The sequence below is a fragment of the Chroicocephalus ridibundus genome, chromosome 25, assembly GCF_963924245.1.
Source record: "Chroicocephalus ridibundus chromosome 25, bChrRid1.1, whole genome shotgun sequence".
Lineage (NCBI taxonomy): Eukaryota > Metazoa > Chordata > Aves > Charadriiformes > Laridae > Chroicocephalus > Chroicocephalus ridibundus.
In genome coordinates this window covers 2,301,805-2,441,767 of record NC_086308.1, presented here as the reverse complement: position 1 = coordinate 2,441,767, position 139,963 = coordinate 2,301,805, and the positions used below count along the sequence as shown (strand labels likewise).

At 53.7% G+C, this 139,963-nt stretch overlaps 5 protein-coding genes and 2 pseudogenes across 5 annotated transcripts; 4 read left to right on the top strand and 3 right to left on the bottom strand.

The window, feature by feature from the left end:
- Window positions 1–27,080: 27,080 nt before the first annotated feature.
- LOC134527053 (olfactory receptor 10AG1-like) lies at window positions 27,081–36,512 on the bottom strand (annotated as a pseudogene).
- Window positions 36,513–42,536: 6,024 nt separating this feature from the next.
- On the top strand, window positions 42,537–43,454 carry LOC134507665 (olfactory receptor 14J1-like). The gene has a single exon (XM_063318453.1). The coding sequence runs from the start codon at window positions 42,537–42,539 to the stop codon at window positions 43,452–43,454; it is 918 nt and encodes a 305-aa protein (XP_063174523.1).
- Window positions 43,455–65,441: 21,987 nt separating this feature from the next.
- LOC134527052 (uncharacterized) lies at window positions 65,442–67,519 on the top strand. The gene is made up of 6 exons (XM_063359397.1): window positions 65,442–65,559; window positions 65,816–65,922; window positions 66,368–66,517; window positions 66,719–66,873; window positions 67,248–67,395; window positions 67,502–67,519. Exons 1-6 carry the CDS (start codon window positions 65,442–65,444, stop codon window positions 67,517–67,519), a joined length of 696 nt encoding a protein of 231 aa, XP_063215467.1.
- A 1,416-nt stretch (window positions 67,520–68,935) lies between these two features.
- On the top strand, window positions 68,936–70,967 carry LOC134527051 (maestro heat-like repeat-containing protein family member 2A). Its single transcript, XM_063359396.1, has 5 exons — window positions 68,936–69,069; window positions 69,586–69,687; window positions 70,104–70,215; window positions 70,504–70,563; window positions 70,837–70,967. The coding sequence occupies exons 1-5, from the start codon at window positions 68,962–68,964 to the stop codon at window positions 70,965–70,967; spliced, it is 513 nt and encodes a 170-aa protein (XP_063215466.1). The 5' UTR covers window positions 68,936–68,961.
- Window positions 70,968–87,063: 16,096 nt separating this feature from the next.
- Window positions 87,064–89,095, top strand: LOC134527050 (maestro heat-like repeat-containing protein family member 2A). Its single transcript, XM_063359395.1, has 5 exons — window positions 87,064–87,197; window positions 87,714–87,815; window positions 88,232–88,343; window positions 88,632–88,691; window positions 88,965–89,095. Exons 1-5 carry the CDS (start codon window positions 87,090–87,092, stop codon window positions 89,093–89,095), a joined length of 513 nt encoding a protein of 170 aa, XP_063215465.1. The 5' UTR covers window positions 87,064–87,089.
- A 19,821-nt stretch (window positions 89,096–108,916) lies between these two features.
- On the bottom strand, window positions 108,917–109,834 carry LOC134527070 (olfactory receptor 14C36-like; the record flags this gene model as incomplete). The annotated part of the gene is made up of 1 exon (XM_063318413.1): window positions 108,917–109,834. A coding segment is annotated over exon 1 (918 nt), but the record flags the coding sequence as incomplete, so codon positions are not given.
- Window positions 109,835–139,127: 29,293 nt separating this feature from the next.
- The window catches only part of LOC134507640 (olfactory receptor 14C36-like), a 921-nt pseudogene continuing 85 nt past the window's right edge, over window positions 139,128–139,963 (bottom strand).

Here is a 139,963-nt window from a genome sequence, read left to right as displayed (position 1 = left end):
GAGCTGTTGGTGCCTGCAGGCTGTCCCTTGAGGTGCTGGCATCCGGGGATGGAGGTGAGGAGCAGCGTGGGGGCTGCGGGCACCGCTGTGCCCTGGTGGCTGTAGTCTGGGAGCTGCGTCATGTGGGGCAGTGGGTGTATTCCCTGGGGGGTGCCAGGGAATGCCCAGGCCGGGAGGGTCCCGCAGCCCCTGGGGCCCCACAGGGCAGCGCCTGGTGGAGCAGCGGTGCCATGGCTGAGGGTGGCGGTGGCCAGTGCAGACACATTGTTGACCGTCCGCTCGATGTGGACGAAGCGTGGGTCGACGCTGTAGCCACCGCGTGGGGCCCTGTACAGCCCTGTGTGGGTAGAATGGAGCCGTGCTGGGCCGTGGGCACCCCCCGGGGCACCCGCCGAACCGCCCCCCATGGCCATCAGGGCGCTGATGGTGTCAGGGTGGCAGAGGGGACAGGGGTGCCATACCTGGTGGTGGGACCTGTGGGGCTGCCCCCACTAGGGGTGCCCAGGCTGCAGGGAATGGCTGCTGCTGCCCGGGCAGTGGGAACAGAGTGGCTGCGCCTGGAAGAGAGACAGGAGCCATGGTCACCTCCTGCACTCTTGGCCCCAAGAGCGTCCCCGGGCTGTGGGTCAGGGTCGTTCCCTGCCTTGGGGGTAGAAGGTTTGTGGGAGCACAAAATTGTGAAGGCTCTGGGGCGCCGGGGGGGCGCGGGGGCCGCACAGTGGGAGGCACCGAGGTGGCAGCGCCATGGTGGGTCCCCTCAGTCTCTCGGCTGCTAAGGACTCTTTGGCGTCTCCAGGATGGAATGTTGGGGCTCCCTGTGCTCCGCCTCCTCCCAACGGTCGCACCGTACCCAAGGGAGAGGTTTGATGGTCCAGCCACGATGGTGCAGTGGGGGTCTGCGACCCATCGCCCAGCCAGGATGCCGGCACTGAGGCCGTGAGTCTCTGAATCTCTAGGGGATGAGGAGACGCCTCTGTGTCAGGAGCCCTTCTCCTTATGGCAGATTTCGTCTTCCCAGACAGCATCTGGGAAGCCCCTGGTGCTGTGAGGAGCAGGGCTGGGCAGTTCCTGCAGTTTGTGGGAGATGGGAACTTCTTGTCGGCAGCGCTCGGGGGCCATCGAGGAAAGATGCCCTGCGAGACATGGTGGTTGTGAGCGGAGAAGGACTCGTGGGAGACGGGAAGGTCTTGGCTGCAGACATCATGAAATGGTTGAGTTTCAAATTGTCAGAAAAAGGGCGGGCAGAGTTGCTCCCCTGGATTTTGGGAGGTGAATGCCCCATTAGGAAGGTTGCTGGTGATCCGAAAGTGAGAGGTGCTGTTGAGTCTGTTGAGGGCCAAGAGGCCTTGCAGAAGGCTCTAGATGGCTTGGAGCGTTGGTCAATCCTGGCGGCGTGAAATTGAAGCAGTCCAAGTGCCGCGTTCTGCAGGTGGGAGGGAGGGAGTAACGGCGGCACCAGTGGGAATGGGGAGGGTGCGTCTGGGGAGCAGCCCTGCAGAAAGGGGTGTGGGGGTGGTGAGCAGCTCAGGAGGAGCCAGCAGTGTCCCCTGGCACCAAGAGGGGACCAAGAGGGCAAGCGCATCGTGGGGGGCATCAGACAGTAGAAGCAGGCGGCCAAGGGAGGGGATTGTCCCACTGTGTTCAGCGCTGGCGCGGCTTCACCTGTAGCACCGTGTGTGGTGCTGGGCCCCACCATTGGAGAAGGGTGGGAAGGTCCTCGGATGGTGCAGAGGAGGGCAAGCAAGGTGGTGACAGGGCTGGAAGGCATGCCCTCTGAGGAGCATCTGAGCACTGGGGGTTGGTCTCATCTGGAGAGCAGGAGGCTGAGGGGCGAGCTCCTGGCTCTGTGCAGCTTCCTGAGGAGGGGACGTGGAGAGGCATGTGCTGAGCTCTTCTCCCGGGCATCCAGGGACAGGATGCGTGGAAATGGCTCAAAGCCACACCAGGGGAGGTTCAGCCTGGGCATTAGGAAGCGTTTTTTCACCAAGAGGGCGGTCAAACCCTGGAAGAGGCGTCCTCGAGAGGTGGTTGATGCCCCAAGTCTCTCTGTGCCCAAGAGGCCCTTGGACAATGCCCTTAAGAACACGCTTTAACTCGAGGTCAGCCCTGCAGTTTGGGTTCTGGTCTTTCTCTTCCCTTTTCCTCCTTGTCTGGCGCAGAGCAGCTCCCCGCGGCCCCCGAGAGCTGCGGGCGGTGGCGGTGCAGCTGCTGCAGGGGACGGGAGTTTTGGGTGCAGGAGGGTGCTCAGGGCGGGGGGTTGGGAGGCCGGACACGGAGCAGCAGCGGTGCCGGGAGCTGCGCCGGGCCCTGCTGAGGCCAAGGGGACTGCGCCCGCCCGGGGCCGCAGCGGCTCCCCCCGCCCCGGGGGCGTCCCTGGGGCTGCCCTGGGGCAGGGGCTCAGCCCCCGATGCCGGGGGTGCCCCGACGGGGACCGGGGACCTCCCGCCGCACCTTCTGTGCGCCAGACCCGCAGAGGGGCGGCCGCTGCCCGAAGGCGCCCTTTGCTGCGTTGGCCCCAGGCTGTGGAGCTGAGAGGGGGAACGGGCAATAAAGAGCTGGGGTTTCCAGGCACTTTTGGCCCTTGCCATGATTTCTTTGTTTATTTCTTTCCTTATTTCCCCCCTCCCCAGCTGCTGTCAGGGCTGCCCAAGGCGCAGGCCGAGGAGGGGAGGAGGGTCCCTGCCTGGCCGGCAGCTCCCCCCTGGCCGTTGTGGGGGTGATTTGGGGTGATCGGGCAGCGCAGGGAGGCAAAGCCGGGCTGCGGAGCCACGGACGGGGGTGATTGTGCCGAGGCTTTGGGGGCTTTGCCCCGAGCCCTGTCCCCGCGGGAGGGGACGCTGGCCGGGGTCCAGCCGAAGGCCTGGCAGCCCTTGTGGTCGTGTGTGTCCGTCCCCTCCCGCTCCCCAAGTTCTGTCCTTGTCCCGGGGGCTCCGTGCTGCTTTCTGCGTGGGGCCGTGTCCGTGGGTCCTGCAGGGACCCGTCTGTCCTGGCTGCCCCTGGGGAAGGGGACAGGGGAGTCCCCCCCCACCACTGCCACCCCGCTGGTGGTGACTCGGCCCTGGGGGCAGCTCGGTGCCCTTTGGGGTCCCATGTGGGGCTGTGGCACCTGGTGGGGGCCGATTCCCGCTGTCCCCCGCACTCCCTCCCCTCCCAGACAGGCACGGAGCGTGGCTGGAGAAACAACTTTTAATGGAAAAACACGAGAGAAAAGGTCCTATCGAAGCTACTCTAACCCCCCCTCCCTCAAACGCGCCCCCCTCCTCTAAACTCACACCCCCATCTCTCAAAATACACTACCCCCCCTTTAAATATACCTGCCTCCCCTAAACACACCCACCTCCCCAAACACACTGCCTAGTACAGCTTTTAATGGAAAAACAGGAGAGAAAAGGCCCTATTGAAGCTACTATAACCCCCCCTCCCCTAAAAATGTCCCTCTCCCCACCCCCCCAAACACACCATCCCCCCAGATCCAGTCCCCTCCCTTAAATCTACCCTCCCACCCCCCTCCCCTAAATACAACCCTCCCCCCACCCCCTAAATGCACCCCCTCTCTGCCCCCCATCATCTCCGTCTCCTCGCTGGGGGGCGTCTCTTCTGTCTCTTCCCCCCTGCCGTCCCCGACCTGTCCGCCAGAGCCCTGCGCTTCCTGGGTGGCAGCGACGGGGAGTTCATCCCGAGCTTTGTCCCCTGCTTCGTCCCCCGCTTCTCCGCCATGGTGGGCTGGGCTGGCGGAAGCTCCATCCCCATGTCCCCGCACGACTCCTGGGACTTTGTCCTGGAGAAGATATCTTCCAGGACGACGACAGCCTTCCGGGTCACCTTCACGCCAAAGTATTTGACGGGCACCTCCTGGGGCACTGCAAGGTGGCTGGCCGTGCCCCCAAGGGCTTGGCTGTTGGGGACAGTAGAGTGGCTCCTGGGGACATCGCTTTCAAGGTGGCCAGCCGCGTCCCCGAGTGCTTGGCTGTTGGGGACAGCAGAGGAGCTGGTGGGGACATTGCTTTCTGGCCCATAGAGGAATCCTTCCAGGATGCGGGCACCCTCCAGGAGCTCCTCCATGCTGCAATCAAGCATGAGCAGATCCTCGGGCAGCGAGAGGGAGTCGACGTCGCAGAGCGGGGCGGCTTTGCCGGTGCCACCATGGTCACAGTCCAAGAGCCTCAGGGCCTCCTTGAGAGACACCTCGTGGGGCACGGCAAGGTGGCCGGCCGCGTCCCCGAGGGCTTGGCTTTGGTGGACATCGCTCTCCCAGGTGTTGTCACTGCTCGAGGAGGTGTCACTCTTTAGGGAGATGATGTCATACTCTGAGATGTCCTGCTCTGAGTAAGTGACGTTCTTTGGGGAGAAGGTGAGCTCTGGGATGTCGCTCTCGGAGGAGATGTCGCTCCTGGGAGAGATGTTGCTATTTGGGGAGCTGATGGCGCTCCAGGGGATGTTGCTGCCCAGGGGTGTCTGCGTGGGGGGGGCCCTGCTGGAGCTGTTGGTCTCTGAGGACCATTCCTTGGTGTTCTCGAAGGCAGAGATGGATGTTGGCAGCTGGGTGCGTGCTGGGGCCACCGCTCTCCCCTCTCTGACGGTGCCAACAGGGTCCCCAGGTGTGGTGATGCTGGTGTCAGGGTCCTGGGTGATCTCCACCTTGTCCAAGGAGGAAAAAAAGAGCCAGAGGGGCTCTTGGAGGAGCATGTCCTCGGTGACTTCAATGTTGGAATCCAGGTCACCAGGAGCTTCCTTGTGGGGGGCAGCAGTGGGTCTGGGGGGGACGCAGGCGCCCATGGGGACGTGGCTGGCAGGGGGTAGCCCCACGGGGGTGGCTGTGCCAGAGATTTTGGTGCCTGCAGGCTGTCCCTTCATGTGCTGGTGGCTGGGGATGGAGGTGAGCAGCAGTGGGGGAGCTGTGGGCACTGCTGTGCCCTGGTGGCCGTAGGCTGGGTGCTGCGTCATGTGGGGCAGTGGGTGTTGTCCCTGGGGTGTGCCAGGGAATGCCCAGGCCGGGAGGGTCCCGCAGCCCCTGGGGCCCCACAGGGCAGCGCCTGGTGGAGCAGCGGTGCCATGGCTGAGGGTGGTGGTGACCGGCGCAGACACGTTGGTGACGGTCCAGTCGAAGCACCAGCAGCCGCATGGGGCCCTGTGCAGCCCTGTGTGGGTAAAGGGGAGCCATGCTGGGCCGGCGGCACTCTCCGGGGCGCCCTCCGAGCCGGCCCCCATGGCCATCAGGGTGCTGATGGTGTCAGGGTGGCAGAGGGGACAGGGGTGCCATACCTGGTGGTGGGGCCTGTGGGACCTGTGGGGCTGCCCCCACTGGGGGTGCCCAGGCTGTGGGGAAGAGCAGCTGCTGCCCGGGCAGTGGGAACAGGGTGGCTGCGCCTGGAAGAGAGACAGGAGCCATGGTCACCTCCTGCACTCTTGGCCCCAAGAGCGTCCCCGGGCTGTGGGTTGGGGTCGTTCCCTGCCTTGGGGGTAGAAGGTTTCTGGGAGCACAAAAGCCTGATGGCTCTGGGGCGCCGGGGGGGTGCGGGGGCCGCGCAGTGGGAGCCACCGGGGCGGCAGCGCCATGGTGGGTCCCCTCAGTCTCTTGGCTGCTAAGGACTCTTTGGCGTCTCCAGGATGGAATGTTGGGGCTCCCTGTGCTCCGCCCCCTCCCAGCGGCCCCCCCAACAGCCCCCCCAGCTCCTGCTGGGGAGGGAAGGGGCTCGGGGGGGCTGGGTGTCCCCGGATCCCACCAGGGGCTCTGTGTGCAAGTGCTTTTTGCTTTCAACAGTATTTTTCAGGGGGCGAAAGGACCAAGTTGGTTCAGCCGAGCTTTGTGGGGACGAAGCTGCACCCGCAGCCTCCTTGTGCCACACGGCAAATGCCTCTGTGACTGTCGCCTGTGCTGCGCTGCCTGGAGTGACGCAGAGACAGGAACAAGGACCTGGAGGGTGCGAGGGAAGGTCACGCAGCACCCCTCGGTGGCACGCTCCCCTGCCCAGCCCTCCCTCAAATCCTGCTCTCGGGTCTTTTAGTCTCCTCATTGGGAAACAAGCAGCTCTGGGTCCCCCTCGGAGGGGGCTGCACTTCCCCTGGGTGCGTGACACCGGGAGGAGATGGTACCCACCGCTGCATGCTCCCAGAAAAGGCCGGGATTCTGCACAACATCCGATGACGAGATGCTGGGTCTCTCTGTGCTCTGCAGGACCCCAGGGACTGGGTTAGTTCATCCCCTCCTGGTACTGGGGAGGATTTGGCACTACAAAGGACACCCCGGTAGGAGCAGAGGCCTCTCGCTCCCGCTACGTGAACGGCGTGTGGCGTGGGGGAGCTGGGACAACTGCCGTGAGCTGGAGGCCAGAGATCCCTCCTGGCCTGTATCCTGTTCATTAAACAGATTGCTCTCTGTTAGCGAGGCACCTCTGGCTGCAAGATCGTGTGAGACCATCTGCTGTGTAACTTGTGGCAGGGACCGATGCTGGGGGCGTGAAGGCAACTTCTAAAAAACATAAAACTTTCATTTCATTTCAGAGCGCAGCTGAACAACCCCGTTCCTCGACACGCATTGTCCTAACGCCTCCTCTTGACCCAACGCCACGGGAAAGGGCCTCCTCAGCCCTATCTGTAGGAATTTGCCGTGTGTTTAGGCAGGAAGGTGAAGTTGGTAGCTACGGCTCCCAGAAGCAGCTCACTAGAAGAAAGAACAAAAACAAAGCAAAAAAAAGCCAAGGAGAGGTTTGTGTTCAGTACAATAGAGCCACCGGTACCCTGTTGCGTCGCCCTGTGGCTCTACAGCGAAGGTGATGGCAGTCAGATGTGTCAAACCAAGCCTCTACCCTCCTGAAAATTTAGGGCTGCTGCACAAAACCGCCTCCGCTGCTGAGCTTTGACCTGCTCCTGTCATGATATAATGACAGCCTGCGGAGGCATAATTTAGCCCTGACCTGAAGACGTCTGCTTTAAGGTTAAAAAGTCCTCCCAGCTAAACTTTATCCAACAGCAGCAATGAAAAAATCAACTTGTCTGGTATTAATTTGGGTTCCTCTCGTTAAGGAAGCCACGCAGGATCACAGCCCGGAGGGTCCGTCTTTGCTTTATCCCAACTTCCCATATCCACTGCAAGGTTTAATTGGTTTGATGGCACCGGATCCCAACAAGGATTTAAAATGATCCGGTTGCTAACAGACCTGGTTGCTTTAACCCTGAACCCCAGCACTGGAGGGACGCAGCCTCCCGATAAGGACAATGCCCCTATTGCTGGGCAGTCACCCAGAACCGATGCCAAAACGGGTTCTGAAGTTTGGTGACCTGAAGACCAGCCTCACCCCTGGCAATGCCATGCCGAGAGTCAGCAGGAGCCACTGAAAAGCTCCTCCCCACCTCTCGCCGTGCCTGTGCAGAGCCAAAACCCTGCCAGTGCCAGAAGGCATTAAGGGCAGATGTGGCGGTGTGCTCTTCCCTTTATCCCCCCCCGGCTCCTGCTCAAGCCATGGCCATCAGCGGGAGTTGTGATGAGTCGCACTTGAACTGTGGGAGATGGCTGGCAACATAACCAAAACCCTGTCTGGAGTGGGAACCTGGGTATCTTGTTCCCATGAGAATGTGACTGTAGGTCAATTCTCCTACTCCATAAACAGTGGACAGCCCAAGAGCCCTTTGAGCTCTCCTGCATGGCAGCGGCTGCACGACAGGGTCTCCTCTGGAGTGGGGACGCTCACTTAATGTTCTTCTCCTCGAGGTTGAGAGATTCCTTGCCGCAACAAATTCTCGGTAAGTGACTAATAGCATGCTAAACTTTGAAATCTTAGCTAAGGGATCTAAGGATTGATTGCGCATATAGAATCCTTTAGACATAAACCGTTGACCAAGTCTGGGACTAGGACTGGATCCAGCCGCAGCCAGACTCCTCTCTGAGAAGGAGCTTAGAAAGCCAGGGGGTCCTTTCTGAACCTCGGGACTTAACAGGAGGGTCTCCCTGAGAGCTTGTCTGACCCCGGCCTCTATGCAGTAAATAATCAAGTGTGCCCTGGCATCGAATCTCGTAAAACACTGTCGCATTCACTGCTAACTTTGTTAAATCACTGTTTTATGTTAATAAACATTTCACTACTCTCTTACAAGTGAAGTTATTCACTCCGCCCGCAACAGAAGGTCTTGTAGGGGATGTAAAGATTGGAGGTCGTCTCGGGCAGAGTGACCATGAAATGATAGAATTTTCGATTCATGGTGAAGCAAGGCGGGGAGCCAGCAGAACTGCCACCTTGGATTTCCAAAGGGCAAACTTTGGCCTGCTTAGGAGCATGGTCGAGTGTGTCCCTTGGGGGACAGTCCTGAAGGGCAAAGGTGCCCAGGAAGGCTGGTCTTAATTCAAGGAGGAACTCTTAAAAGCTCAGGAGAAGGCCATCCCCAAGTCCCAAAAAATGAGCAGACAGGGAAGAAGACCAGCCTAGCTAAATAGAGCGCTTTGGCTGAACCTCAGGAAAAAAAAGAAAGTTTATGATCTTTGGAAAAGGGGGTTGGCTGCTTATGGAAAATACCAAGTAGTGAAGCTCTGCAGGGCAAAAATTAGAAGGGCCAAAGCTCAAGCGGAACTCATCTTGGCCACCACAATTAAAGATAACAAGAAGAGGTTCTTTCAGTATACCAATAGAAAAAGGAAGAGTAGGGAAAATGTAGGCCCACTGATGAATGAGATGGGCGCCCTACTGGTGGAAGTCACAGAGAAAGCAGAGCTACTGAATGCCTTCTTTGCTTCAGTCTTCACTGCTAAAGCTGTCCCTCATGAATCCCAGGCCCTGGAGGCAAGGGGGAAGGTCTGGAGAGAGGAAGAGTTTTCCCCAGTAGAGGAAGATCAGGTTAGAGACCATTTGTCCAATCCAGATATCCGTAAGTCCATGGGCCCTGATGAGATGCAGCCGCGAGTGCTGAGAGAGCTGGCAGATGTTATTGCTTGGCCACTCTCCATCATCTTTGAAAGGTCATGGAGGACAGGAGAGGTGCCTGAGGACTGGAGGAAGGCCAGTATCACTCCAGCCTTCAAAAAGAGCAGGAAGGAGGACCCAGGGAACTACAGGCCGGTTAGTCTCACCTCTGTCCCTGGGAAGGTAATGGAGCGACTCATTCTGGTTGTCGTATGCAAGCATCTTCAAGAGCAGGAAGTTATTGAAAGTGGTCAACATGGATTTACCAAGGGCAAATCATGCTTGACCAATCTCACAGCCTTCTATGATGTCATAACTGGTTGGCTGGATGAGGGCAGAGCAGCAGATGTCATCTACCTTGACTTCAGCAGGGCTTTCGACACTGTCTCTCATAACATCCTCCTTAGGAAACTGAGGAATTGTGGACTAGGCGAGAGGACAGTGAGGTGGACCGAGAGCTGGCTGTGTGACAGGACTCAGAGGGTTGTGATTAATGGAGCAGGGTCGAGTTGGAGGCCATAACCAGTGGTGTCCCCCAGGGGTCAATACTTGGACTGGTATTGTTTATCGTATTCATCAACGACCTGGAATAGGGGACAGAGAGTATGCTCAGCAGGTTCACTGATGATACCAAACTGGGTGGGGTGGCTGACACCCCAGAGGGCTGAGCTGCCATCCAGCGTGACCTAGACAGGCTGGAGAACTGGGCAGAGAAGAACATCATGAGGTTCAACAAGGACAAGTGTAGGGTCCTCCACCTGGGGAGGAAGAATGTCAGGCACCAGTATAGGTTAGGGGTGGACCTGCTGGAAAGCAGCTCTGAAGAAAAGGATCTGGAGGTCTTGGTAGACACTAAATTATCCATGAGCCAGCAATGTGCCCTTGTCACCAAGAAGGCCAATGGAATTGTGGGCTGCACAGGGAAGAGTGTGGCCAGCAGGTCAAGGGAGGTCATTCTCCCCCTCTGCTCTGCACTGGTGAGACCACAACTGGAATACTGCATCCAGTTCTGGGCTCCCCAGTTCAAGAGAGAGAGGGAACTGCTGGAGAGAGTCCAGTGTAGGGCAACAAAGATGACTGAGGGACTGGAGCATCTCCCTTAGGAGAAAAGGCTGAGAGAGCTGGGACTCTTCAGCCTGGAGAAGAGAAGGCTGAGGGGAGACCTTATTAATGTTCACAAGTGTGTAGAGGGTGGGTTTAAGGAGGATGGAGCCAGACACTTTTCAGTGGTTCCCAGTAACAAGGACGAGGGGTAACAGGCACAAGCTGGAACATAGGAAGTTCCGATCAAATATGAGAAAAAAACTTCTTTACGGTGAGAGTGACAGTGCACTGGAACAGGCTGCCCAGGGAGGTTCTGGAGTCCCCTTCTCTGTAGATTTTCAAGACTAGCTTGGATGCAGTCCTGAGTAACATGCTCCAGGCAATCCTGCTTTGGCAGGATTAGTTGGTTGGACTAGGTGATCTCTAGAGGTCCATTCCAACCCTGAAAATTCCATGATTCTGTGATTCCAAGACATCAGGGAAAAAAGACAGCCTGGCTGAACAGAGAGATATGGTTACAACTCAGGGAAAAAAGGAGAGTTTATGGTCTTTGGTAGAAGGCCACTCAGGAAGGCTACAGGGATGTTGTAAGGCTATGTAGGGAGAAAATTAGCAGGGCCAAAGCCCAACTAGAACTTAAACTGGCTTTGGATGTTAAGAACAAGAAGAAAAGTTCCTATAAACACACTAGTAACAAAAGGAGGACTCGGGAGAATCTCCATCCTTTATCCGATGAAGGCAGTAACATAGTGACAAAGGATGAGGAAAAGGCTGAGGTACTTAGTGCCTTCTTTGACTCCTTCTTTAGTAGTAGAGTGGGTTGTTCCCTGAGTACCCAGACCCCTGAGCTTGTAGACAGGGGCAGGGAGCAGAACGAAGCCCCCATAATCCAAAGGGAGATGGTGAGGGACCTGCTCCAACAGCTAGACATACACAAGTCTATGGGGCTAGGTGGCCTCCACGCGAGAGTACTGAAGGAGCTGGCAGAAGTACTCACCGAGCGACTTTCCATCATTTACCAGCAGTCCTGGTGAACCGGGGAGGTCCCAGTTCACTGGAGGTTACCCTGCTTTGCTGGGTAAAAACCAGCGCGATGGCCAGGCCCAACGAGTGGTGGTGAATGGAATTCAATCCAGTTGGCAGCTGGTCACAAGTGGTGTTCCCCAGGGCTCGGTATTGGGGCCAGTTCTCTTTAATGTCTTTATCAATGATTTGGATGAGGGGATTGAGTGCACCCTCAGTAAGTTTGCAGACGACAGCAGGCTGGGTGGGATTGTCGACCTGCTTGAGGGTAGGATGGCTCCAGAGGCAGATCTGGGCAGGCTGTACCGATGGGCCGAGGCCAATGGTATGAGGTTCCTCAAGGCCAAGTGCCAGGTCCCGCACCTGGGTCACAACAACCCCATGCAGCGATACAGGCTGGGGGAAGAGTGTCTGGAGAGCTGCCTGGCAAAAAAGGACCTGGGGGTGTCAGTTGACAGCTGGCTGGATGTGAGCCAGCAGCATGCCCAGCGTGGCTGAGAAGGACAATAGCATCCTGGCCTGTATCAGGAATAACGTGGACGGCAGGACTCGAGAGGCTGAGGGCCCTGGGCTCAGTGGTGCAGAGACTGAGGACAGTACAGGAGTAGCCTGAGTGTGCTTGAGGGCTGCTGGTGGAGCCGGTGGAGCTTTCCTTTGTAGTGGAAAACAGCATGAGAAAGAAATAATGCCCCAACATGCAGCTGGGGAGGTGCAGACTGGACACCAGGAGAAAGAAATGTCATTCCAAGGGCAGTGCTGTGGTGCAACACGCCACCCAGAAAGAGTCTGGATCAGCCCAAGGCTTTGTGTTTCAGGGAAGAGCCAGGGAGGATGGAGAGATCTCAGCAAAGGAAGGTGGCAGCAAGGTGGGGCAGCCGGGTGGATGACTGCAGCCTGCAGGGAAAGAGGCAGAGGTGATGGGACACCGTAGGACAGCCTGTGGTGGAGATGACACAGGGATGTGGCAAAGCTGAAAGGCCCCTAACAGAGTCAACCTCTTCATGTCTTGGGCTATGGCTGTTGTCTCTGCTACTGATGCCTACGAGGAGTCAAGTTATCCTTGCAGCACTGGGGTCTCATTGCCTTCTTGTCCATACTTCAGAGGCTGGGAGGTGTCGTACCATAGCGCTGGCCATGGCATTGCACATCTCCACACCACACTGTGCCAGGAAGAGCCCTGAGGAAGGAGTGAGGGACAGGATCTCCCTTCCTGGGGGCTGGGGGTCAGGCCTTGGCCCTTTGCACTAATGAAACACATCCAGGGTTACTCAGCACCAGAGCCACCTTCACCTTGCTTTTCTCGACCTGTCATCACTGCCTCCAGTTTCTGCTCTAACTGGACCCTGGGGACAACATCTCAGTGGGACCCATTAACACTCCAAGAAACTTTGGAGTTTGAACCTGACTTTGACTTCTTGAGAGGTTTTTTCAGCTTCCTCTCAGTGTCTGGGGTTCATGGACTCGGCATCAAACCCACCAGAGGGGTCATTAAAACTCCTTGGGCTGGTGCTCTGCGTCTGAGCTGGGCTGGGCTCCTGGGATGGAGGGAGCTCATGGCAAGCGGGCAGCGCCTCAGAGAGACGGCTCTGCCCAGGAGCAGCTCCTCTGCCAAGCACAGCAGGTCTGAGGGCGGTGCCTGGGTGTCTCAGGGAGATGAGCGAGGCAGAGAGAGAGCTTAAAGGTGTCAGGATTGGGAGGATGACTGAGAGCTCACTGGAGGAGAAATCCTTGCAGCCCTTGGCACGGTAAGCCTCTGGGTGCAGGGCACTGCAGGTGGAGTTCCTGGAGGCATCTCCTAAAGCTGGCACAGCCACAGCTTATGGGATCTGTAAGGAGGCGGAGGGGGAGGAGGGGTCTTGTTATGAAATGTGAATAGCCGTGAAGCCAGGGTGTGCAGGCAGGGGTGCCCAGGGCTGTCCTTGAGCAGGGTCCCTGCACCCCGTGGGTCTGTGTGCCGGGGCAGGGACTCTGCCGGCTGCCAGGGTCAGCTCTCAGCCTGCCCAAGGAGTTCCCCCCCGAGCGTCTGTGGGGAGAAGCTTTGGAGAAAGAGCAACCGCTGGCAGGGGAGGGTCCTGCTGTTGAGAGGGTGCTGCGTGGGTGAGGGCTGCTCACAGCTGCAGATCGCTGCAGGACGTTCCCTGGAGATTTTTGAAGAAGCACAGCACGGCAGGGGCTACCTGCAAGGGAAGGGTCCTGTTCTTCCAATCTTCTACTCCGGGTTGTCTGGGTGGGCGATGGGACAGAGAAATTCATCTCTCAGTTGAGGAGGGGGCACTGAAATTCCAAATCTGTTTCTCTTAGAAGTGAATAATCCAGGGAGGATTGGAAATCAACAACTAAATCTCTGCCCCTGCAACGACACTGCCCTCGGCAGCAGAAAGCTGATCTCGCAAAAAGATATGAATGAAATTATTCTGAGGAAAGAGAAGTCATTTTGGGGAAAATTTTGGGAAATGGAATAGGATGGGCCCAAAGAAGTCTGCCTTAACTTGCCAAGGTCTTCTCCTCTTTCAACAGTCCCTCATGCCCAGAGTGAACAAATGTCCAACAGCAGCTCCATCACCCAGTTCCTCCTCCTGGCGTTCGCAGACACACGGGAGCTGCAGTTCTTGCACTTCGGGCTCTTCCTGGGCATCTACCTGGCTGCCCTCCTGGCCAACGGCCTCATCATCACCGCCATCGCCTGTGACCACCGCCTCCACACCCCCATGTACTTCTTCCTCCTCAGCCTCGCCCTCCTTGACCTGGGCTCCATCTCCACCACTGTCCCCAAAGCCATGGCCAATTCCTTCTGGGACACAAGGGCCATCTCCTATGCAGGATGTGTTGCACAGGTCTTTTTCTTTGTTTTCTGTGCTGCAACAGAGTTTTATCTTCTCACCGTCATGTCCTATGACCGCTACGTTGCCATCTGCGAAGCCCTGCACTACGGGACCCTCCTGGGCAGCAGAGCTTGTGTCCACATGGCAGCAGCTGCCTGGGGCAGTGGGTTTCTCAATGCTCTCCTGCACACGGCCAGTACATTTTCCCTACCCCTCTGCCAGGGCAATGCTGTGGGCCAGTTCTTCTGTGAAATCCCCCAGATCCTCAAGCTCTCCTGTTCAGACTACTACTTCAGGGAAGCCGGGCTTCTTGTGGTTGGTGTCTGTTTAGGCTTTGGTTGTTTTGTTTTCATTGTGCTGTCCTATGTGCAGATCTTCAGGACCGTGCTGAGGATCCCCTCTGAGCAGGGATGGCACAAAGCCTTTTCCACGTGCCTCCCTCTCCTGGCCGTGGTCTCCCTGTTTGTCAGCACTGCCATGTTTGCCTACCTCAAGCCCCCCTCCATCTCCTCCACAGTTCTAAATCTGGTGGTGGCAGTGCTGTACTCAGTGGTGCCTCCAGCAGTGAACCCCCTCATCTACAGCATGAGGAACCAGGAGCTCAAGGATGCCCTAAGGAAACTGGCTCAGTGGAAGTTCTTTCTCCAATAATAACCTGTCTCCCTTCTCCGCAAGTTTCCTAGACTTTATGTTAGGCAATAAGCTTGCTTTTTTCTCTTGCAATAATCCTGCTTATATATAATTTTCCAGGTTTGTACTACTTGTCTTGAGGTTTGATCCAGTTGTTTCTGACCCTTGCACAACACTGTGTCAAAGGTGACCTGTCTAATAGCAGCTCTTCAGTAAAAAGGCATCTCCCAGGTGCAGTGCCTGGAGGCTAGGTGCTTCCTCCAAAGGTGCTGCCAATAAAACGTCCAAGGAACTGGTCTTTCAAAGAGTCTCTTCTCCCTGTGTTCTCCCTGTGTTTGGGGTTAAGCTCACTGTACTATTGGGTTCCGTGGACCAAATGTTCTGGTTTTAAAGGCTCTCTTCTTGTGTCCACTGGTAGTGGAGATGGCGCATGAGCTCCTGATTAACTCCTCAGACTGCTTCATATGTGTCAGGACCTGCAGCATACAGCAGATTCTATGGAAATGAATTTGGATGTGTGAGGAGAGGATGGGGACTCGCCCCGTGCCCTGAGCTGTGGGTGAATGAAGACACAGAAGGTGAAACGCCCACAGAGGTGAAGTCGCCCACAAGCAAAACACTAAATTGAGGTATGCACAAACAAGAACTCTGCAGTCCCCTGAAAGTCAGTGGGGACCCAGTAGGCATGGGAAAGGGAGAGGTGTGGGAGCTGCCCGAGGACCCCCAGGGCCAGGAGTGTCGTGCTGTCCTGGGGAGTGGGGCTGGTGGGAGCAGAGGAGGGGGCAAATTCAGTCAGGGTTGTGGGTTCACCTAAATAGGATAGCAGGAGGGGCAGAGAGTGACTAGCCTGTTTAAATTGTTCCCTTGGGGCCAGCACTGGCCTGGGGCTGATGGGGAGGCTGAGCTCCTTGTCTGCCCCACAGGAGCTGCTGTGCCCTTCAGAGGAGCTGGGGCTGGGGATGAGCGCCAAGAGCTCTGCAGCAACTGTGGTGGGCACTGCCATGGGACCAGCCCAGACCGGGCAGCTATGCTTGGCTGGGCAGAGGAGGGGGCAAGGGGTCTGGGGAGAGCCGAGGAACAGCTAGGATGGGCTGGTAAAAGCCTGGGAGAGGAAAACATCAGTGTAGAGCTAAGTTGTGCAGGGCGTGGGCACTCCAGGTGTGGCCTCACCAGAGCCGAGTAGAGGGGAAGGGTCACCTCCCTCCATCTGCCAGCAATGCTTTTCCTAAACAGCCCAGGAGGCTGTTGGCCTTTGCCACGGGGGTGCATTGCTGGCTCATGCTCAGCTGCTTGTCCTCCAGGACCCCAGGGTCCTTCTCTGCAGAGCCACTATCTAGCCAGTCAGCGCCCAGGACGATGTCCGCTGTGTGGCTAGATCACAAGCTGTCCTCCCCCAGGGACTTTCTCAGCAGCACCTTGGCCTTCTTGGAGATGAGCTCCACCTCTGTCACAGGTCCCACAGAGCTTCAGAGAAACCTGGGACAGCAAACCCCTCTCCTGCCAGGGCTGCGCAGCCAAGGCCTGTTTCTCTCTGGCCTCAGGGACTGCAGCTTCTACTCTAGTTGTGGGAACCCCATTCATCACTTTGTGTCCACCTGACATCCACTCCAGCATGCCTCTCCAGGTTTTCTGGTAGGACCTGTGGCCTGTGGGGGACCCACACTGGAGCAGTCCGTGCCTGAAGGACTGTACCCCATGGAAAGGATCCACGCTGGAGCAGTTTGTGGAGAACTGCAGTCAGTGGGAAGGAGCCACATTTGGGGAAGCTCAGAAACAAAGTGTTATGAACTGACTGCAACTCCCATTCCACAAACCCCTGTGCCACTTGGGGCAAAGGTAGAAGAGTTAGGAATGAAGTTGAGCCTGGGAAGAAGGGAGGGAGGGGGGAAGGTGTTTTTAGTTGTGTTTTCTTTCTCACTGTCCTATTCTGTTACAATCAATTGGAAATAAATTTAATGAATTTTCCCAAGTTGGGCCTGTTTTGCCTGTGTTGAGAATTGGTAAATTAACTGGTAAACAAACGATCCTCCCAATTTATTGCTATTGACAAACGTGGCGAGAGTTGCCCTCATGCACAAAGGCAGTTACTTCATCGTGAAGTCAATCAGGTTGGCGAGGCATGATTTATCCTTGGTAAGTCCATGCTGATGGGTTTTGGACACGTTCTGTTGGTGGTGCCCAGAAATGTCACCCAAAAGGACTCGAACTGATGGCCCTCTCCTCACCGATGTGAGCCTGTGCAGCCTGGGGTTCCCTGGGGTGCACTTTTGGATTCTTCCAAAGACGGGTGCACCACTTGCTTGTCCTCTCTCACAAGAGACCTCTGCCAATCCCATGACCTCTCAGAAAGGATATTCCAAAGAAATATTGATCTTCCCTGTGACGCCATTACAACTATTCTCCCTGTTACACAGTGCAGTCAGTTTCTCTGATTGTTCATATACTTGTCCTGATACAGACCATTTCTAAAGTCACCTTTTCAGATCCAGACTGTCTAGGCAAAGGCCCTTTCCATAATTCTTCAGTTTTCTTCTCCATTTACTCTTTGTTCATTCAGGTACCTCTCACCTATGCTGCTGCTTTCACCTTCAGAGACTGAACAGCTTGACTATCTTTCAACAGTCTAAAGGTCTCCTTATCCAGATCTTTAATTATGTTTATATCTATCTTTTTTTTGTCTAACTACCTAAAATATTTCTCCTAAGATTATCCCTTGTAGAAAAGCAACCTCATTAGTGGTAGCTTGTACTTAGCGTGTGATTACAGAATACGATTTATTATTTATGAAAACTGATTGTGCTTTACTTCTCTGAAGAATGGGAAAAACTCTCCTGTGCCTGAGTGCAGCCATGTCTCTAAGGAGCTCAGGTGGGAGATGGTGCAATGGAGCTGTAACCTCCAGCTGCAGAGATCAGTGGAGAAGTCTGGTGCAAGGAGCAGTGATGTAAGTCCCAGGTGGGCAATGTCAGAAATGGGGAGGTTGGGGAGGTGAGGAGCAAGGCTGTCCATGCAGCGATGGACGTCAAGGGACTACTTTTCCTTTCTGCCCAGACTTCCTGAGCAAACACTCTGCATCAGTATCAATCAGAGAATGCTTCTATCACCTCTTCTTTAAAGTGAAAAGTAATAAAATATATCCTTCAACATAAAAGATGCATCTTTGGAATCTTCCTACTTAATTACGCTATGAAACCTCTCTAATTAGCTGTACAAGTCTTGAAGACTTGAAGAAAATTACAAAAGGAGAAATACCTTGTTAAGGCTTTCTGTCTTTTAATGAGCCCCATGGTGTATTTGCTGCTGAGTCCATAGACCTCAGGTAAGGAGAGAAGGTTGAACAAAGTGCTCAAGAAATCAGAAGCCAAACTCAAAGTACCTGGAAGCGTTAATGAGCCCCACTGAGGGCCATTCCTGACAAAGCCTCCCCAGGGACTCGTTAGAGCAGATAGCTGGAGGCTGTGATTGCAGGTGGGCAAAGGCAGAGTGCAGGTGGCTGGAAAGCTGAAGAAACCCTTGCTTTGTTTGATGCAGCAGAAAGGCCAAGCCCTCAGCCCCAGGCCCTGGCAAGGCAGATCCTGTCCCTCACTTGTGGCCTAGGGCTCTTCCTGGGACAGAGGGATGTGAGGGGGAGCAATGACAAGTGTAGGAAAATTCTGTGACACCTCCTGGCCTCCCAGAGAAGGGGCGAGGATGAAACAGAGTCCTGAGGCTCAAAAGAATCACAGACGCATAGAATCAATTATGTTGGAAAGGATCTTTAACATCATTGAGTCCAACTGTAAACCTAACACTGCCAGGTCCACCACTAAACCACACCCCTGCATGCCACATCTTGTGGTGCTGTGCTCTCCCCCTTCCCTGCCCCTCTGGCTCCTGCTCAAGCCATAACCATCAGTGGGAGTTGTGATGAGTTGCACCTGGACTTTGGGGGATGGCTGGTAACAGTCAAAACACTGTCTGGAGTGGGGGCCTAGATATTTTGTTCCCATGCGAATATGACGATAGGTCAATTCTCCTACTCCATAAACAGTGGACAGCCCAAGAGCCCTTGGAGCTCTCCTGCACGGCAGCGGCTGCACGACAGGCTCTCCCCTTGAGCAGGGACGCTCACTTAAGGTTCATCTCCTCGAGGTTGAGAGATTCCTTGCCGCAACAGATTCTCAGTAAGTGACTAATAGCATGCTAAACTTTGAAATCTTAGCTAAGTGATGTAAAGGATTGATTGCGCATATATAACCCTTCAGACATAAACCATTAACCAAGTTTGGGACTAGGATTGGATCCAGCCGCAGCCAGACTCCTCTCTGAGAAGGAGCTTAGAAAGCCAGGGGGTCCTTTCTGAACCTTGGGACTCAACGGGAGGGTCTCCCTGAGAGCTTGTCTGACCCCGGCCTCTATGCAGTAAATAATCAGGTGTACCTTGTCATCGAACCTCATAAAACACTGTCGCATTCACTGCTAACTTTGTTAAATCACTGTTTTCTATTAATAAATATTTCACTATTCATGACCAGGCACCTTGGCTCTGTCGGATGCCTTACCAGTGAGCCCAGAAACCTCAACCCAGGGAAGAGAAATGCTGAGACATTTCACTGCTGAGAAAGTAAAAGCTGGCAGAAGCCTTGGGACCATTAGTGTGGACGTCCCACCACCTACAGAAGAGTCCAGAAAGTTTCCAGGAAGAAGAGACCTCCGAGGCACCTAACACAGCCACAAGCCTCATACTGCCCTAAAAAGGTATGCAGAAGGAAATGACTTCACACACACAGACCCCAGTTGTGAGCCTGCTGATGGACAATCATGTGCCCAGGCCGCAGTGATCCCACAAGCAACCTCTAGCTGCTGGCATGTTCCATACGTGCTGGCGTGTTCCATACTGTGTGTTGCATTCATACTCACGCTGCTGGCATGTCCCGTACTTGGGACCTCACAAGAACCAAGGCCGGTCATCACCCCTCTGCTGGCCTAAGGGGTGCTCTGGAACACAGGGCTTCAAACACCTCTGACCTTGCTCATGGTCTCTCAGGTCCTCAGGCAGCAGAACCCTCACAACTGGCATTCAGGCCATACGCCTGCTGCGGGGCTATCAAGGACTCAGGCAGAAGTGACCTCCCAAGCACCGAGCTCATCCATGAGGCTGGTGCTGGCCTATCGGGCACTCAGACAGCAGTGACCTCCAAAGCAGTATCAGAGAGATCTGCCTGTTTCTGGTCTATCAGAGATTCTGGCAGCACTGACCTTATAACCAACATCCACACCATGTGCCTGCTGCTGGCCTGTCAGGTACTCATGGAGAAAGGACCTCGTAGGCACCGAACCCAGCCTTGAGCCTGGGGTTGGCCTGCCACCTGCAGAGACAGGGGTGACCCCAAAATGAGCATCCAAAGCAGATGCCCGCTGTTATAGCAGCAGTGACCTCACAATCAACATGCCAGACCTTGGCCTGCTGCTGGACTGGGGTTCTCAGGCAGAAGGGACCTCACAAGCAACTACTCTAATCATAAAGCCTTTTGCTGGACTGCCGTGTCCTCACAGAATCATGTAGATTGAAAGGGATCTTTGGAGATCATCTAGATCAATCCCATCACGTAAGAAGATGTCCAGGCTGGTTTTAAGTATCTCCACGAATGGACACTCCACAGCCTCTCAGGGCAGCCTGTGCCAGGGTCATGCGCCCTTGATGCCGAAACATGTTTTCTTGAGTTCAGTTGGAATTTCTTGGTTTTGAGGATTGGGGCCTAGCACATAAGCCCTGTGTGGGGACGGTGAGGGACATGGGCTTCTTCAACCTGGTGAACCTCCTCCAGTGAGGGTCGTCATCCAAAAGGGATAACCTCACTCGAAGTATGGGGGAGAGGTGGGTGGGACAGGATAGATATAAACACATGGAAGGATTTGGCTGAAGAGATTATTAGCCTGCTGAAAGACCAGGGCATTCTTCCAACTGCCTGAAGCTCAAAGCAGCACCTGGGGAGTTTAGAGGGATGTGACTGAGCGAGGAGTAAGTGACGGGGAAACTGGAGAGCAATGGGGAGGCTGGCCCTGCTGCCCCCTTAATGGTTCGATGGGCCCACCATGCTGGAACCCCATGGGACAGGTGTGCTCAAGGGTGGGGAGACATCCCCCCGGCAAAGTACCCTGGCAGCCCTCAGGGCTCTGTCCCCCTCAGCCTGCCTGTTTTTGTGGCCTCCCCCAGTGCCTGGGCCACAGATGGTCTGTGTCCCCTCAGTGCCAGCCCCTCTCCCCAGGCCAGCACAGGAGTCCTGGTCCAGGCACAGAGCAGCCTGCCCAGAGTGGGGGCCTGCAGGAAGAGGTTTCTCCTTCTCAAGGATTCCTCCCTGCAAGCACAGAAATGCTCCCTTGCTCTTCTCCAGGGACACCCCTTCTCCCCAGAGAGCCTTTCCCCAGGTGAGCGTGTCCAGGCTGGCCTGGCTGGACATTCCTGGTTCCCACTGCGTGCTCCCTGCAGGGCCCTGAGATGGTGTTTCTGCTCTGCAGAGGGAGGGGGCTGTGGTGCCCTGAGGCCATGGGGTGACCCTGCACTGGCCATGCTGGTCGGGGTGAAGAGCAGAACTTGCCAGAAAGGGATCACTGCTGCTAAGCCCCCTTCCATCTTCCCTCATTGCTCAGTAGCCAAGGACAGGGCTTGGCAGGACCAAGGGGTGTCTTCAGTTTCACAAAGGGCAGGGAAGGGCTGCACTAGATCAATCCCGCAGGGTTTCCAGGACAGTGGACTGAACCATTGTTTCCCATTCTTCAGAAAAGTAAAGCACAATCAGTTAATCTCTTCAGCCAAATCCTTCCATGTGTTTATATCTATCCTGTCCCACCCACCTCTCCCCCATACTTCGAGTGAGGTTATCCCTTTTGGATGACGACCCTCACTGGAGGAGGTTCACCAGGTTGAAGAAGCCCATGTCCCTCACCGTCCCCACACAGGGCTTATGTGCTAGGCCCCAATCCTCAAAACCAAGAAATTCCAACTGAACTCAAGAAAACATGTTTCGGCATCAAGGGCGCATGACCCTGGCACAGGCTGCCCTGAGAGGCTGTGGAGTGTCCATTCGTGGAGATACTTAAAACCAGCCTGGACATCTTCTTACGTGATGGGATTGATCTAGATGATCTCCAAAGATCCCTTTCAATCTACATGATTCTGTGAGGACACGGCAGTCCAGCAAAAGGCTTTATGATTAGAGTAGTTGCTTGTGAGGTCCCTTCTGCCTGAGAACCCCAGTCCAGCAGCAGGCCAAGGTCTGGCATGTTGATTGTGAGGTCACTGCTGCTATAACAGCGGGCATCTGCTTTGGATGCTCATTTTGGGGTCACCCCTGTCTCTGCAGGTGGCAGGCCAACCCCAGGCTCAAGGCTGGGTTCGGTGCCTACGAGGTCCTTTCTCCATGAGTACCTGACAGGCCAGCAGCAGGCACATGGTGTGGATGTTGGTTATAAGGTCAGTGCTGCCAGAATCTCTGATAGACCAGAAACAGGCAGATCTCTCTGATACTGCTTTGGAGGTCACTGCTGTCTGAGTGCCCGATAGGCCAGCACCAGCCTCATGGATGAGCTCGGTGCTTGGGAGGTCACTTCTGCCTGAGTCCTTGATAGCCCCGCAGCAGGCGTATGGCCTGAATGCCAGTTGTGAGGGTTCTGCTGCCTGAGGACCTGAGAGACCATGAGCAAGGTCAGAGGTGTTTGAAGCCCTGTGTTCCAGAGCACCCCTTAGGCCAGCAGAGGGGTGATGACCGGCCTTGGTTCTTGTGAGGTCCCAAGTACGGGACATGCCAGCAGCGTGAGTATGAATGCAACACACAGTATGGAACACGCCAGCACGTATGGAACATGCCAGCAGCTAGAGGTTGCTTGTGGGATCACTGCGGCCTGGGCACATGATTGTCCATCAGCAGGCTCACAACTGGGGTCTGTGTGTGTGAAGTCATTTCCTTCTGCATACCTTTTTAGGGCAGTATGAGGCTTGTGGCTGTGTTAGGTGCCTCGGAGGTCTCTTCTTCCTGGAAACTTTCTGGACTCTTCTGTAGGTGGTGGGACGTCCACACTAATGGTCCCAAGGCTTCTGCCAGCTTTTACTTTCTCAGCAGTGAAATGTCTCAGCATTTCTCTTCCCTGGGTTGAGGTTTCTGGGCTCACTGGTAAGGCATCCGACAGAGCCAAGGTGCCTGGTCATGAATAGTGAAATATTTATTAATAGAAAACAGTGATTTAACAAAGTTAGCAGTGAATGCGACAGTGTTTTATGAGGTTCGATGACAAGGTACACCTGATTATTTACTGCATAGAGGCCGGGGTCAGACAAGCTCTCAGGGAGACCCTCCCGTTGAGTCCCAAGGTTCAGAAAGGACCCCCTGGCTTTCTAAGCTCCTTCTCAGAGAGGAGTCTGGCTGCGGCTGGATCCAATCCTAGTCCCAAACTTGGTTAATGGTTTATGTCTGAAGGGTTATATATGCGCAATCAATCCTTTACATCACTTAGCTAAGATTTCAAAGTTTAGCATGCTATTAGTCACTTACTGAGGATCTGTTGCGGCAAGGAATCTCTCAACCTCGAGGAGATGAACCTTAAGTGAGCGTCCCTGCTCAAGGGGAGAGCCTGTCGTGCAGCCGCTGCCGTGCAGGAGAGCTCCAAGGGCTCTTGGGCTGTCCACTGTTTATGGAGTAGGAGAATTGACCTATCGTCATATTCGCATGGGAACAAAATATCTAGGCCCCCACTCCAGACAGTGTTTTGACTGTTACCAGCCATCCCCCAAAGTCCAGGTGCAACTCATCACAACTCCCACTGATGGTTATGGCTTGAGCAGGAGCCAGAGGGGCAGGGAAGGGGGAGAGCACAGCACCACAAGATGTGGCATGCAGGGGTGTGGTTTAGTGGTGGACCTGGCAGTGTTAGGTTTACAGTTGGACTCAATGATGTTAAAGATCCTTTCCAACATAATTGATTCTATGCGTCTGTGATTCTTTTGAGCCTCAGGACTCTGTTTCATCCTCGCCCCTTCTCTGGGAGGCCAGGAGGTGTCACAGAATTTTCCTACACTTGTCATTGCTCCCCCTCACATCCCTCTGTCCCAGGAAGAGCCCTAGGCCACAAGTGAGGGACAGGATCTGCCTTGCCAGGGCCTGGGGCTGAGGGCTTGGCCTTTCTGCTGCATCAAACAAAGCAAGGGTTTCTTCAGCTTTCCAGCCACCTGCACTCTGCCTTTGCCCACCTGCAATCACAGCCTCCAGCTATCTGCTCTAACGAGTCCCTGGGGAGGCTTTGTCAGGAATGGCCCTCAGTGGGGCTCATTAACGCTTCCAGGTACTTTGAGTTTGGCTTCTGATTTCTTGAGCACTTTGTTCAACCTTCTCTCCTTACCTGAGGTCTATGGACTCAGCAGCAAATACACCATGGGGCTCATTAAAAGACAGAAAGCCTTAACAAGGTATTTCTCCTTTTGTAATTTTCTTCAAGTCTTCAAGACTTGTACAGCTAATTAGAGAGGTTTCATAGCGTAATTAAGTAGGAAGATTCCAAAGATGCATCTTTTATGTTGAAGGATATATTTTATTACTTTTCACTTTAAAGAAGAGGTGATAGAAGCATTCTCTGATTGATACTGATGCAGAGTGTTTGCTCAGGAAGTCTGGGCAGAAAGGAAAAGTAGTCCCTTGACGTCCATCGCTGCATGGACAGCCTTGCTCCTCACCTCCCCAACCTCCCCATTTCTGACATTGCCCACCTGGGACTTACATCACTGCTCCTTGCACCAGACTTCTCCACTGATCTCTGCAGCTGGAGGTTACAGCTCCATTGCACCATCTCCCACCTGAGCTCCTTAGAGACATGGCTGCACTCAGGCACAGGAGAGTTTTTCCCATTCTTCAGAGAAGTAAAGCACAATCAGTTTTCATAAATAATAAATCGTATTCTGTAATCACACGCTAAGTACAAGCTACCACTAATGAGGTTGCTTTTCTACAAGGGATAATCTTAGGAGAAATATTTTAGGTAGTTAGACAAAAAAAAGATAGATATAAACATAATTAAAGATCTGGATAAGGAGACCTTTAGACTGTTGAAAGATAGTCAAGCTGTTCAGTCTCTGAAGGTGAAAGCAGCAGCATAGGTGAGAGGTACCTGAATGAACAAAGAGTAAATGGAGAAGAAAACTGAAGAATTATGGAAAGGGCCTTTGCCTAGACAGTCTGGATCTGAAAAGGTGACTTTAGAAATGGTCTGTATCAGGACAAGTATATGAACAATCAGAGAAACTGACTGCACTGTGTAACAGGGAGAATAGTTGTAATGGCGTCACAGGGAAGATCAATATTTCTTTGGAATATCCTTTCTGAGAGGTCATGGGATTGGCAGAGGTCTCTTGTGAGAGAGGACAAGCAAGTGGTGCACCCGTCTTTGGAAGAATCCAAAAGTGCACCCCAGGGAACCCCAGGCTGCACAGGCTCACATCGGTGAGGAGAGGGCCATCAGTTCGAGTCCTTTTGGGTGACATTTCTGGGCACCACCAACAGAACGTGTCCAAAACCCATCAGCATGGACTTACCAAGGATAAATCATGCCTCGCCAACCTGATTGACTTCACGATGAAGTAACTGCCTTTGTGCATGAGGGCAACTCTCGCCACGTTTGTCAATAGCAATAAATTGGGAGGATCGTTTGTTTACCAGTTAATTTACCAATTCTCAACACAGGCAAAACAGGCCCAACTTGGGAAAATTCATTAAATTTATTTCCAATTGATTGTAACAGAATAGGACAGTGAGAAAGAAAACACAACTAAAAACACCTTCCCCCCTCCCTCCCTTCTTCCCAGGCTCAACTTCATTCCTAACTCTTCTACCTTTGCCCCAAGTGGCACAGGGGTTTGTGGAATGGGAGTTGCAGTCAGTTCATAACACTTTGTTTCTGAGCTTCCCCAAATGTGGCTCCTTCCCACTGACTGCAGTTCTCCACAAACTGCTCCAGCGTGGATCCTTTCCATGGGGTACAGTCCTTCAGGCACGGACTGCTCCAGTGTGGGTCCCCCACAGGCCACAGGTCCTACCAGAAAACCTGGAGAGGCATGCTGGAGTGGATGTCAGGTGGACACAAAGTGATGAATGGGGTTCCCACAACTAGAGTAGAAGCTGCAGTCCCTGAGGCCAGAGAGAAACAGGCCTTGGCTGCGCAGCCCTGGCAGGAGAGGGGTTTGCTGTCCCAGGTTTCTCTGAAGCTCTGTGGGACCTGTGACAGAGGTGGAGCTCATCTCCAAGAAGGCCAAGGTGCTGCTGAGAAAGTCCCTGGGGGAGGACAGCTTGTGATCTAGCCACACAGCGGACATCGTCCTGGGCGCTGACTGGCTAGATAGTGGCTCTGCAGAGAAGGACCCTGGGGTCCTGGAGGACAAGCAGCTGAGCATGAGCCAGCAATGCACCCCCGTGGCAAAGGCCAACAGCCTCCTGGGCTGTTTAGGAAAAGCATTGCTGGCAGATGGAGGGAGGTGACCCTTCCCCTCTACTCGGCTCTGGTGAGGCCACACCTGGAGTGCCCACGCCCTGCACAACTTAGCTCTACACTGATGTTTTCCTCTCCCAGGCTTTTACCAGCCCATCCTAGCTGTTCCTCGGCTCTCCCCAGACCCCTTGCCCCCTCCTCTGCCCAGCCAAGCATAGCTGCCCGGTCTGGGCTGGTCCCATGGCAGTGCCCACCACAGTTGCTGCAGAGCTCTTGGCGCTCATCCCCAGCCCCAGCTCCTCTGAAGGGCACAGCAGCTCCTGTGGGGCAGACAAGGAGCTCAGCCTCCCCATCAGCCCCAGGCCAGTGCTGGCCCCAAGGGAACAATTTAAACAGGCTAGTCACTCTCTGCCCCTCCTGCTATCCTATTTAGGTGAACCCACAACCCTGACTGAATTTGCCCCCTCCTCTGCTCCCACCAGCCCCACTCCCCAGGACAGCACGACACTCCTGGCCCTGGGGGTCCTCGGGCAGCTCCCACACCTCTCCCTTTCCCATGCCTACTGGGTCCCCACTGACTTTCAGGGGACTGCAGAGTTCTTGTTTGTGCATACCTCAATTTAGTGTTTTGCTTGTGGGCGACTTCACCTCTGTGGGCGTTTCACCTTCTGTGTCTTCATTCACCCACAGCTCAGGGCACGGGGCGAGTCCCCATCCTCTCCTCACACATCCAAATTCATTTCCATAGAATCTGCTGTATGCTGCAGGTCCTGACACATATGAAGCAGTCTGAGGAGTTAATCAGGAGCTCATGCGCCATCTCCACTACCAGTGGACACAAGAAGAGAGCCTTTAAAACCAGAACATTTGGTCCACGGAACCCAATAGTACAGTGAGCTTAACCCCAAACACAGGGAGAACACAGGGAGAAGAGACTCTTTGAAAGACCAGTTCCTTGGACGTTTTATTGGCAGCACCTTTGGAGGAAGCACCTAGCCTCCAGGCACTGCACCTGGGAGATGCCTTTTTACTGAAGAGCTGCTATTAGACAGGTCACCTTTGACACAGTGTTGTGCAAGGGTCAGAAACAACTGGATCAAACCTCAAGACAAGTAGTACAAACCTGGAAAATTATATATAAGCAGGATTATTGCAAGAGAAAAAAGCAAGCTTATTGCCTAACATAAAGTCTAGGAAACTTGCGGAGAAGGGAGACAGGTTATTATTGGAGAAAGAACTTCCACTGAGCCAGTTTCCTTAGGGCATCCTTGAGCTCCTGGTTCCTCATGCTGTAGATGAGGGGGTTCACTGCTGGAGGCACCACTGAGTACAGCACTGCCACCACCAGATTTAGAACTGTGGAGGAGATGGAGGGGGGCTTGAGGTAGGCAAACATGGCAGTGCTGACAAACAGGGAGACCACGGCCAGGAGAGGGAGGCACGTGGAAAAGGCTTTGTGCCATCCCTGCTCAGAGGGGATCCTCAGCACGGTCCTGAAGATCTGCACATAGGACAGCACAATGAAAACAAAACAACCAAAGCCTAAACAGACACCAACCACAAGAAGCCCGGCTTCCCTGAAGTAGTAGTCTGAACAGGAGAGCTTGAGGATCTGGGGGATTTCACAGAAGAACTGGCCCACAGCATTGCCCTGGCAGAGGGGTAGGGAAAATGTACTGGCCGTGTGCAGGAGAGCATTGAGAAACCCACTGCCCCAGGCAGCTGCTGCCATGTGGACACAAGCTCTGCTGCCCAGGAGGGTCCCGTAGTGCAGGGCTTCGCAGATGGCAACGTAGCGGTCATAGGACATGACGGTGAGAAGATAAAACTCTGTTGCAGCACAGAAAACAAAGAAAAAGACCTGTGCAACACATCCTGCATAGGAGATGGCCCTTGTGTCCCAGAAGGAATTGGCCATGGCTTTGGGGACAGTGGTGGAGATGGAGCCCAGGTCAAGGAGGGCGAGGCTGAGGAGGAAGAAGTACATGGGGGTGTGGAGGCGGTGGTCACAGGCGATGGCGGTGATGATGAGGCCGTTGGCCAGGAGGGCAGCCAGGTAGGTGCCCAGGAAGAGCCCGAAGTGCAAGAGCTGCAGCTCCCGTGTGTCTGCCAATGGCAGGAGGAGGAACTGGGTGATGGAGCTGCCATTGGACATTTGTTCACTCTGGGCATGAGGGACTGTTGAAAGAGGAGAAGACCTTGGCAAGTTAAGGCAGACTTCTTTGGGCCCATCCTATTCCATTTCCCAAAATTTTCCCCAAAATGACTTCTCTTTCCTCAGAATAATTTCATTCATATCTTTTTGCGAGATCAGCTTTCTGCTGCCGAGGGCAGTGTCGTTGCAGGGGCAGAGATTTAGTTGTTGATTTCCAATCCTCCCTGGATTATTCACTTCTAAGAGAAACAGATTTGGAATTTCAGTGCCCCCTCCTCAACTGAGAGATGAATTTCTCTGTCCCATCGCCCACCCAGACAACCCGGAGTAGAAGATTGGAAGAACAGGACCCTTCCCTTGCAGGTAGCCCCTGCCGTGCTGTGCTTCTTCAAAAATCTCCAGGGAACGTCCTGCAGCGATCTGCAGCTGTGAGCAGCCCTCACCCACGCAGCACCCTCTCAACAGCAGGACCCTCCCCTGCCAGCGGTTGCTCTTTCTCCAAAGCTTCTCCCCACAGACGCTCGGGGGGGAACTCCTTGGGCAGGCTGAGAGCTGACCCTGGCAGCCGGCAGAGTCCCTGCCCCGGCACACAGACCCACGGGGTGCAGGGACCCTGCTCAAGGACAGCCCTGGGCACCCCTGCCTGCACACCCTGGCTTCACGGCTATTCACATTTCATAACAAGACCCCTCCTCCCCCTCCGCCTCCTTACAGATCCCATAAGCTGTGGCTGTGCCAGCTTTAGGAGATGCCTCCAGGAACTCCACCTGCAGTGCCCTGCACCCAGAGGCTTACCGTGCCAAGGGCTGCAAGGATTTCTCCTCCAGTGAGCTCTCAGTCATCCTCCCAATCCTGACACCTTTAAGCTCTCTCTCTGCCTCGCTCATCTCCCTGAGACACCCAGGCACCGCCCTCAGACCTGCTGTGCTTGGCAGAGGAGCTGCTCCTGGGCAGAGCCGTCTCTCTGAGGCGCTGCCCGCTTGCCATGAGCTCCCTCCATCCCAGGAGCCCAGCCCAGCTCAGACGCAGAGCACCAGCCCAAGGAGTTTTAATGACCCCTCTGGTGGGTTTGATGCCGAGTCCATGAACCCCAGACACTGAGAGGAAGCTGAAAAAACCTCTCAAGAAGTCAAAGTCAGGTTCAAACTCCAAAGTTTCTTGGAGTGTTAATGGGTCCCACTGAGATGTTGTCCCCAGGGTCCAGTTAGAGCAGAAACTGGAGGCAGTGATGACAGGTCGAGAAAAGCAAGGTGAAGGTGGCTCTGGTGCTGAGTAACCCTGGATGTGTTTCATTAGTGCAAAGGGCCAAGGCCTGACCCCCAGCCCCCAGGAAGGGAGATCCTGTCCCTCACTCCTTCCTCAGGGCTCTTCCTGGCACAGTGTGGTGTGGAGATGTGCAATGCCATGGCCAGCGCTATGGTACGACACCTCCCAGCCTCTGAAGTATGGACAAGAAGGCAATGAGACCCCAGTGCTGCAAGGATAACTTGACTCCTCGTAGGCATCAGTAGCAGAGACAACAGCCATAGCCCAAGACATGAAGAGGTTGACTCTGTTAGGGGCCTTTCAGCTTTGCCACATCCCTGTGTCATCTCCACCACAGGCTGTCCTACGGTGTCCCATCACCTCTGCCTCTTTCCCTGCAGGCTGCAGTCATCCACCCGGCTGCCCCACCTTGCTGCCACCTTCCTTTGCTGAGATCTCTCCATCCTCCCTGGCTCTTCCCTGAAACACAAAGCCTTGGGCTGATCCAGACTCTTTCTGGGTGGCGTGTTGCACCACAGCACTGCCCTTGGAATGACATTTCTTTCTCCTGGTGTCCAGTCTGCACCTCCCCAGCTGCATGTTGGGGCATTATTTCTTTCTCATGCTGTTTTCCACTACAAAGGAAAGCTCCACCGGCTCCACCAGCAGCCCTCAAGCACACTCAGGCTACTCCTGTACTGTCCTCAGTCTCTGCACCACTGAGCCCAGGGCCCTCAGCCTCTCGAGTCCTGCCGTCCACGTTATTCCTGATACAGGCCAGGATGCTATTGTCCTTCTCAGCCACGCTGGGCATGCTGCTGGCTCACATCCAGCCAGCTGTCAACTGACACCCCCAGGTCCTTTTTTGCCAGGCAGCTCTCCAGACACTCTTCCCCCAGCCTGTATCGCTGCATGGGGTTGTTGTGACCCAGGTGCGGGACCTGGCACTTGGCCTTGAGGAACCTCATACCATTGGCCTCGGCCCATCGGTACAGCCTGCCCAGATCTGCCTCTGGAGCCATCCTACCCTCAAGCAGGTCGACAATCCCACCCAGCCTGCTGTCGTCTGCAAACTTACTGAGGGTGCACTCAATCCCCTCATCCAAATCATTGATAAAGACATTAAAGAGAACTGGCCCCAATACCGAGCCCTGGGGAACACCACTTGTGACCAGCTGCCAACTGGATTGAATTCCATTCACCACCACTCGTTGGGCCTGGCCATCGCCCTGTTTTTTACCCAGCAAAGCGTACACCTGTCCAAGCCATGGGCAGCCAGTTTCTCCAGGAGAATGCTGTGGGAAACATTGTCAAAGGCTTTACTAGCGTCCAGGTAAACAACATCCACAGCCTTTCCTTCATCCACCAAGCGGGTCACCCTGTCATAGAAGGAGATCAGGTTTGTCAGGCAGGACCTGCCTTTCATGAACCCATGCTGACTGGGCCTGATCACCTGGTTGTCCTTCATGTGCCACATAATGGCACTCAGCATGATCTGTTCCATGACCTTCCCAGGCACTGAGGTCAGACTGACAGGCCTGTGCTTCCCCAAATCTTCCTTCCGTCCTTTCTTGTGGATGGGCATCACATTTTCTAACCTCCAGTGAACTGGGACCTCCCCGGTTCACCAGGACTGCTGGTAAATGATGGAAAGTGGCTCGGTGAGTACTTCTGCCAGCTCCTTCAGTACCCTCGCGTGGAGGCCACCTAGCCCCATAGACTTGTGTATGTCTAGCTGTTGGAGCAGGTCCCTCACCATCTCCCTTTGGATTATGGGGGCTTCGTTCTGCTCCCTGCCCCTGTCTACAAGCTCAGGGGTCTGGGTACTCAGGGAACAACCCACTCTACTACTAAAGAAGGAGTCAAAGAAGGCACTAAGTACCTCAGCCTTTTCCTCATCCTTTGTCACTATGTTACTGCCTTCATCGGATAAAGGATGGAGATTCTCCCGAGTCCTCCTTTTGTTACTAGTGTGTTTATAGGAACTTTTCTTCTTGTTCTTAACATCCAAAGCCAGTTTAAGTTCTAGTTGGGCTTTGGCCCTGCTAATTTTCTCCCTACATAGCCTTACAACATCCTTGTAGCCTTTCTGAGTGGCCTTCTTCCAAAGACCATAAACTCTCCTTTTTTCCCTGAGTTGTAACCGTAGCTCTCTTTTCAGCCAGGCTGTCTTTTTTCCCTGATGTCTCATTTTACATCACATGGGGACAGCCTGCTCCTGCACCTTTAAGACTTTCGTCTTTAAAAATGTCCAGCCTTCCTGAACTCCTTTGCCCTTCAGGACTGCCTGCCAAGTGGCTCTGTCAAGCAGCCTCCTGGAAAGACCAAAGTCTGCCCTCTGGAAGTCCATGGTGGCAGTTCTGCTGACCACCCTCCTTGCTCCTCTGAGAATTGAAAATAATTTCATGGTCACTATGCCCAAGATGGTCTCCAGCTGTCACATCCCCCACAAGTCTTTCTCCATTTACAAACAACAGGTCCGGCAGGGCTCTTTCCCTTGTCAGCTCCCTCACCAGCTGTGTCAGGAAGTTCTCCGCAACACACTCCAGGAACTTCCTAGGCTGTTCCCTCTCAGCCGTATTGTGCTCCCAGCTGGTATCAGGTAGGTTGAAGTCTCCCACCAGGGCAAGGGCCAGCGATCATGAGATTTCTCCCAGCTGCTTGTACGTCCGACTTGTACAATGGATGCATCCACCTCTGCATCCTGGTTGGGCAGTGTATAACAGACTCCCACCATGATATCTGTCTTATTGGCCCTCCCCCTGATTCTCACCCATAAACACTCAACCCTATTGTCACCATCATTAAGCTCTTGACATTCCTAACACTCCCTCACATACAAAGTCACCCCACCTCCTCTCCTTCCTTGCCCGTCCCTTCTGAAGAGTCTGTAGCCATCTAATGCAGCACTGGTTGTGCGACTCATCCCACCACATTTCTGTGATGGCGACTACATCATAGTTTTCCTGCTGCACAATGGCTTCCAGCTCCTCCTGTTTGTTGCCCATGCTGCGTGCATTAGTGTAGACGTGTTATGTTTTCAGAAAACCCATAACAATTTCTTGTCATTTAGACAACTATTCTATCACCCAGTGACCCCTCCCCACGCAGAAAGGGGAATCACGGAAAGCAAGGAAACATGAGGGTTGAAATATAAGTAGATTTAATAGGACAAGACTAAATAATTAACAACAATATTAAAGCACCAGTATTAATCCCATTACTAATATAAGATGTACAAGAATTATACTCAGCCAATTCTATCAGTAGGAAGCTGTGCACTCCCAGCAGGGGACAGTAAATGTCGGACACTGCAAGAGCAACGGCTTCAGGAGGGAGGGAAGGGCTCAGGGGTCCAGCACCGGGGCAAGGACTTTCTCTGCACCACAGCCATCAAGGGAGAGAGAAACGACGCAGCAAACTTTCTCATTTGTATCGAATGTGATGTTCATGGTATGAAATAATCCTGTTGGCCAGCCTGGGTCAAATGCCCAGGCCTCGCTCCTCCTCGTACCTGCACCTGCCAAGGCTTGAAAACACCGAGGCCTTGAATCCCACATAGCCTAGCTGGCTATAAAGCAAATATTTTCACGAATTCAGACACTAGAATCTTCTAAGAATGACGTTTTCCCAGACATTAGAAGATAAATTAGTCCTGTGTTGCTCAACCCAGGACAAGAAGCACTTCAGCTGGGCTACTGGTCCTGCCACCTTTTTGCTGGAAGAAGGCTTAACTTCTACCTGACCATTCCCAGGCGCAGCCATAGTTTCTAAGCCATCAAAGACCCTTGCCTCTCTGCTGCTGGATTCATCCCCTTTCCCCTTCAAATCTAGTTTAAAGCCCATTTGATGAGCCCTGCCAACTCCTGTGCAAGGATCCTTTTCCCCTTTTGAGACAGGCGTACCCCATCTGTCTCGAGCAGGCCTGGTGTCGTGTAAACCATCCCGTGATCAAAAAAAACAAAGTCCTGCCACTGGCACCAGGCTCAGAGCCAAGTATTGATCTTCCAGCTCTTCCTGTTGCTTTCCTCATCTTTCCCTGTGACTGGGAGGACCGAGGAGAACATGACTTGCAGTCCTGACCCTTTAACCAGTCATCCCAAGGCCCAGAAGTCTCTCTTGATCGCACTTGCGTTTCTTGTTAACAGATCATCTCCGCCTGTCTGAAAAATTAGTAGTGGGTAATAATCTGAGGGTCTTACCAGGGAGGGAAGTTTTCTTTTTATATCTTTAACCTGGGCCCCAGGGAGGCAGCAGACTTCCCTGAGAAGTGGGTCTGTTCTGCATATTGGGCCTTCCGTTCCCTTCCTTGTAGGGAGTCACCTACAACAATGACCGGTCTTTTTTCCTTAACTGAAGATGTTTTGATGGGAGGTGTAGTCTGATTTAACTGTGGTGACACCTCTGTGGACACTGAATTATCCTCCTCGTCATGATTGAGTTCCCCTTGCAGAGCCTCATACTTATCTTTAAGGGTACCTGGGAAGGTGGGGGAGTTAGTGGGGAGACACACCTGCTTCGCTGGGCAGAAACACGTTCCTACAGCCCCCTCTCCTCTAAGTTACCTTGTTCAGCTAGGCGGAGAGAGGACAGGGAATTGTCTGTCCACCATGTGGACTTGTGTATGTTCAGGTTCCTCAGGTGGCGGAATGCTCAGTGTTAATCTGCCTTTGACCCCGATCTGTGCATTCTTGGCTCCAGACCTGGAATCCAGTTCCTGTCCGTCATTGAGTCCAGTCTGGGACTTCCCCAGTGCCTGACAGTGACATCATCCTTGGAGCTTGATACAGTTTTCTAGATATTGTATCTATTTCATTATTTCCTTTTTATTTTATTACGAGTATTTCATTAAAGTAGATTAGTTCCTTCTAAACTCATAAATCTCTTTCTTTCCTTCCTCTCCTCGGAGTGAGAGCTGGGGGAGAGCATCTGTCGTCCGTCATTGGCCAACTCGGCCTAAACCAGGACAATACGGAAACACACTTCAGTGCTGCATATGAATTTGGGCTAAAAACGCCCACTGGGCTAGTTTTTCAGAGACAGTTGCAGAGTGGCAAAGCAGATTCGGCACATAAATGCTTGTTTTTGCTGGGATAGAGTTGATTTTCTTCACAGTAGCTTGTATGGGGCTGTGTTTTGGATTTGTGCTGGAAACAGTGTTGATAAGACAGAGATGTTTCCATTATTGCTGAGCAGCGCTTACACAGCACCATGGCCTTTTCTGCTCCTCACACCACCCCACCAGCAAGTAGGCTGGGAGTGCACGAGAAGTTGGGAGGGGACACAGCTGGGACAGTGGACCCCGACCAAAGGGATATCCTGTACCATGTAGCATCATGCTCAACCATATAAATCTGGGGGAAGAAGAAGGAAGGGAGGGATGTTTGGAGTTACGGCGTTTTGTCTTCCCAAGTAACCATTACGTGGTATGGAGCCCTGCCTTCCTGGAGGTGGCCGAACACCTGCCTGCCGATGGGAAGTAGTGAATTAATTCCTTGTTTTGCTTCGCTTAAGTGTGCGGCTTTTGCTTTACCAATTAAATTGCTTGATCTCAGCCCCGGAGTTTGCTCACTTTTACCCTTCTGATTCTCTCTCCCATCCCACTGGCGGGAAGTGAGTGAGCGACTGTGTAGTGCTTAGTTGCCGGCTGGTGTTAAACCACAACAAACAGAAACTCCACCATTCTCTGGGACCCCATTCCAGTGCTGGACTGTCCTCCTGGTGACCTTTTTATCTTTTATTTTTATGTCAGGTTAGTCAAGAATTACACAACTCAGAGCAAGACATCATAGCAGGGGGAGATGCTTTGAAGCCCTTCATATCTTTGAACACTTTTAAGGCGATTCCATGCAGGGATGCTATAGAAGATAGCCCGTGGGGTCTAGCAAGCGATTTCTCAAATGTGAGGCTGGTCGTCTCTTCACCACTTGTCTCACTTTCTGGGCATCAATGGCTACTGACCATGCTTTGACTATTTCCCTTTAACATTATTTGGTCAGACACAGCTTGAAGTAGCTGTTTGCATTAAACTACTCAGAGGTGCTGAAGATGCTCTAGAGTACAAAGATATCAGGGTGGGACACAACATAGGAGGAATGCCTCAGGACACCTTTCCCCTTCTTGAGGAGGATGAAAGCCAGGCCGGACACATGGTTTTGTTTCAGCAGGTATGAGATGCCTTTCTTCAGGCAACCATGTAGCCCAGTGGGACTTTTTGGGGACTATTTGAGAGGATTTTACGTACTCTGTAGTACCACTTTGTCCGTAGGAGTGTCTTCAAGGCAATTCTCACTTCCTTATTCCTCAGGCTATAGATGACAGGGTTAAACACTGGGGTAAAAATTGTGTAAAACAGGGCAAGGTATTTGTCGGTGTCTACGGAATCCCTTGACCGTTGCTTTAAGTAGACGACTGTGGCCGAGCCATAGAAGAGTGTCACCACCACGAGCTGTGAGGAACAGGTGGAAAAGGCTTTGTGTCTGTGCAGAACTGAAGGTATTTTCAGAATTGCCCTGATAATTTTAATGTAAGAAATAACTATTAAGGAGAAGGGAAAGATTGCAAATACCAGGATGATGGTGTACAGTGTCACTTGGTTCCAGAACGTGTCTGCACAGGCCAGCTCCAGCAGAGGGGGGACATCACAAAAAAAGTGATGAAGGTCATGGGATGCACAGAGGGCAAAGTGAACACCTGGTAGGTCTGTCCTACTTGCACTGGTACGACAGCCACCCACGACCCCACCACCAGTCTGATGCAGAGACCCCTCCTCATGATGAGGGGGTAGTGCAGGGGGTCACAGATGGCTATGTAGCGGTCATAGGCCATGACAGCCAGAAGAAGGCACTTGATGCTGCCCAGCAACACCAGGAAATACAGCTGGGCAGCACAGCCAATGAAGGAGGTCCTGCCATCCTCCAGCAGGAAAACCACGAGCATTTTTGGCAGAGTGACTGATGTGTAGCAGATCTCCAGGAAGGACAAGTTCCTCAGGAAGAAATACATGGGGCTGTGGAGGCTTGAGTCCACTACTGTGATGAGTGCAATCAGGCTGTTCCCTGTGAGGACCATGAGGTAGATGACCAGGAATACTGTGAAGCACAAGCCCTGCAGGCTGGAGTGGTCAGAAAATCCCAGAAGAACGAATCCAGATCCACCGGTGTGATTCTCCAGGCCTTTTCTTTGGGGCATTTTTCCTGCACAGAGCGATTCAAACAACAGGCTCTCAGAGGATGCTGGTGGCCTGTCCACCATCACAGACACTTCAAGCCTAGAGAAAGACTACAAACATCAGCATACACGCGATTGCAGGATTAGGAGAGCTCAACCAAGATAGGCATGAATGTTTGGAAATCTAACGTGGGTCGCTTGCGGAGGGGAGGTTTGTAAAGAGAGAGAACAGAGTCCTTGAGCCTGAATAACTGGGGGTTTTATTGTCATATGGGTAAAAGAAACTTGACTTTCTCTTTTAGAGGTGATTTTATTAAATAGAATACCTATTGAAAGATGAGAGAAAAGGAAGAAAAGAGACAAATACTAGTGCCTTTAAGGACAGCCTTACTTACGTTCCTTGTCCAGATCTCATCAGAGGTGCATTTAATGTAAGAACATTAAGAAGGAATAGGGTTAAAAGGGGGGAAGGATGAAAAAGGGGAAGACAAAGAAAGGCAAGGCTAGGCAAGGAGAGGCAAACAAGCCAAAGCAAGGCAAGGTATGACTTGATGCTTAGACCTTAGTGAGAGAGATTAATCCCAGCTCTCCTCACATGGGAGAGCTCATCCCCTGATGCTGCATCCACACACAAAGATCTGGGAGACTATCTTAGATCTGAATCATCAGTTTTTGCCTAGTGAAGGGTGAATCCCGTCAGAAGTAACACAGGCTTCTCTCTGCCAAAGAATCCAGTGACACTGATGCATCCATGGCACATTTAAACAAGACAGAGAAGCAGCAGGTTATGCTTAAATTACCAGTTTTCAGGGTGCTAAAAGACATTTTTGTGCAAGCAAGAAAACTGCTTTATGCAGGTTTCAATCATACGGAGAAGAAAGTGATTAAAAGCGTGTGATATCCCCATGACACCCATTTTTCCCGCACAGGTCAGGCATCTAGAACTTTTGAATAAGTCCCGAATCATTCAGGGTTCCCAAACCTGCTGCTCTGTCGCTTGGATTTCTGACAGCTTACAAATGCAGCCGAGGGCCCATTCGCTCTGATCCCAACCCTGCAAGCCCTCACAGAAGCAGAGCAGTGCTCTTGCTGCCTGGGGAGCTCAGCCCTCCCTTCACATTGCCCCCCTTCCCAGAGCAGAAGGGCTTCTTGCTGGGCACACCTGAAGGGTGTCAGCTACAATCTAGCAGCACCACAACAGCAGGTGGCTTCTTATGGAGAAGGGACTCAGCTGAGAGATGTTTAAGAATCTCAGTTTGAGGTGGGGTCAAGTGGTCATTGCATGAGGAATATGCCATCTGCAGCCTGGATATCTAGGTAACTCAGCTCTTGTCAGAGTCAATGGAGAAACAAGGAACACAGTATATGAGAACTGAAAAACAGCTCATCTGACCCAAGGGTCTGACTTGGGTGACACACAGTGGTGCGTCCAGATCATGAGGAAGCGAAAGGCGACTGCTCAGGCCTTGAGACAGCACTGACAAGGTGATACCAGCTTGTCTGTCCATCCCAGTTGTGCTCCCACTATGCTCAAGTTTGTTTCTTTTGTGACAAACTTACCATGGTAATCATTGCCTGATAGGATGATACAGATTTCATTACACACGTGCTGTTGGGTTAAGATAAGTGTTAGGTCAGGGTTAGTTAAGGTTCATGTTCACGCTTAAATTAGAGCTAGAGTTCACGTGGTTTAGGGTTAGATTTCAAATAGGTTGGGGTTTGGTTAGGGTAAGGGTAAGGTTGGGGTGCGGGTTACAGTTAGAGTCGAGGGTTATGACCTGGGGTTGGGGTAGAGCTAGGGTCAGACAGTGATTAGGGTTAGGATTAAGATAAGGTCAGGGTTATGTTCAGAGCAGGGTTAGGTTATGGTTCAGGCAGGGTGGGGTTAGGGTTAGACACCTGCTGGACAGTGTGCGTCTTGCTGTGCTCCTCTTCCAGTGCGTGCCACGGTCATTAAAATCCCCAATAAGACCTGGCAATTCTTTGCGTTTCTTGAATAAGCCTTTCTCCGCTTCCTTATCCTGATTGCAGGTGCTTTGTCTCCCACACTAAGAGGCCTCTCCTCTGATCCTCACCCACAAAGGACTCACCCAACCTCTTGCACATCCCATAGAGGAGCTCCATAAGAAAAGACAGCAGGAAAAGATGAAGAGTTCACCAATCCCAGTTTCAGCATTGAGACAGCCAAAACTCAGGGGAGGTCTTGTAGGAGCAACCTCCTGTAAATCCACCCCCATCATACTCGTCTTCCTCCCCTTTTATGTTTGCCGAATTAGCACAGCCCGCCCCACTCATTATGGGGTAGTTCCATCTCAGATGTCTCCTCCTCCTGGCTGATGTGTAGCATCATTTGGGTGGGGAGAGAACCATAGTCATACATGTTTAGCATGATCTCTATAAACTTCATTATCATATGCAGGGGTGTGCGTGCTTTCATATGTATTTCATGGATAATGAAGCAAAGGTCACTTCTCAGACACAATGGCCTTGAGAACTGAGAACTAGCAAGCTCACCACACGAGTGGCAGAGCTATCTTGTCTTCACAAGACGGTTCTCCCACACTTTCCGGTGCTAGAACTGTGAGCCTTATCAGTTCTTTGAAGGCCAGGCCTGCATTATTTATTTCCTTGCGAGTGTTGGAGGCTTTCCATTGAAGGCTTAGAGGGCCTTCTGCCCCTTGTCAGGGAATTTACAGTCTGTCTCTTACAACTAGCAGCCGGAGCTTTCCCAGCACTCCTCGCCATTTCTTCCACCAGTATCAAAACTCTGTGGTAGTACATGGGACTCCAGCTCCTCCGCTCTGTGCCCCAGGCTGAGGGTGTTGGTGCACTTTTGGTGCACTGCATCACTTCGGCTGGAGCACTGGGGCCACGCTCAGCCTTGTCACTAAGTACCAAGTCCCCAAGACCCAGTATGTGCAATGCTTTGCTTGAGATCAGAGACATGCTGGAGTGGACGGAGGGCAGCAATGTGAAAGCACCAAAAGTGAAAATCCTGTTCACCCAGAGGCCAGAAAAGCAGGGCTGGGCTCTGTAGCCCTGCCAGGAAAAGGCTTTGATGCTCCCAAAGAGCTGTGCTGGAGGGAAAGTTGATCTCCAGGAGGACAAGGTGCTGCTGAAAATGTCCTTGGGTGTGGAGATGCTGTGATCGAGGAGCACTGTGACAATCAGTCGCCTCTTCCTTGGTTATATCACCGAGGGGCTTAGCAAAGGATTGTTGGAAGAAGACTCAGCAGAGTCTGGGAACAGCCAAATGAGTTGAGCCCTCCGTGTGATGGGCTTCTTGTTCATGACCTGGTCTGCGTCAACTGGGTGGAGATGGGTCAGACTGGGCCTCACTGCAGTGGTGGGTTTCGGTTGCTGATGGACAGAAACCTGTGGAATAATTACTAAATTGGCCAAGAATACAAAAATACAGCATTGTTCACACATTAAGGAAAGTCATAAAATCAAGAGGCTTCTGAGGTAGAATACAGCCGCAGCTAGTACACGAAGAATGCAACATCTGTGATTCCCTGTACAAGGTTGTTTGCGAAACTACACGAGGGATGGAACGGAACGCGCTTGTTCCGTGGCCTTCCCTTGTGACGAATAGCAGATATGGGGACAAGATGGTACTACGGAACTGATAAGCGGCCTACACGCTACCCGAGCCAACATTTCGTCAAATGTTGATGAAATGCTGTCCTTTTGTGCGAACTTTGCTCACCACAATGTACCAAAACACACCTCCATCCTGGAGGCTATCCGCCCCCCGAGGTGTGAACACTCCTCCTTGAATACATTAATCATAATAAAAGTACGAATGACTAAAGTCACTCAAACTCCACTTTGAAGATAAAAAAATAATATAAAAATAGTCCAAGAGAGAGGGAATGTCAGGGAAGACACCATCGCGAAGAATTCCACCGCTGATTTCAGGGATCAGTCGACGGGCTGAGCCTTTCTTCCCCCCCATAGGGACGCCTTTGGGTAAGACTTCGATTACACCGAGCGCTTTCTCGAGGTCTTATAAATTTCTCTAGAGAATCTCTACCCTACATTTATAGCCAGGCTGTATCGTTTATAATTTTGTCGCGCATTTGTATACTTAGCAATATCCTTATTTGCACGTGCTTTGCAGACAGTGTATTTATCACCGGCAATCCTAAAGAACCTGTATATCTGTTGTTTAAATAAACTGCACTGTTTAAGTAGCTAGCCGTTTCGCTTTCTCACTGAACGCGACCAAAACTTGAGAGAGGCCGTGCTAGTTCAGGAGCACGACTAGACTGAAGGTGCAGTCCACTATTAGTGTATCCAAATCGTAACAGTTTAATACATATTAAACGCGATTGGACTGATAGTGCTGAATTGGGCATCACTCAGAATTTAAACCTAGCCGCACCTGGCCTCCCACCTCAGTGAGGAGTGTTAGAACGCAAGGGGGTTTATCTTCTGCCAAAACCACTTGGCCCCGTTTCACACAACAACCTGCCTGGGCTGCCACATAGGCTTGCCCAAAGGAACCAAATCTGGCCGCAGTGCTCTCTGGGGTGTCTGTCATGCATCTGCTCTGATCAGGAATGGCTTTCCCGTAGGTGCTGTGCTGTCCCTGCCAGCAACCTGCAGTTGTTCTGGGGGGCGCTGGCATCTCAGGTGGCACAACAAGCCGAATATGGCCACTGAGGAGCTGTCCTGAATTAGGTTGAGCAATGGGGGAATGTCCACGAGACACCTGCCACTACAGTCAGCAGAGATCTAGGAAATACACCTGGTGGAGAAGAGAAAGAGAGGGACTTAGCTGCATTTGGTCAGATGACCACCTCTGTAGGTGCTGTGGATGTAGGGAATATTGAAGGTTTTATCTGTCCAAAATGTAACATCTACTTTCATTTCCATCTACCAAAGAAATTCCTCACCAGGCTCCATGATGTTGCCCCCAGATGCTGCCTTGTGTCTCAGCATTGCTGCATTAGGGCTTGCAGTCACCTGCACATATCCTGGGCAAACTCTGGTGTCACCTCAAATGTCACCAGGTGTTCCCACCTGAACAACTCCCTCACTCTCCATTAATTAGCAAGGGAGTGGACACAAACAGCTCACTTGCAGGTGCTCATCTTGTGCACGCCTGAACGGAGGCAAGAAGAATCCCACATCCTGCGGGTTTGTGTCAGGCACGGGAGGGAGCTGAGTCCCCTTCCAGCCCCAGGGCTACAGAGCCGGGATGAGATGCCTTGATTGACTCGGCTGAATTCCTTCCCTCAGCAGGAGGGATAAAGGCGATTACTCCCTATCCCTGTCTGGGTGTCCTGACAAATGATGGGATGAGAAAATAGGATTCTTGAGACTCACTGTTTTCCTGATACACGAAATGACAGTGCAGGAAGGAAGAGCCTCTCCCCAGCTTAGTGATTGCTTCATCCTGTTTCCTAGCAGGTTCCCTGGAGCCCCAGGGACACCTGGAGGGATCCCCGAGGGGGCAGAGAAAGGGCTGCCTTGGGCTGGTCCTCTGCTGCTGAGCTGGGCTGGGCTCCTGGCATGGAGCGTAGGATGGGCTCTGGGAGCAGGGACAGGGAGGAGACGTGGGCACAGAGAAGCAGCTCCTGGCAGGGGCAGCTCCAGGCAGCAGAGAGCCACGCCAGCCGGCTGCATCCCTCTCTGCTCCGCTGCACAGGGAAAGAGAAACCAGATGGGAGAAACTGACTTTGAAACTGGATCCTTCCCCAAACAGTAACAATAGTCCATTTTCTTCTTCAAGGACATTGTCAGGGGGACCATTGTCCAATGGAGGTGTAAGCACAGGACACTTGGGTGGTGCCCGGCAGGTCACTGGTGAGCAGAGCAGCTCTCCTGACTCTGCACTAGGGCACAGAGAGCCCTTTTGTCCCTCAGGGCTCAGCAGTGTTCAGGCGAAAGGCAATGGGAAAAAGAAGGATTTCTGCCCCTGCAAGGAAAGTGCCCTCAGTAGCACAAACCTGATCTCCAAAAAGGAGCTGAACGAAATTATTACAAAGGAGAAGTCATCGCGGGGAGATTTTTGGGGAAAAAAAGAATGGGATTGGCTCAGTCTGCCTGAATTTGTCAATGTCTTCTCTTTCAACAGTCCCCCACACTGAAGGTGAACAAATGTCCAATGGCAGCTCCATCACCCAGTTCCTCCTCCTGCCATTGGCAGACACACGGGAGCTGCAGCTCTTGCACTTCTGGCTCTTCCTGGGCACCTACCTGGCTGCCCTCCTGGCCAACGGCCTCATCATCACCACCATCGCCTGTGACCACCGCCTCCACACCCCCATGTACTTCTTCCTCCTCAACCTCTCTGTTCTTGACCTGGGCTCCATCTCCACCACCGTTCCCAAATCCATGGCCAATTCCCTTTGGGACACTGGAGCCATCTCCTACACAGGATGTGCTTCACAGGTATTTTTTTTCTTTTTCTGTGCTGTAGCAGAGGTTTATCTTCTCACTGTCATGTCTTATGACCGCTACGTTGCCATCTGCAAAGCCCTGCACTACGGGACCCTCCTGGGCAGCAGAGCTTGTGTCCACATGGCAGCAGCTGCCTGGGGCAGTGGGTTTCTCACTGCTCTCCTGCACACGGCCAGTACATTTTCCCTACCCCTCTGCCAGGGCAATGCTGTGGGCCAGTTCTTCTGTGAAGTCCCCCAAATCCTCAAGCTCTCCTGCTCAGATACCTACCTCAGGGAATTTGGGCTTATTGTGGTCAGTGCCTTATTCTCTTTTGGTTGTTTTGTTTTCATCGTGCTGTCCTACGTGCAGATCTTCAGGGTCGTGCTGAGGATCCCCTCTGAGCAGGGACGGCACAAAGCCTTTTCCATGTGCCTCCCTCACCTGGCCGTGGTCTCCCTCTTTCTCAGCGCTGCCATGTTTGCCTCCCTGAAGCCTTCCTCCATCTCCTCCCCATCTCTGGAACTGGTGGTGGCAGTGCTGTACTCAGTGGTGCCTCCAGCAGTGAACACCCTCATCTACAGCATGAGGAAGCAGGAGCTCAAGGATGCATTGCGGAAATTGATGACCAGATGATTTTCAAAAGCAATAAAATTTGTCTTCTGCAAATCACTCATAACGTAACTCATTAGAAGACAAGTCCATCTCCTGTAGGTTTGTTGGGTATGGTTGTGGTTTTGGGGTTTTTTTGCTTTGCTTTACTTCTTATACTGATGGCCACAAAGAAATTTTGTCATTTGTGCTGTTCCTAATGATGCATCTTTCCAAATTTGTGAGGCCCGCAGACTATGTAAATGAGGCCCTGTGCTCTCTGTCTATTTGAAAGAAATAAAGAACTTTCCAGTGACTTGTTTGCTCAAAATCCTTCCTATGAAGCCCTCTCTGGAGCCGTAGGGCAATGCCTGTGTGCGGAGGCGAAGGGGAAAGAAGAGGAGAGAGGAGAGGGAGGAAGAGGAGGGAGAACCAGCCTTGGTCTTCTCAGAGCTGCTTTCTTTCCGTTTCCACATTTTCCATTCTGATCCTTTGCCTTCTTGGAAGGCCCGATTGCTCTGGCAGCTCTCTCACACTGCTGATGGTGTGGCGGCCCTGTGAGCACAGGCAGGGGCAGGGACTGGTCAATTCTCTGACAGAGCTGGCCTCCCTAACAGCAGGGAATGTCCTCAGGGCAGTGCCTGAAGGTCCTCAGGCAAAAAGACGTTTGGAAGGGCTTCTCCAAGAGTTGCTGTCAAGAATACGCCCAGGGAAGTTCCCCACAAATGACACCACCAGTGTAGAACTTAATTGCGTAAAGTGTGCAGGGTGGGGACAAGCAGCAGCTGCCTTGCTCAGCCAGGGCTCCTGGGCAGGACATGAAGGACCAGCAGAGCAGGTTCTGGTCAGGTCCTGTGTGTGCAGGACACCCCAGGGAAGCTGCCACAGGGCAATGGCCACACACCTGGCTAATAACAACCACAGGCATGAGCATGATGTGCGTGTGGTGAGATTAACCTGAGTGAGCACAAACACCATCAGCTGTTGCTGGGGCCTCCATGAAGGCCTGTGGGACAGACAGTGGCTGGAGGTCACTTCACTTGGAGAGTAACGTCCCCTGGGAAACCCCCTGAATGCAGCCCTGGGGTGGGCTTCCTTGACCCCAGGTCCCTGTGTCCATTCCTCACGCCGTGGGGCACCTCAGAGAGGTGCCGAGCAGGGAGACACAGCGCGGGGCTGAGGTGCTGCCGGCCTCTGGGAGTGGCAACAGGAGGCCATGGAGTCTGCTGCAGGGCCTCTGCCCGTGCCAGGGAAGGACTCGTATCTCTGAACAGCCCTGCCAGCGCCCTGACAGTGCTGGGTGTGTCTCCAGGAACACCTGTGTGCTACCTCACCCTCCCCTCTCTTCATGGCCTGTCCCTTTGATGACACGGTGTGACAGAAGCGCCTCTGTGGGGCATCTCACCTGTGCAGTCAGAAAGGGTTCTGCAGGCGTGAGTGGCATCGCCCTCTAGAAGATGGCATTTCTCACCTTTCACAAAGCACAGACCATGTCTAGGGAGTAGGAATGTAGCCGGAAGCACACACCCTCCATGTTTCACCTCTCTGAACGTCGATCACAGTTTTTTTTTAAGCACCTAACAGGGAAGCAAATGCCCTAAGTAATAGATGTCCTCAACCTTCAGAAAAAGTCTCTTCCTCCTCTCTTTCTCATGACCTACCCCATCGCTGGGGTTGGGAACACCCTCCTCGTCATGTTGATGCTGCTGGAAAACTTGGAAACCTGCTCCAGCTCCAGCATCCTGACTGTCCCCCGACTGGGGACAGCACAATCTCTGCTCACAGCAATGGTTAGTGCTCTTTCCTGCACCTTTGGCGTGTACGCAGTGTTTCCTGCTGGTGGCCACATCCTACGAGGAGTACTGGGCTGTATGCCGCCCCCTGCTCTCTGCAAGGCTCGTGAACTGGAAGGGTTGTCTCCAGAAGAAGGCTGCACCTTGGCTAGGGGGATTCTGTCATCTACAGCAATCATTTCCTTCTTGTCCCGGGTACATGTTGTGTTCCCCACGTACTGGACCACTTCTTCTTGTGCGGGTGAAACACTGAAACAGGTCTCCTGGAGAGGTTGTATGTACACAGTCTCTGGAGACATTCAAGGTCAGCTTGGACAGGGCTCTGAGCAACCTGTCTCATTGGAGATGTCCCTGTTCACTGCAAGGGGGGTTGGACAAGATGACCCTTAAAGGTCCCTTAAAACCCAAGCCTGTTTATGACTCTATGATTCGGTGGGTTTGCACCAATGCTGAAACTCTCCTGACGTGAAACCATGACACTCATGGACTTTGTTTTCATAACCTGCTTTTTAGACCCATTCTTGCCATTCCTGTTCATGCTGGTATCCTGTGAGTGCATCAGAGCTGCACTTGGGGGCAGCTCTCCTGCCCAGCAGGGGCAGGCAGAAGGCCTTCTCCACCGGTTCCTCTCATCTCCCTGGAGCCACTCCTTTCTGCGGCACCCTCCTCACTGTCAGTGGGATGCCCAGAACAGCCCTCTGGAGAGAGTTTAACAAAGCCCTCTTTCAACACGCACCTCACCCCTGCTCAATCCTCTCATCTCCAGCCTGAGGAGAAGAAAGGATTGGGGGTTGGGAGGAACTGACAAAAACAGCTTAGGAAAGCTGTCAGCTGCAGAGAGATGCCGTTGGAGTTGTGGGCTTGTTGGAAGAAATCCCTTATGGTTCTCTTTTGAAGTGGCCCCAAGGGCCTGGACAGGTTAGAATTGTGTCCTGGGCACTCCTCTGGCAGCGTGTCATAGTGAGAAGGCTGTTGGTGTCAGGGAGATGGAGAAGGCTGGCCAGTGTCATTGTGACACCTCTTTCCAACACCTTGGAAAGGCCAGAGCTGTCAGAGAGGTTCCTGGGGCCTTGGAGAAGGCAGACAGTTTTCAAAAAGGCAGGAAGGAGGATGGGGATGATCACAGACTGGTCAGCCTCACCAGGGAAGGTGATATGACAAGTCCTCCTGCAGCCATCTGCAGGCATTTGAAGGACAAGAAAGGGATCGCAGAAGACATGTGGGAGGGAAAAGAAGGGGATGTTGTGTACCCGGACTTTATCAAGGCCTTTGACGTGGTCTTCTGTAGTCTCCTTAGAGTCAGCTTGTTGCCAGCCGGGCTGAAGAAGTGGATGATGTGGTGGGTGGGAAGCTGGCTGATTGCTGAGGAGAGATGTCATCTGTGCTACAAAGTCCTCCTGGCGGCCAATTCCTGTGGCATCCTTCAAAGACCAGCCCTTGACAAGAAGTAGGGAACATTTTTATTATCCCTCTGGATGGTGGGAGAAAATGCACTTTCCCCTCCTTTGTGGATGATGCCAAGTTGTGGGGAGCCCTTGCAGAATCTCACCTAGTTAGCACTCTTGGTAGCAGGAGAGTTGGGCAAGATGACTGTGGTGGGTTACACATGGCTGGCCATCAGGTGCACACCAAGCCATGGGAGGTTCTCACCGCTCCTCCTCAGCATGACAAAGGGAGAAAAGAAGGTGAAAACACTCATGGGTAAAGATAAAAGTAGCTTGACAGAGGGGGACAGTCTGTGTGTGTGAGGACAAAAAAAAAAAAGAAGCAAGCGAAAAGCAAAGGCCACACACAGAAGGAGAGGAAAACCAGATGCGATTGTTTCCTCTACTTCCTGTCAGGAGACAATATCAGCTACCTCCTGGGAGGCAACGATTCTATACATATAGCAGTCTCTTTGGAAGACAAATGTGTTAATTACGAATATCATCCCCTTCCCCGTCCTTTCTCTCAGCTTTTCTTGCTGAGCATGATGTCATATGGCACGGAATATCCCTTTGGTCAATTCAGGGCCCAGCCCAACCACTTGCCCACCCCGAGTGTACTACCTTCAGAGGGGGTGGGAGAGACAGCCTTCACGTGGCGCGAGCACTGCTCAGCAATAGCCAAAACATTGGTGCAGGACCAACACCCTTCTAGGCACGAGTAGGAAGCGCAGCAGTGTAGGGGCTGCTATGGAGAAAGTTAACTCCCTCCCAGCCAGACCCAGGACAACGCTGTTCAGGGGTCTCTTCCAACCTGCGCCGTCCTAGGATTCGAGGAATCTTTTCCTTGGAGAGCTCTTTGAAGACAGAACAGACGGAGGAAGAAGAAGAAACAGGCAGAAGGTGAGATACAAAATGCACCAGTATAAATACAGCAGCTCCTCTGAGGAACGTTTCTCCCCTCAAACCGTTGGCAGGAAATCTGTGAGATAAATTTGATGAGAGAAGCTCCCTTTTATCTGCTCAGGGACTGGGCCACAAGGAGGGTGATGGGTGGGTACGGGGTCATGGGGTCAATTGTGTCTCAGGAACTCATCCAGGAGGAAGGCAATGGCGGTGAAGGGGCTGTGAGGTCACTTCTGCCTCTGGAGGGGACAGGCTACAGCAGGAATGTGGCTGGGAAAGGGACTGTGAGGTCCCTTCTTTCTGAGAGAGCTGACAAGTCAGCCCTTGGCTCATGGCTGGGCTCTGTGCTTTTAAGCTCACATCTGCCAGTGTCTCTGACAGGCCGGCAGAAGGCCCCTGGGTGGCACATTGACTGGGAGATGCCCTCTGCCGAAGGACCCAGGCTCACTCCAGCAAGGGGACTTATATTTTGGGTCTCATGTCTCTTCTACATTAGTACGTGAAGGGACAGCAGCAGGCACGCAGCTTGGTCATGTCTATACAAGAAGCTGAAAGGCTGGCAGCCTTGGGACATCATGGTGAGCCTGCTTCTGTCTGGTCTGGTGAAAGGCCACCAGAAGGCTGATGGGCTGGGATGGCTGCTTGAAGGTTGTTTCCCAGCTGGTGGAGCTTTCCTTGGAGGTTGGGAACTGCAGGAGAGGGAAACACTGCCACACAGTGCAGCTTGGAAGGTGGAGAGTGGCCATGAGGAAGCAGAAATATCACTCCAAGGGTAGGGCTGTGGTACGAGAAGTCATGCAGAAGGAGTCTGAGATGAGTCCATGTCTTTGTGTGTCATGGAACAAAGTGTGAGGGTGGACAGACGTCGGTGAGTGTCTGGAACTGCCAGGGTGAGAGCAAGGTGGGGAAGCGACATGGGTGTCTCCAGCCGGCAGGGAAAAAGAAGCAGCTGTGGGAGAGCGTAGGACACACTGTGGTGGAGATGGCAAAGGGCGCTGGCAAGGCTGGAAGTCACCAAGAGAACCCAAGTCTTTGTCCCCTTGGGCACAGCAATGACACCTCTGCCACCAAGGCCTGTGAGGAGACATGTTGTCCTGAGGCACTGGGGGGGCCTCCTGGCCTCCTTGCACACCCCCAGCGCTGCTGGAATGGTGACTTCAGACATGGTCGGTTTAGTTAGGAGATGTGGAAATTCATGAAAGATGAGGGAGATTAAATGCACAGCCTGAGAGGGAGCACTGAAAAAATGCAAATCGAGTTCTGCTGGTTTGGAAGGTCAATAGCTCTCCGCTTGCTATTCATGCACGTCCAGAAATCTCTTTATTTTCATCACATGGGAAAACACTGATGACGTCCCCCAGGGATGTCGTTGGCTGACTGCAGCTGAGGCTGCAGTTGAAGGATCAGGAAAAAGTAAAGCGGCTGGAGAAGGACAGAAAGGGCATCCATCTGGAAGCTGCCCCCAGCCGGAGACAAGAGGCCGCCGGCCCCTGCGGGTGAGGAAGGGTCCCTGCGAGCAGTCCTCAGCAGGCCAGCTGGCCACCACGCACCGCAGGGTCTGTATGTGGAACCAAAGGTGCGGCACGGCCGTGCAGTGTGTGTGCGGGCGTGTGAGGCTGTGTGTCTGGGAAGCTTGACCATCGTAAGAGCTGAGAGAGGCAGAGACAGAAGCGTCTGAACTGTAACATTCTCCTGGCGGCACCAAGAGTGGGAACTGCGTTGAGTCCTGGGGCCTGGGGGCCGTGTCACCCCTCTGCTGCGTGCGGGTCCCTCCCCGTGCCTGTGCCCCCACAGCCTTTGCCTCACTGGTCTCGCTTTTTTGCTTGCCTGTGCCTCTCTTCGGGCTGTTCTTGTATCCTGCTCCCTGCCCCTGCTCTAGTTTCCAAGCCCCTCTCTTTCTCTGCCGTTCTTCCTGTCCCTTTTGTGTTTCCCCTTGCTCTCCCTCTGTCCTGCTCCCTGCTCCTCTTTTTCTCTTCCTCTGTCTCTGTCCTGAAGCACATTGCTGGTTTTCCCTCTGGAATCTTGGGGGGGTTCCTCATATCCTGGGGTGAAGAGGTGGAGGGGCAGCTCTACGTGTGGGGCAGGGGCTGCATTAACCCCCCCACCTCCCGCTGCACGAATGGCTGCAGGTAGAAGCAATGTGAAACAAACATCAAACCTTTAATGACTTAAGAAGGAAAGCGAGACGTGGTAGAGGGCTGGGGCTGGAGTGGCTGGGTGCGGGTCGCATGCCACAGGGATTTGTGCTCCCCACCTTCCCTATCAACCCATCAACAGTGGTCGGGGGGGTGTGGGGCACTTTGCTCATCCCCCAGGGTTCGGGATTGCCTGGTGGGCACGTTGTTGCCATGGCATGCCCTCCTCTTGCTGCTGCCCACGTGCTGCCTGCTGCTACCAGCTGCAGCACCGTCCCCCATCAGCTTTCCCTCACCCAGGGTTTTTGAGTGTTTGAGCACCTGGCACACCACCATCTTCTTTCTCTTCTTGGGTGGGATATTGTCCCGTGAAGAGGTCTCTTCCATTCTTGGGGTGCCCTCTGGCACGGGGCGCTTCACCTGCTTTCTGCCCGCCTTCCCCGATCTGGGCACTACCCAGTGGGGGACGATGCCCGGCGGCAGCGGCAAGCGGCTCAAAAGCACCCGGGGCTGCCTGTGCAGTGCCTCCTCCACCAGCTGGGCCTTGCGGGGCGGATGGTGCTGGGGGGCTGCTACGGAGTTCAGCAGAGGACTCTCTGGAGGACCCTCTGGACGATCCTTCACGGGACTCTCCATGGGACTGTCCCCACAAGTCTCTACAGGACAAAGCGGCAGCCAGGTGGGGAGGACCGTTCCCACCCCACCCTGTGTCCCCTTGTGGTCCAGCAAGGGGGACGTTGCCACCCCTAAGAAGGGGTAGGCCTCTCCCAGCATCGCCACCACTTGCTCCTCAGGGCAGTCACCCTCTGCCCCGTACTTGGAGAATTGGCAGAGCTGGTTGGGGAAGGCAGTGCTGGTGAGACTGGTGGAGATGTCGAGGGCATCGGGGACGGTGTCCTCGCCCTCCAGGGTGTCGAGCCAGGCGAGCATGTCGGTGATGTCCACGTTGAACTCCTGAAAGTGGTCGTGCTCATCCTGAAAGTGCAGGTTGTCCCCTGCCAGCTCGGGAAAGGCCTCGGCAAAGCTGTGTGGCCCCAGCTCAGGCAGGACCGGGGGCTTCTCCAGGGTGTCCAGGATGGTCACCCCTGCTGACAGAGCAATCAAAACCAGCCAGACCCCGTGGCAATGCAAGATTTCCTGGGCATGGGATGGCCACCCACGGGCTCTGCCATCCCCCCCAAAACTCACCTTTGGACTTTTTTCTGGTGTCGGGACCGCTGCCCTTGACGACCACCACGTCATTCTCAGAGGCCTCCAGCGCCTTCTTGATGCTGGTGCTCAGGGTGTGGGCCATAGGAAGGCCCTGCCCCCAATGCTGAGCCATGGTGGACAGGGGTTCCTGGTGGGCCACGGCCCATGGCCCCAACCCCATGGGCTGGTGGGGCACCAGGAGCCCTGTCACCACCTGCTGTCCCCAGCTGCAGGCACGAGGACAGGGAGCAGCCACAGGGGGAAGTGGCACCCCGTGGGGGATGTGCCCCAGCTGCCCTAGGACACCCAGGGGCCCGCGCACCCCCTGCCAGATGCTGGCCTGCGCCAGCTGGTGGGTGCTGGGCTGGGCCTGGGCAGGCTCGGAGTGCCCCGGCTGCACGCTGGCAGTGACCGGTGACAGCGTGGCGGGGGCGGTGAGGCTCACGGTGGGCACTTGCGATGCCATCAGCAGCCGCAGAGGCAACCTCTCTGTTGGGGGAAGCCAAGAGGGGTGATGGGGGGATACTGGCGGGCAGAGCCGGCTGGGGGGTTACCCGCAGGGTAGGAGCACCAGGAGGAGCGGGAGCTGCTGCCGTACCTCGATGGCAGGCAGAAACCTGGCAAGACAGGGTGTAGTGCCAGCTGCCAGCTGGCCTTGGGGAGACCACAGGGTCGTCGTGGAAATGCACAATGACATCCTAGAGGCCGTGGGAGCCTGGGGGATGGAATCTCTGCTGTTGCGTCACCGGGCTGCTCTGGAGCTGGGCATGTCCCGCAGGGCTGTCAGGATATTGGCACCTGGAAAGAAGAGGATGTAGAGTGGATAGTGGAGATTGCACCTCTAACTGAAAGAATTTTCTTGAAGGTTTTCCACAGCTGTGTACAAGTGACTTTTATGAGAGCCTTGCATCTTCCTGTTTCTTCACACAATCATGAAACTGAGGCTTTTTCTTTATTCTTACCTTTTTGTTTGTTTGTTTCTTTTTTTCTTTCCTTGCCATACCCTTGAATCACCCAGCATTTGGAAAATTGTCCATTTGTTTCTAAGCAAGTAATTTTTTCTTTTCGATGAAATATTTGGAAGGCTTCGAGAAGTGCAGACGTTAGCTCACAGGAGAATTCTGTTCCTGCTGTTGTCTACCCTGGAGGTGGTGAACCTTCCTAGCTATGAAGTTGTCAACTGAAATAACTCCTATGACCAGCAGTCAAAAGCCACGTCCCATATGCAGTGGTGAGCTGCAGTGCGGAGGAGCTCTGGACAGTCATTTCGGGTGGGGTGAGAGGCAACCCCAGCTTCCTCAAGTCCCTGGTGTTCCTGCTGGAACAACGCTAATTCTTCATTCTCTCCACTTCCTAGCTACCAACAGGAATTGTCCTGAGGATGTAAAGTGCCGCATGGCAGCATTGATCTGTATTTCTCTCTGAGAGCAGCTGTTTCCCTGGTTTCCCTCTATGTCCTGCCTTTCAGGGGACCATGTATCAAACCTGTAATGAAGAGTTTTGTTTCCAAGGCTTTCAGATGGTTGTGTCTGTCCAGGACACCTCAGCCTGTGAAGACAAAGTGCTGTCAAGTGTCTTTGTGCTGGAGACAAACTCTTGGCTTCTTTGGGATTTTGATCCCATGCAGCTTCTAGTGCTGAGGACTGAGCACCTTTTTCCAGTGTTTCCAGCCTTTTCTATTGCAGCCAAAAGCTGAGGGAGGGTTTCCAGGGCTTAGTTTGGAGTGACAAGACAAATTGTCCTATGCAAGTAAACATCGCTCACGGAGTGTAGGCATGTGCGAGCCATGAAAACTTGTGTGAAGAGCACAGTGTGCTCGGAGAGCATCCCTCTGTCCTCACTGACAGGAGACACCAGAGCAGATCTGTCGGGGGCGGCTAGCAGAAAAGTACAAGTATGCAAGAAATTCGAGGGCATGCCGACCTTGCAGACCTGAGAAAAATAACTCTGAGGAGCCAGGGAACAACTGGCCTTGCAGGTCTGAGATAAATAACCTTGAAGAAGTAGGGAGTAGGCAACAAGTTATCACTGTAGCTTTTAGCACATTCCAAAACTGTAGCTTCTAGCATGTAGCGAAACCGCAAGTAGGAGGAATTATTGTAATGAAACATTTAGAGTTAAGCCAATCAGAAATGATAGAATTTGCGTAATTTATGTAACTGTTAAGTAGCTGTATAAAAAGCTTTCCGACGCGTCTAATAAACCGACATCTTGCTTCCATCAAGCAGCGTCCCGTCTCTCAATCGCGGCAAATTGGTGACCCCGACGTGATGGGGTGGTGAACCGCCTAGCTGAGCGGCTTGCTGCGAGTCCCACGGAACTTTGAATGAGCTGCTGAAAGGAAGCAGGAACTGGCCAGGAATCCCTCTGGAGTTAAGAGGTGAGCTGTGGGAAACATGGGGAATCAGATGTCCCCCGCAGAGAGAGACATATATGAAGTTACGAAAACGCTCCTCCGGAAACATAAAAAAGATATTTCCGGGCAGGACTTAAAGATTACGCTTAAGTGGGTACAAATGAAGATCCCCACTGTTAAGGCCTCCAGTATTTTTACCCGGGAACTTTGGGACGATGTGGGGGTAAAGTTGTGGGACTCAGCGACGTCAGGGAATGCCGAGGCTCAGCGTTTGCTTTCCTTTGCATCGCTTGTCTGTCTCGGGGTTTAGTTCTCTCTCTGTGTTATTTCCTTGGTCATCACAATTTATTGTTACTGTTACTACCCTGTTCTCCAATCATTAAAGGGTTTTTCCCTCAACCCACCAGCTGTCTCACTTTTCACCCCTCCGATTCTCTCCCCCGTCCCGCTGGGGGCAGTGAGGGAGCGCCTGTCTGCTGCTCAGTTACCGGCCGGCGTCAAACCACGGCAGTCCTTTCCCCACCCCTCACTCCACACCACGAACGTCAGGCCCAGGTCCCGCACCACCCAGTGCATCCTCAGGAGCCACCGCTCCCCTTCCCACCCTTTTGACAGAATGCACAGGCAGCACTCCCTCAGTCGACGGAGCACCCCTGTTAGACGCCCATAAAAAGTCCACAAAACGCCCACGGAGCCCATTCGGCCCATGCCTTCGGGCTCCACCCCTCACGCTGCTCCCTCCGGACAGGAGAGGTGGTGTCTTGCGGCACCAAAGTTCCTGACCACCAAAGCCCGCTCAGGCCGGAACCAAGAGGTCGGTCCCCCTCGTTTTCAGGGTCCAAAGCGCCACTGGGTGCATCTAGCCCACCCTTTGCGTGCCCAAAGCCTCCTGTCCTCGGCCGAAATCCTCACGCTGAGGGACCCCACCCGCCTTCCATGCCCCACGGCCTGTCCTCAGGGCCCACAGGTCCAACCCCTGAAGGCGGAGCCGGTCGCCTGGCAGCACCCGCCCAGGAGGGGAGGCAGCGGCCCGGGACAGCCAATGGCCTCAGGGGAGGCAGGGCAAGGCATGTGATTGACTGGAAGCAGGCAGCCAATCAGAGGAAACATCCCCACAGGGCAGGGCGGGCCCTGGTGTGTGGGAGGGGAACGACGCCTCAGGCAGCCAATAAGAGAGAGCATCCCCGCAGGGGAGGGTAGGCCTGAAACCAGGGCAGAGTGACAGCCCAGATGGCCAATCAGACATGAAGGGCGGGCACTGCAGCCCAGCAGCCTGCCCCCCTGTGGCCAATCAGCGGCGGTAGCGCCTCAGGGGAGGAGACTGACAGCACTCCCGACCTACGAGGGCGGAGACCGAGGGGGGAAGAAGGCGGGCTCCGCTGGTGGCCAGGCCCAGCTTCGCCGTGGCGCCCGTGGGGCCTGCCCCGAGGCCCAGCAGCCCCCGGCCCAGGCCCGAGGCCCCTCTTCCCCCCCTCCCAGCCCTCCCTCCCCTCAGCGGCCCCTGTCTTCCGGAAACCCCCATCTCCAAGGGAGCCACCGTGTCCCAGAGAGTCAGGATGCCCTGGCCATGCCACTGGACAGCAGCCATGGGCCCTGGGGCTTCTGGCTGCCATCGCCACCGGCGTCCGCCCGACGGTGATGAGGAGGTGAGGCTGAGGCCGCAGGGATGGTGGTGGGGTGGGGGAGGATGGGGGAGGGTGATGCTTGCTGTGGGTCCGCCCGCCATCACATCCCCTCCCCGCAGCCCAAGTGACCCTGCAGTGGCCTGAAGGGTGTTGGGGAGGGGGAAGACGCAGCACCTCCTCCTCCTGGATTATGGTGTGGTGTTGGGAGAAACTGAGGGGATGGGAGGGACACTTTGCGGTGGGGAGCAAACTGGGACACACGCACACGCGCGCGCACACACACACAAACTGCAAATACAGCCCCCAGGCTCCCCCTCGGTGAACACAGAGTGGGGTAGGTGTACGACCTGCGGCTGGACATAGCCCACTTGGCCCCACAACATATTGGCCAAAGTCCCCTAAATGCACTCAAACCCCACTCCCTCAGGTGACCTGTCGGGGCGGCCAGCGGAAAAGTACAAGTATGCAAGAAACTCGAGGGCATGCCAGCCTTGCAGATCTGGGAGAAATAACTCTGAGGAGTCAGGGAACAGCTGGCCTTGCAGGTCCGAGATAAATAACCTTGAAGAAGTAGGGAGTAGGCAACAAGTTATCACTGTAGCTTCTAGCATACAGCAAAACAGTAGCTTCTAGCATGTAGCGAAACCACAAGTAGGAGGGATTATTGTAATGAAATATTTAGAGCTAAGCCAATCAGAAATGATAGAATTTGTGTAATTTGTGTAACTGTTAAGTAGCTGTATAAAAGGCTTTCCGACGCGTCTAATAAACTGACATTTTGCTTGCATCAAGCAGCATCCCGTCTCTCAATCGCGGCAAATTGGTGACCCCGACGTGATGGGGTGGTGAACCGCCTAGCTGAGCGGCTTGCTGCGAGTCCCACGCAACATTGAATGAGCTGCTGAAAGGAAGCAGGAACTGGCCAGGAATCCCTCTGGATTTAAGAGGTGAGCTGTGGGAAACATGGGGAATCAGATGTCCCCCGCAGAGAGAGACGTATATGAGGTTATGAAAACGCTCCTCCGGAAACATAAAAAAGATATTTCCGGGCAGGACTTAAAGATTACGCTTAAGTGGGTACAAATGAAGATCCCCACTGTTACGGCCTCTAGTATTTTTACCCGGGAACTTTGGGACGATGTGGGGGTAAAGTTGTGGGACGCGGCGACGTCAGGGAATGCCGAGGCTCAGCGTTTGCTTCCGTGGTGGAGAAATATCTTTGAGGCTATTAAGGCGCAGGAAAGGGGCCATAAAGACTCTCCAGATACTAAGGGGGAACCTTCATCAGCTCAGCCTTTGCTTCCCCCTCCGCTATCTCCGCGACACGCTAAGTCGCCCGGACCCTTAAAGGTCTGTGCTGCAGGCTACCCTCCTGAGGAAGATCCGCTTGACCCGGGACCCGTTGATCCTGATAAAGAGCCTGACTTGTACCCCCCTAACCCTCATGATACGTGGGCGAATATTAAACGTCAAGCTTTAAAAGAAGGTGACTTGGAAATAGCGCGAACGATAGTCGCCCCTGTTATTTATCAAGGCCGGGGATTGCAGTGGGAGGCTTTGTCCTTCCCGGTGATTAAAGAGCTGCGCCGTACCGTCACAGAACACGGGCTCTCTTCCCCATATTTTGCGAGCCTGCTGTCTTCTGTCTTTGATACGTATGTTATGACTCCCCATGATTTAAAATCGCTAGCGCAATTGTTATTAACCCCTTCCCAGTATTCCCTCTGGGAGTCGCGTTGGAGGGGGGGCCTTCAAACTCTCCTCACCAGCGACGTGGGTCATAATGCTGCTCTTGCCGCACTGACCATGGAGCACCTTACGGGTACGGGTCAGCACTCTGATCCAGCGGCACAGGCTCGAGATTGTCCACGAGAGGCCCTGGAAGCGATCTGCGAAGAAGCAAAAAAGGCTTTACTCAAAATACCCGATTCCCGTAAACCTCAAAAGGCATTCACCTCTATTACGCAGGAACCTCGGGAGCCGTACATGCAATTCATTGGTAGACTTAAGCAAGCTTTAGAGCGCCAAATACATAATACCGAAGCTCGAGAGATTTTGCTATTAAAATTAGCAGTTGAAAATGCTAACGCCGACTGTAAAAAATTACTTAAATCTCTCCCTAACCCAGCTCCGACTTTGGTTGAAATGGTAGAGGCTTGTAATCGTATTGGTACTGTGGACCATAAATTTGAAGCGATGGCAGCTGCTTTCGTAGCTATGAGAGGCATGTCTGGGGCAGGAAATTGCTACGGTTGTGGTAAACCAGGCCGTATCAAACGAAATTGTCCCGCTTCTAATGGGGGGGCTAAAGCCCAAGTCCCTGGGATCTGTCCCCGATGCAGGAAGGGGCGTCATTATGCTAATCAATGTCGTTCTAAGTATAATTTGCAAGGGCAGCCGATACAGGGAAACCGCTTGCGGAGCGCGGGGCAGTGACGCGCACAGACACAAGTATCGTCACCGGTGAATCGAGCCATGCAGATGGGTGTGACCTCGCCACAAGTCTTCGCCCAGCAACAGCTGGTAGCGCCGGATTGGACCTGGCAACCTCACACGCAGTAACGTTGCTTGATTCCTCTGTTCATTTATTAGCAACTAATGTTTCAGGTCCTTTACCCCCGAAAACACAAGGGCTACTATTAGGGAGATCATCGGTTACCTTAGCCGGACTTTTTGTATTGCCTGGAGTAATTGATGCGGATACCATTGGGGAAATTAAAATCATGGCCTGGGCCCCATTTCCCCCTTGCACAGTACCCAAAGGAAGCCGCATTGCACAATTACTATTGATCCCGCAGAACGCAAGCTCTCTTTCGCTTCACCCACCTCCGCAGCAAAGACAAGGAGGTTTTGGATCTACTGGGGATCCACAGATTCTCTGGGTACAGTCCATTTCCCAGAAGCAACCACTTTGTCAGTGTACTCTTATTCACGGCACTCAGCAAGGAATCCTGAATGGGATTATTGACACAGGGGCCGATGTTACCGTAATTTCACAGGCGAAGTGGCCTCCACAGTGGCCTTTGGCAGCTGTGCCTCAGGCGCTAGCCGGAATCGGAGGAGTTGGTAGAAGCCACCAATCCTCGGAATTGATCCAAATCAAAGGCCCAGAAGGACGAGTAGCTTCCGTCAAGCCTTTTGTGCTGCCTGTTCCTATGGTCTTATGGGGACGTGATGTGCTGTCACAAGGGGGAACTTCCATTCAGTCGCATTTTTAGGGGGGGCCATTGAGGTGCGCGACACCCTGAAACTGACTTGGAAAACGCAGACGCCCATTTGGGTAGATCAATGGCCCCTACCACTCGAAAAGCTTCGCGCTCTCCAAGAACTGGTTACGGAACAATTAGCAAAAGGACATATAGTACCTACTACTAGTCCTTGGAATTCACCTGTCTTTGTTATTAAGAAGCAATCTGGCAAGTGGCGCCTGCTCCATGATCTCAGAAAAATCAATGATGCTATGGTAGATATGGGAGCTCTGCAGCCAGGGCTCCCTTCTCCAACTATGATCCCCCGCAATTGGCATCTCACCGTTATTGACCTTAAGGATTGCTTTTTTAATATTCCACTACACCCTGACGACGGTGCCAAATTTGCTTTTTCAGTCCCAAGTGTCAATATGCAAGCTCCTGTGCAACGATATCAGTGGGTTGTACTGCCACAGGGAATGAAAAATAGCCCGACAATTTGTCAATGGTATGTCGCTAAGGTACTTAGCCCTGTCAGGGTTGCGTTGCCTCAAGTTCTGTTATATCATTATATGGATGATATCTTGATGGCTGCGCCTCACCTTGAGCTCATGGAAAAGGCCGTAGCCCTTGTCACGGCCACTGTCAATTCGGCAGGCCTCTGTATTGCGCCCGAAAAAGTCCAGAAAATGCCCCCTTGGACCTACTTGGGTTGGCGCATCAGGACCCAGACGATAGTTCCCCAACCTGTGCATATACAGGCGGACATTAAAAATTTGCACGATGTTCAAAAATTATTAGGGACCATTACTTGGGTCCGACCCTTGCTAGGAATCTCCAATTCAGACTTAAGCCCTTTGTTTGAACTCCTCAAGGGAGATTCCGATTTACGCTCCCCTCGTCGACTGGGTCCTGAAGCTGCTGCCTCGTTACAAAAAGTAGCGGAAGCCATTGCCTCACGGCAAGCACACCGCTGTGCGCCTGAATTGCCCTTCAATTTAATTATTTTGAACCCTGCACGTCAGCCATATGCTTTGATTTTTCAATGGGACCCTAACAATCCTGATCCCTTATTAATCATTGAGTGGGTCTTTTTACCCAACCAGCCCACTAAAACAATTTGGACGCAACATGAAATGTTTGCTTCCTTGATAATTAAAGCACGGCAGCGCTTGCTTGCCCTGTCAGGGATGGACTTTGCTTCTATCTGTTTACCTGTAACTAATATGTACCTACAATGGTTATTCCAACAGTCTGATGCTTTCGTGTTTGCCTTAACAGATTATTCGGGTCAACTAACCTCACATCCTCCGTCCCACAAGCTTCTACATGCTCATTTTAACTTAATATCCATACCAAAGAGATGTCACCAGCCCCTCCAAGGCCTTACTGTGTTCACCGATGGGTCTGGAAAAACACACAAGTCGGTGATTGTCTGGTGGGATGACCGCTCTCAACAATGGGAGTCGGACGTTGAGACAGTCTCCGGGTCCCCTCAAATCGTAGAGCTTGCCGCTGTTGTTCGAGCTTTTCGTAAGTGGTCTACACCACTGAATCTTATTACTGATTCTGCTTATGTTGCAGGCGTCGTCGAACGGGCAGAGGCCTCGGTGCTGCGTCATACTTCGCATGCTGATTTGTTTGCTTTGTTGCAGGAACTTGTTTTCCTTTTAACCTCTCGAACACATCCCTATTTTGTTTTACATGTTAGATCGCACACCTCTTTACCTGGGTTTATTGCAGAGGGCAATCGACGGGCCGATATGCTCACTCTGACGGTACAAGTTTTACCTGACCGTATTGCGCAAGCTAAGCTTAGTCATTCCTTTTTCCATCAGAATGCAGGGGGCCTCAAACAACAGTTTGGCGTCACTTCTCAGCAAGCGGCGAACATTATCGCTGTCTGCCCTGATTGTCAAAAACATTCTTTTTCTACGGCACCAGGTGGGGTTAATCCCAGAGGCTTACAAAGCCTGCAATTATGGCAGACGGATGTCACACACCATCCAGAATTTGGGAGATTAAAATACGTCCATTCCTCTATTGACACCCTTTCAGGCGCTCTATTTGCCTCCTGCCATGTGGGGGAGGCGACGAAAGATGTTTGCAGGCATCTGCTGCGTGCTTTTGCTACCTTAGGCATCCCTGCACAAATCAAAACAGACAATGGCCCTGCTTATATCTCGGCTGCACTTAAAACCTTTTTTATCTCTTGGGGGATCACTCACATCACTGGGATCCCGCGTTGCCCTACGGGCCAGTCCCTGATTGAACGCTCTCAGTCTTCAAAGCGCTTGTTGCAGCAACAGAAAGGGGGAGTAGGGACAGCCACCCCTGAAGAACGTCTACAGAAAGCCCTGTATGTTTTTAACTTTTTAAATTGTTCTTTAATAGATAACAACCCTCCGATCGTTCGCCACTTTAACACAAACACTTCTTTCGAAGGCAGCGTAAAAGCTCCAGTCCTGATCCGCGACCCTGAGACAGGTAAGGTCTTGGGGCCATACCCCCTTGTCACATGGGGCAGAGGCTATGCTTGAGTTTCCACAGAACGAGGCCCCAGGTGGATCCCAGCAAAGAGCGTGAGACCTTTCCGTGAACCCCTACCACAATCGGATGGCCACAACACCAATCCACAGCTAGATCATTCCCCTGAACAGCATACCGGAGAACATTCGGAGGACTGATGCAGTGCTCTTATGGACAATAGAGCAGAGACGCCAGTAGAACATATTCATTGCGTCGCCTGTGGTAATTGTGACCCTTGGGTTTTATGTGACTGCTATCGCTGTGGTAAGAGATGGTAGCGACGGTTAACATTGGCCAATAGATGGTGTGACAGTTGCCTAATATATGAAATTAGCATTGTAAGAATTTAGCATTGCAAAAAAAAAAAAAAAAAAAAAAGGGGGTGGGGGGAAGAGTCCGTCAAACATTATGATCCTGTTAACACTTTTTTGTATATGTGCAGCCTGGACACATGCCAATCCTTTGCCAGGGTATCACCCTCACCTTTTTGACCCCCGGCAAAATGTCTGGGTTACTCTGGCCAGGTCGCTCAATACAACTAGCTTTTGTGCCAGTCTTGCTACGCCCAGCTCGCCCTTCATCACCTGCTTAGTAGGGGTACCACTGAATAACTCGACCTTTTTACTGTTTAATAACTCTATGACAACCTTACGGAAGCAGTACAGTATTTCTGGAAGGTTTCCTTTTTCATGGAAAAATCTTAAGGACCTTTTTGAAAAACACGATAATTGGGATGATAAATTGCCAATAGGGCCCGAGCCGCAGGAAATTGACTTAGTAGATTCTCTTAATGCTTCTCACTGTTTGTTTATTGGCCTTAGGTCATGGTCGGGGCCCAAAAAGAGGGGCGCTTAGTAAAGGATTCTGCACCGACCGTCATCTCACCTATTGGTAATGCTACCCTCTGGCAACAACAATGGTGTTTGAGCATTGCTCGAGACGCCACTCACTCAGCCCCCGGTACCATGCTCCCTAGGCGGCTCCCCTTGGGGTTCTTTTTTATTTGCGGAAATAGAGCTTGGTCTGGGATCCCTTCCAACCCTAGAGGAGGCCCGTGTACTATTGGACAGCTTAGTCTTGGCACTCCTCACTATCATCCAAGCCCAAAACAGCGGTTACGTTTTACTCGTGACACAACACAAGCATTAGATAATACTTGCGACGATAATGTTAAGCTATGGAATTGCTGGGAGGTTTTTTCGCCTCGCTATTTACCCCTGGGGTGGCAGCAGTGAGAGCCCAAAGAGACTTAGATGCAATTGCCTGTTGGGTTGTTAAGCAAGCAAATGCTACCAGCCGCATACTATCTGAGATGGCTGAAGACTTGTCCACGGTACAACACGCAGTCCTGCAAAACAGAGCCGCTATTGACTTCTTGCTACTAGCCCACGGACATGGCTGTGAGGACTTTGACGGAATGTGCTGCATGGACTTAGAGGACCACTCTTCTTCGCTACATAAGCAAATTACACAACTCCTCGCGCATTCACAAAAGGTGCAATCTGATATGGACTTCTTCGGATTGGGTGCTTTGGGTGATTGGTTTGGGCTAAAGGGCTGGCTTAGGAGCCTGGTACAATCTGCTGTACTCATATTAGTTATTATATTGGTAGGCCTTTCGATTCTAAGCTGCGCTCTTTCCTGTGTCAGGTCTTTGGCGACTAAAGTTGTTCGACATACATGGTTTATTCAAAACGGCGATATTCCGAAGATTTACGGTAGTGTTAGTTCTGTCCAGCTCACTGAGTATGATGACCTTTAAACCCGTGCCTCAGTTCTGCCTTTAAAGAAACAAAAAAGGGGGAGATGTCGGGGCGGCTAGCGGAAAAGTACAAGTATGAAGAAACTTGAGGGCATGCCAGCCTTGCAGATCTGGGAGAAATAACTCTGAGGAGTCAGGGAACAGCTGGCCTTGCAGGTCCGAGATAAATAACCTTGAAGAAGTAGGGAGTAGGCAACAAGTTATCACTGTAGCTTCTAGCACATAGCAAAACCATAGCTTCTAGCATGTAGCGAAACCGCAAGTAGGAGGGATTATTGTAATGAAATATTTAGAGCTAAGCCAATCAGAAATGATAGAATTTGTGTAATTTGTGTAGCTGTTAAGTAGCTGTATAAAAGGCTTTCCGACGCGTCTAATAAACTGACATTTTGCTTGCATCAAGCAGCGTCCCGTCTCTCAATCGCGGCAGTGACCTGTGTTCTCCCACAGACATGGGGGATGTCTCCTCCTCCTCCTCCTCTTTGTCCTGTTCCTCCTGTTCATCCACTTCCTTTTTCTGTTCTTTCTTCTTCTGTTTCTTCTGATCTTTTTCCTGTTCCTCCTTTTCCATGTCCTCCTCTTCCTGTTTTTCCTCTAATGCCTGCTGTTCCTATTCCTTATGTGCCTCTTCTCGTTCTCCCTCTTCCTCCTACAACTCCTCCTCCTGTTCATTTCTTGTTCCTCCTGTTCCTCCCTCTGCTCCTCCTTTTCCTTCTCACCTCCTCTTCCTCCCACAAGAGGGAGTCCTTGCTAGAGAGTGGTTTTAACGAGAGAGTCCTTGCTAATGAGAGAGAGAAAGAGAGAGAGTCCACACCTGCTGTTCTCCCCTGTTTTTCAGGGATTGAAGCAGGCGAAGTTTTCCACGGTGCTTTCATTTTTTCTGACAGCAAGGCAGGAATCTCAAGTGTGGTCGATAAGGGGCCTCCGAGTCCATCACAGGCCTATGTTATCTAAGTGCAGATGTTCTGCTTGTCAAGCACGCAAGACTAAATGACGATTAGTGTGATACATGTGTTTTCCGACACCCCAGGTGCGAGTCACTTGAGCGTATTTGCAGTCCTCCTCACCAATCTTCCGTTACTGTCCCACATACGATTTGCGTGAGTACTATGTTGAGGTACGGCAGTCATAGTGCCATCAGAAGAAAGGCAAGGGAAAGAAGACGAGGATGGCGAAGAAGTTAAAAACTGTTACAACCTTTGACAGTGGAAACATGTCATTTAGAGCTTATACAAACAGTTTTCCTTCAATGTAACATTCTTTCTAAAGATGAGGAGGGGACGGTTTGCTATGCCCACATCAGAGCTCACTGAGGTTTTAAAACAAAACCCCCAAACAAATGGGTGCTGGAAAAAAGAGTAATGAGACTCAAGAGCCTTGTTGTTTTCAGTTCTACTGAAAGCGCAGGTCTTTGTTTTTTCACTTGTGCCTGGCAGCGATTGCAAAGAAAAAAGAAAAAAATCCTTGAAAGTTCCTTTGAAATGCCAGGTCAGCGAGACACAGCACCGTTTCTGCCTCTTCCGCTCTCCTGCTTTCTCTGAAACTTGTTTGTATCATTTTTCCAAATCCTTTGCTTTTGCTAGAGCTGAGACAACCAAAGATCCTGTTTTCGGGCCGGCGGAAAACAGACGAGGAAAAGAGATGCAGATGACGTGTGTCATGGTTTGGCCTCAGACAGCGACAGAACTGTTGGCTGGCGAGGTTTGATCCCTCCTCTGTCCTCTCCAGGGTGCCGCTTTGCTGATGTTGGGGAGCGCTCCAGGTCTGCCTGACTCCAGGAGCCGGTCAAAGCCAGGCAGTGCAGGCAGGGCAACAGGTCTCTCGTCCTGCTGCGCTGGCAGGTACAGGGCTGCTGGACTGGCACCCCCAGGCATCCCCAGCTATTTTCAGCTGAACCTTCTAGTCCCTCTGTCGTGGCTTGGCCTCAGACGGCAACAAAGAACCACCTGCCGCTCTCTCGAACTCCCCCCACCACGGGGAGGAGTCGGAAGACAAAGGCAAAGCTCATGGGTTGAGACAAAGGCAGTTTAACAGAACAGCAAAGGGAACAAGAAAACAACAACAGCAACGCGGACACAGGAATGTACAAACACGATTATGGAACCAGCGCTCACCGACCGGACCCAGGGCGCCCCAGCCCGCTCCCAAGAGGCGACTTCCTGCCCCCTCCCCCGGCAGCTCCTGGCTACAGACCGGGCATGGCTCACGTGGGATGGAATACCTGTGTCCCTGCCGGAGCCTGGGGAGAATTAACCCTGTCCCCACCGGAACCAGGACGCCCTCTTTTCCCCTTTTATCCTGACGGTCTATTTTCCAGTCTTTTGCCCGGTAGGTTTTACCGGTATGGTCTCCCCAGTTTCACCCCAGGCCAACTAGTTTTCTGCATGACTCCTCAAGCTCTCTCTCTCTTAGGCTGTAGGTGAAGGCATTGATTAAAGATTTTAAGCCAGCGTAGAAAAGAGAGAGGATATTCCTTTCTCATCTCCTGTTCTGACAGCATCTGGTGAGCGACACACACTGTAAGAGTCCCATCACCAACTGTATCCCCAACCAGCGATGGGAGGAGAGGAGCAGGCGTAAACATCTTTTGCTTCCTGGTACAGAACGAGGTTATCGGAGTCGGGGAAAGGATGTCATTGTGAGAGGCCAGAAACTGTAGAGATGTGAAGAGAGCACTACACGGATGGGGAGAAGCAGGGATCTCCCAGGGAGGTCCTGGGGCCACGCCGGGCTGTGTGAGCACACGGCTCTGGGACGAGCCGGAGAATACAGAAAGGTCCTGAGGGGACATGAGGGCAGATGAGAGGAGCCATGGGCCAGCTGGCTCCCTGCCCCCCCGCAAAAGTAGGCGCCCTGCCCCTCCTGACCCGGGCAGCGGGTCTCATTGGGGCCCTTTGTGACATCACTGCGTGACACCCCACAGCACCATAGAAACCCAGCGTGGCCGCGGCCCTGCAGTGTCCGGCAGGACAGCGACGGGACAGGGCGGGAGTGCAGAGCTGGCGAGGAGACTCCAAGCGCAAGCCCACGTCTTTCCCCGCCACCCCCAGTAGCCCCGCGGCACTGAGGTGTTCCCCTTAAGCTGCCCTCCCCTCTCCCCCACGCTTTCCTCCATTTGGCAGGATGGCGGAGAGACCCCCCAGCAGCCCCAGGGTGGCCTGGGAGGAGGTGGCGGCTCCCCGGGAGACCAGGTCTCCAGCGGAGCCCTACGCGGTGACCATGGTCCAGCCGCTGCAGATGGGTGAGTGAGGAGCCCCTCCGGGACTGGCAGGGCCAGCAGGCGCGACCGCCTCAATGCCGGAAACCCGTTTCCGCGGCACACCTGCAACAGGGGTCCCACGGGCAGGGGGCAAAGCGGTGCTTGCATGCCAGGGACGCTCAGGGCTGGGAGCCCTCCCCACCACAGCCTCCTCCTGCTCGCTCTTTTCACCCTTTGGGAAGCTTGTTGGCAAAGGTGCTGTGTCCTGCTGACTCTTCTCTGTTTCCCCTCCTTGTAGGCGAGACGCTGCCAGAGGAGAATCCAGAGCATCCAGAGCTCGAACCAGGATGGGATTCCGAGGGCAGCTGCTCGCTTTCTTCGCTTGACAGCAGCGAGTCGACCACGGTAACAAGCTGCCCCCTTCCTGGGACTCTTGTCCGTGTCACCAGCAGGAGGCTTGTGTGAGCAAAGGGACCCACAATCAGCGTGTCTCGCGTGGCCTCCCTGTCCCCGGTGAGAGGGTTCCTGCTGTCCCCGCGCAGGGACTATGTGAGGGCGGCACTCCAGTGTCCCAGCAGCAGCTCCAGCCCTCCTCAGCAGCAGCGAGCCCCGGTTCTCTCTCGGGCCAGCACACTATGCCCATGAGCCCAAGCCTCCTCCCTCACCCTGGGGACCCTCTGCTCTCACGCTCTGCCCTGCAGAGACTGCAGCCCCTGCTGCCACCTTTCCTGCGGGCACTGCCGACAGCACTGCAGGGCATCTGTCGCCAGAGCTCCTCGGGTGCTCAGTCTAGCAGCACCAGCAGGGTGCTTGGCATGACATGGCTTCCCTCCCTTCCTTCCTCCCGTAGGTGTTCGGACTACACCTTGAGCCTTCTCAGGTGACAGACATTGTCCTCATTGCGATCGAGGCCTTGACAGCAGATGACATCTCTGACAGGCAGATGGGCAGCAACATCCTGGACATGGTCGTGCTAGACCCTGGCTACTGGCTGACGGACGTAAGTGCCCTGTGGCTGGACTGCCCTGCCCGTGAGCCCTGACAGGCCTTGCTCTTCCCTCCTTCCCTAAGCCAGCTCTCTCGGGCACCTGAAGCCGTTTCAAGGCAACAGAGAGGGATGGGAAGGGCAGCACTTTCAGTCGCAGCTGGAGAAATGGCTGCACTCCACTGGCCGCACCATCCTCACCCGTGTCCTCTCCAGGTGCCAAAGTTCATGAGGTACATCCACAAAAACGTGGAGTGCATCTGCACGGAGCCAGCCCGGCACAGCCTGGACTCCCTTCTCCTCCGAATGACCGAGTGGTGCCCCAGAGAAGTGGTCAGGAGCCTGTTGAAGATCTCGCCAACCTGTGACAGGTACTAGCCCAGACAGCCTTGAGGGCTTGCGCCCTGCGGGGAGAGGGACGCGGGGACTCTCTGGCTGCCAGACCCAAGGAATGTTGCAAGACATCGCTGAGGAGCAGGGCCCTCCATCCCACCACGCCTCCCAGAACCAGTGGGTCACCAGGCCTGCAGCAGCCAGAGCTGGCCAAGCCAGAGCCCCACCACCACGCTCCTCCCAGCCCCAGGGGGAACACCACCGCAGCCCCCTCCCGCCTGCCCGGTCAGGGCCCCTGCACACCCCAAGCGAAAGGGCCAGGGCTGCAGCACAGCCAGGGCCCGGAGAGGCTGGCCCAGGCATGGTGCAGTGGCCGAGGCAGCCCTGCTGACCCAGCGCTCTGGGTCTGCAGCGCTGCCCTGGCCATGTGGGAGGTGATGATCTCCGTGCCTTGGATTTTGTGGAGCGTCTTGACGGAGCTGCTCAGCGTGCTCCAGGACCAGCGGGTGCGCAAGGTGTTCAGCTGTGCCACAGAGGACGCCTGCATCTATCCCTTGGCTGTGAGTGACCACGCTCATCCTCAGGGCTGCGCCTGCCTCCCCAGGGAAACGGGCACGGAGCCCTCCCCTCCTGTCTGCCTCCAAATGGCCACCTCCCCCCGTACAGAGGGACACAGCCCCTTAGGGCCAGCAGGGCCTTGCCCAGCACCAGCCAGACCCCCTGCCAGACTCTTGGGGCTGCCCTGGGCCCTTTTGGCCCCGGTGCACAAACACAAAGCCTGCTCCTGCCTGGGCAGCTCTCTGCTTCCCCCCGCCCTGCTCTGCAGCCCACAAACCTGGGGCAGAGAAAGGGGCAGAAGCCAGAGCCAGGCCAGGCGCTGGGCCTGGGGCGGAGGCATGGCCTCTGCACAGCCTGAGGGGGCTTCAGGTCTGGGGAGAGGAGATGGTTGCCACCGCTGGCGGGTCACGCCGCCTTCGTGCCAGCGTGGCGGAGGGAGCCCCGCAGGCTCTGCTGCTCTCTAACCGCTGTCTTCGTTTTAGCTGCTGCTCTACACTGACATTGATGCCGAGGAGTTTGCTGCCCTGTACAGAGCCCAGAGGTACCTGAGGCGTCCAAGCTCAGTGATGCTCTCGCTGGTGCTCAGTGTCCTCATCACGCTTTCGAAAAAACCTAAGATGGTGAGCAAGGTGTAGCCAAGCGGAGCCACGTTGGCAGCTGGGGCCTGGGGCAGTGGGTGATGCGGTGGCTTGGCCTTGGCTGGGAGTCAGGAGGTGGGGTGTCAGGTCCAGTCACCCTCCCTGCTACGGAGGGGGCTGGTGGGTGCCGGCGGAGCCCTCCAGGCACAGAGGGTTACCAGTCCATCTGCCCCTTCCGCCTGGTCGGTAAAGGGCATGGCTGAGTAAGGGGATGCTGCTCTCCCGCAATCCCTTCCCTTCCTCCTGCTCTCCCTGCATGCCATCAGTGGCCACTGCCGGCCAGGAGGCTGCCGCAGTGACTCCTGTGACACCTGCTTGGAAGCAGCACGGGAGGCTGGTGCTTAGCAACCAGTGCATTTTTGCCAGGGTGGCCTTTCACCACTTCATCCTAAGGAAACTGTGTGTTTCATACAGGCAACAAAAATGCAGGTCCTGCTGCCAGACATCATGGAGAACCTGCAGGATGCCAACGCTGATGCCAAGATGAAGGCCCTGGTGTTCCTCAGGAGCATGATGGGTGACGCGAAGACTGAGGAGGCCAGCCTCATTGCTGTGCAGCTGGCGGAGAAGCTCCCACCCCTCTTTGATGATGTAAGGCTGCCGCGGGCACCTCAGCCCTACAGATGGGCGCTCTGCACAGACAGCTGTCCCTCAGCCCAGCCCGGTGGGCAGCGCTCGGGCAGGGCTGCCCTCCTCGCCCCTCTTGCCTGGCCTTTCAGGGCTCTGGGGCCACTCAGCCTCAGCTGCACAGCAGGCCCACAGCTCCTGTGTTCGGGATCTGAGCCCAGAGCATCTCCCCTCACATCAGCCACGCTAACGCCCTTGCTCACCGTGGGCAGGGAGCGGCTGTTGATGAAGTCCCCCTGTGCTCCTCCCTGCCAGGAGTCCAGCCAGGTGCGGGAGCTCTCCATCAGCCTCTTCAAAGATGTGATGAAGGCCGTGGTGGGGATAAACAAGAAAAAGATGAAGAAGAGAGTGCAGAGGGTCCTGCTCCCGCTCTTCCTCCACATGAGCGACGAGATCGAGAGCGTGGCACAGGTACAGTGACCAGCGACCAGTGTCACGGGGAAGGGTGTGCTGACAGCGCAGTCCAGCAGCGGACTGGCCCTGCATCCCCGCATCAAAGCTCTGCCCACCCTGGGCCTGGCCGTGAAGGAGCTGGGACAGCCCCAGCTGGGCAGCCAAGCGTCCTGCCGGGGGATGCCCGTGGGAGGTGCTGCTGGCCCGGTCCTGCCCCGCTGTCTCTGGCACTGCTGCCCTCCCTGCCTACAGCCCAGGGCCCGCAGCTCCTTTGCCCTTCACTTTGCCCCCAGCCCTGGCGGCAGCTCAGCAGCTCGTGAGGATCTCTCTTCTGCTGGCCGGCAGCATGAGACACCTGAGGTGGTGGCTGCCCCGTGTCCCTGCCCTGGGCACTGAACCCAGTTCAACCTCGGTCCCCCGCTGCCTCTTCCCATAAGGGGCTGGGAAAGGCTCGCAGCCTGGACAAGAGGAGGAGGATGCCAGCTCTCCTTCCCTGGGCTCTGGTGCCATCTCCCAGTCTCTGCTTCTCTGCAGGCCTCTAGGGACACCCTCCTCGCCTGTGCCGAGTTCCTGGGGTGGAGGAAGCTCAGCCACCTGGCCAAGACAAACCAGACGCACCTGATCGGAGAGTCCTTGGTGAGGACAAGGCCCAAGCCCCAGGGCCGGGTGGACAAGGGCTGCTCCAGGTGCCCGTGGGCTGCGCTGTGCAACCCTGCCTCTGCTCCCGCCTGGAGCACGCGGCCTGCAGCTGCATTCTCCTTCCCTGCCCTCAAGCACGGAGCCCCCAAGGGCTCTTCTCCAGGCCCCTCTCCCCTCCCTGCCCCCGGGGTGCTGAAGGAGACCCCGGCCCATCTGGGTCCTGGCAGTGGGACAGAGGAGTCTCGCCGTCCTCCGGCCCCCTCCGCCTGCAGCTCCCTCTGGACCTCAGCCCCACAGGGCTCCTGTCTGGGAGACGGGAAGCGCCGGGAGGAAAGGGGGGTGCTGGTAGGAGGGGCTGGTCCAGATGGCTGCTGAGGGTCTGTGCCAGCCCCGTTCCCTTGTTCTCTCTCCAGTTAGTGCATGACAGGAGCAGGGCGGAAGACTATCTGTTTCAGAGCCTGCAGTACCTGCGCAACGCTCAGGCCACCTTGCGAGAGGTGGCTGTCAGGTTCATTGGTGAGCCACGTCCCCCGGGGTCACTCTTTTGGCAGCCAGGCCCCTGTCCCCACCGCTGCACTGGCAGTGAGGGGCAGCCCTGCGGTGCCAGAGCCCTGGCTGCCCTCTGCAGGGCCCACCACACAGGTGGGCTCGCTGGGAGCCTTGCTCAGTCCCACTGCCCTTGGGTGCTGCCATTCCCTGGGCTCAGCCCTGCTGAGGGGCAGGAGGGCGTGCAGCCCCGAGCTGGCAGGGCCAGGGGCCGTGCTGCCGGGCGTGTGCTGGGGAGCAGAGCTCTGACACGAATTCTGTGCCTAGGGCTTGCCGTGCAGCACCTGAGGAACCTAAGTCAGACCAAGGTGTGGAATGTCTGCAACGGTGAGTAGGGGCAGTGCTGGGCTGGTGGGGCAGGGGACAGAGCCTGGGCAGGGTGCTGCCATGCCTAAGCCTGCTCCAGGGAACTGCTTCAGGGGCAAGAGGAACACGTCCGGGCCACATGGGGCATTCCTGAGCAACAGCTTCCAGCTGGTCTCTTTGTCTCACCTGCTCCTCCTGGCCAGGGAAAGAGATGAGTGGGGTGGCACGGTCGGGATGGAGGAGGTCTCTGCAGGCAGTGGGGGTTCATGTCTGCTCGCCTTCCTTCTCTTGCAGCCCTCTTGCCCTTGAGGAGAGACACGGAGCGCTTGGTCAGCTCCCTGGCAGCTCAGACCGTCTTCAAACTGACAAAACGCGTGAGAACACGAGGATGGAGCCTGCGGTGGCTGTGCTGCTGTCTCGGCTGAGCCATGGAGAACTGAAAGAATCCTCTGGAAAAGGGCCATAGATTTGAATAATTCTTTGTTTTTAATAAAGCTGGAATAACAAGCCCCGTCCCATGGTGTCCTTCCCATGGGGACTACCCTGAGCGGGCCGAGCAGACAGCGTCCCTCCTGGCCTCTGCTGCTGCCTGCAGGACAGCACCCGCGGACCCAGGCTGTCCTGGCAACAAAGCCCCAGCTGCGCCCCTAGACCACAAAGCCCGGAGGGGAGGAGGAGGAGAGAAGCTTTAGCCCAACCTGCCCCTCCTGAGACATCTCAGGGCACGCAAAGGCATCCAAGCTCCGCAAAGCTGGCGAGTCGTCATTTCTCCCAGCATCAAAATCCTCTCTTGTTCCGCGGAGCTATGCGGGCGTTGGCTGGGATGGAGTTAATTTTCTTCCTACTAGCTCCTATGGGGCGATGTTTTGGATTCGTGATGGAAACAGTGTTGATCACACAGGGATGTTTTCATTATGGCCGAGCAGTGCAGCCCTATGATATATGATATAGTGATGACCCCAGCTGACCAAAGGGACGTTCCGTGCCGTATGACGTCGTGCTCAGTGACAAACGTGGGGGGAGGCTGGTGGGGGGCTGCTGCTCGGACATCGGTTGGTCAGTGGTGAGCAAGTGCTTTCCTTTGCATCGCTTGTCTGTCTCGGGGTTTAGTTCTCTCTCTGTGTTATTTCCTTGGTCATCACAATTTATTGTTACTGTTACTACCCTGTTCTCCAATCATTAAAGGGTTTTTCCCTCAACCCACCAGCTGTCTCACTTTTCACCCCTCCGATTCTCTCCCCCGTCCCGCTGGGGGCAGTGAGGGAGCGCCTGTCTGCTGCTCAGTTACCGGCCGGCGTCAAACCACGGCAGTCCTTTCCCCACCCCTCACTCCACACCACGAACGTCAGGCCCAGGTCCCGCACCACCCAGTGCATCCTCAGGAGCCACCGCTCCCCTTCCCACCCTTTTGACAGAATGCACAGGCAGCACTCCCTCAGTCGACGGAGCACCCCTGTTAGACGCCCATAAAAAGTCCACAAAACGCCCACGGAGCCCATTCGGCCCATGCCTTCGGGCTCCACCCCTCACGCTGCTCCCTCCGGACAGGAGAGGTGGTGTCTTGCGGCACCAAAGTTCCTGACCACCAAAGCCCGCTCAGGCCGGAACCAAGAGGTCGGTCCCCCTCGTTTTCAGGGTCCAAAGCGCCACTGGGTGCATCTAGCCCACCCTTTGCGTGCCCAAAGCCTCCTGTCCTCGGCCGAAATCCTCACGCTGAGGGACCCCACCCGCCTTCCATGCCCCACGGCCTGTCCTCAGGGCCCACAGGTCCAACCCCTGAAGGCGGAGCCGGTCGCCTGGCAGCACCCGCCCAGGAGGGGAGGCAGCGGCCCGGGACAGCCAATGGCCTCAGGGGAGGCAGGGCAAGGCATGTGATTGACTGGAAGCAGGCAGCCAATCAGAGGAAACATCCCCACAGGGCAGGGCGGGCCCTGGTGTGTGGGAGGGGAGCGACGCCTCAGGCAGCCAATAAGAGAGAGCATCCCCGCAGGGGAGGGTAGGCCTGAAACCAGGGCAGAGTGACAGCCCAGATGGCCAATCAGACATGAAGGGCGGGCACTGCAGCCCAGCAGCCTGCCCCCCTGTGGCCAATCAGCGGCGGTAGCGCCTCAGGGGAGGAGACTGACAGCACTCCCGACCTACGAGGGCGGAGACCGAGGGGGGAAGAAGGCGGGCTCCGCTGGTGGCCAGGCCCAGCTTCGCCGTGGCGCCCGTGGGGCCTGCCCCGAGGCCCAGCAGCCCCCGGCCCAGGCCCGAGGCCCCTCTTCCCCCCCTCCCAGCCCTCCCTCCCCTCAGCGGCCCCTGTCTTCCGGAAACCCCCATCTCCAAGGGAGCCACCGTGTCCCAGAGAGTCAGGATGCCCTGGCCATGCCACTGGACAGCAGCCATGGGCCCTGGGGCTTCTGGCTGCCATCGCCACCGGCGTCCGCCCGACGGTGATGAGGAGGTGAGGCTGAGGCCGCAGGGATGGTGGTGGGGTGGGGGAGGATGGGGGAGGGTGATGCTTGCTGTGGGTCCGCCCGCCATCACATCCCCTCCCCGCAGCCCAAGTGACCCTGCAGTGGCCTGAAGGGTGTTGGGGAGGGGGAAGACGCAGCACCTCCTCCTCCTGGATTATGGTGTGGTGTTGGGAGAAACTGAGGGGATGGGAGGGACACTTTGCGGTGGGGAGCAAACTGGGACACACGCACACGCGCGCGCACACACACACAAACTGCAAATACAGCCCCCAGGCTCCCCCTCGGTGAACACAGAGTGGGGTAGGTGTACGACCTGCGGCTGGACATAGCCCACTTGGCCCCACAACATATTGGCCAAAGTCCCCTAAATGCACTCAAACCCCACTCCCTCAGGTGACCTGTCGGGGCGGCCAGCGGAAAAGTACAAGTATGCAAGAAACTCGAGGGCATGCCAGCCTTGCAGATCTGGGAGAAATAACTCTGAGGAGTCAGGGAACAGCTGGCCTTGCAGGTCCGAGATAAATAACCTTGAAGAAGTAGGGAGTAGGCAACAAGTTATCACTGTAGCTTCTAGCATACAGCAAAACAGTAGCTTCTAGCATGTAGCGAAACCACAAGTAGGAGGGATTATTGTAATGAAATATTTAGAGCTAAGCCAATCAGAAATGATAGAATTTGTGTAATTTGTGTAACTGTTAAGTAGCTGTATAAAAGGCTTTCCGACGCGTCTAATAAACTGACATTTTGCTTGCATCAAGCAGCATCCCGTCTCTCAATCGCGGCAAATTGGTGACCCCGACGTGATGGGGTGGTGAACCGCCTAGCTGAGCGGCTTGCTGCGAGTCCCACGCAACATTGAATGAGCTGCTGAAAGGAAGCAGGAACTGGCCAGGAATCCCTCTGGATTTAAGAGGTGAGCTGTGGGAAACATGGGGAATCAGATGTCCCCCGCAGAGAGAGACGTATATGAGGTTATGAAAACGCTCCTCCGGAAACATAAAAAAGATATTTCCGGGCAGGACTTAAAGATTACGCTTAAGTGGGTACAAATGAAGATCCCCACTGTTACGGCCTCTAGTATTTTTACCCGGGAACTTTGGGACGATGTGGGGGTAAAGTTGTGGGACGCGGCGACGTCAGGGAATGCCGAGGCTCAGCGTTTGCTTCCGTGGTGGAGAAATATCTTTGAGGCTATTAAGGCGCAGGAAAGGGGCCATAAAGACTCTCCAGATACTAAGGGGGAACCTTCATCAGCTCAGCCTTTGCTTCCCCCTCCGCTATCTCCGCGACACGCTAAGTCGCCCGGACCCTTAAAGGTCTGTGCTGCAGGCTACCCTCCTGAGGAAGATCCGCTTGACCCGGGACCCGTTGATCCTGATAAAGAGCCTGACTTGTACCCCCCTAACCCTCATGATACGTGGGCGAATATTAAACGTCAAGCTTTAAAAGAAGGTGACTTGGAAATAGCGCGAACGATAGTCGCCCCTGTTATTTATCAAGGCCGGGGATTGCAGTGGGAGGCTTTGTCCTTCCCGGTGATTAAAGAGCTGCGCCGTACCGTCACAGAACACGGGCTCTCTTCCCCATATTTTGCGAGCCTGCTGTCTTCTGTCTTTGATACGTATGTTATGACTCCCCATGATTTAAAATCGCTAGCGCAATTGTTATTAACCCCTTCCCAGTATTCCCTCTGGGAGTCGCGTTGGAGGGGGGGCCTTCAAACTCTCCTCACCAGCGACGTGGGTCATAATGCTGCTCTTGCCGCACTGACCATGGAGCACCTTACGGGTACGGGTCAGCACTCTGATCCAGCGGCACAGGCTCGAGATTGTCCACGAGAGGCCCTGGAAGCGATCTGCGAAGAAGCAAAAAAGGCTTTACTCAAAATACCCGATTCCCGTAAACCTCAAAAGGCATTCACCTCTATTACGCAGGAACCTCGGGAGCCGTACATGCAATTCATTGGTAGACTTAAGCAAGCTTTAGAGCGCCAAATACATAATACCGAAGCTCGAGAGATTTTGCTATTAAAATTAGCAGTTGAAAATGCTAACGCCGACTGTAAAAAATTACTTAAATCTCTCCCTAACCCAGCTCCGACTTTGGTTGAAATGGTAGAGGCTTGTAATCGTATTGGTACTGTGGACCATAAATTTGAAGCGATGGCAGCTGCTTTCGTAGCTATGAGAGGCATGTCTGGGGCAGGAAATTGCTACGGTTGTGGTAAACCAGGCCGTATCAAACGAAATTGTCCCGCTTCTAATGGGGGGGCTAAAGCCCAAGTCCCTGGGATCTGTCCCCGATGCAGGAAGGGGCGTCATTATGCTAATCAATGTCGTTCTAAGTATAATTTGCAAGGGCAGCCGATACAGGGAAACCGCTTGCGGAGCGCGGGGCAGTGACGCGCACAGACACAAGTATCGTCACCGGTGAATCGAGCCATGCAGATGGGTGTGACCTCGCCACAAGTCTTCGCCCAGCAACAGCTGGTAGCGCCGGATTGGACCTGGCAACCTCACACGCAGTAACGTTGCTTGATTCCTCTGTTCATTTATTAGCAACTAATGTTTCAGGTCCTTTACCCCCGAAAACACAAGGGCTACTATTAGGGAGATCATCGGTTACCTTAGCCGGACTTTTTGTATTGCCTGGAGTAATTGATGCGGATACCATTGGGGAAATTAAAATCATGGCCTGGGCCCCATTTCCCCCTTGCACAGTACCCAAAGGAAGCCGCATTGCACAATTACTATTGATCCCGCAGAACGCAAGCTCTCTTTCGCTTCACCCACCTCCGCAGCAAAGACAAGGAGGTTTTGGATCTACTGGGGATCCACAGATTCTCTGGGTACAGTCCATTTCCCAGAAGCAACCACTTTGTCAGTGTACTCTTATTCACGGCACTCAGCAAGGAATCCTGAATGGGATTATTGACACAGGGGCCGATGTTACCGTAATTTCACAGGCGAAGTGGCCTCCACAGTGGCCTTTGGCAGCTGTGCCTCAGGCGCTAGCCGGAATCGGAGGAGTTGGTAGAAGCCACCAATCCTCGGAATTGATCCAAATCAAAGGCCCAGAAGGACGAGTAGCTTCCGTCAAGCCTTTTGTGCTGCCTGTTCCTATGGTCTTATGGGGACGTGATGTGCTGTCACAAGGGGGAACTTCCATTCAGTCGCATTTTTAGGGGGGGCCATTGAGGTGCGCGACACCCTGAAACTGACTTGGAAAACGCAGACGCCCATTTGGGTAGATCAATGGCCCCTACCACTCGAAAAGCTTCGCGCTCTCCAAGAACTGGTTACGGAACAATTAGCAAAAGGACATATAGTACCTACTACTAGTCCTTGGAATTCACCTGTCTTTGTTATTAAGAAGCAATCTGGCAAGTGGCGCCTGCTCCATGATCTCAGAAAAATCAATGATGCTATGGTAGATATGGGAGCTCTGCAGCCAGGGCTCCCTTCTCCAACTATGATCCCCCGCAATTGGCATCTCACCGTTATTGACCTTAAGGATTGCTTTTTTAATATTCCACTACACCCTGACGACGGTGCCAAATTTGCTTTTTCAGTCCCAAGTGTCAATATGCAAGCTCCTGTGCAACGATATCAGTGGGTTGTACTGCCACAGGGAATGAAAAATAGCCCGACAATTTGTCAATGGTATGTCGCTAAGGTACTTAGCCCTGTCAGGGTTGCGTTGCCTCAAGTTCTGTTATATCATTATATGGATGATATCTTGATGGCTGCGCCTCACCTTGAGCTCATGGAAAAGGCCGTAGCCCTTGTCACGGCCACTGTCAATTCGGCAGGCCTCTGTATTGCGCCCGAAAAAGTCCAGAAAATGCCCCCTTGGACCTACTTGGGTTGGCGCATCAGGACCCAGACGATAGTTCCCCAACCTGTGCATATACAGGCGGACATTAAAAATTTGCACGATGTTCAAAAATTATTAGGGACCATTACTTGGGTCCGACCCTTGCTAGGAATCTCCAATTCAGACTTAAGCCCTTTGTTTGAACTCCTCAAGGGAGATTCCGATTTACGCTCCCCTCGTCGACTGGGTCCTGAAGCTGCTGCCTCGTTACAAAAAGTAGCGGAAGCCATTGCCTCACGGCAAGCACACCGCTGTGCGCCTGAATTGCCCTTCAATTTAATTATTTTGAACCCTGCACGTCAGCCATATGCTTTGATTTTTCAATGGGACCCTAACAATCCTGATCCCTTATTAATCATTGAGTGGGTCTTTTTACCCAACCAGCCCACTAAAACAATTTGGACGCAACATGAAATGTTTGCTTCCTTGATAATTAAAGCACGGCAGCGCTTGCTTGCCCTGTCAGGGATGGACTTTGCTTCTATCTGTTTACCTGTAACTAATATGTACCTACAATGGTTATTCCAACAGTCTGATGCTTTCGTGTTTGCCTTAACAGATTATTCGGGTCAACTAACCTCACATCCTCCGTCCCACAAGCTTCTACATGCTCATTTTAACTTAATATCCATACCAAAGAGATGTCACCAGCCCCTCCAAGGCCTTACTGTGTTCACCGATGGGTCTGGAAAAACACACAAGTCGGTGATTGTCTGGTGGGATGACCGCTCTCAACAATGGGAGTCGGACGTTGAGACAGTCTCCGGGTCCCCTCAAATCGTAGAGCTTGCCGCTGTTGTTCGAGCTTTTCGTAAGTGGTCTACACCACTGAATCTTATTACTGATTCTGCTTATGTTGCAGGCGTTGTCGAACGGGCAGAGGCCTCGGTGCTGCGTCATACTTCGCATGCTGATTTGTTTGCTTTGTTGCAGGAACTTGTTTTCCTTTTAACCTCTCGAACACATCCCTATTTTGTTTTACATGTTAGATCGCACACCTCTTTACCTGGGTTTATTGCAGAGGGCAATCGACGGGCCGATATGCTCACTCTGACGGTACAAGTTTTACCTGACCGTATTGCGCAAGCTAAGCTTAGTCATTCCTTTTTCCATCAGAATGCAGGGGGCCTCAAACAACAGTTTGGCGTCACTTCTCAGCAAGCGGCGAACATTATCGCTGTCTGCCCTGATTGTCAAAAACATTCTTTTTCTACGGCACCAGGTGGGGTTAATCCCAGAGGCTTACAAAGCCTGCAATTATGGCAGACGGATGTCACACACCATCCAGAATTTGGGAGATTAAAATACGTCCATTCCTCTATTGACACCCTTTCAGGCGCTCTATTTGCCTCCTGCCATGTGGGGGAGGCGACGAAAGATGTTTGCAGGCATCTGCTGCGTGCTTTTGCTACCTTAGGCATCCCTGCACAAATCAAAACAGACAATGGCCCTGCTTATATCTCGGCTGCACTTAAAACCTTTTTTATCTCTTGGGGGATCACTCACATCACTGGGATCCCGCGTTGCCCTACGGGCCAGTCCCTGATTGAACGCTCTCAGTCTTCAAAGCGCTTGTTGCAGCAACAGAAAGGGGGAGTAGGGACAGCCACCCCTGAAGAACGTCTACAGAAAGCCCTGTATGTTTTTAACTTTTTAAATTGTTCTTTAATAGATAACAACCCTCCGATCGTTCGCCACTTTAACACAAACACTTCTTTCGAAGGCAGCGTAAAAGCTCCAGTCCTGATCCGCGACCCTGAGACAGGTAAGGTCTTGGGGCCATACCCCCTTGTCACATGGGGCAGAGGCTATGCTTGAGTTTCCACAGAACGAGGCCCCAGGTGGATCCCAGCAAAGAGCGTGAGACCTTTCCGTGAACCCCTACCACAATCGGATGGCCACAACACCAATCCACAGCTAGATCATTCCCCTGAACAGCATACCGGAGAACATTCGGAGGACTGATGCAGTGCTCTTATGGACAATAGAGCAGAGACGCCAGTAGAACATATTCATTGCGTCGCCTGTGGTAATTGTGACCCTTGGGTTTTATGTGACTGCTATCGCTGTGGTAAGAGATGGTAGCGACGGTTAACATTGGCCAATAGATGGTGTGACAGTTGCCTAATATATGAAATTAGCATTGTAAGAATTTAGCATTGCAAAAAAAAAAAAAAAAAAAAAAGGGGGTGGGGGGAAGAGTCCGTCAAACATTATGATCCTGTTAACACTTTTTTGTATATGTGCAGCCTGGACACATGCCAATCCTTTGCCAGGGTATCACCCTCACCTTTTTGACCCCCGGCAAAATGTCTGGGTTACTCTGGCCAGGTCGCTCAATACAACTAGCTTTTGTGCCAGTCTTGCTACGCCCAGCTCGCCCTTCATCACCTGCTTAGTAGGGGTACCACTGAATAACTCGACCTTTTTACTGTTTAATAACTCTATGACAACCTTACGGAAGCAGTACAGTATTTCTGGAAGGTTTCCTTTTTCATGGAAAAATCTTAAGGACCTTTTTGAAAAACACGATAATTGGGATGATAAATTGCCAATAGGGCCCGAGCCGCAGGAAATTGACTTAGTAGATTCTCTTAATGCTTCTCACTGTTTGTTTATTGGCCTTAGGTCATGGTCAGGGCCCAAAAAGAGGGGCGCTTAGTAAAGGATTCTGCACCGACCGTCATCTCACCTATTGGTAATGCTACCCTCTGGCAACAACAATGGTGTTTGAGCATTGCTCGAGACGCCACTCACTCAGCCCCCGGTACCATGCTCCCTAGGCGGCTCCCCTTGGGGTTCTTTTTTATTTGCGGAAATAGAGCTTGGTCTGGGATCCCTTCCAACCCTAGAGGAGGCCCGTGTACTATTGGACAGCTTAGTCTTGGCACTCCTCACTATCATCCAAGCCCAAAACAGCGGTTACGTTTTACTCGTGACACAACACAAGCATTAGATAATACTTGCGACGATAATGTTAAGCTATGGAATTGCTGGGAGGTTTTTTCGCCTCGCTATTTACCCCTGGGGTGGCAGCAGTGAGAGCCCAAAGAGACTTAGATGCAATTGCCTGTTGGGTTGTTAAGCAAGCAAATGCTACCAGCCGCATACTATCTGAGATGGCTGAAGACTTGTCCACGGTACAACACGCAGTCCTGCAAAACAGAGCCGCTATTGACTTCTTGCTACTAGCCCACGGACATGGCTGTGAGGACTTTGACGGAATGTGCTGCATGGACTTAGAGGACCACTCTTCTTCGCTACATAAGCAAATTACACAACTCCTCGCGCATTCACAAAAGGTGCAATCTGATATGGACTTCTTCGGATTGGGTGCTTTGGGTGATTGGTTTGGGCTAAAGGGCTGGCTTAGGAGCCTGGTACAATCTGCTGTACTCATATTAGTTATTATATTGGTAGGCCTTTCGATTCTAAGCTGCGCTCTTTCCTGTGTCAGGTCTTTGGCGACTAAAGTTGTTCGACATACATGGTTTATTCAAAACGGCGATATTCCGAAGATTTACGGTAGTGTTAGTTCTGTCCAGCTCACTGAGTATGATGACCTTTAAACCCGTGCCTCAGTTCTGCCTTTAAAGAAACAAAAAAGGGGGAGATGTCGGGGCGGCTAGCGGAAAAGTACAAGTATGAAGAAACTTGAGGGCATGCCAGCCTTGCAGATCTGGGAGAAATAACTCTGAGGAGTCAGGGAACAGCTGGCCTTGCAGGTCCGAGATAAATAACCTTGAAGAAGTAGGGAGTAGGCAACAAGTTATCACTGTAGCTTCTAGCACATAGCAAAACCATAGCTTCTAGCATGTAGCGAAACCGCAAGTAGGAGGGATTATTGTAATGAAATATTTAGAGCTAAGCCAATCAGAAATGATAGAATTTGTGTAATTTGTGTAGCTGTTAAGTAGCTGTATAAAAGGCTTTCCGACGCGTCTAATAAACTGACATTTTGCTTGCATCAAGCAGCGTCCCGTCTCTCAATCGCGGCAGTGACCTGTGTTCTCCCACAGACATGGGGGATGTCTCCTCCTCCTCCTCCTCTTTGTCCTGTTCCTCCTGTTCATCCACTTCCTTTTTCTGTTCTTTCTTCTTCTGTTTCTTCTGATCTTTTTCCTGTTCCTCCTTTTCCATGTCCTCCTCTTCCTGTTTTTCCTCTAATGCCTGCTGTTCCTATTCCTTATGTGCCTCTTCTCGTTCTCCCTCTTCCTCCTACAACTCCTCCTCCTGTTCATTTCTTGTTCCTCCTGTTCCTCCCTCTGCTCCTCCTTTTCCTTCTCACCTCCTCTTCCTCCCACAAGAGGGAGTCCTTGCTAGAGAGTGGTTTTAACGAGAGAGTCCTTGCTAATGAGAGAGAGAAAGAGAGAGAGTCCACACCTGCTGTTCTCCCCTGTTTTTCAGGGATTGAAGCAGGCGAAGTTTTCCACGGTGCTTTCATTTTTTCTGACAGCAAGGCAGGAATCTCAAGTGTGGTCGATAAGGGGCCTCCGAGTCCATCACAGGCCTATGTTATCTAAGTGCAGATGTTCTGCTTGTCAAGCACGCAAGACTAAATGACGATTAGTGTGATACATGTGTTTTCCGACACCCCAGGTGCGAGTCACTTGAGCGTATTTGCAGTCCTCCTCACCAATCTTCCGTTACTGTCCCACATACGATTTGCGTGAGTACTATGTTGAGGTACGGCAGTCATAGTGCCATCAGAAGAAAGGCAAGGGAAAGAAGACGAGGATGGCGAAGAAGTTAAAAACTGTTACAACCTTTGACAGTGGAAACATGTCATTTAGAGCTTATACAAACAGTTTTCCTTCAATGTAACATTCTTTCTAAAGATGAGGAGGGGACGGTTTGCTATGCCCACATCAGAGCTCACTGAGGTTTTAAAACAAAACCCCCAAACAAATGGGTGCTGGAAAAAAGAGTAATGAGACTCAAGAGCCTTGTTGTTTTCAGTTCTACTGAAAGCGCAGGTCTTTGTTTTTTCACTTGTGCCTGGCAGCGATTGCAAAGAAAAAAGAAAAAAATCCTTGAAAGTTCCTTTGAAATGCCAGGTCAGCGAGACACAGCACCGTTTCTGCCTCTTCCGCTCTCCTGCTTTCTCTGAAACTTGTTTGTATCATTTTTCCAAATCCTTTGCTTTTGCTAGAGCTGAGACAACCAAAGATCCTGTTTTCGGGCCGGCGGAAAACAGACGAGGAAAAGAGATGCAGATGACGTGTGTCGTGGTTTGGCCTCAGACAGCGACAGAACTGTTGGCTGGCGAGGTTTGATCCCTCCTCTGTCCTCTCCAGGGTGCCGCTTTGCTGATGTTGGGGAGCGCTCCAGGTCTGCCTGACTCCAGGAGCCGGTCAAAGCCAGGCAGTGCAGGCAGGGCAACAGGTCTCTCGTCCTGCTGCGCTGGCAGGTACAGGGCTGCTGGACTGGCACCCCCAGGCATCCCCAGCTATTTTCAGCTGAACCTTCTAGTCCCTCTGTCGTGGCTTGGCCTCAGACGGCAACAAAGAACCACCTGCCGCTCTCTCGAACTCCCCCCACCACGGGGAGGAGTCGGAAGACAAAGGCAAAGCTCATGGGTTGAGACAAAGGCAGTTTAACAGAACAGCAAAGGGAACAAGAAAACAACAACAGCAACGCGGACACAGGAATGTACAAACACGATTATGGAACCAGCGCTCACCGACCGGACCCAGGGCGCCCCAGCCCGCTCCCAAGAGGCGACTTCCTGCCCCCTCCCCCGGCAGCTCCTGGCTACAGACCGGGCATGGCTCACGTGGGATGGAATACCTGTGTCCCTGCCGGAGCCTGGGGAGAATTAACCCTGTCCCCACCGGAACCAGGACGCCCTCTTTTCCCCTTTTATCCTGACGGTCTATTTTCCAGTCTTTTGCCCGGTAGGTTTTACCGGTATGGTCTCCCCAGTTTCACCCCAGGCCAACTAGTTTTCTGCATGACTCCTCAAGCTCTCTCTCTCTTAGGCTGTAGGTGAAGGCATTGATTAAAGATTTTAAGCCAGCGTAGAAAAGAGAGAGGATATTCCTTTCTCATCTCCTGTTCTGACAGCATCTGGTGAGCGACACACACTGTAAGAGTCCCATCACCAACTGTATCCCCAACCAGCGATGGGAGGAGAGGAGCAGGCGTAAACATCTTTTGCTTCCTGGTACAGAACGAGGTTATCGGAGTCGGGGAAAGGATGTCATTGTGAGAGGCCAGAAACTGTAGAGATGTGAAGAGAGCACTACACGGATGGGGAGAAGCAGGGATCTCCCAGGGAGGTCCTGGGGCCACGCCGGGCTGTGTGAGCACACGGCTCTGGGACGAGCCGGAGAATACAGAAAGGTCCTGAGGGGACATGAGGGCAGATGAGAGGAGCCATGGGCCAGCTGGCTCCCTGCCCCCCCGCAAAAGTAGGCGCCCTGCCCCTCCTGACCCGGGCAGCGGGTCTCATTGGGGCCCTTTGTGACATCACTGCGTGACACCCCACAGCACCATAGAAACCCAGCGTGGCCGCGGCCCTGCAGTGTCCGGCAGGACAGCGACGGGACAGGGCGGGAGTGCAGAGCTGGCGAGGAGACTCCAAGCGCAAGCCCACGTCTTTCCCCGCCACCCCCAGTAGCCCCGCGGCACTGAGGTGTTCCCCTTAAGCTGCCCTCCCCTCTCCCCCACGCTTTCCTCCATTTGGCAGGATGGCGGAGAGACCCCCCAGCAGCCCCAGGGTGGCCTGGGAGGAGGTGGCGGCTCCCCGGGAGACCAGGTCTCCAGCGGAGCCCTACGCGGTGACCATGGTCCAGCCGCTGCAGATGGGTGAGTGAGGAGCCCCTCCGGGACTGGCAGGGCCAGCAGGCGCGACCGCCTCGATGCCGGAAACCCGTTTCCGCGGCACACCTGCAACAGGGGTCCCACGGGCAGGGGGCAAAGCGGTGCTTGCATGCCAGGGACGCTCAGGGCTGGGAGCCCTCCCCACCACAGCCTCCTCCTGCTCGCTCTTTTCACCCTTTGGGAAGCTTGTTGGCAAAGGTGCTGTGTCCTGCTGACTCTTCTCTGTTTCCCCTCCTTGTAGGCGAGACGCTGCCAGAGGAGAATCCAGAGCATCCAGAGCTCGAACCAGGATGGGATTCCGAGGGCAGCTGCTCGCTTTCTTCGCTTGACAGCAGCGAGTCGACCACGGTAACAAGCTGCCCCCTTCCTGGGACTCTTGTCCGTGTCACCAGCAGGAGGCTTGTGTGAGCAAAGGGACCCACAATCAGCGTGTCTCGCGTGGCCTCCCTGTCCCCGGTGAGAGGGTTCCTGCTGTCCCCGCGCAGGGACTATGTGAGGGCGGCACTCCAGTGTCCCAGCAGCAGCTCCAGCCCTCCTCAGCAGCAGCGAGCCCCGGTTCTCTCTCGGGCCAGCACACTATGCCCATGAGCCCAAGCCTCCTCCCTCGCCCTGGGGACCCTCTGCTCTCACGCTCTGCCCTGCAGAGACTGCAGCCCCTGCTGCCACCTTTCCTGCGGGCACTGCCGACAGCACTGCAGGGCATCTGTCGCCAGAGCTCCTCGGGTGCTCAGTCTAGCAGCACCAGCAGGGTGCTTGGCATGACATGGCTTCCCTCCCTTCCTTCCTCCCGTAGGTGTTCGGACTACACCTTGAGCCTTCTCAGGTGACAGACATTGTCCTCATTGCGATCGAGGCCTTGACAGCAGATGACATCTCTGACAGGCAGATGGGCAGCAACATCCTGGACATGGTCGTGCTAGACCCTGGCTACTGGCTGACGGACGTAAGTGCCCTGTGGCTGGACTGCCCTGCCCGTGAGCCCTGACAGGCCTTGCTCTTCCCTCCTTCCCTAAGCCAGCTCTCTCGGGCACCTGAAGCCGTTTCAAGGCAACAGAGAGGGATGGGAAGGGCAGCACTTTCAGTCGCAGCTGGAGAAATGGCTGCACTCCACTGGCCGCACCATCCTCACCCGTGTCCTCTCCAGGTGCCAAAGTTCATGAGGTACATCCACAAAAACGTGGAGTGCATCTGCACGGAGCCAGCCCGGCACAGCCTGGACTCCCTTCTCCTCCGAATGACCGAGTGGTGCCCCAGAGAAGTGGTCAGGAGCCTGTTGAAGATCTCGCCAACCTGTGACAGGTACTAGCCCAGACAGCCTTGAGGGCTTGCGCCCTGCGGGGAGAGGGACGCGGGGACTCTCTGGCTGCCAGACCCAAGGAATGTTGCAAGACATCGCTGAGGAGCAGGGCCCTCCATCCCACCACGCCTCCCAGAACCAGTGGGTCACCAGGCCTGCAGCAGCCAGAGCTGGCCAAGCCAGAGCCCCACCACCACGCTCCTCCCAGCCCCAGGGGGAACACCACCGCAGCCCCCTCCCGCCTGCCCGGTCAGGGCCCCTGCACACCCCAAGCGAAAGGGCCAGGGCTGCAGCACAGCCAGGGCCCGGAGAGGCTGGCCCAGGCATGGTGCAGTGGCCGAGGCAGCCCTGCTGACCCAGCGCTCTGGGTCTGCAGCACTGCCCTGGCCATGTGGGAGGTGATGATCTCCGTGCCTTGGATTTTGTGGAGCGTCTTGACGGAGCTGCTCAGCGTGCTCCAGGACCAGCGGGTGCGCAAGGTGTTCAGCTGTGCCACAGAGGACGCCTGCATCTATCCCTTGGCTGTGAGTGACCACGCTCATCCTCAGGGCTGCGCCTGCCTCCCCAGGGAAACGGGCACGGAGCCCTCCCCTCCTGTCTGCCTCCAAATGGCCACCTCCCCCCGTACAGAGGGACACAGCCCCTTAGGGCCAGCAGGGCCTTGCCCAGCACCAGCCAGACCCCCTGCCAGACTCTTGGGGCTGCCCTGGGCCCTTTTGGCCCCGGTGCACAAACACAAAGCCTGCTCCTGCCTGGGCAGCTCTCTGCTTCCCCCCGCCCTGCTCTGCAGCCCACAAACCTGGGGCAGAGAAAGGGGCAGAAGCCAGAGCCAGGCCAGGCGCTGGGCCTGGGGCGGAGGCATGGCCTCTGCACAGCCTGAGGGGGCTTCAGGTCTGGGGAGAGGAGATGGTTGCCACCGCTGGCGGGTCACGCCGCCTTCATGCCAGCGTGGCGGAGGGAGCCCCGCAGGCTCTGCTGCTCTCTAACCGCTGTCTTCGTTTTAGCTGCTGCTCTACACTGACATTGATGCCGAGGAGTTTGCTGCCCTGTACAGAGCCCAGAGGTACCTGAGGCGTCCAAGCTCAGTGATGCTCTCGCTGGTGCTCAGTGTCCTCATCACGCTTTCGAAAAAACCTAAGATGGTGAGCAAGGTGTAGCCAAGCGGAGCCACGTTGGCAGCTGGGGCCTGGGGCAGTGGGTGATGCGGTGGCTTGGCCTTGGCTGGGAGTCAGGAGGTGGGGTGTCAGGTCCAGTCACCCTCCCTGCTACGGAGGGGGCTGGTGGGTGCCGGCGGAGCCCTCCAGGCACAGAGGGTTACCAGTCCATCTGCCCCTTCCGCCTGGTCGGTAAAGGGCATGGCTGAGTAAGGGGATGCTGCTCTCCCGCAATCCCTTCCCTTCCTCCTGCTCTCCCTGCATGCCATCAGTGGCCACTGCCGGCCAGGAGGCTGCCGCAGTGACTCCTGTGACACCTGCTTGGAAGCAGCACGGGAGGCTGGTGCTTAGCAACCAGTGCATTTTTGCCAGGGTGGCCTTTCACCACTTCATCCTAAGGAAACTGTGTGTTTCATACAGGCAACAAAAATGCAGGTCCTGCTGCCAGACATCATGGAGAACCTGCAGGATGCCAACGCTGATGCCAAGATGAAGGCCCTGGTGTTCCTCAGGAGCATGATGGGTGACGCGAAGACTGAGGAGGCCAGCCTCATTGCTGTGCAGCTGGCGGAGAAGCTCCCACCCCTCTTTGATGATGTAAGGCTGCCGCGGGCACCTCAGCCCTACAGATGGGCGCTCTGCACAGACAGCTGTCCCTCAGCCCAGCCCGGTGGGCAGCGCTCGGGCAGGGCTGCCCTCCTCGCCCCTCTTGCCTGGCCTTTCAGGGCTCTGGGGCCACTCAGCCTCAGCTGCACAGCAGGCCCACAGCTCCTGTGTTCGGGATCTGAGCCCAGAGCATCTCCCCTCACATCAGCCACGCTAACGCCCTTGCTCACCGTGGGCAGGGAGCGGCTGTTGATGAAGTCCCCCTGTGCTCCTCCCTGCCAGGAGTCCAGCCAGGTGCGGGAGCTCTCCATCAGCCTCTTCAAAGATGTGATGAAGGCCGTGGTGGGGATAAACAAGAAAAAGATGAAGAAGAGAGTGCAGAGGGTCCTGCTCCCGCTCTTCCTCCACATGAGCGACGAGATCGAGAGCGTGGCACAGGTACAGTGACCAGCGACCAGTGTCACGGGGAAGGGTGTGCTGACAGCGCAGTCCAGCAGCGGACTGGCCCTGCATCCCCGCATCAAAGCTCTGCCCACCCTGGGCCTGGCCGTGAAGGAGCTGGGACAGCCCCAGCTGGGCAGCCAAGCGTCCTGCCGGGGGATGCCCGTGGGAGGTGCTGCTGGCCCGGTCCTGCCCCGCTGTCTCTGGCACTGCTGCCCTCCCTGCCTACAGCCCAGGGCCCGCAGCTCCTTTGCCCTTCACTTTGCCCCCAGCCCTGGCGGCAGCTCAGCAGCTCGTGAGGATCTCTCTTCTGCTGGCCGGCAGCATGAGACACCTGAGGTGGTGGCTGCCCCGTGTCCCTGCCCTGGGCACTGAACCCAGTTCAACCTCGGTCCCCCGCTGCCTCTTCCCATAAGGGGCTGGGAAAGGCTCGCAGCCTGGACAAGAGGAGGAGGATGCCAGCTCTCCTTCCCTGGGCTCTGGTGCCATCTCCCAGTCTCTGCTTCTCTGCAGGCCTCTAGGGACACCCTCCTCGCCTGTGCCGAGTTCCTGGGGTGGAGGAAGCTCAGCCACCTGGCCAAGACAAACCAGACGCACCTGATCGGAGAGTCCTTGGTGAGGACAAGGCCCAAGCCCCAGGGCCGGGTGGACAAGGGCTGCTCCAGGTGCCCGTGGGCTGCGCTGTGCAACCCTGCCTCTGCTCCCGCCTGGAGCACGCGGCCTGCAGCTGCATTCTCCTTCCCTGCCCTCAAGCACGGAGCCCCCAAGGGCTCTTCTCCAGGCCCCTCTCCCCTCCCTGCCCCCGGGGTGCTGAAGGAGACCCCGGCCCATCTGGGTCCTGGCAGTGGGACAGAGGAGTCTCGCCGTCCTCCGGCCCCCTCCGCCTGCAGCTCCCTCTGGACCTCAGCCCCACAGGGCTCCTGTCTGGGAGACGGGAAGCGCCGGGAGGAAAGGGGGGTGCTGGTAGGAGGGGCTGGTCCAGATGGCTGCTGAGGGTCTGTGCCAGCCCCGTTCCCTTGTTCTCTCTCCAGTTAGTGCATGACAGGAGCAGGGCGGAAGACTATCTGTTTCAGAGCCTGCAGTACCTGCGCAACGCTCAGGCCACCTTGCGAGAGGTGGCTGTCAGGTTCATTGGTGAGCCACGTCCCCCGGGGTCACTCTTTTGGCAGCCAGGCCCCTGTCCCCACCGCTGCACTGGCAGTGAGGGGCAGCCCTGCGGTGCCAGAGCCCTGGCTGCCCTCTGCAGGGCCCACCACACAGGTGGGCTCGCTGGGAGCCTTGCTCAGTCCCACTGCCCTTGGGTGCTGCCATTCCCTGGGCTCAGCCCTGCTGAGGGGCAGGAGGGCGTGCAGCCCCGAGCTGGCAGGGCCAGGGGCCGTGCTGCCGGGCGTGTGCTGGGGAGCAGAGCTCTGACACGAATTCTGTGCCTAGGGCTTGCCGTGCAGCACCTGAGGAACCTAAGTCAGACCAAGGTGTGGAATGTCTGCAACGGTGAGTAGGGGCAGTGCTGGGCTGGTGGGGCAGGGGACAGAGCCTGGGCAGGGTGCTGCCATGCCTAAGCCTGCTCCAGGGAACTGCTTCAGGGGCAAGAGGAACACGTCCGGGCCACATGGGGCATTCCTGAGCAACAGCTTCCAGCTGGTCTCTTTGTCTCACCTGCTCCTCCTGGCCAGGGAAAGAGATGAGTGGGGTGGCACGGTCGGGATGGAGGAGGTCTCTGCAGGCAGTGGGGGTTCATGTCTGCTCGCCTTCCTTCTCTTGCAGCCCTCTTGCCCTTGAGGAGAGACACGGAGCGCTTGGTCAGCTCCCTGGCAGCTCAGACCGTCTTCAAACTGACAAAACGCGTGAGAACACGAGGATGGAGCCTGCGGTGGCTGTGCTGCTGTCTCGGCTGAGCCATGGAGAACTGAAAGAATCCTCTGGAAAAGGGCCATAGATTTGAATAATTCTTTGTTTTTAATAAAGCTGGAATAACAAGCCCCGTCCCATGGTGTCCTTCCCATGGGGACTACCCTGAGCGGGCCGAGCAGACAGCGTCCCTCCTGGCCTCTGCTGCTGCCTGCAGGACAGCACCCGCGGACCCAGGCTGTCCTGGCAACAAAGCCCCAGCTGCGCCCCTAGACCACAAAGCCCGGAGGGGAGGAGGAGGAGAGAAGCTTTAGCCCAACCTGCCCCTCCTGAGACATCTCAGGGCACGCAAAGGCATCCAAGCTCCGCAAAGCTGGCGAGTCGTCATTTCTCCCAGCATCAAAATCCTCTCTTGTTCCGCGGAGCTATGCGGGCGTTGGCTGGGATGGAGTTAATTTTCTTCCTACTAGCTCCTATGGGGCGATGTTTTGGATTCGTGATGGAAACAGTGTTGATCACACAGGGATGTTTTCATTATGGCCGAGCAGTGCAGCCCTATGATATATGATATAGTGATGACCCCAGCTGACCAAAGGGACGTTCCGTGCCGTATGACGTCGTGCTCAGTGACAAACGTGGGGGGAGGCTGGTGGGGGGCTGCTGCTCGGGCATCGGTTGGTCAGTGGTGAGCAAGTGCTTTCCTTTGCATCGCTTGTCTGTCTCGGGGTTTAGTTCTCTCTCTGTGTTATTTCCTTGGTCATCACAATTTATTGTTACTGTTACTACCCTGTTCTCCAATCATTAAAGGGTTTTTCCCTCAACCCACCAGCTGTCTCACTTTTCACCCCTCCGATTCTCTCCCCCGTCCCGCTGGGGGCAGTGAGGGAGCGCCTGTCTGCTGCTCAGTTACCGGCCGGCGTCAAACCACGGCAGTCCTTTCCCCACCCCTCACTCCACACCACGAACGTCAGGCCCAGGTCCCGCACCACCCAGTGCATCCTCAGGAGCCACCGCTCCCCTTCCCACCCTTTTGACAGAATGCACAGGCAGCACTCCCTCAGTCGACGGAGCACCCCTGTTAGACGCCCATAAAAAGTCCACAAAACGCCCACGGAGCCCATTCGGCCCATGCCTTCGGGCTCCACCCCTCACGCTGCTCCCTCCGGACAGGAGAGGTGGTGTCTTGCGGCACCAAAGTTCCTGACCACCAAAGCCCGCTCAGGCCGGAACCAAGAGGTCGGTCCCCCTCGTTTTCAGGGTCCAAAGCGCCACTGGGTGCATCTAGCCCACCCTTTGCGTGCCCAAAGCCTCCTGTCCTCGGCCGAAATCCTCACGCTGAGGGACCCCACCCGCCTTCCATGCCCCACGGCCTGTCCTCAGGGCCCACAGGTCCAACCCCTGAAGGCGGAGCCGGTCGCCTGGCAGCACCCGCCCAGGAGGGGAGGCAGCGGCCCGGGACAGCCAATGGCCTCAGGGGAGGCAGGGCAAGGCATGTGATTGACTGGAAGCAGGCAGCCAATCAGAGGAAACATCCCCACAGGGCAGGGCGGGCCCTGGTGTGTGGGAGGGGAACGACGCCTCAGGCAGCCAATAAGAGAGAGCATCCCCGCAGGGGAGGGTAGGCCTGAAACCAGGGCAGAGTGACAGCCCAGATGGCCAATCAGACATGAAGGGCGGGCACTGCAGCCCAGCAGCCTGCCCCCCTGTGGCCAATCAGCGGCGGTAGCGCCTCAGGGGAGGAGACTGACAGCACTCCCGACCTACGAGGGCGGAGACCGAGGGGGGAAGAAGGCGGGCTCCGCTGGTGGCCAGGCCCAGCTTCGCCGTGGCGCCCGTGGGGCCTGCCCCGAGGCCCAGCAGCCCCCGGCCCAGGCCCGAGGCCCCTCTTCCCCCCCTCCCAGCCCTCCCTCCCCTCAGCGGCCCCTGTCTTCCGGAAACCCCCATCTCCAAGGGAGCCACCGTGTCCCAGAGAGTCAGGATGCCCTGGCCATGCCACTGGACAGCAGCCATGGGCCCTGGGGCTTCTGGCTGCCATCGCCACCGGCGTCCGCCCGACGGTGATGAGGAGGTGAGGCTGAGGCCGCAGGGATGGTGGTGGGGTGGGGGAGGATGGGGGAGGGTGATGCTTGCTGTGGGTCCGCCTGCCATCACATCCCCTCCCCGCAGCCCAAGTGACCCTGCAGTGGCCTGAAGGGTGTTGGGGAGGGGGAAGACGCAGCACCTCCTCCTCCTGGATTATGGTGTGGTGTTGGGAGAAACTGAGGGGATGGGAGGGACACTTTGCGGTGGGGAGCAAACTGGGACACACGCACACGCGCGCGCACACACACACAAACTGCAAATACAGCCCCCAGGCTCCCCCTCGGTGAACACAGAGTGGGGTAGGTGTACGACCTGCGGCTGGACATAGCCCACTTGGCCCCACAACATATTGGCCAAAGTCCCCTAAATGCACTCAAACCCCACTCCCTCAGGTGACCTGTCGGGGCGGCCAGCGGAAAAGTACAAGTATGCAAGAAACTCGAGGGCATGCCAGCCTTGCAGATCTGGGAGAAATAACTCTGAGGAGTCAGGGAACAGCTGGCCTTGCAGGTCCGAGATAAATAACCTTGAAGAAGTAGGGAGTAGGCAACAAGTTATCACTGTAGCTTCTAGCATACAGCAAAACAGTAGCTTCTAGCATGTAGCGAAACCACAAGTAGGAGGGATTATTGTAATGAAATATTTAGAGCTAAGCCAATCAGAAATGATAGAATTTGTGTAATTTGTGTAACTGTTAAGTAGCTGTATAAAAGGCTTTCCGACGCGTCTAATAAACTGACATTTTGCTTGCATCAAGCAGCATCCCGTCTCTCAATCGCGGCAAATTGGTGACCCCGACGTGATGGGGTGGCGAACCGCCTAGCTGAGCGGCTTGCTGCGAGTCCCACGCAACATTGAATGAGCTGCTGAAAGGAAGCAGGAACTGGCCAGGAATCCCTCTGGATTTAAGAGGTGAGCTGTGGGAAACATGGGGAATCAGATGTCCCCCGCAGAGAGAGACGTATATGAGGTTATGAAAACGCTCCTCCGGAAACATAAAAAAGATATTTCCGGGCAGGACTTAAAGATTACGCTTAAGTGGGTACAAATGAAGATCCCCACTGTTACGGCCTCTAGTATTTTTACCCGGGAACTTTGGGACGATGTGGGGGTAAAGTTGTGGGACGTGGCGATGTCAGGGAATGCCGAGGCTCAGCGTTTGCTTCTGTGGTGGAGAAATATCTTTGAGGCTATTAAGGCACAGGAAAGGGGCCATAAAGACTCTCCAGATACTAAGGGGGAACCTTCATCAGCTCAGCCTTTGCTTCCCCCTCCGCTATCTCCGCGACACGCTAAGTCGCCCGGACCCTTAAAGGTCTGTGCTGCAGGCTACCCTCCTGAGGAAGATCCGCTTGACCCGGGGCCCGTTGATCCTGATAAAGAGCCTGACTTGTACCCCCCTAACCCTCATGATACGTGGGCGAATATTAAACGTCAAGCTTTAAAAGAAGGTGACTTGGAAATAGCGCGAACGATAGTCACCCCTGTTATTTATCAAGGCCGGGGATTGCAGTGGGAGGCTTTGTCCTTCCCGGTGATTAAAGAGCTGCGCCGTACCGTCACAGAACACGGGCTCTCTTCCCCATATTTTGCGAGCCTGCTGTCTTCTGTCTTTGATACGTATGTTATGACTCCCCATGATTTAAAATCGCTAGCGCAATTGTTATTAACCCCTTCCCAGTATTCCCTCTGGGAGTCGCGTTGGAGGGGGGGCCTTCAAACTCTCCTCACCAGCGACGTGGGTCATAATGCTGCTCTTGCCGCACTGACCATGGAGCACCTTACGGGTACGGGTCAGCACTCTGATCCAGCGGCACAGGCTCGAGATTGTCCACGAGAGGCCCTGGAAGCGATCTGCGAAGAAGCAAAAAAGGCTTTACTCAAAATACCCGATTCCAGTAAACCTCAAAAGGCATTCACCTCTATTACGCAGGAACCTCGGGAGCCGTACATGCAATTCATTGGTAGACTTAAGCAAGCTTTAGAGCGCCAAATACATAATACCGAAGCTCGAGAGATTTTGCTATTAAAATTAGCAGTTGAAAATGCTAACGCCGACTGTAAAAAATTACTTAAATCTCTCCCTAACCCAGCTCCGACTTTGGTTGAAATGGTAGAGGCTTGTAATCGTATTGGTACTGTGGACCATAAATTTGAAGCGATGGCAGCTGCTTTCGTAGCTATGAGAGGCATGTCTGGGGCAGGAAATTGCTACGGTTGTGGTAAACCAGGCCGTATCAAACGAAATTGTCCCGCTTCTAATGGGGGGGCTAAAGCCCAAGCCCCTGGGATCTGTCCCCGATGCAGGAAGGGGCGTCATTATGCTAATCAATGTCGTTCTAAGTATAATTTGCAAGGGCAGCCGATACAGGGAAACCGCTTGCGGAGCGCGGGTCAGTGACGCGCACAGACACAAGTATCGTCGCCGGTGAATCGAGCCATGCAGATGGGTGTGACCTCGCCACAAGTCTTCGCCCAGCAACAGCTGGTAGCGCCGGATTGGACCTGGCAACCTCACACGCAGTAACGTTGCTTGATTCCTCTGTTCATTTATTAGCAACTAATGTTTCAGGTCCTTTACCCCCGAAAACACAAGGGCTACTATTAGGGAGATCATCGGTTACCTTAGCCGGACTTTTTGTATTGCCTGGAGTAATTGATGCGGATACCATTGGGGAAATTAAAATCATGGCCTGGGCCCCATTTCCCCCTTGCACAGTACCCAAAGGAAGCCGCATTGCACAATTACTATTGATCCCGCAGAACGCAAGCTTTCTTTCGCTTCACCCACCTCCGCAGCAAAGACAAGGAGGTTTTGGATCTACTGGGGATCCACAGATTCTCTGGGTACAGTCCATTTCCCAGAAGCGACCACTTTGTCAGTGTACTCTTATTCACGGCACTCAGCAAGGAATCCTGAATGGGATTATTGACACAGGGGCCGATGTTACCGTAATTTCACAGGCGAAGTGGCCTCCACAGTGGCCTTTGGCAGCTGTGCCTCAGGCGCTAGCCGGAATCGGAGGAGTTGGTAGAAGCCACCAATCCTCGGAATTGATCCAAATCAAAGGCCCAGAAGGACGAGTAGCTTCCGTCAAGCCTTTTGTGCTGCCTGTTCCTATGGTCTTATGGGGACGTGATGTGCTGTCACAAGGGGGAACTTCCATTCAGTCGCATTTTTAGGGGGGGCCATTGAGGTGCGCGACACCCTGAAACTGACTTGGAAAACGCAGACGCCCATTTGGGTAGATCAATGGCCCCTACCACTCGAAAAGCTTCGCGCTCTCCAAGAACTGGTTACGGAACAATTAGCAAAAGGACATATAGTACCTACTACTAGTCCTTGGAATTCACCTGTCTTTGTTATTAAGAAGCAATCTGGCAAGTGGCGCCTGCTCCATGATCTCAGAAAAATCAATGATGCTATGGTAGATATGGGAGCTCTGCAGCCAGGGCTCCCTTCTCCAACTATGATCCCCCGCAATTGGCATCTCACCGTTATTGACCTTAAGGATTGCTTTTTTAATATTCCACTACACCCTGACGACGGTGCCAAATTTGCTTTTTCAGTCCCAAGTGTCAATATGCAAGCTCCTGTGCAACGATATCAGTGGGTTGTACTGCCACAGGGAATGAAAAATAGCCCGACAATTTGTCAATGGTATGTCGCTAAGGTACTTAGCCCTGTCAGGGTTGCGTTGCCTCAAGTTCTGTTATATCATTATATGGATGATATCTTGATGGCTGCGCCTCACCTTGAGCTCATGGAAAAGGCCGTAGCCCTTGTCACGGCCACTGTCAATTCGGCAGGCCTCTGTATTGCGCCCGAAAAAGTCCAGAAAATGCCCCCTTGGACCTACTTGGGTTGGCGCATCAGGACCCAGACGATAGTTCCCCAACCTGTGCATATACAGGCGGACATTAAAAATTTGCACGATGTTCAAAAATTATTAGGGACCATTACTTGGGTCCGACCCTTGCTAGGAATCTCCAATTCAGACTTAAGCCCTTTGTTTGAACTCCTCAAGGGAGATTCCGATTTACGCTCCCCTCGTCGACTGGGTCCTGAAGCTGCTGCCTCGTTACAAAAAGTAGCGGAAGCCATTGCCTCACGGCAAGCACACCGCTGTGCGCCTGAATTGCCCTTCAATTTAATTATTTTGAACCCTGCACGTCAGCCATATGCTTTGATTTTTCAATGGGACCCTAACAATCCTGATCCCTTATTAATCATTGAGTGGGTCTTTTTACCCAACCAGCCCACTAAAACAATTTGGACGCAACATGAAATGTTTGCTTCCTTGATAATTAAAGCACGGCAGCGCTTGCTTGCCCTGTCAGGGATGGACTTTGCTTCTATCTGTTTACCTGTAACTAATATGTACCTACAATGGTTATTCCAACAGTCTGATGCTTTCGTGTTTGCCTTAACAGATTATTCGGGTCAACTAACCTCACATCCTCCGTCCCACAAGCTTCTACATGCTCATTTTAACTTAATATCCATACCAAAGAGATGTCACCAGCCCCTCCAAGGCCTTACTGTGTTCACCGATGGGTCTGGAAAAACACACAAGTCGGTGATTGTCTGGTGGGATGACCGCTCTCAACAATGGGAGTCGGACGTTGAGACAGTCTCCGGGTCCCCTCAAATCGTAGAGCTTGCCGCTGTTGTTCGAGCTTTTCGTAAGTGGTCTACACCACTGAATCTTATTACTGATTCTGCTTATGTTGCAGGCGTTGTCGAACGGGCAGAGGCCTCGGTGCTGCGTCATACTTCGCATGCTGATTTGTTTGCTTTGTTGCAGGAACTTGTTTTCCTTTTAACCTCTCGAACACATCCCTATTTTGTTTTACATGTTAGATCGCACACCTCTTTACCTGGGTTTATTGCAGAGGGCAATCGACGGGCCGATATGCTCACTCTGACGGTACAAGTTTTACCTGACCGTATTGCGCAAGCTAAGCTTAGTCATTCCTTTTTCCATCAGAATGCAGGGGGCCTCAAACATCAGTTTGGCGTCACTTCTCAGCAAGCGGCGAACATTATCGCTGTCTGCCCTGATTGTCAAAAACATTCTTTTCCTACGGCACCAGGTGGGGTTAATCCCAGAGGCTTACAAAGCCTGCAATTATGGCAGACGGATGTCACACACCATCCAGAATTTGGGAGATTAAAATACGTCCATTCCTCTATTGACACCCTTTCAGGCGCTCTATTTGCCTCCTGCCATGTGGGGGAGGCGGCGAAAGATGTTTGCAGGCATCTGCTGCGTGCTTTTGCTACCTTAGGCATCCCTGCACAAATCAAAACAGACAATGGCCCTGCTTATATCTCGGCTGCACTTAAAACCTTTTTTATCTCTTGGGGGATCACTCACATCACTGGGATCCCGCGTTGCCCTACGGGCCAGTCCCTGATTGAACGCTCTCAGTCTTCAAAGCGCTTGTTGCAGCAACAGAAAGGGGGAGTAGGGACAGCCACCCCTGAAGAACGTCTACAGAAAGCCCTGTATGTTTTTAACTTTTTAAATTGTTCTTTAATAGATAACAACCCTCCGATCGTTCGCCACTTTAACACAAACACTTCTTTCGAAGGCAGCGTAAAAGCTCCAGTCCTGATCCGCGACCCTGAGACAGGTAAGGTCTTGGGGCCATACCCCCTTGTCACATGGGGCAGAGGCTATGCTTGAGTTTCCACAGAACGAGGCCCCAGGTGGATCCCAGCGAAGAGCGTGAGACCTTTCCGTGAACCCCTACCACAATTGGATGGCCACAACACCAATCCACAGCTAGATCATTCCCCTGAACAGCATACCGGAGAACATTCGGAGGACTGATGCAGTGCTCTTATGGACAATAGAGCAGAGACGCCAGTAGAACATATTCATTGCGTCGCCTGTGGTAATTGTGACCCTTGGGTTTTATGTGACTGCTATCGCTGTGGTAAGAGATGGTAGCGACGGTTAACATTGGCCAATAGATGGTGTGACAGTTGCCTAATATATGAAATTAGCATTGTAAGAATTTAGCATTGCAAAAAAAAAAAAAAAAAAAAAAAGTGGGTGGGGGGAAGAGTCCGTCAAACATTATGATCCTGTTAACACTTTTTTGTATATGTGCAGCCTGGACACATGCCAATCCTTTGCCAGGGTATCACCCTCACCTTTTTGACCCCCGGCAAAATGTCTGGGTTACTCTGGCCAGGTCGCTCAATACAACTAGCTTTTGTGCCAGTCTTGCTACGCCCAGCTCGCCCTTCATCACCTGCTTAGTAGGGGTACCACTGAATAACTCGACCTTTTTACTGTTTAATAACTCTATGACAACCTTACGGAAGCAGTACAGTATTTCTGGAAGGTTTCCTTTTTCATGGAAAAATCTTAAGGACCTTTTTGAAAAACACGATAATTGGGATGATAAATTGCCAATAGGGCCCGAGCCGCAGGAAATTGACTTAGTAGATTCTCTTAATGCTTCTCACTGTTTGTTTATTGGCCTTAGGTCATGGTCGGGGCCCAAAAAGAGGGGCGCTTAGTAAAGGATTCTGCACCGACCGTCATCTCACCTATTGGTAATGCTACCCTCTGGCAACAACAATGGTGTTTGAGCATTGCTCGAGACGCCACTCACTCAGCCCCCGGTACCATGCTCCCTAGGCGGCTCCCCTTGGGGTTCTTTTTTATTTGCGGAAATAGAGCTTGGTCTGGGATCCCTTCCAACCCTAGAGGAGGCCCGTGTACTATTGGACAGCTTAGTCTTGGCACTCCTCACTATCATCCAAGCCCAAAACAGCGGTTACGTTTTACTCGTAACACAACACAAGCATTAGATAATACTTGCGACGATAATGTTAAGCTATGGAATTGCTGGGAGGTTTTTTCGCCTCGCTATTTACCCCTGGGGTGGCAGCAGTGAGAGCCCAAAGAGACTTAGATGCAATTGCCTGTTGGGTTGTTAAGCAAGCAAATGCTACCAGCCGCATACTATCTGAGATGGCTGAAGACTTGTCCACGGTACAACACACAGTCCTGCAAAACAGAGCCGCTATTGACTTCTTGCTACTAGCCCACGGACATGGCTGTGAGGACTTTGACGGAATGTGCTGCATGGACTTAGAGGACCACTCTTCTTCGCTACATAAGCAAATTACACAACTCCTCGCGCATTCACAAAAGGTGCAATCTGATATGGACTTCTTCGGATTGGGTGCTTTGGGTGATTGGTTTGGGCTAAAGGGCTGGCTTAGGAGCCTGGTACAATCTGCTGTACTCATATTAGTTATTATATTGGTAGGCCTTTCGATTCTAAGCTGCGCTCTTTCCTGTGTCAGGTCTTTGGCGACTAAAGTTGTTCGACATACATGGTTTATTCAAAACGGCGATATTCCAAAGATTTACGGTAGTGTTAGTTCTGTCCAGCTCACTGAGTATGATGACCTTTAAACCCGTGCCTCAGTTCTGCCTTTAAAGAAACAAAAAAGGGGGAGATGTCGGGGCGGCTAGCGGAAAAGTACAAGTATGAAGAAACTTGAGGGCATGCCAGCCTTGCAGATCTGGGAGAAATAACTCTGAGGAGTCAGGGAACAGCTGGCCTTGCAGGTCCGAGATAAATAACCTTGAAGAAGTAGGGAGTAGGCAACAAGTTATCACTGTAGCTTCTAGCACATAGCAAAACTGTAGCTTCTAGCATGTAGCGAAACCGCAAGTAGGAGGGATTATTGTAATGAAACATTTAGAGCTAAGCCAATCAGAAATGATAGAATTTATGTAACTGTTAAGTAGCTGTATAAAAGGCTTTCCGACGCGTCTAATAAACTGACATTTTGCTTGCATCAAGCAGCGTCCCGTCTCTCAACCGCAGCATATATTAATAAATATTTCACTCTTCACGCCCAGGCATCTTGTTGGACGCCCTACCAGTGAGCCCAGAAACCTCAACCCATGGAAGAGAAATCCCAAGACATTTCACTGCTCAGAAAGTAAAAGCTGGAAGAAGCCTTGGGACCATTAGTGTGGATGTCCCACCACCTATGTTAGAGTCCAGAAAGTTTCCAAGACGAAGAGACCACACAGGCTCCAAACACAGCTACAAGCCTCATTTTGGCCTACAAAGGTATTCAGAAGGAAATGACTTCACAAACACAGACCCCAGTCATGAGCCTGCTGCTGGATAATCATGTGCCCAAGCAGCAGTGATCCCACAAGCGACCTCTAGCTGCTGGTGTGTTCCATACGTGCTGGCGTGTTCCATACTGTGTGTTGCATTCATACGCATGCTGCTGGCATGTCCCATACTTGGGGCCTCACAAGAACCAAGCCTGGTCTTCAACCTGCTGGCCTAAGGGGTGCTCTGGAACACAGGGCTTCAAACACCCACGAGCTTGCTCATGGTCTCTCAGGTCCTCGGGCAGCAGCACCCTCACAACTGGCATTCAGGCCATTTGCCTGCTGCGGGGCTATCAAGGACTCAGGCAGAAGTGACCTCCAAATCAATATCTGCCTGCTTCTGGCCTATCAGAGATTGTGGCAGCACTGACCTCATAACCAACATCCACACCCCATGCCTGCTGCTGGCCTGTCAGGTACTCATGGAGAAATGACCTCGTAGGCACCGAACCCAGCCTTGAGCCGGGGGTTGGCCTGCCACCAGGTTCCTGCCGTTATAGCAGCGGTGACCTCACAATCAACACGCCAGGCCTTGGCCTGCTGCTGGCCTGTTGGGTTCTCAGGCAGAAGGGACCTCACAAGCATCTACCCTAGGTGTTGCTGGACTGCCATGTCCTCACAGAATCATGTAGATTGAAAGGGATCTTTGGAGATCGTCTAGTTCATTCCTGCTGCCCTAGAGGGACTCATCCAGAGCAGGTCCCTTAAGAAGATGTCCAGGCTGGGTTTTAGTATCTCCACGACAGGACACTCCACAGCCTCTCAGGGCAGCCCGTGCCAGCGTTGTGTGTTCTTGATGCCAAAACCTGTTTTTCTTGAGTTCAGTTGGAATTTCTTAGTTTTGAGGATTGGGGCTTAGCACATAAGCCCTGTGTGGGGACGATGAGGGACATGGGCTTCTTCAACCTGGTGAACCTCCTCCAGTGAGGGTCACCATCCAAAGGGATAACCTCACTCCAAGTATGGGAGAGAGATGGATGGGATATGACAGATATAAACACATGGAAGGATTTGGCTGAAGAGATTATCAACCTGCTGAAAGACCAGGGCATTCTTCCAACTGCCTGAAGCTCAAAGCAGCACCTGGGGAGTTTAGAGGGATGTGACTGACCGAGGAGTAAGGGGATGGGGAAACTGGAGAGCAATGGGAAGGCGGGCCCTGCTGCCCCATTAACGGTCCAGTGGCCCCACCGTGCTGGAACCGCATGGGACAGGTGTGCTCAAGGGTGGGGAGACATCTCCCTGGCAAAGTACCCTGGCAGCCCTCAGGGCTCTGTCCCCCTCAGCCCTCCTGTTTTGGTGGCCTCCCGCAGTGCCTGGGCCACAGATGGTCTGTGTCCCCTCAGTGCCAGCCCCTCTCCCCAGGCCAGCACAAGAGTCCTGCTCCAGGCACAGAGCAGCCTGTCCAGAGTGGGTGCCTGCAGAAAGAGGTTTCTTCTTCTCATGGATTCCTCCCTGCAGGCACAGAAATGCTCCCTTGCTCTTCTCCCTGGTCACCCTTTCTCCCCAGAAAGCCTTTCCCCAGGTGAGTGTGTCCAGGCTGGCCTGGCTGGACATTCCTGGTTCCCACCCCATGCTCCCTGCAGGGACCTGAGCTGGTGATGCTGCTCTGCAGAGGGAGGGGGCTGTGGTGCCCTGGGGCCATGGGGTGACCCTGCACTCGCCATGCTGGTCAAGGTGGGGAGCAGCCCCAGCCAGAAAGGGATCACTGCTGCTGAGTCCCCTTCCATCTTCCCTGATTGCTCAGTAGACAAGGACAGGGCTTGGCAGGACAATGGGGTGTCTTTAGTGTCACAAAGGGCAGGGAAGGGCTGCCCTAGATCGGTCCCACAGGGTTTCTAGGACAGTGGGCTGAACCATTGTCTAGTCTTTTGTCCCTTTGGCCTGCTGGCTCCTGGCATTGCAGGGGCCTTGTTAGCCCACGGGCTCTTTAGGTTCACCTTTCCTTCAAGGACACTCCACCTTGGATGGTCACTCATTTGATGAGGTGCCACTCACTGCTCACCCAGACTCTCATACTTTTCCGGGAGATGCCATGAGCTCTCCTGGCAACCCCAAGTTCCTCTCCAGGATAGCAGTGGCCATCGGCCATACCACAAGCGGGACAGTACCAGGAAGAACAATCGAAGACCATTTGCACTCTGCTTGGACATGTGCCACCAAGAAGGGAGCTCTCTTCGTCCAGCCCTTGGAACCTAACAGATCCCCCTGCAACTCTGACCCTGTCCCCCTGAGTCTGTGGAGAACCCCAGAACACCATGAGGACTTTTCATGGAACAGTTCCTTGGGTGTGCTCCTGATACCAGCTTTGGGAGAGGCATCCAGCCTTCTGGCCCTGCCTTTCACACCTTTCATCAGTAGATGACAACTCATTGTATGAGGGTGCCACCTGGGCATGAGCCACCTCCTCATGAGATGCTCCAAAATCTATGCCCTCTGGACAGTCCGTAATCTCTTCAAGGATTGCTGGAGGTTTGGTTTCCCTGGTCGAGCTCACTGTGTGATCAGCAGTACCCGCTTAGTCCATGTAGCGTCAGTCGCGTGATGTGTGGAGGGGATATCCAGTGTAGCACAGGCAAGTGCTGTGCCAGGAGGAGCCGTGCTTGCCTATCAACAACTTCTGAAGTGGCTCAAACCCCCTCATACACTGTCAGGATCTCTTTTTCGGTTGGGGTGTTGAGGGCTTCCGATCCTCAATACCCTCATCTCCAAAGCCTAGAGGTTGACCTCAGGTTTCTCCCGATGATTTCTGCCAGAGGCTCCAGGTGAGACCACATGCCCCAGCTGCACTGTAGAGACCATTACGCATGGCTGGTCCTGTCTGGACAGACCCAAGAGCTACCACATGAGCTATCTCCTGTTTGATCTGCTCAAAGGGTTACTGTTGCTCAAGGCCGCACTCAGAATAGATCTTCTTTCAGGTTACCCCATAGAGAGGGCTCACAAGCTGATTATAACCTGGAATATGCATTCTCCAGCATCCCACAAGGCCTAAGAAAGCTTGTGCTTCCTTCTTCTTAGCTGGTGGAGACATAGTTGCAATCTTGTTGACCGCATCCATAGGGACATGACGGCATCCATCCTGCCATTTTATTCCCAAGAACTGAATCTTCTCTGCAAGTCCCTTGACGTTGCTTCTTTTATGGCAAAACCAGCTTTCAGAAGAATCTCAATTGCTCTTTTTCCCTTCTCAAACACTTCTGCCTTGTTGCCCCACATGATGAGATCATCGATGTATTGTACATGTTCAGGGGTATCAGGATGTTCCAGTGCAGTTTGGATTAGTCCATGTCAAACCGTAGGATAGTCGATTACAGAATCACAGAATGGTAGGGGTTGGAAGAGACCTCTGGAGATCACGTAGTTCAACCCCCCTGCCAGAGCAGGTTCATCTAGAGCACGTTGCACAGGAATGCGTCCAGGCGGGTTTTGAATGTCTCCAGAGAAGGAGAGTCCACCATGTCTCCGGGCAGCCTGTTCCAGTGCTCTGCCACCCTCAAAGTCAAGAAGTTCCTCCTCATGTGTAGATGGAACTTCTTATGTTCAAGTACCTCTTGTCCTGTCCCTGGGGGCATTCCAGGTGCATTGGACACCACGTGAAAGCAAACTGTGGCCTGCACCCTGCTGCCAAAGGGATTGAAAAAGAAGAATGCATTGGCAATGTCAGATGTAGCACACCACTTGGCTGCCTTTGGCACCAGTTCATATTGGAACTTCCACCAGAAGGTTCAAGCAAGTCGGGGGGCTAAGGCATCTTCTGTGCGAGGGGAACATTATCAGGGCTTTGGAAGAAGGCGCGTGAACTGTTGGAATCTCACAGGCTCTGGCAAATCCCCAAGGGACAGGGGACAGGGCGTGGCTGTCCCCATTGATGAAATGCATCAAAGGTTTTCAGAGCCACCTCCACATTTGATTTTCCACCTATAACCAGTGCTTCTGACTTTCTGCTTCACCGGTCCCCAGGGACAGGAATCTTGTCCGGTTGTTCCCTCCATGGTGTCTCCAGTGATGGGCACCAGCGGGGCCTGGTAACACCCTCACCATCTTGGGGTTTTGCTGCTGAGTTTTACTTCTCTAGAGGCTTGCCCAGTGTTTGAGGGTCTACAGGATCTTGGCCGGAGAGGACTCATTTCCATACCAAATGCCATAACCAGCCAAGTGTCTGTGCATAGACTTCCTGGATTCCTCAGTTCTTCTGTGCTTAATTAGAGAGTTCTCAGATGAATAAATTTCACTACTAAACAACCATAAGGAAGGATTGCTTCCTTCTTATTTTGTTGTTTATTTTTTCTTCTTACACATGAAATGATGCCAGCAATCTCCAGTTCATATTGATCCTGAATTTCTGCTAATGGAGTCCCAAGACCCTTTAAGGCAAGACCCTTTATTGCAAACACTCCGTGGACAGGCTTTGTCTCAATCTCACCATGTCTCTCATCTGGCAACCAGGACGTACAGCAGCCTGTTCAAACCTGAGCTTTCTCCACTCCAGTCCGTAGCTGCGTGTTTCCACTCCTTGGCACCGGTTCCCACCCGCTTTACCTTGAAAACGAGCTGACACAGAACGGTGTTTCCTAATGGCCAACAAAGGAAATCAAAGGCAGGCAGAGTTCAATACAGAGAAGACATGCCTCAGCTGTATGTCACGTCCCCATTCCCTGCCCTGAAGTTCACTTTCCATTCTGGATGGCCTTAGACCAATAGAAAACACATTTTCCTGTCAAGCACAGATCCCAGACTGTGTTCTGAGGACATGTTTATTTTAATATATTTCACATCTATATCTCCTATCTAAAAGAGGCTGGGCGCAATGAAGGTTGGATACGTTGGATAGATCCTGCCTTTATCTCTTTGCAGTCAAGCAATGGTCCCACCTGCTAGCACTTCCCTCCTATCGTCCCTTTTTTTTGAGGTGGCCAAATCTTTATGGGGCGTACAATGGCATAACACCATGGCCCTCCAAGTGCCAAACCGTAACCGGTGTACATGTTCCCTGAGTTCATCCAGGCACCGTCTCTTTCAGGCACCCAGAAATGCAGTGCGAGAGAACATGCTTTGGGACATGTTCCTCATCTAAAGGGAAGCTAAGCAGCCTTTAGCTCCCCACCTCCTTCTCTGGACCCTTTTGAAAGATGCATGCAGTATTTACTTTTTGCCAGATGTCAGGGAGTCCTGCCAGTCTCCAGGACCTTTCCAAGATGAGGGAGAGTGGCCTCACTGTGACATTCTCTTACTTTCCAGCACCTCTGGATGTACCCCGTCCATTCCCATGTACTGGTAGTGGTTGAGTTTGCTCAAGTAGATCCTGATTTCATTCCTATCCGCCATTGGCTGTTCTTGTCCAGAGTCTTGTCCCAAGGCACAAAGCCCTGAGAGACCTTGCTGGGGAAGTCTGAGGCAAAAAAGACAGAGAGTATCTCGGAACTCTCTCTCCCTACTCTAACTCAATACAGCAGTGTCCAACTAATATCTTTGTTTTCTTCTGTAAGAATTCCTGAAGTTGGAAATCTCGTTATGATTCCCCTGAATTTACTTTCAGGTTTCAAACTGAGTTTTGATACAGGCCAGTGTTCTTCTTGGAGGATGCTGTCCTTGAAGACCAGCTGTACAGAGCTTTGCGCCACCTTCAGTGCTCCTGACCATTGGATCCCCACGAAAACTCCTCAGCGTAGGCCAAAGGCAAAAGGACCTCTGAGGTCCAGCGTTTGCAGTCTTCTGTTCTGCTTCCTCACTCCCCTGGAGTGCTGGGACCCCACTACTTCAGGGTCACGACAGCCAATCTTCACGTCTCTGACCAGCTCTTCCTGCATTGCAAGTATCACATCAAGGTTGGCATTATTTTTGTTGGCCCATCTGGCAGCTGTGCTAAGACGTTGTCCTAAGACACTCCAGAAACCACCTGGACTGGACATGCTGCTATGCTCCTCTTTCAGAAGCTGCCAGTATCATGGCAGTCCCCAGCGAGACCCAGGCTCGTACAGCCAAACGCTTCCCTGGGATCCTTCAGAAAGACTACACCCTCTTCCTCATCCTGACTGTGGGTTCCTTATCTCCCACCATGACAGGACACTGCTACTGGCCTCTCCTCTCACCCTCCCCCACAAAGGCTCACCAAACTCTTCACCTGCCCCAAGGAGTTGCGCCATACATCCAGTTAACGGCTTCACTTTCAGGAAACCGCACTCCTGATCCTTCCAGCCCGTCTCTCCTGAAAAGCCTGTAGCCATCCATTGCAGCACCCCAAGCTGTGTGCCTTGTCCCACCACGCCTTGGCAGTTCCTCTGTCAAAGTCAAAAAGCACAGGCTCTCTCTCAACTTGTCTCTTCCCCTGGCTGAGAGTTTTGGTGAACGTCTGGGCTGTGGCACCTCAGGTGTAGCTCCAGGCCAAGCTCGGACGTCTCTTAAAGGAAACCTGGTACCAAGCATTGAAGACCTTCTGTGTGCAAAGGCTTTGCTTCACGGCAGAGACACAGTCAAGTGGACGGCACCTGGAAGCTTAAAGCTGAAATTGGATGTTGATGGTGAGCAAAGCCTGCTGTCTGCAAGAACAGAGAGAAACAGGGCTGGGAAGGGCGGCCCTGGCAAGAAAGAGGGGTTTTTTTTGTCAGTGGTGTCTCTGCAGCCCTCAAGGCCCTTTGACAAAGGTGAAGGTGATCTCCATGAATGACAAGGTGCTGCTGACAGGTCCCCCATGAGATTTTTTAGCCTGTTCCTTGACTGTATTATGAAGAGGGCAAGTAAATGTTGGGCAAGAGAAAAAACAGCAGTTTGAGAGTGCAACGCATGAGTGGAGACCCTGGTGTGATGTGTCTTGTGTTCTAAACTGCCTCACATCTACTGCATGGAGAAGGGAGAGACCTTGCCCCACTGCAGTGGCAATCAGTCACTTGTGTTATGAAAATTTGCAAGTGGCCCGTGCTGACCGAGCAGAGAGGCTAGGACACAAAGTACATAGGTGCACGCGTACATATTTAGTCACGTGCATGAGGTGTCCGAGCTCAATTGGGGTACCTCAAATGTGGTTAAACACAGGGTTCTTATGCCATTCAAGCATTCAGGTACCTTATTATTTGACTAATGACTAACTAACACACACACGGAGTACCAATTCCTAATCACAGTAAAACTGCACAAAGTAGCTATATCTCTGCAGCTCCATCAGCCATCAGCCTTCTCACTGCTTGTCTATTGATCCAGACGTCCCCGGAGTTGGTCTATTGCTCATTACTTGTCTGTGATGCTGGACACTGGGAGAGTTTCAAAGGTGTGTAAGAGGGACGAGGATACTGGCATTATCTCGGTTCTCCAGGGGTATCTTTTATCCTTCATGGACAGCTGATTGATTCTGAGAAGTCCTTATTTTGAGGGCAGGGCTGTTCTTCTGGTCCTTGTGATGAGCTCACCTCCTTTAACTCACTTACCCAAGCATGATAAATCAGTACACAATGGGAGCTAGCTAGATATATATCTTAAGAAAGTCAATTCATTTTCATACGATAAAGACTGATGGGCATAAGAGTTAGGGAGGTAGAGTTTGATAACCTTGGATCAGAGGATGTCTGTGGCCAGGTGGGTCCTGCAGAGAGCTTTTTGGTGGTCAAGGATCACCTCTTCATCATCCAGAATGGTCCATGCCAACATGCAGGAAGTCATGCCAAGGTGGCAGGAGGCTGGCATGCATGAGAAAGGAGCTCTGAGTAACATCAAGCCTGAAGAGGAAGCACAGAGAAGGTGGAAGCTGGCTGCCTTCCAGCCTCCAGGGTTCCGTGGTTCTGTGCTGGAGAGGGCCATTTGTTTGTGTGTGTGTGTGCTTGTCTGTGCATGGGGGAACTGGAGGGATGAGGGAATGCCGAGGCCAGCTTCTAGAGAGATGGAGGGTCTGAGACCAGCTCCTGGCGGGATCCGTGCTGTCTGTGTATCTATAGAGGTAGACATCTAACACTAATGCTAACTAGCATGCAAACAGCCCCATCCTCATTGCCCTTTCTCCACAGACTGTGGATTGTCTTGGTCTGGAGTCTTCCCAAGGTCCCTTCCAGGATGAGAGACTGTGCATTTCTTTCCGCCATGGGTCTTCCCTTCATGATGAGGGGGAGAGCGCTCACGTTGCCCATGACCACAGAAGTAAGCAGACATAACTTTGGTCCACTCCGCTGTGGGTTTTTTGTCCCACTCAAGGCATTGACTCAATGCTGCTCATCGGGTATCTCCAAACCGCTTTCATCATATCCTGAGTTGAACTTTTAGTTTTCCTTTTTCCTCTTTCCCCTTCCCAAGTTCTTTTCTTTAACCATTGTCGTAGATTCCTCTACAAACGGCCCAGCTTCTCTTTCCCCACAGGTCCTACATTTGCTTGCTTTGTGCCCTCTCCACGGGGCACAAAGGTGTTTCTAACATAGCTGTCGTGACAATTCCTCTGTTGGACAGTACAAAATTAGGAATGTCTTTAATTCCCTGTAGTGCCCTGCAACTCCTCGTGCTGTTATCTTGTGCTGATGCATCACCACAACCATGGTGAGCTGTCTGCACGCAAACATGAAGAACGAACAAAATGGATCTTCAGTCCAGGGGGACCTTGGGAAATTCTGGGAGTCAGCCAGAAGGAACTGCTTAAGTTTTACCAAGAGAAGTGGCCAGTCCTGCATCAGGGGGAAGAAAAACACCGTATTACAGTGCCAGGTGGGACGTGACAGGATGAGCAGTGACCCTGAGGAGAAGGGCCCACGCATTATGAGGGACACCACATGAGCCAGTGGCGCAGGCTGACCATGAACAAGGCCAGCTGCACACAGGGATGGATTAGGAGGAGAGGGCTACCCAGACAGCTTGACTTTTCATGCCCTTTCAGTGAGCCGTGGTGTGGCCACACCTGGACGTGTCTGTCCCTCTGTGGGAATTCCTGCTGTAGACAGGTGGGGAGGAACGGGAGAGTGCCCAGAGGAGGTCTGCACATGGCCTCTGCTTGAGGCCCCACACCCCATCCTTCTGACCTCTGCCATCCCAGCACAACCCCAGGAACATGCTGTCCCTGGAGAAACACCAGCCTCTCCAGACAGCTCCAGATTCCCCTCCCACAGGATGGGTGTCCTTTATGTCATCTGTGTGAAGGGCTGGGGTACGTCCCTCAGTTAAACCCACGATCTTACCTGTCACCAGACGCCGACTGGTGACTCCTAAATCCGGTCCAATATCTCTAAAATGTTACAAACGGACAGTCAGCTTTTTATTCCTGGACACATGGAGGAGGAAGAAGACCTTCAGGGGTGAATTTCCTCAGGCATGTTTGGAGAAAGACCCCAGCATTAAAGCACTGCACCAGGGAGATCTTGCTTTGTTAATAGAGACTCTGTGAAAGAGGCCAGCTCTGAGCCACTGTGAAATACATTTTTAGAAGGGAACCAGGTGAAACTAAGACGTAAATGTCTCAGGTGAAGTGACACAAGTGAAAACTTTGTGTAGGAGTATAAAAACCATAAATGACAATATCAACAGCAATGATGAGAAATGTAATCATTAAAAACACAAAGCCAATAACAAAACACACAAAAAAGCAGATGGAATCAAATAGTGCGGGAGTCATTCGTGGAGAGAGGTGGAACATTTCTCCCTCTTGAAAAAAATCCAAGAAATCAGATACCTAATGGCCTCCTTGAGCTCCTGGTTCCTCATGCTGTAGATGAGGGGGTTCAGTGCTGGAGGCACCACTGAGTACAGCACAGCCACCACCAGGTCTAGAGCTGGGGAGGAGATGGAGGGGGGCTTGAGGTAGGCAAACATGGCAGTGCTGATAAAGAGGGAGACCACGGCCAGGTGAGGGAGGCACGTGGAAAAGGCTTTGTGCCGTCTCTGCTCAGAGGGGATCCTCAGCACGGCCTTGAAGATCTGCACATAGGACAGCACAATGAAAACAAAGCACCCAAAGCCTAAACAGGCACTGACCACAAGAAGCCCAACTTCCCTGAGGTAGGAGTGTGAGCAGGAGAGCTTGAGGATCTGGGGGATTTCACAGAAGAACTGGTCCAGGGCATTGCCCTGGCAGAGGGGCAGGGAAAATGTATTGGCCGTGTGCAGGAGAGCATAGAGAAACCCACTGCCCCAGGCAGCTGCTGCCATGTGGACACAAGCTCTGCTGCCCAGGAGGGTCCCGTAGTGCAGGGGTTTGCAGATGGCAACGTAGCGGTCATAGGACATGACAGTGAGAAGAGAGAAATCTGCTGTGAGAAAGAAGACGAAGAACAAGAGCTGTGCAGCACATCCTGCATAGGAGATGGCCGTGGTGTCCCAGAGGGAATTGGCCATGGCTTTGGGGACAGTGGTGGAGATGGAGCCCAGGTCAAGAACAGAGAGGTTGAGGAGGAAGAAGTACATGGGGGTGTGGAGGCGGTGGTCACAGGCGATGGTGGTGATGATGAGGCCATTGGCCAGGAGGGCAGCCAGGTAGATGCCCAGGAAGGTCCAGAAGTGCAAGAGCTGCAGCTCCCGCGTGTCTGCGAATGCCAGGAGGAGGAACTGGGTGATGGAGCTGCCATTCGACATTTTCTTCCCCTGGGCTTGGAGACCTGTTAATGGAAAGAAAAGCAGTGAGAAGTTGGGGAAGATTTCTCTCAAACTAAAGTATTCAATTGGTCTTAGAAACCCACCAAACTGGCTCTTCCCTGTCAGGAAGACCTTTTGCAGGTCCTTTTTGTACACTCTGGTTGGTGCTGGCTGATAGTCCACCAGAGAGCTGAGATCTCTGCAGGGTTCAGTCCTGCCCTACAGCCATGGGTAAAAAGGAACACGGGGTGATCTCAGATTCAATCCACTCCTGGCATCAAAGGGCTTTTCAGCATTGTCACCCGACTGCAGGGCAGAGCTCAGGGCACCTTGTTGTTGGTGTTGTTCTGTTGTAGTTTCCCCACCACACCCCAGGAGTGTTTTTAAGGCAGAAATCCCTGGCATTTCTGCTGTGCTGCAAGTGAAACCTTGTGGGTCCTACGAGCCAAGGGGACTGTCCCTCAGTGCAGAGCGAGGACAGCGAGTTTGTCCATCGGAATTGCTCTCAGCTGCCCTGTGCTGCTGCCTCTTTGAGCTGGAGGATGATCCCAAGCAGACATTCCCCTGAGAAGAACCTGGACACTGCTGAGAGCAGAGGAGTCCCATTTACAAGCGCAGTTCTCCCAGCCCCTCGCCTGAGCTCATTGGACCCCAGGAGGATCTCAGCTCTCCCCTCCCAGCCAGGGACACAGGGGGCTCACTGCAGCTGCCTACATTCAGCCCTCCAGCTGGATTTACACGGCCTTGGCACTGACATGTCTACTCCGTGGGGCTGCTAGATGACACAGGGATGCCACGGGAGAGCTGAGCCCTTCTGGAGGGCAGCGTGCAGCCAAGCAGGACACTCCTGGGAAAGAGCCAACTAGCCTAAAGATGGAGTATCCTGCCCACAGGGCCGGCTTGCTCTCAGCCCCACACACTGCAGTCCCCAGAGCCCAAAACACAAGTGGATTTGGATGCTTTTCCTCCCTGGATACACCGGCATGACCGGACGTGCAGCATCAGTGTCTGAGCTGCACCTGAATCCTCACGTCCCACCACAGTGAAAAGAAGGGAAAGAACAAGGGCAGAAGGGGCAAAAGGGGAACATGCCAAAGTTCTCCTGCCAGGAGAGTCAGGACAGGGAGACACAGTCAGACACTCAAGGATTTCTCCTCTTTGGTGGTTGGGCTGCTGGGAAGGACACTCAGGACTTAATACCCGGAATATTCAGGGGTGGAGGACTCTACCGTGTGGGCAGAGGAGACCAGGGAGTGTCTCCAGGGAAGGCACCTGCACTGCAGGGGATGGCAGGGAGGGCCTGGAATCCCCTCTCCCATGACCTTTCCTGCAGTAGCTCCCTTTCACTCTCTGCCCATGTCTCTGCCACCCGGAGCTGTCTCTGCCTGGGGCTGTGTCATTGTCCCCAGGTCTCCTCCCTTTCAGTGCTCAGAGAACCCACCACACCTGCTGTGTGCTCAGCTCTGCCCTCAGGGCAAGTGCCTGCAAGCGCTAACAAGCAGCTTAGAAAAGTTCCTGCTAGAACCAGGGTATCATTGCCTTCTCCAGAACGGAGAAGTAAAATCCTCTCTCTCACAACCCATCCAGCAAAGAAGGAGTGGAAAACTCCAAGCAGGGACCCTGTTTCTTTCAGGTAAATGCTGCCTTGAAGTCCTTCTCCAAAAGGACCCTCTGCAAATGTCCTGGGGGTGATCTGGAGCTGGGAGGAAACACGACCCACGTAGCACCCTCACGACTGCAGAAGGACCCTGCCATGACACGACTGGGGTCACTCCTTCCACCCACAGCTTCTCCCCGCAGCGCCGTGGGGAGCTCCCCGGGCAGGCTGAGAGCTGACCCTGGCAGGCAGCAGACTCCCTGGCCCAGCACACAGTTCCCTGGGACACGGGGACCCTGCTCTGAAGGACAGCCCTGAGCACCCCTGCATGCACACCCACCTTCACAGCCCGGCAGCCGTCCCTGGGAGAAGGCAGCCGACATGCCCTGTGCCTTTGGTGATGTGGTAGGGCTGCCCTGCTCTCGAGCACATCCTTCTCAACACCGACGGAGCCTTGAGAGCCTTCCTGACAGATCACATTAGCCATGGGCTATGCCAGCTTTAGGAGACTGCTCCAGGGAGCCTCTCTGCATTATACTGCAGCAGAGACACATCATGCCCTGTCCCTCTGACGGTGCAGCAGGGAAGCCCTGCTCCACACGTTGTCCTTCTCCTCGAAACTAGAGAAACTGTGAGAGTGGTACTTGCAGATCCCGTAGGCTGGGGGTTGTTCCAGCTTCTGGAGATCCCTCCAGCAGCTGCAGATTTAATGCCCTGCAGCCAGAGACTGTGCAAAGGCTGTGAGGATTTCTCCCAGTGAGCTCTCAGCACCCTCCCACCCCAGGCTGCCTTTAAGATCTGCTGGCCTCACACGTCTCCCCTCGTTACCTGCAGGCAGTGCCCTCAGCCCTGCTGCCCTTTGCAGAGGAGCTGCTCCTGGGCAGAGCTGTCTCTCTGCAGCGCTGCCCTCTTGCCACGAGCTCCCTCCATGCCAGGAGCCCAGCCCAGCTCAGACGCAGAGGACCAGCCCGAGACGTCACTTTCTCTGCCTCCTCGGGGCTCCCTGGAGGTGTCCCTGTGCCTCCAGGGGAACCTACTGGGAAAGAGACTGAAGTAATACTGTGTGGTCTCTCTTGCACCTCTGGAGAGACGCTTCTTTCCAGACGGGTAATTTCTCCTATCAGAGAGAGCTGCGCACGAGAAAGGTCTTGTTCCTTCTGGTATGAGACAGGAAACCTGGACAGCGGCAGATCTCCCTTGCCCCCGCTGAGCGAAGGCAGTCGGCTTCGTCAATTGAGGCATCTCCTCCTTGGTTTGTAGTCCTGGGTGTGAAGGGGACTCAGCTCTCACTTAGGGCTGCCACAATCCCACAGGAGGGGGGATTCCTCTTGCCTCTCTTCAGGTGGGCACAAAATAGGCACCTGCTGCATGGGAGCTGCTGGTCTCAGCTCCCAGCGTCATTCCTGGAGATGGAGGCCAGCAGTGAGCTCTTCAGACTCAAACACCTACTGACATTTAAGGTCTCAGACGTGGTCCAAGACGAGGCCACGTGGTCCAAGACGAGGCCATTGACCTCATCCATCTTCTCCATCGGCCGTGTATACTAGATCCCCACTGACTGTAACGGCAGATGTCTCATGGACATCCCCACATCACCTAACCTAATTCAGGGCAGCTACTCAATGGCCATGGACAGGCCTGTTGTGCTACAGGAGGTGCCAGGGCTCTCCAGCACAACTGCAGGTGGCCGGCAGGGACTGCACAGGACCTACGGGAAAGGCATCGCCTTCAGAGTGGGTGCGAGACACACACTCCAGATGCCATGTCTCATAGATTCAGTTTCTGTTGGCCGGCAACTGAATCCCACGAGGGCAATGAGGCAGGGGCTGACCCACCTCCATCCAGTCGATGCAGAGCAGTTCAGGAACAGGAAGCACATCGCACTGGGATCTCCACTCATTTGCCTATTTAAGCAACACAAGGAACTCTCCAGAATAATGACCCCAGGTCTTACTGGAGACATTAATGACCCTGACACCACTGGAAGGGGAACACAGCAGCATGCATACTGTCCAGCAGGTTTCTGGGTCTCTTGGGACAACATCTTTGCACAGGCGCAAGGTAGGCCAACAAAGGTGTTGCTGAGTCCAGTCAATTCAGAGGGAATTCTGATCAGGGGTGTGAAAATGTCAGCCTGGGCTGCAGTGACCATGAAATAGTGGGGTCTCAGCTCCCAAGGGGAGTGAGAAAAGACTGAAGCCAGACTACAGATGCTGGGTCTCTAGAGGAGAAATGGGGATGGCTTTAGGTAAGCTAGAGCTTCCCAAGCGTAGACCCTTGCAAGGCAAGGGTTCAAGGGCACCAAGAGGAGAGGCTGCTGCTTCAGGAACAGTTAAAGAAGAAACAAAGAGAATGAGTGGCCACTGCTGGAATTTAGTAACAGCAGGTGTAGATGAATCTGAGATTCTCTGTGTCCTTCTTGCCTTGGTCTCCTCCAGCAAGCTCTCCCAGGCCTTTGTGCCTTGAGGCAGGACTCTGGAGGGAAAAAAAACCGTGGTGAATTTGGATAGAGTCAGGAGTTACTTGAGCAAACACAATCCTTACCAGTCTATGGGACTGGAGGGGTGGCATCCGAGGGAGCTGAGAGGGCAGGACGATGCCACAGTAAAGCCACTCTCCATCATCATTGAAAGCATCTGGAGTTTGCGGGAACTCCCTAACAACTGGCAGCACCCAAATGCTGCAGGCACTTTCTGCTGTGACCCTGCTTTGCGTAGAATGTTGGTCTATAGAAATCTTGCAAGGTCACTTCCAGCCTGAACGGAAAGTTCCCAGAACAGGCCAATGTCTGCCACCCTGAGACCTGGAATCTGCACTCTGCTCTTCGTCCTCACTCCCTCGGGAGCTGAGACTCCGCTCTTTCTTTGCTACTAGAGCCAAGGCTGACAAGGATGACACAGGTTTTCTGATCCAGGTGAGCATCGCCTTGCTTGGCCCATCTGGCAGCTGTGCTAAAAAGCTGAGGCAAAGAGCCTCCAGACACCTAAAGGAGCATTTGCACCGTGCTCTCCTGGGAATGTCAGGGGGTGCTGGGCTGACTTTTGGCTGCCAGGTGCCCATCCAGCTTCACTCCTGCTCCCCCTCCTTCTCCACTCGCCTTGCTGTCTGCAGGGCTGTTTCTCTCCATGTGTCTCACTCCTCTCTCTTACAGTGACTGCACACTGCTGTTTAGCCTTGCTTCAATATGCTATCACAGAGGTGCCACGAGAATTGCTTACTGGCTCAGCTTTGGGCAGTGGCATGTCCCTTTTGGAGCCAGCTGAAAGTGGCTCTCTCTCACATGGAGTCACCTCTTGATCCCTTTTCTCCTAAGCCACCTCTGCAGCCCCTCACCCCTACCAAAACCTAGCCATGTAAAGGCAATACACAGGGTCATTGATGTCCCCGGTAAGACGTTAAGTCGTTGGTGAGCCCAAGACTTCCTCAGGTTGGTTAAATAAGAGTTGGTCCCCTTCCTCTCCTTCATTATAGGTTCTTTGTGTCAGAGCAGAGATGTGCTGGACCTCAGTCGTGGCACCAGGGCCAAGCTCAGGCGTGCAACAAAGCCAGCTGTTACCAAGTGCCCAAGTACCGTGCAGGCAAAAGGTTTGCGTCAGAGCATGCTGGGGGGGATGGCAGATGACAATGTAAAGGGGAAACGAGGAGATCAATCCCTGCTCTCCTCAGGACGAGAGAGAAGCAGGGCTGGACTCTGCAGCCCCGGCAGGAGAGGGCTTTGCTGTCTGTGGGGTCTCTGCAGCCCCAGAGGGCCTGTGGTGCAGGTGAAGCTGATCTCCAGGAAGGACAAGGGGCTTTTGCAAGTGTCCTTGGCTATGGGTATCCTGAGATCCAGGAACACTGTGAAAATCATTGCTCTGTTCCTTGACTGCATCATCAAAGGGATGACTGAGGGATGTGGGAGAAGCACTCCCTGCATCTACTGGATTGAGATGGGACAGCACTTGCCTCACTGCAGTTGCTTGAAGAAAAGCACTGAACGCCTCAGAAGGTCTCTTGGGGTCTCTTACACAGCTGCTCTGAATGGGGATGATGTTCGCGCAAGTCCTGTGCTGTCCCTGCCGGCTGCACGCAGTTGTGCTGGAGAGCCCTGGCACCTCAGGCAGCTCCACAGGATGGAGTTAACCTTGAAATTGGGCAGCTGCCCTGAATTAGGTTGGGCATTGTAGGGGTGCCAGTGAGAACCCAGCCCTAACTGCCAATGGAGATCTGGTAAAGACAGCTGGTGGAGAAGAGAGAGAGACGTAGCTCTTCCAGTGGCAATGACTCCATTTGCTCAGAGGAATAGCTCTATAGGCTGCCCTGTACATAGTGAGCAGGAACAGGCTTCATTGTCCTAAAGGTGGTCATCTGCTGTCACTTCAGCTGCCCAAAGCAATGCCCCAAGAGCCTCCAAAATGATGGCCCCAGACGCTGCCCTGTCCCTCTGAACAGCTCCATCAAAGTTTAGAGATACCTGCACATGTCTTGGGCCACCTCTGGCACTTCAAATGTGCACTGTGGTTTGCAGGGGTACAGGAGATTCCTCCCTTTCATTGTCTGGGTGTCCTGTCTCATAGGTGGAAAAGAAGAGGTCGTTCTGGGACCTACCTCTGCCTCTGATAGGGGAAATGATACTGCCGGAAAGGAATGTCCCCCCCAACAGCTGAGGGAGGAAACATCAGTCATGACTTCAGCTTGTTTCACAGCAGGTTCCCCTGGAGCCTCAGGGACATCTTTGATGGAGCCACAGCGAGCCGAGAAAGTGCCACCTGATTAGGTCAGAAGTCCTTGATTGCATTGCATGGAGGAGACTCAAGCATGCACATCATGTGCATGTGGGGAGAGGAACCCGAGTTGAGCACAAGTGCCACCAGCTATTCCCAGAGCGTCCACGAAGGCCTGTGGGACACACTCTGTCTTCGGGTAACTTGACTTTGAGAGGAACGTCCTCTGGGAAACCACCTGGATGCCGCACTGGGATGTGCTTCTGTGAACCTTTTCCGGTTCATCGCAAGTGCCTCTGTGTGCTGACTCACCCTCCCCTGTCCTTATGGCCCATCCCTTGTTTCACACAGTCTGAAAGCAGCATGTCCACAGAGCATTTCGCCCGCGCAGTCCGAAAAGGTCCTGCAAGCAGGAGTGTCGCTGCCCTCCAGAAGATGGCTTTTCTCACCCTTCACACAGAACAGAGCACGTCTAGGGACTATGATGCACTCAGAAGCACAGACACCTCCATGTTTCACCTCTCTGAACTTCCTTCCCAATGTCCTTAGGCACCTAACAGAGAAACAAATGTTGTCACTCGAAGGTGTACCCACAAGGAGAGAGGGGACAGGAAGACCTAAAATTTTCCATGGCAAAAGGGGATTAGGACAATTTGTCATCATCAATGGCGTTTCCCCTAATGGGAATGGGGAACGTCCCCAACCTTCAGAAAAATCTCTTCCTCCTCCCTCCCATGACCTGCCCCATAATTGCAGTTGGGAACAGCCTCAGCATGGGGCTGCTGGTGGAAAACATGGAAACCTGCTACAGCTCCGCCACCCTGACTGTCCTCCCACTGGGCACAGCACCATCTCTGCTCACAGCGCTCTTAGGGCTATTTCCTGCACCTTTGGCAGGTACAGAGTGGCTCCTGCTGGTGGCCACATGCTATGAACAGTACTTGGCTCTGTGCCACCCCCTGCTCTCTGCAAGACTCCTGAACTGGAAGGGTTGTCGCTAGAAGACAGCTGCACCTTGGCTGGGGGCATTTCTGTCATCTGCAGTAATCATTTCCTTCTTGTCCCAGACACATTTGCTGGCCCTGATGTACTAGACCACTTTTGTGATTTTGCCCCAAGGCTGGAGCTCTCCTGCAGTGAAACCAGGACGCTCATGCTCTCAGCTTTGGAAACGTGCTGTTTAGATCCAGTCTTCCCCTTCCTGGTCACACCGGCATCTTGTGTGTGCATCAGAGCTTCCATGGCCACCGAATTAATTCGCATCAGGTGCAGGGATGCTTTACATGTGCCCTTATACAGCCCTGACCATATCAAGAATCCTTCAATACTCCTTCAGGAGTTTGTTTGATTTCCCAAGGAGTATCAGTACCTATTAAAAAAAATATAAACATACATATGTCCAGCAGTCTGCATCTCTGTTAGAAGCCTTGAAGCAGTGTCCGGGGGAGCAGGGCTTGAGGTGTGAGCATCCCGTGAGTTGACGGATCCCCTTTCCCAGCAGGTGGGGTCAGGGCTTGGCTGTCCTGCTTGGTGACACACATCAAGGGCTTTCACAACCACATTCCACGTTTGATTTTCCACCTCGAAGCAGCACCTCTGACTTCCTGCTTCACCAGCCTCCAAGGACTCTCGGAAGCTCTTGGAGGTTTGCTGCTGACTTTTACTTGTCTTGAGGCTTGTTCAGTCTTTCAGGATCTGCAGTTCAGGCACTTGGCACCAGAGGGCTCATTAACATGCAAAACACCCTAACAAGTCAAGTCTCTCTGGGCATATTTTTCCTTAAAGTCTTCAATTCTCATGTGCTTAATTAGAGAATTTTCAGGAATGTAATCAAAGTGAAATAATATGATTACTAAACAACAAGAAGAAAGGGTTTCTTTTTTCTTTTTCCTACTTTATTTTTCTGCTTATACATGAATGGAAATCAGCAGTCTCTACATGATACTGATCCTGAGCGTCTGCTAATGCAGCCTGAACAGATATGAAAATCAAGACCCTTTGTGTTCCACAACCTATGGCCAGTCTTCATCCTGCCCCCAACCCAGCACTTCTCTCATCAGCCCCCTGGGACTTACAGCAGCCCTGTTCAAATCTGAGCTTCCTCCACTGAAGCTGCGCGGTTCAGCCCATTGGCACCGGTTCCCACCTGGGTTACTTGGAGAACGAGCAGCACACGGACACAGAAGGGTGTTTGTCACTTGCCAACAAATGGAAACAAAGGAATGCACAGTTCAACAAAAAAAATGAGACATTCCTCAGCTATGTGTAAAGTCCACATTACCCCCACCGAAATCTCCCTCCTACAGTGGCTAACCTTAGACCAACAGAAAACATAATTTTTGTTAAATCACAGATCCCAAGACTTCCCAAAAGATTCCCTGTCCTGGACTTTCTTTCTTTGTCCCTAATTGTTCTTTGCACGCAGTGAGGCTTACACTCACGTCACGAGCTCCCTCGATTCGCAGAGAGAAGCAAAGAGACAAAGTAAATCAAATGGTCTTTTGAATACACAAATCTGCCTAAAGGGGGCCCTGAGCAGCAACAAGCTTTTGGACAAATCATGGAATAACAGAATGATGGAATATGTGGGGTTGGCTAAGGGACCTTTAAAGGTCATCTAGTCCAACCCCCCTGCAGTAAGCAGGGACACCGACAACTAGATCAGGTTGCTCAGAGGCTCATCAAACCTGGCCTTGAATGTCTCCAGGGATGGGGCCTCCACCCCGTCTCTGGGCAACCTGTGCCACTGTCTCACCACCCTCAGTGGAAAGAACTTCTTCCTAAACTCTAATCTAAACCTGCCCTGCTCTAGTTTAAAACCATTGTCCCTCGTCCTAAGGCTACATGCCCTTGCAAACAGCCTTGCAACAGCTTTCTGACAGGGCCCCTTCAGGTACTGGAAGGCCGCTATAAGGTCTCCCCGGAGCCTTCTCTTCTCCAGGCTGAACAAACCCAACCTCTCTCAGCCTGTCTTCACAGGAGAGGTGCTCCAGCCCTTTGATCATCTTCGTGGCCCTCGTTGTGGACCCACTCCAGCAGGTCCATGTCCTTCTTGTGCTGCGGGCTCCAGAGCTGGTCACAGTACTCCAGGTGGGGTCTCACGAGAGCAGAGTAGAGGGGGAGAATCCCCTCTCTGAGTCTGCTGGCCATGCTTCTTTTGATGCAGCCCAGGACACGATTGGCCTTCTGGGCTGCAAGCGCACATTGTTAGCTCATGTCCAGCTTTTCATCCACCAGGACCCCCAAGTCCTTTCCCACAGGGCTGCTCTCTATCAAGTCATCCCCCAGCCTGTATTGGTAACGAGGGTTGTCCTGACCCAAGTGTAGGACCTTGCACTTGGCCCACCTTGATTGCCGTGTCCAGTTTTGCACCCCCCACCACAAAAAAGACATTGAGGGGCTGGAGCAGGTCCAGAGAAGAGCAATGAAGCTGGTGAGGAGTCTGGAGAACAAGTCTGATGAGGAGCAGCTGAGGGAGCTGGGGCTGTTCAGCCTGGAGAAAAGGAGGCTGAGGGGAGACCTTCTCGCTCTCTGCAACTCCCTGAAAGGAGGGTGTACAGAGGTGGGGGTCGGTCTCTTCTCCCAAGAAACAAGCAACAGGAGAAGAGGAAACGGCCGCAAGTTGCCCCAGCAGAGGTTTAGACTGGATATTAGGAACAATCTTTCCCCTGAAAGGTTTTTCAGACATTGGAACAGGCTGCACAGGGAAGTGTCCGATGCACCATCCCTGGAGGTAATTAAAAGACGGGTAGACAGAGCGATGGCACCTCTCGCTCCAGCGGCACCCAGCTGCGGCCACCACAGCCAGTCTCCCAGCAAGCGGCTCTAGAGAGCAGACGCACATTGTTGCTTCGTCACGTTGCCGCGACACCGTACTGCACATCGTCATGTTGCCACGCTGCTACCCAGCTGCTGCCCAGCCACCCCGGGGCCCACCTGGAGGCCCATCTGGACACGCGTGTGGGCCAGTCGCTCTCGCTTTGGACAGTCACGATGTGGCTTGGACTCTAAAAATGACTGGCTGGATCCTAAAAATGCTTGTTTAGAGCTTGACAATGGGTCTTTGAATCTTAAAATGGGCTTTGGAACTTGTAAATGAGGCTTTGTACCTAAAAATGAGGCTTTTGGTTCAAATGCATGATGATTTGGTCCCTAATAGAGGGGGTTGGACCATAAAAATCAGGGTTTGGACATCCAAAATGCATCTTGGACCCTAAAACTGACTGGCTTAATCCTAAAAATGCCTCTTTGGAGCCTGAAAAAGAGGCTTTGGAACCTAAAAATGCGTTTTTGTACTCTTGAAAGGTGACATTACACACCACAACTGAGCCTGGGGTCTCCTCCCCAGCCCACAGTGGGGTCGCCAATGTCCCCATGTCTCACAGCCCCTTGGTGTCTGGAGGCCGGGACGCCATGACATTACCACTGGCTGTGGGACAAAGGGCCACCACCCCCACGCCCCTGTGGCAATGGCTGACTCCCAGTTGAGGATGGCGGCCCTCTTGCAGGGCCAGGCGCTGGCGGGGGAGAGGGGTGCGGAGGGGAGGCAGCGGCACATCGGGTCCAGGCTCAGCAGGTCGGGCAGCGTCAGGAAGGAGATGATGTGCAGCAGCTGTGGGGAGAGGGGGGCGGAGAGCATCAACCCTGGGCACCCCCGGCTTTGAGGGGAGGCCCCAGCACCGCCATCTCCCCCTGCTCAACGCACCGTCTTGGGGGCGCGTCCTCCCCCTCCTCACAAGCTTTCAGACTGCCACAGGGTCAGTTGGGCTGGCGGGAGGGGAGTGGGTGAGGTGATGGTGGGCGGCCCCACAGCCAGCATCCCCCTCCTCTTCCTGGGTGCTCAGGCTGCACAGCAGCAGCACCCGCCCTTCCCCTGAGGTGATGCTGCCTCCGATTGGTCCCCTCGGCTGTCACTCTGCCCTGAGTTGGGGCCTGCCCTGCCTGGAGGCGGCTGCTGATTGGCTCCCAGGTGGTCAGGCTGCCCAGGCGCAGGTCACCTGAGGTGATGCCCTCTCTGATTGGCTGTCTGGGCTGTCACGCTTCCTATGATCTTTTCTTTGATTGCCTCTGCTTCTCCCTTCCTCCGCCCATCAACTGATGGGTCAGACACTTATCAATCATCTGTGTGCCACGCTACAACCATCCGGGATTGGTGGAGCCCACATGCCCCACCCCCACATGGTGCCAAGCGTTGTTTTTGACTCCTGCCACCTTCCCTGCAGGCCTCCAAGCTTGATTGGTTGGTTACACATCAATCGTGTGCCTTGCCTCCACCTCCTCAAAGCCGATTGGCTGCTCAGGGCCCATAGGCGGGACACAGGCGGGCAGGAAGACGTTGCCAGGTGACAAGCTCTGCCTTCTGGTTTTGGACCCTCAGGTTTGAACTGTGGGCCCTAAAGAAATGTTCTGGGTCGGAAAAGATGGGTTTGAGTCCTAAACTGAGGATTTCAGCCTTAAACATGGGGCGTTGGAAATGAAATGGAAGTTTTGAACCATGAAATCAGGTTTTGTGCCCTCAAATGACACTTTGGTACCAAAACCTGAGGCTTTACACCCTAAAAATGGGGCTTGGGAGGCTCAAAATATGGCTTTGGGCCCTCCAAATTGTGGACTGAATCCTAAAAAGGGGGCTTTCCTCCCTGAGAACAAGGCTTTGAAAGCTAAAAATGAGGATTTGGTTACAAAAATGAAACTTTGGACTTTGAAAATGAGGCTTTGGCCTTCCAAAATCAGACTTTGAGCCTTAAAAATGGTGCTCTGGGCCCTTCGTATGAGTCATTGGACCTAAAAGTGGGGCTTGGAAAGTATAAATGAGGTCTTGGACCCTAAAAGGGAGGGTTTGGACCCAAAAAAGGAGGCTTTCAGCCCTAGAATGAAGGTATTGGACTCTAAAAATGAGGCTTTTGGACCTAAAAAATGAGGCTTTGATCTTTAAAGGAGGGCTTTGGCCCATAAAAATGAGGGTTTAGACATTTACAATGTGTCTTGGACCCTAAAAATGACTGGTTGGATCGTAAAGACCATGCTTTGGAGCCTGAAAATGATGTTTTGGACACTTAAGATGCATGTTTGGACTCTAAAAAGGAGCTTTTGCAAACTGAAACGGAGCCTTTGGACGATGAAAATGGTGCTTTAGAGCCTACAATGAGGCTTTGGAAGCCCAAACTAAGACTTTGGAAAATAAAAACGAGGCTTTGGACACTGTAACTGTAACTATGGACCGTACAGCAAGGCTTCATGCCTGAAAAAATGAGGGTTTACACCCTGAAAATGAAACTGGTGGCTCTAAAAAAAAGCTGTTGTCATTAAAGATGGGTTGTGACCCTCAAAATGAGGGTTTTGACCCTATACATGAGGCTCTGGGCACTCAAAAGGCTGGGTAAGATGCTACAAATGACACTTTGGTCCCTGCAAAGGAGGGGAAACTACTGGTTTTCTGCCCTTTGCCCCAGGGTGCCGCCTGTGGGGCAGGACTCTGGGCTCAGGGACAGGGACACCTCCCCTGGTCATGGGCCAGGCTGTAACAATTCTGTGGCCAGGCTGAGCTGAGGGATGAGCCGTCCTGCCGGCAGCGGGATGTTGGGGGATACAGCGGGTCCATAGACCCCTTGACAGAAGAGATTAAGAACTTTAATGAGCAGAAAGATTTAGCGTAAGGAATTGAGCAGCCCCTGAGCTCTTGGCCTTAAAACCTCCTGTTGATGATATGAAGGGGCGGGAGATTGCTGTTAAACAAAATAAGGGACTGCTCCCGATGAACACAAAAGAGAAACAATATAAGTACGTGTTGCCTCGTGACCAAATAGCGGCTGTAAAAGAGACACAAAGCGGGATGGGTGTTATCCACCCTGAAGGACTTGTGTGTGCCTCTGCACCCCCGCTCCAGCCTTGGGGGAAACAGAGGCATGGCCTTCTCCTCCTATTTCTACTAACCCCATCTCGAGTCTGGGTTTTCCATCCTTGCCACCTGAGTCAGACAATGAGGAGGGCAGTCATATAACAGGTGAGGAAAGGACTGAAGTGGTGGACTCTGGGGAGCCACCCTCATCATACACAAGGTGCCCCTGGATGCTTGGGAGCCAACTGGCAAAGTTTTAAGTGCCTTACTAATAGGAAGATCTAGTAGCACCTTACAAGGCCTCATGGTACATGTTGGAGTGATTGATGCTGATTACACAGGACAAATATGTGCCATGGTATCGACAGCTACACCACCTGTGACTATGGAGAAAGGAACTCGACTTGCTCAGTTAGTCCCATTTCAAAGTTGTGTTCCACAAACGGACAACGTTACACGTGGTGATGGTGGTTTTGGTGCTACGGGAAAGCCACAAGTCTATTGGGTGCAGACAGTATCTGATCAACGCCCACAAATGCTTTGTGTTCTTGAACTTAGTGATGCCACTTCCAAGAAGGTCCGACTGGCTGGATTATGAGACACTGGAGCAGATGTGACGATCATCTCTTTACGGGAGTGGCCTGCTGCTTGGCCATTAACCTCCAGTGCCTTGGGAGTGGCAGGACTCGGAGGGGTTGCCAATAGTTCTATGTCCACTAACCCTATGGTGACTGTAAACTCAGAAGGGCAAAGGGCTACAGTGCGGCCATACGTGACCTCAACTCCTTTAAACCTCTGTGGAAGGGACTGCTTGGGCCAATGGGGAGTTCGCATAACTACGGAGTTTCAGTCGGGGCCACTGTCTTGCAGGGCGTTTCTCAGCCCACTTTAGCTCTAAAATGGCTAACAGAAAAACCAGCGTGGGTTGATCAGTGGCCCCTTAGCCAAGAGAAATTAACAGCCCTGCAGTCTCTGGTAACGGAAGAACTTCTTGCAGGACACATAGAGGCCTCACGTAGCCCTTGGAATACCCCGGTATTTGTTATCAAAAAGAAATCGGGGAAATGGAGATTGTTGCATGATTTGAGAAAGATTAATGACGTCATGGCAACAATGGGAGCACTACAACCGGGATTACCTTCGCCTACTATGATACCGATGGGGTGGGAAATTGTTGTAATGGATTTAAAAGATTGTTTTTTTACCATTCCTCTGGCAGAACAAGACAAAGAAAAATTTTCAGTTACTGTTCCGTCTGTGAATAACGTGGAGCCGACCAAAAGATATCAGTGGAAAGTGTTGCCACAAGGTATGAAAAACGCCTACAATTTGTCAATGGTTTGTAGCAAAAGCGTTGAGTCCAGTACGTGCCCTGTTCCCATCTGATTGCTGTTACCATTACAGGGATGATATTCTGCTAGCGGCTGCAACACCACAAGAGTTAGAAAAAATGGAACAGAAAACGTGGGAGTCATTGTGTGAATATGGCTTAATAATCGCCCCAGAAAAGGTACAAAGGCAACGACCGTGGTTATACCTGGGAATGAAAGTATGAGCTCAGACAGTCATGCCACAACCTATCCAACTACAAATAGAAGTAAAAATGTTGAATGATGTACAAAAATTAGCAGGAATGATTAATTGGATTCGGCCCTATGTTGGTATTCCATCTTCCAAATTACAACCTCTCTTTGAGCTATTACAAGCTGACACTAATATTTTAGCCCTACAAATGTTAACTGAGGAAGTGAAAAAAGTGGTAGCTGAAATAGAACAAGCTCTTAGTAGTAAATACGTATGGAGACTTGACTTAGCGGTTTCGGTGCAGGCCTTTGTGTTAGTAGATGAATTAGTGCCATTTGCTATGATTGCTCAATGGTGTGAACAATGGGATGATCCCTTACATGTTTTAAAATAGATTTTTTTGCCTAACAAGACGAAGAAGACAGCCCCTGGTCTATTTGAGCTAATAGCACAAGTTATTATAAAAATTAGAACTCGATGTTCAGAACTGATGGGAAGAGACCCCGAACAGCTTGTAGTCCTTGTCCAGAGGGATTATTTTGAACGGTGCGTAGCTAACAGCACTGCCCTACGAGCAGCTGTGACCAATTATACAGGGCAGGTGAGCTACCATTTACCCTCACACCCACTGATCAAACTGGGCACCCAAATGGCCTTTGCACAGAAAAATCTCACTCGCAGAAACCCAGTGGAGGGCCCCACGGTGTTCACAGATGGATCAGGAAAAACTGGAAAAGCTGCCATTGTCTGGAGACAAGGAACACAATGGCAACATAAGATCCAACATCAAGAAAGTTTGCCCCAAGTCGTAGAATTACGGGCGATGACCACGGTGTTTCAGAACTTCCCCAGCCCTGTCAACGTTGTGACAGATTCGGCTGATGTGGCTGGTCTGGTGCAACGTTTAGATAAGGCTGTTTTAGGTAATGTAACCAATGAATTGCTGTTTGGCGTATTGAAACTGTTACGGATAACAATACAAAAGCGACAGCAAGAATATTACGTGATGCATATGAAAAGTCATACCCAGTTGCCAGGATTTATTGTAGAAGGCAATGCACAAGCTGATGCTTTAGTGTCTGCAGTGGCCCTGGGACCTGTGCCCAATGTTAAACAGCCAGCGATAGCATCGCCTAGTTTTTATCATCAGGGATATCGTGCTTTAAAACGTCAGTTCAATCTTAGTAACGCTGAGGCTCGCAATATTATTGCAGCCTGCCCCGATTGTCAAGGTCAACATGTACCTATATATTCTGGCACCAATCCACGAGGATTACGTGCTTTACAGCTTTGGCAAACTGATGTCACACATATTACTGAATTCGGCTGTTTGAGATATAGTTGTAGTTGTGCTAATGTTGGTGCCATGTCTCATCTCCCTACTGCAAAGGGCCCTGCAGCGGGTGATGGGGGTGGCATTTGTAGCACAAATACAAAAAGGGGGAATTGTTGGGGCATATGGCGGGTCACCTCTCACTAGACCATGTTACTCAAAGCCCCAACCGACCTCCCCTTGAACACCTCCAGGGATGGGGCAACCTCTCCAGGTCTCCTGCTCCAGGGTCTTACCACCGTCAAGACCCAAGGCAGTCCTCCTCGGCCTGCCCGCCTGTGCCCCGTCCCCTCGCTCTCCCCAAGGCCCGGGGCTGGGCCCCCACCACCCGCACCCGCGTCTCTCCTGGGCTGGGGAGACCACGAGGGCCAGAGGAGCCCAGACACAGCTGCCAAAGTACCAAACAAGAGAGAGGGAAAGCATTTTTACTGTGACTTTCTTGGTATGTTTTGTTAAAAAAAAAAATGGTGGTTGTGAGCCTTGAAAAGAAGTAACGAGGCAGGTAGAAGGGGCGTTCCTGCTGAAGGCCAGCACTTGCTCCCAGCAGACCTGCGGCTTTCTGCTTCTCCAGGGGAACGGCTGTCTCTCTGGCGTCTTTGCTCGACGTGGTGGTGTTCTCCATGTGCTGCCGTGGAGGGTCTGGCTTCATCTCCAACCTCCCGTCGAGCAGCCTCCTCGTCCTCAGGCCGAAGAAACCCCACCTCCAAGCCCCGGGGACCTCAGTGGCCCTCTGAGGGACTTCTCCCGGCGCAGCAGCCTGACGAAGCCATGTTGTCTTGTCCCCTATTCTCGGAGCTCAGAGCAGAGGAGATGGTACCCCTTTGGAAGGGGTGGGCGTCTGGGAGAAGGTGAGGGACGGGAAGGAAAGGCTCACAAGACCCACAGTCATCAACAAATCATTGCTGATGCTGGGGAGGTGGAAAAGGTGAGCCGGCTGGACGGCCAGGTGCGGAGGGTGGGCCTCCTGGCTAGTGCCAGGTGTGGAGGCTGGGCCGACGGTAGAAGGCTGGCCAGGCGCTCCTGCGGCCCCACGACGATGGTGGTGTGGAGGGGAGCCCTGGCACGATGGAGTGGTGCCGGGAGAGCCGTCTTGAAGGTGGATCCACCTGCATCGGTTCTTCTTCATCTCGAGGAGGATCCACTTGCATGGGTTCCTCCTCATCTCGAGGAGGATCCACCTGCATGGGCTCCACACCACCAGCTACATGAGCGAAGGCCATCGCTGCCGAGTAGCGGACGGTGCCTCCTCTCTGACGCCTCCTCTGCCTCCATACCTCTTGCAGAATCTTCTCTCGCCCGCGTGGAAGCAGGCACCCGCTCGCTTCGCCCTTTTGGGTCTTCTGTCTGCCAACCGTCTTGGAAGTTGAGGACCCAGAAGCTCAGTGAATGGAGGGCAACTGCTGGGGAGCCGGTATTTATAGGGTCCAGAACAGAACACGGTGAGGTAGCTCAAGGCATCAGGAGGCCATTGTGATGGCTATGCAAATAACCAAACATGGCTATTCTGGCAGCTGGGGGGCCTGTGGCCTTAAAGGTACCCTACCCTGTAGCTTTAAGGTACTGTGTACCTGAGGAAGAGGAGGGTTGGGGGGAGCTGAGGCCCGCTTTCCTGGTGATCGCTCCCCTGGGTCCATTCCTAACGGAGGGACATTTCATGGATCAGCTCTGAAATGCAGGCAGCACTTTTCCTGTGGGGGGCCAGAATTGTCTGGACTCTACCCACCCATCCTTTTCAGCATTTTAATGGCTGAGGGATTTTTAAAAATCTTCATGAGCCAGATGGAGACTTTCCTCCAACTTTGGTGGAACTTGGATGCAACTGGCTCCTCACAGAGTTCGGGGAGAAGAGGGGACAACTTTGCAAGGTCTAACTGGTCCAGAGAAGAGAGGATCACTCAGCTGACATCCCCCTGGAAGGAGCACATGGTTATTTCAGGCAAAGGCAATCTGCTGTTTCCACTCCTGAACGTTTATTTGGGTCAGGGTGGGAAAATCCGATTTACTTGCCAAAGTCCCACTGGGGTGGTAAAAATATAAATATCATTATGTGTGTGTTCTGAAAAGTGGTTAGTGACTGTGTTTATTACACTTGGCGACTCGCAGGGAGTTATTCTCTCTCTGCCCCCTCCCCTAAATTCATATGCTTACACTGAATACGATTTCTGCCGGGACCTGTAAAACCGCTGCGGGGGGATGGAGCCGGAGCGATCCTGTACCCAGCTCCTCGCAGGGCTTCCCACAGCGCAGCCTGCAGAGAGGAAACGTCTTTCCACGCTGTTGACCCCACCTGGCCAAGCCACTGCACGGATGCGGGTGCGATGCTTTCCCAGCGCAAAAGCTACATCATCTGTTCAGGGACCTGTTTCACGCCTCGTCTACCAAGGATGCGAGGTGTTCACAGCATCATCCTTGGACCCTTATCTTCAGCAAGAGCCGGCCATGTATTTCATCCAGGTAGTGTTTGGATCAAGCAAGGCAGAGGGCAAAGTGGATGATGGCTATGAAAATTCTGCTCCTATTGCACTTCATTAGCAGAAGGATATGATTTCTCAGGGTGGATGGCAATGGAGCCCTGATGGGATTCACGTTTGACTACTGGGAAAATGAAGGGGAGCTTTACCAACAGTACGTGTGAAGCCACACCACCTCTTAAATCACAGCAGCTCTCACTCCATCCCCAAACCCAAGCGCTTTGTGCAGAGCACTTCTCCAGTCTCAGTTCTCAGCCTCTCCCAGCCCTGGCCAGACAGCGACCGGCAAGAACCTATTGCAATTTTGGCAGTCCTAGCAGTGGATCAGCTTCACACTGCTCCAGCCCTAGAACGCATTGTCTCCATACAAGAGCTACAACCGCCCATCCCAGCACTGTTCCTGGATGCATCTTTCCACTAGAGGAAACTTCAGCAGGAGAGGATGGGCTTTCTAACCTTTGTATGCGACACAATGCGTTTACACCTTGGTTTCTGGGTGTTGCGTAGGACAAAGACAGCATGTCACGAGGCAGGGCTGCTGTGTCTTTCCAAGTCAGATTTAACTTTGTTTTGTGACTTACGTGCCTTGATCTCGTAGAGAGGGTTGGGATGTGTTTGCAGACTAGGTGGCCTCTCTTCCCCAGCACAGGTGTGTCAGCCCCCGTACTCGAGGATTTATAACCTGTAACTCTAACAGCAGCGCGGGGGCCCTGCAGGGGTACAGCCCGCTCTCCTTCCAGTGCTGCTCTGGGAGCACCCATTTCTCCTGGCTTTTGTGGTTCTGACCCCACGGATAGATTTTCATTTGGCTTTTTGTCCTGCCAGCTCCAGCTGGAGCTGTTTCTTAGCTCTGTCTGCCTGGGAGGGGGGACGTGAGGCTGTGCCCCCTCGCTCGGTGCTGGCAGGGGGGGCTGTGCTCTTCCTCCAGGTGCCGCTGCCCTGCCAGGACCCATCATCTCCGGTGACACATGCCACCCTGTATGTCCCATGTGCTGCCGTTGCCCTGTCCTTGCCTGCAAGGACTGGATCTGCTCTGCTCCCGTATCACTTCTGAGCAAGACTGTCCATCCCAGTGCTGTCTTTTGGGGGAGCTGCATCCAATTCCTGACAAGGAGGAAGAAAAATCCAGAGGCGGCATTCAAAACGTTTCAGTTTGAATGGGAAAAGACTCCCAGGGCAGGTTCCCTCCCATCTGTGGACCGGTCCCTGTGCACCAGGCGTTTGGGAGGGGACAGTGCTGTTCTGGTGCCAGGCAATGCTCCTCCATCCCATCACCCACCAAGGTTTTGTTTCGAGACATTTATGAGCTGTGGCAGGTTTCTGTGAACCCTGCAACCACCTGGCTTTGAAACCTGCAAGTTGCAGGGTCTCAGGGTGCAGGTTGGAAGGGTTTTTCAGCTTGGCAGTGAAAAACCCCTCGCCCCCCGCAGTGCCCCAGCTGCTTCAGCCCTTTGTCCATCCGGAAAGCTTCTACCCCCACGGTAGAGACTGGCCCCGACCCCTGCAGCTCGGGAACACTTTTGTGGAAAGGAGTGAAGGTGATGGCCGGTGATCCGTCCTCGAGCAGAACCCTGGGTCTCCCGCATCTAGTGGACGAGCACCAACCCGCCTCCACCAGTCACCGCCACGCTCGGCCACGGCGCTGCTTCTCTGCCAGGGGCTGCCCTTTGGGGCTGCGGGGCTGCAGGACCCCCCAGCCTGGGCAGCCCCTGGGAACCCCCAGGGCCAACCCCAACACCTCGCACCCTACAGCCATGAGGGAAGAGTGGTGGCCCCACATCCCCCGGTGCTGCCGCTGTGCTTCCCTGGCTACCAGCACACGGCTCAGCCTCTGTGACACGGACACCGTCACCGGGGCACTCCCAGGCAGCAGCATCCCCCCGGGCAGCGACGTCCTGCTCAGCCACTGTGCTGATGCCACAGCAAAGCCCTTGGTGACCCAGCAGGCGACATTGCACTGCCCCAGGAGGTGCTTCTGAATTGGTCCTTGGTGGGCCAGGGTGGTCCCAGCAGCGTGCCCATGCTTGTGGACGCTGGTGTCACCAGCAGAGCCATCCCCCACTCCAACAACGGCTTGCTCTCACTGCCTGCAGAGCTGCTCACCCCCAACCGCAATGTCCCTGAATCTTCCAACGTCGCCCTGGGCCTGGAGCAGTTCACCACCATCAGGATGGGTCCCCAGGAGCTCTAGTGGGATGCAGGGTGGACCTGCCAGCACCCCAGCCTGGGGCGGCTGAAAGAGCGGGGAAAGAAGCGGAAGAGGACCTGGCCAAAGCCACCCAGCAAGCGCAGGGCTCGCTCATCCAGCACCGGGGTGGGAGGGTGAGATTAGACCCACAGTGAGGGTGAGATGGAGACTGGGGGGGGAAATGGTGCAGCTGCTGGGAGATGGTGGGGCATTACATTAGAAGAGGTTTCATGACACTTTTTTTTTTCCATTAAAAGCCATTCCTGCAGAACCGGTCTGTGCCTGTGTGGGAGGAGGAGGGAGCCAGGGGGCACCGGGAAACATCACCCAAGAGGTACAAAAGGCCCCCTGAGCCCCATGTCAGAGCCCCTGAGCCCTGAAGGGCCCTGAGCCACCCCCAAGGCTAACCCACCTCCAGCAGGGAAGGCAATGGCAGGGGGTGACTCCCCTGTCCCCTTCCCCAGTGGAAGCAGCCCTTTGTCAGGGAAGCCAGGACAGACAGGTCTCTGTAGGACTCGGGCATGGCCCCATCAGAAAGCAGCGCTGAGGCCCTGGGAGAAGGAACGACCCTGGGGGCTGGGAGTGGGACGCACACACGCAACAAGAAAGGATGCAGCACGGTTGTCTTCAACACGACCAACGTCCCCTCCAGCGGAGACAGGGCTCCATGCAAAGCCTCAAGACAATCCCACCCATTGTCAGGTCTTGCCGTGCTCAGCTCCGGAGCCCAGCTTTGCCTCACTGCCACAGCAAAATAACTCCAAATCACCCAAATAATGCCAAGGGAGGGAGCTGCAGGGCGGACAGGGAGCCTCCTCCCCTTGTCTGGCAGCACCTGTCAAAAATTCTCCCCAAATCCCCATAATTCACCCCAAAAAACTCCCCCTGACACTACCTGCGATGTCCCGCAGAGATGGGAGAGGCGCGAACATCGGGATGCCCTGCCCGTCCCATGCTCATCCCCCTGCCACTGCCCATTGAGATCAGGGGGGTTCCTGTGGGTGTCCCTGACACCCTGGGTGGTGTCCCGAGAGATGTCACCTCGCTGTCACCCTGTGCCCAAAGCGGTGGCCTGCTCTGTGGCGTACAACCACCTGGGGCTGGTGGATGTCCAGAGGAGAGTCTACATGCAAGGGAGGAACTGCTACGGGCAGCTGGGGACTGGGGACAGGCTGGACTGCATGGAGGTGACACAGGTGATGAGCCATCCTCTGCTTTCCCTCTCCTCTTCACTGTCCCCACAAGGGTCCTGTCCCCATCCCTGACCTGATCCCTCACCCCAGCGTCATCCCTGTAGGTGTCATGTCCTGATCAGTGTGCCCACGGGAGTTCTGACTCCGCCACTGTCCCTGTCCTTCTCTGTCCCGGCAGGCGCCATGTCCCCATCCCTGTTCTTGTCACTGTCCCCACGGATGCCCTGTCCCTGTCCCCACAGTGGTCTGGTTGCCCTCTCTTGCCCAAGAAAGCAGGTTCCTTTCCATAGCACCATGCAAAATGTCCCTGGGAGGGTCAAGGTCCTGAAGGAAGGTCCCACAGATGGCCCTGCTTCCAGCACCACGTTGGGCTGATCTCAGAGCCATGGCGAACTGTAGAACCCTTCTCCCCTGTTCGGGGGAAGGACCGCTGTGAACAACTTCTAAAGTCAACACTCTTTAGCAGCATCTCTCTTGTGTTTTTCTTCGTCTCTTTCCTGAGCTCCTTGTGTCCCGAAGACAGAGGGATTCCTCTGCCTGGCCTGGGTCACAAACCTCCTGCCCCAGGGCACGAGCACCCCAGCACAGCCAAGAGGCCGCTCTCCCGCAGGGGAGGTGGAAAGGGTCCCTGGCACTTTGTGTCACGGGGAGCTGTCACGAGTGTTTCTCCAGGGTGACCCAGCTGCAGGTCGCTGGGGGGTTTGGGCCATTCCGGCTGGTGGCTGCACCTCCGTGGATACCTGAATCGCGGGATCCCCCACCTGCCCTTGCTGCCGCTATGACAGGAAGGGCGGGCAGAGCCCGCAGCCGTGCGTCACAGCCCTGCTTCCAGCAGCCGCTGGGCAGGGGAGGAAGATGAACGAAGCGATGCAGGGGAGGAGTCCTGCGGAGCTAGCGGCCATGGACCTGCCTCCGACATCGACAGCATTCCTCAAGGAGCTTCTTTGGAGGAGTCTGGGGGTGACACCCAGGACTTCAGTTGTCTCCAGAGGAGGCCAAAAGTCTTTGGGAGCTGCCTGGGAGTAGTCATGGGGTGCTACAATACGTGGACCTGCCTTGACCATGGCCACGATTCCTCGGATAGCTGCCTTGGAAGAGCCTGGGGCTGCTCCTGGGCCTTCAGGTTGCTGCAGAGGAGGCCAACAGAGTGTGGTAGCTGCCTGGCAGGAGTCCTGGCAGCTGCTGGGCACGGACATGCCTCCTAGAGCAACAGACCATTCTGGGTAGGTGCCTTAGAGGAGGCCGGGCCTGGGGTGTGACATTGTGCCCTGGGACAGGAGGTTGGGGACCCAGGCCAAGCAGAGAAATGGATGGTGGCACCGGAGGCGCTGGGGCCTGGGGGAGTCCAACAGGTTTGGTGGGACCGTCTGGGTGACACTGGTGGGCTTGCCTGCAGCCTCAGCTCACCGACGTTGTGTCTTCCTTCAGCACGGCTGTCAGCACCGTGCTGCTGAGGGTTGCCTGCCCACAGCCTGTTGGGAGGAGGAAATCCAGGCTGTTACCCACTTGTCCTCATCCCGGAGAGTCTCGCCAAGTCTGGCCTGAGCCCCGGACCCAGTACGCAGGACCAGACGGAAGGACTGAACATCATCCCGTGCCGAGGGGTGGTGGCAGCAGAGCCGAGGTGCCGAAGGGCTGCCTTTCGGAAGGCCTTTGCTCAGCTGGCAGGGTCAGGCACAGAGTGTCTCTCTTGGCTCCGAGGTGGCTCCCCACCAGCAGCTCTCTGCCTTGTCCAGGAGCCTTAGCTTGGATGGAGTTCCCTTTGTTTGCCAGCAGTGTGGGAAAGCCCTTAGAGTGGGAGCAACTCCTTGTGCCCCGGAGCCCGCTGTGGCCCCCGCCCTGGGCGTGCCCCCTGTGCCTCACAAGGGGCCATTGTGGCTCCCACAGCCACCCCGGCCACGGCCACCAGTGTCTGGCTGTGCTGGCCCAGGCAGCGCCGGGGAGAGATGGGCTCTGAGCAGAGCAGCACTGCCCTGCTCAGGGACATCGCTCCCCACCCTCGGAAGGCCTTGCTCTTCCCCTTGCTGAGCGCTTCCATGGCACAGCCATCTCCTTGGCCGTGGCACGATGGGCCAGCTGAACTGCTGCTGGAGTACTGGGCGGGGGGACTAAAGGCAGGCGTCTTCATGTACCTTTGGGGAGAAAGAGTACCACTGACCTAGGGAAAGTCATCTGGGAGGGATTTGTTTTCCTCCCGCCTGCCCAGAGGATACCACATCAGTGTCCTCAGACTCCAAGGCACAAAGTCCACAGAAGAGCACGTGCTTCTGCAGCAAGTGCAGAAGCAGCTGGAGCCAAGAGCACCAGAGCCTGAGGAGGGCAGAGAGCACGCTGATGTGCAGGCAGGTAGAATGCGGAAAAGGTTTTAATTTCTTGTCCAACTCCAAGCCCGTAGATCCAGATGCACCTTGAGCAGACAATTCATGGTGCAGTTGGGAGCACCACCTCGGGTTGCGGTTCTCTAACCGTTGGCCTTAGAACACCCTGCAACTCGTGGCTTTGATCATTAATAAGCAGGGCGAATTAGGGTGAGCTTTTCCAGCGGTTAACTGATCTTTATTTGGGTTTCAGTGCACGTCTTGGCACACAAGCCAGCGACTCTTTCTTTGGTATCTCCAGATGCTCATCAGACATGGCCTGAGGTTTGGGAACCGTGCCACTGCCGGGGCCCCGCCGAGCCCTGCTGCCCGGCTGCACAGAGGCTTTTCTCCATTGCCACAGCGTTTGACCCAGAACAAGGGGGTCTGCTGGGCAAGTTTTTGTCTCTTAGTGCCTGACTAATGCAGCTGGTCTTGTGCTCTCTCTAGCCCTTTTCTGAGGAAGGCCCCTCAGCTCTCCCGTGGGAGACAGGTACAATTCAGACCGAGTGCCCGCATTTCAGATGGGCTCTTACCTCCAGGACTCTCCTGGCAGGGGTAGAGAGAGAACGTGCATGTTCTTCACGGTGAGACCTGGTGGTCTGACACCTGCTGAGGGACACCTTCTGCCAGGCGTCCTTCCAAGGAGGGCAGCAGGGGATGCAGAGCACGTGGCACCAGTGAAATTGGTGGTGATTTAGGACACTTGACCTATAGCCTAGAGCCCTTCTCTGCCCTCTGCAGTGTCCCTGGGAATGCTTCCTTCCCCCTGCCCACAGGCATTTCATGACACTAAAGAGCTGCTCCAGTACCTTGATGCTGACAGCGGTTGTTTGGTTGTCACGTCCCACTCAGAAGAGAGACGTGTGTGTGAGGGACTCAGATTCACAAATCCTCAGCAGCGCGGACTGAGGTGAGACAAATCTCAAGGTCCCTATACAAACATTTATTAGGTCAGTAACCAGGTCTTAACTAGGTCCACAACAGTTGCTTAGGTATGTAACAACTTATGGCAAGCAGTACGGTATGCCTTGTGTTACTTCTCTGAAAGGAATAAGAAACTAAAATGAAAGATAAAGAAAGAAGCAACAGAGTAGAGAAGGAGAGATCGAGAGAGAGAGAGAGAAAGAGATCACCGGTCCTGGCTCCAGCGCTACTCCAGTCAGCGCGGGTCGCAGAAGCGTCTTCAGGGTCTCTTCAGGGAAAAGTCTGACCAGCCAAAACTCTTCTTTTCTCCAGGGAAATTCTTCCCCCTTTTATGTTCGCCCACTCCTAGGGGCAGTTTTGTCTCAGGTTCCCTGCCCCCGCCCGCCAGGTGACGCGCAGCGTGATTTGGGTGGGAGATGAGAGCTACAGTCATATACATTTAGCATGATCTCGATAATCTTCACTAGCATATGCAGGGGTGTGAACTTTAATAATCATTTCACGCATAATGAGGCAAAGGTCAACACCCGGTATAGTGTCTTTTGTGGAGAAACAGCTCATCCTTCACGGGAGAGAAAACAGGGCTGTTGTGTTTCTTTAAAACTGGTCGTCCAGGCGCCAGTTTTCTTTCTCATGAGTCACACAAGAGATAAGCAGGTGTTGGCCTTATCAGTTCCGTGACAGAAGGCCTGGTACTGCGAGTGTTTGAGACATGAAAAGTCTCTTCAGGCTGCTTTGTTTAGGAGAAATGACTAGTCATCCCTCATATGAATCCATGTTCACCACTCCCCATAACCTTCCGTTCCTCTACGTGCTTAGAGATGACATCCGGAATGAGCTGTTCCCTCACATCCCTAGGCATGGAGCAGGGACTGACTGGCCTGTACTTTCCCGGGCCTTGTTTCTTGCCCTTTTTGAAGACTGGCATGACATTGGCTTTCCTACAGTCCTCAGGCGCCTCTCCTGCTCTCCAGGACCTTTCAAAGGTGATGGAGAGCGGCTTCGCAATAACATCTGCCAGTTCCCTTCAGCACTCGTGGGTGCATCCCATTAGGGTCCATGGATTTGTGCGTGTCGAGTTTGCCAAAATGATCTCTAACGCGATCCTCCTCTACCAAGGGAAAGTCTTCCTTTGTCCACGCTCTCTCTCTTACCTCCAGGGTCTGCGATTCCTTAGGGCCAGCCTTAACAGTAAAGACTGAAACAAAGGCAGCCTTTAGTAACACTGCCGTCTTCCCCAGTGTCATGGTTTGGGCTGGACTGGCCACTAAACCAAATGACAGATGTTCCCTTTTACCTCTCTCCCTTTCAGAGGAGGGAGAGCATCTCCCTTCAGAGGAGAGAAAATGAGAGAGAGAGACTTATGAGTTGAAGAGAAACTAAACCAACATAATACTCTAATAATAAGAAAAGCTAATAATAATATTGTGACGGTGTTCTCCCCTCCCCAGGCACAAACCTGACCTTTATCTCCTGTAACCCTGCCCAAGTGGTGGTCACAATGGGTACATGCAGTCATGATGGCTGCACCGGGTTGAACGTGGTTTTGGTGAGACAAACACCACAATAGCCAAGGGCTAACTTGAGCAATACTGGCACGGTGGTCAATATGCAAATATGAGTATGGGTCAATCATCTTAGCCCCATAAGTAGGGAACAGCCCCCTTTGAGTGGGCTGCACGCCAGGATCTCCCCTTGAGCAGGGATGCCCGCTCAAGGCTATGTTTACTTCTCGAGATTGAGAGATTCTGTGCCACAACAGATCCTCGGTAAGTGACTGATAGCATGTAACCTTTGAAATCTTAGCTAAGTGATATAAAGGACTGATTGCGCATTCATAATCCTTTAGGCATAAACCATTGAGGAGTCTGGGACTAAGACTGGATCCAGCCGCCCCTGGACTCCTCTCTGAGAAGGAGTTTAGAAAGCAAGGGGGTCCTCTCTGAACCTCGTGACTCAACGGGAGGGTCTTCCTGACAGCTCTGTCCTCTGTGCAGTAAATAACCAAGTGTTATCTTAAAACGCTGTCACATTTACCATCAAACTGTTAAATCCCTGTTTTATGTCAATAAATGCATTGCTGCTTCTCTCTATGAGTGAAGTGCATTGCTCCATCCGTGACAAATATTAATACGAAAATAATGAAATATATACAATATATACAAAACCATGTCAAGCTCCCAGGATGACGATCCTGTCACCAGCAGGCACTGGGAAAGCCCCAGACTGGAGTCAATGACGGAAGGGGACTGAACTCAGGGGCTGGATTCAGGAATGCACAGATCGGGATCAAAGGCAGACCAACGGCCAGAGGAGTCCTCCTGGGACACTGGACATTGAAGAAAGAGCCTGACCCTTTGATCCCTCCGCTTTTACACTGAGCGTGGGGCAGGTGGGATGGAATACCCCCTTGGTCAGTTTGGGATCCTGTCCCCTCCTCCCCGCAGGTGCCGCCCCTCTACGCTTCTCCACTTCCCCCCTTCCAACGGGGCAATAACACAGTGAGCTGAGCTTGGCTGTGACAGCAATAAGGATGAGCAGGTGTGGATGCCGAAGAACCTGCGGACACGGCACCCGGAACGAGCCCTGGAGTTCTCATGGCTCTCACTGGCGGCGAACCGCGGGATAAGTAAACAAGCCCTAGCTGCACAGCACCTGGGCCATGGTAAGGGGAAGAAAAGGAGAGAGTGCTGCCGGCGGGCCGCGTTGCTGAAGATGAATAGATTGTCTTTGTTTACACCATGTGTGGTATGTGTGGTATGTGCTGGGTAATCACACGATAAGGATGTAGCAGTGGGAAATTGCTAGCTCTCTTGCAGAAGGTATTTAAGGAGGCTGTTGCCTAAAATAAAGCGATTTCGTTTGTACACCGAAACGGAGTCCGTGCCTAATGGCCACAAGCAGGAGCCCCTCTGCACACCATTCCTTGGTATTAATTATAAACAAGCCCTTACCACTCTGGAAGCTGGCTATGGTCATAACTTATGCCATGAACTTCAGAGAGTCAGAAGAGGCTTAACTGAAAAGTAAAGTTCCTAAAAAGAAGGTCAGTTCTGTTTTACCTCAAACCAGGACACTGTCTACGTGAACTGACCTCCAGACGCTGTCTCACAGGCCTTCAAGGCACCTCTAGGAACAGCTGATGGCATTTGTGCTACTCAGGTTCATCCCACCACCCCCGCACGATGGGCATGCTTACGCCTCGTCTTTATGATGCAAACACGGAGTTCTGAGCCAGTCACTCCGCGTCCCTACGTGGAAGGAGAAGCAACGTCTCCGAGCAAGGGTGAGCGGCCAGTGCTGGAAATGGTGGTGGTTCTTGGCTGGTCTGTGACGATTGCCCTGGGGAAGCATCCCCAGGGTGTCCAGTGAACAAAGGCACAGACCAGACCCTGCTCTGCTGGACCTTCCTGTCCCTCCCAGGAGCCTGGCTGTGCAAGGACACTGCTGTGTGCTCCCACCCTGCACACTCGCTCGCTTTCACTCTTCGCTGATGTTTTTTCTCCTATGCAAATTACTGGCTGTGCGCTTGAGAGCCATTTTGGCAAGAGACCTGAGCCTTCAGGCACTGCCCTGAGGAGATCCCCTGGTATGATGGAAATGCTCTTTTGGAGGCCAGCTCTGTCACAGAAGTGCTCATTCCCTGTCCCTGCCTGCAGCTACAGGACCACCACACCGCAAAACTGCCGCCAAGCTTCAAGAGCACTCAGGCCTTATACCAAGAGACGAGCTAAGAAGGGGAGCGCTGAAGTGGAAAGTGAGCAGCTCTGGGAAGACCAAGCGCTGGTGCTCCTTGTCAGTGCTCCGGTGCCGGGACTCTTTTCCCCTCCACCTCTGCACACAGGATCTGCCCCTGCAGCTCAAGAGAAAGTCTCAAAGGAAGGATCAAACAATTCATTGAAGGTCCTTTGTTTTCTTAAGACACAGAGAGAGCATGTCTCCTCCTTCACACAGCCTGTGGGTCACACCACACAGAAGGTGAATAGATACATAATTGGAAATGGCATAACATAATGACTTTTTTTTGTGGACAATATTATAATAAAAAAAAAACAAAACAAAACCAAAAACCCCCCCAGAAACTCACAACCAAAACCAACCTGCAATGAGTTCCATTCGGAGTGATTTGCAGAAGAAAACAAGCAGCTCAATGCTTCTGAAACTATCCAGATATCAGTTTCCACACTGCATCCTTGAGGTCCTTATTCCTCATGCTGTAGATGAGGGGGTTCACTACTGGAGGCACCACCGAGTACAGAACTGCCATCACTACATCCAGGGATGGGGAGGAGATGGAGGGGGGCTTCAGGTGGGCAAACATGGCAGTGCTGAGAAACAGGGAGACCACGGCCAGGTGAGGGAGGCACGTGGAAAAGGCTTTGTGCCGTCCCTGCTCAGAGGGGATCCTCAGCACGGCCCTGAAGATCTGCACATAGGACAGCACGATGAACACAAAACAACCAAAGCCAAAACAGACACTAACCACAAGAAGCCCAACTTCCCTGAGGGAGTCGGAGTGTGAGCAGGAGAGCTTGAGGATCTGGGGGATTTCACAGAAGAACTGGTCCAGGGCATTGCCCTGGCAGAGGGGTAGGGAAAATGTATTGGCCGTGTGCAGGAGAGCATAGAGAAACCCACTGCCCCAGGCAGCTGCTGCCATGTGGACACAAGCTCTGCTGCCCAGGAGGGTCCCGTAGTGCAGGGGTTTGCAGATGGCAACGTAGCGGTCATAGGCCATAATGGTGAGAAGACAATACTCTGCTGCAAGTAAGAAGATGAAGAACAAGAGCTGTGCAGCACATCCTGCATAGGAGATGGCTGTGGTGTCCCAGAGGGAATTGGCCATGGCTTTGGGGACAGTGGTGGAGATGGAGCCCAGGTCAAGAACAGAGAGGTTGAGGAGGAAGAAGTACATGGGGGTGTGGAGACAGTGGTCATAGGCGATGGTGGTGATGATGAGGCCATTGGCCAGGAGGGCAGCCAGGTAAATGCCCAGGA

What these genes read in the sequence shown, in the direction of transcription:
- LOC134507665 (XM_063318453.1), top strand. Translation starts at nt 42,537, where the DNA reads ATGTCCAATGGCAGCTCCATCACCCAGTTCCTCCTCCTGCCATTGGCA.
- LOC134527052 (XM_063359397.1), top strand. Translation starts at nt 65,442, where the DNA reads ATGGCGGAGAGACCCCCCAGCAGCCCCAGGGTGGCCTGGGAGGAGGTG. An exon ending in GGTCCAGCCGCTGCAGATGG is followed by an intron (nt 65,560 to 65,815) that starts GTGAGTGAGGAG and finishes CCCTCCTTGTAG; the next exon opens with GCGAGACGCTGCCAGAGGAG. An exon ending in CTGGCTACTGGCTGACGGAC is followed by an intron (nt 66,518 to 66,718) that starts GTAAGTGCCCTG and finishes TGTCCTCTCCAG; the next exon opens with GTGCCAAAGTTCATGAGGTA.
- LOC134527051 (XM_063359396.1), top strand. Translation starts at nt 68,962, where the DNA reads ATGAAGGCCGTGGTGGGGATAAACAAGAAAAAGATGAAGAAGAGAGTG. An exon ending in CAGGTTCATTGGTGAGCCAC is followed by an intron (nt 70,216 to 70,503) that starts GTCCCCCGGGGT and finishes TTCTGTGCCTAG; the next exon opens with GGCTTGCCGTGCAGCACCTG. An exon ending in GGTGTGGAATGTCTGCAACG is followed by an intron (nt 70,564 to 70,836) that starts GTGAGTAGGGGC and finishes CTTCTCTTGCAG; the next exon opens with CCCTCTTGCCCTTGAGGAGA.
- LOC134527050 (XM_063359395.1), top strand. Translation starts at nt 87,090, where the DNA reads ATGAAGGCCGTGGTGGGGATAAACAAGAAAAAGATGAAGAAGAGAGTG. An exon ending in CAGGTTCATTGGTGAGCCAC is followed by an intron (nt 88,344 to 88,631) that starts GTCCCCCGGGGT and finishes TTCTGTGCCTAG; the next exon opens with GGCTTGCCGTGCAGCACCTG. An exon ending in GGTGTGGAATGTCTGCAACG is followed by an intron (nt 88,692 to 88,964) that starts GTGAGTAGGGGC and finishes CTTCTCTTGCAG; the next exon opens with CCCTCTTGCCCTTGAGGAGA.